Consider the following 144179-nt stretch of genomic DNA (forward strand, 5'->3'; position numbering starts at 1 on the left):
GTTACTGCCTTTGTTGTCCTCTCTAATTTTAATGGATTCCTGTCTCACATTTAGGTCTTTCATGGATTTTGAGTTTATCTTTGTGTATGGTGAAAGAGAATGGTCCAGTTTCATTCTTTTGCATGTGGCTGTCTAATTTTCCCAGCACTAATTATTGAACAGACTTTCTTTTTTCCATTGAGTATTCGTTCCTGCTTTGTTGAAGATTGACCATAAAGTTGAGGGTACATCTGGGCTCTCTATTCTGTTCCATTGACCTGTGTGTCTGTTTTTGTGCCAGTACATTGTTGTCTTAATGCTCACAAGTCATGCAAATGATGAAAATGAAAACATATCGATTCAAAACTTATTGGATACTGCAAACGCAGTCCTACGAGGCAAGTACATAGCAGTTCAAGCTACTCTCAAGAAATTGGAAAAATCCCCAATGCACAAGCTAAACTTACACCTAAAGGACCTGGAGAAAGAACAGCATATAAAGCCTAAACCAAGCAGGAGAAGAGACATAATAAAGATTACAGCAGAAAACAATAAAATAAAAACCAGAAGAACAGTAGAACAGATGAACAAAACCAGAAACTGGTTCTTTGAAAGAATTAATAAGATTGATAAATTAATTATATTTAATGAAATAATGAATGAAAGGGGAGAGATCACAACCAATACCAAGGAAATAGAGTTATTTGTTAGTACATATTATGAGCAACTATATGCCAACAAACTAAGCAATCTGGAAGAAATGGATTCATTCCTGGAAACTTATAAACTACCAAGATTGAAACAAGAAGTGGTAGAATATCTCAACAGACCAATAACCAGCAAGGAAATGGAAACAGTAATCAAAAACTTCCCAAAAAACAAGAGTCCAGGGCCAGATGGCTTCTCAGGGGAATTCTTCCAAACATTGAAAGAAACAATAATAACAATTCTACTGAAGCGTTTCAAAAAAATAGAAATGGAAGGAAAACTTCCAAACTCATTCTATGAGTCCAGCATTACCTTGATCCCAAAACCAGAGAAAGACTTCACTCAAAAGAAGGATTACAGACCAATATCCCTGATGAACATGGATGCCAAAAGCTCACCAAGATACTAGGCAATATGATCCAACAGTACATTAAAAGGATTGTTCACCACAATCAGTTGGGATATATTCCTGGGATGCAAGGGTGGTTCAACATCCAGAAATCAATCAATATGATAGAGCACATTAATAAAAGTAAAGACAAGAACCATATGATCCTCTCAACTGATGCAGAAAAAGCATTTCACAAAATACAGGTTACTTTCTTAATTAAGACTCCTCAAAGTATAGGGATAGAAGGAACATACCTCAATACCATAGAAGCCATCTATGAAAAGCCTGTGGCGAATATCATTCTCAATGGAAAAACTGAGAGCTTTTTCCTTAAAGTCAGGAACACGACAGGGATGCCCACACTCACCACTATTTTCAACATAGTACTAGAAGTCCTAGCCTCAGTACTCAGACAATAAAAAGAAATAATAGACATTCATATTGGCCAAGAAAAAGTCAAACTCTCTCTCTCTCTCTCTCTCTCTCTCTCTCTGCAGAATGATGTGATATTTTATGTGGAAAACCCAAAAGACTCCACCTCCAAATATTAGAACTCATACAGCAATTCAACAATGTGGCAGGATACAAAATCAATGCACAGAAATCAGTTACATTTCTATACACTAACAATGTATCTGAAGAAAGAGAAATGAAGGAATTGATCCCATTTACAATTGCACCAAAAACCATAATATACTTAGGAATAAACCTAACCAAAAAGGGAAAGAAATGATCTGTACTCTAGAAACTACAGAACACTTATGAAAGAAATTGAGGAAGACACAAAGGGATGGAAAAGCATTCCATGTTCATGAATTAAAAGATAAACATTGTTAAAATGTCTATGCTGCTCAGAGAAATCTACATATTCAAAGCAATCCTTATAAAAATACCTTCAACAGTTTTCACAGAGCTGGAACAAACAATCCTAAAATTTGTATGGAACAAAGAAAGACCTTGAATTGCCAGGAGAATGTTGAAAAATAGAACCAAAGCTGGGGGCATTGTGGTAACTGATTTCAAGTTTTATTACAAAGCTGGATGATCAAGACTAGTACAGAACTTTTAAGGATAAACTAACGAGATAATGAAAAGAATTTCTTGACACACAAAGTTAGTTCATTTGCTGTGAATGTGTTCAAGAGAAAGCAGGATACCTTATTTGAAATTTGCTATAGAAAGAATAACAAGTCATAGAGAACAGGCCATTATTTTTTTATGGATGCTCAATGTTTGAACAGTTGTGGTTGTAAATTTCTTTCTTCTTACCAAACCAGAGTGTGGACTTAGATGTGAGGAGTATTTCATAATCAGCAATGTCAGAATTTAACTCATAGGTTAAGTATGAGCCAGGCTGGCATTGTGAGGGAAGCTACTAGTTTGAGGGCAGAAGTACAGAGAAAAGTAAGGAAATCAGCTGCATTATATTAGAGTGCATGGGACAAGTCACGATATACACTATCATATTTGATATCTGTACAGATTAAGGAATCATCCAAAGCCCTCAATTCATCTTTTGCTTTCTGAGGTGATTTTGATACACCAGAGCTTTCTCATGGCATTTTTCACCTCTGCATTCCTCAGTGTGTAGATGAGTGGGTTGAGAAAAGGGGTCCCAATGGTATAAAATACGGTCACCATCTTATCCATGGGGAAAGTGGTTGGGGGGCGTGTATATATGAACATGCATGGACCAAAGAATAAGATTACTACAATGATGTGAGAAGTGCAAGTAGAGAGAGCTTTTTTCTTCCCTTCTCCGCTATGGTTTCGCAGGGAATGCAAGATGACAATGTATGAGATCATGAGAATCACAAAACTGCTCGTGCAGATTGCCCCGCTGTTAGTCGCCCATTCTAGGTTGATCAGATAGGTGTCCATGCAAGCAAGTTTCAGCAAGGGCTGCAAATCACAGCAGTAATGATCAATCAGATTGGGTCCACAGAAAGGCAATTTCAAGGCCAGGGCAACCTCGACCATAGAATGGATAAAAGACCCTATCCATGCAATAACAATCAAGATGGTGCAGACCTGCCGTCTCATGATGGTTGGGTAACGTAAGGGCTTACAGATGGCCACATAGCGATCCACGGCCATGAGGATGAGAACAAAGACCTCCATGGAGCCAAAGAAATGTAGTGCGAAGACTTGAGTCATGCACTCATTGTAAGTTATGATTCTTTGCACAGAGAGTGAATCCACAATTAGTCTGGGGGCTGTGGATGTTGAGAAGCAAGAATCAGCAAGGGACAAATAAAATAGGAAAAAGTACATGGGGCTCCCAAGTGTCCGGCTGGACTTGATGGTCACAATAATAAGCAAATTCCCTACCATGGTTCCCACATATAAAATTAAGAAGATTACAAATACCATTTTCTTTTTCATAGGATCTTGGGTCAATCCTAGCAGTATGAACTCAGTTACGCTGTGATTTTGCTGCATTATTTCAACGAGAGTGGAGAAAGTGCAGGTTAGAAATAATTAATCTGCAAAGAAAGAAATATTATGAATACTCCATTTGGAGGTGAACTCCATATGCTTGATTATGGAAGTGCCACTTACCTGTGTGTTATCCCTATACACTGGTTGTTTTCCTTTGAAAAAAGTGGAAATCATAATATCTAGTCAGCATCTATTCACCTGATTAGTTATGAAAACAATGAAGTAAATCAATAATGAAAGAGTAACTGTTTCTTCAGGCATAATAAATATTAATTTAGGGGATTTGGTATGCTAGGGTATCATTCTGAACTGAATGTCTTTCTTTAGTTTACGGCAATATCCTCTCAGGTAAGAATGTTGCCAAATGGAGAAAATTCATGCTTGATTTACATAATACCATTTCACACTACTTGAACCTGGTAATTCAGTTATAAACTATCTTCTTGTAAATATTCTGAACATTTAAGGAATGATGTAGAAACTTTAATAGTGTTTCCCTTAATGAAATCTAAGAGAGAAGATGACAGAGGGAGAGAGGACAAGTGAGAAACAAGCAATATTTTAGCAGTGAACATTCATGAAGTTGGTCCAGTCCATCATGAAATTTATTTTAATCTGTTATCCTATGTTTATTTCCTGTTACTTTAACTCTCAATAATTTCTAGTTGTTTACAGTTCTAAATTCAGCTTCTATGACAAAGCTTTATATTTTTGAAATTATACTATGTTGTCCAAAGTTAAAATCTTTGCCTCATTCAGCATTTTAATGGGTCTTTCGCATTTTTCTTAAGACACAAGGAGAGACTGAAGCTAAAATAAAAGAAATAGAGAACATTTGGCATAAATCAAAATATTCTTTCAAATTTCATGTTATTTTAAGCACCAGGGATTTAGAAAATGAATTAAAGAAGCTCCAAGTCATAGTTGAAACTTTTCAATAAAGGTCGTGGAATCTATTTTCTTGAGTGTCCCATACTCTGATTCAGCAACTGATGATAGAATGAGGAAGTGAACTCATATTTATTTATATATGCCAAACAGTGCAATAATCTTGTCTGTCCTCATCACATATATTTTCCAAGTAGGAGCACAATTAAATGCATAAGTGCCAAGGTATTTAAGTATATTTACAACATGTATTCCAGAGAAAAGCAAAACTTTCTCAAATGTAAAAATATTTCAGATATCTATCTTTAAAAACACAGTGCATAGGGTTCCTGGGTGGCTCAGTCAGTTAAGCATCTGACTCTGGATTTCCACCCAGGTCATGATCTCAGGCTTGTGGTCAAGCCCCATGCCAGGCTCTGTGTCTGCTGTGGATCCTGCTTAAGATTCTCTCCCTCCCTCTCCCTCTGTCCCTTCTCCTGCTCACACACTTCTTTCCCTCTAAATAAATAAACAAAATCTGAAAAGAAAAAAAAATAGTGCAAGTGAAAATGGTCAAAAGAACTGATTTCAAAAGAAAACCCTCTTATTAAAATAATGTGAAAAGAATTTCATTCATAGCTAAATATATTCAAATTTAAATTCCAGCTATATATATTTTCACCTATCAGATTAACAAAGTAACCTTTTTGATAAATGTATCTTAACAAATACTGCTGAAAATGATGTGGGAAGCAATTTATCCCACCCATCCCTGGTAGGAGTTGAAGGGGGTGCAATCACTAGGGGAGTGATTTTCAGCATCGATATTTCAATGGCACATAGACACAGGTCTAATGTTTCCATTCGCTGCAAGGAATCTCACTCACAGGCACAAGGACAATCACAGCAGTCCTTTCCAAGTTGGCAAAAAGTCAGAAACAACTTCAATGCCCATCAGAAAGGAAGCTAAATGAATCAGAGATGGTATTGTATGCAATCATCAATAAAAAGGAAGTGAATATATATGCAATTGGTTTCTAAATTATGTTGTAAAGTCATAGAGTTCAGGACTGAATGCAGAGGATGGTAATGTTTTCATTAACAGCAGAATAATATCTATCACACACATGGACTCATATCAGTTAATTGTATTTAAGAGAGTACCAAAATCACATAATATTTGTGGCCTCAGGCTGGGGAAATTACATTCTTGAAATCAAAGTTAGGAGGATGACTTGCCTTTTAAAATATTCCATTTGGTAGTTGTAAAGATGTCATAATCGTGCTGCATTAAAAATAAAGGTTTTAACAACCTTCTCTTAGTAGGTGGTTGGTTAATCACATTGGCATATTACTGGTTCAAAGCCAGTAATGGTTGAAACCAGTTACTGTCTCTGACAGAGACTACAGAAAAGGCAAGATTCCCAGGGCCAGAGTAAGATTTAAATGTCTGTGTAAGAGGGTGAGTCACCTATAGAGGCTTTTCTGGACTCAAGTATCTTTACCACATCATGCCCCAACCACACTGCCAATCTACAGGTTCCCCTGCATTCGTAGGAGTTTGCCAAATATGTGATTGGTCCAACTCTTCAGCAAATAGGAATGAAAACTTGTCTGTGGCTTTTAACATTTAAGTATTATAAACAGATATCTATGTATTGATCATTTGATCTATCTGTCAATGTATTATCTATCTATCATCCTATCTATCATCTATCTATCTATCATCTATCTACATGATATAGACTGAGACACTTGTATAGTTCACATAGCGATAGACATACAAGTGACATACATTCAAAGAAAACAACATAAGGAAGGTAATTTTTATCTGGTCACTGCTGAATTCAAACATCTAGAAAAAAGTACACATTTAATAATATGTATTCAAAAAGTGAATGAAAGAATTAAGAGAATTTCCTGTTGATACAACCCAACAGTTTTCAGTCCCATTCAATACTAAGTTACCGCTGGAAAGGGAAGCCTACTCCATCTCAAGTAAAATCATCATCTCCATGGAGCATTTCCTGGAACACTCAAGTAGATGTTATTTCCATTCACTTATCTCTCCACCACAATCTGCTGTGCATTTCTATTATCCTGTCTTCTCAGTTTCAATTGTAATGCACTTCTGGAAAATTCCCCAAACTTTCTACCTTCCACAGATGCTTTTTATGTGTTAGATGCACACTGTGGCATTGATCAGATGAATTTTCTCTGAGTATTAAATACAGTTATGTTAATCCCCAACACAAATCTTACCAGTTTGACGAGAGCAAAGTGTAGGATGTTCAGTCATCCACTTTTCTTCTCAAGGTAATGTAGCCACACTTTACTCAAATGAGAACTAAAAAAAAAAAGAAAAGGGTTTCTAAACTCCTGTCTGAACCCTTTATATGTTCCTGAGGCTCAGGTTATTGTCTGCAAACCAGAAGACAAGTTTGGTCCTGGATTCATCTCAAACTTTCTGAAACCCACCCTCACATGCAATTTTGATGGGAAATGCTTCTCTTTTGCCTTTCCTGCATTTGTATTTAAACATGAATGATGCAAAAGACAGGAGTCTGGGGAAGGTCATTCCCTAACGTGTTCCTTCCCTTTTAATTAAGAGCCATTAGCTAGATATGAGAAAGAACTTAATCTTCAATATTCATTTTTAGATTATGGGGAAAATGTGAACTCTTCTTGCAATTAAAGGTGTTTATTTGGGCCAGAAATAACTTGTTTTGACTAGAATAAATAGAACAGTGGTTATGTAGTGACCTGATGCACAGGACTTGGTTCTTGACACCATTATCCAAGAAAATTAATTAGGACTTCTTAAAGAAATGGCTGAGTCTAGGCTGGGGCAGGGAATGTACAGATGAACTGGAGCATCGTGTAATCCTAGAAAGTAGGGAAGTGTTAACACACAAACACACACACACACAGATACACACATACAGTAGTACATTCACACTGTGATGAGAATATGCCAAAGGGACCCAAGAGCCAATGGGAAGAGCCCCCAGTGCCAGAAGCTGGAAAAAAATTGAGGAACTAATAAATGATACTGAATTGAAATATGACTCATAGTTTAAAAAATCCACAAGTCCATAATGATATAAATGTTTAAATAAGTAACTAGTAAATAGGGGATTAGAGATAAATCTCTTATAATAATGGATTCCTGATGACTTCGTAGGTACTCTGCTCTCAAAGGGTTATAGGATAACTCTAAGTCTTATTTGTGCATGGTACACAAGTGAGTTCTTTCCAAAAGGCACATTGTAGAACGCGGTGAGGAAAGTAATTTACAGAGGAGAAATGTTGCAAAGAGTCCCTCAATCAGGTGCTCAAGGTTAACATCAACTGTGAGGAGTCACATTGAAAGTGTCTACCCACTGGCAGCATGTGATGCAAATGGCACTTTGCCTCTGTGACCTTTCTCCCAATAACCCATAATGCCAGTCCAATCTTGAGGAAAATATCAGACAAATCCCAAATGAAAGTTTTTATATAAAATGTCTGACTATTCTCTTCAAAACTGTCAAGTTCATCGAAAACAAGAAAAGTTAAGGGGCACCTGGTTTGCTCAGTCAGTTAAACCTTCCACTCTTGTTTTAAGGCTCATGCCATGATCTCACAGTCCTGGGATTGAGTCCATCATGGGGCTCTGCACTCAGCAGGGAGTCTGCTTCTCTACCTCTCTCTTTCTCTCTCTGCCATCCCCCCACTTGCTCTCTTCTCTCTCTCTCCCCCCCAAAAATAATGAAATCTTCAAAAAACAAGAAAAGGTAAGAGTACACTTATTGTGATGGGCACTGAGTAAACTATAGAATTGTTATTTTAATTTTAAATTATTTTAAAAGATTTTATTTATTTATTTATTTATTTATTTGCCAGAAAAAGAGAAAGGGAGAGAGGGAGAGAGCACACAAGCAGGGGGAGCATAGGCATAGGGAGAAGCAAGTTCCCCACTGAGCAGAGAGCCTGATGCAGGGCTCATCCCACACTGGGATCCTGACCTGAGTTGAAGGTAGGTGCTCAATCTACTGAGACACCCAGGTGTCCCATAATTAAAATTTTAAGTGACCAACATTATATTGTAAATTTGGTTTTTATCATTCATATATTAGAGCTCCTATCTTGGGGCGCCTGGGTGGTTCAGCTGGTTAAGCCTCAGGCTCTCTGCTCAGCAGGGAGTCTGCTTCTCCTTTTCCCTCTGCCTGCCTCTGCCTACCTGTGCTCTCTGTCAAATAAATAAATAAAATCTTAAAAAAAATAAAGACAGCACAAGGTCATAATTCCACCTGACATCATACAATTATCCTCCATACAACGGAAAATGCACTAAAACCTCTACAAGTAGGGAAGATAATTTTTTGGGTGATTTTTACTTTCTCCTTGACATTCAGTAAATTACATACTATGGAAAATAAAAGTACTAAAATGCTATGACTGAAAGCCATACAAAACAAAGCCAACAAAACAAAGATATTTGCTTTATACATATTCACACACATATTCATAATATAAGGAGTAAATGCAATAATTACAGTCTTCAGTTTTGTAACAGCCATATGATTAGTTTATAATTACTTTCTCCTGTTACTCATTCTGTATTCATGTGCCTTCAGCAAGCACTAAAGTTGGTTGTGGTTCTTTAGCTGGTGGGATGACACAGCCCTTCATTACTAAAGGATGTGGGTCATTAGTAGTTCTGCCTTCATTGGGTTATTGTAGTTTTCCATTGACCTGTATTCTAAATATACTCTTCCTTACCCCAATTGTGGAGCAGTAGTCCAATTTCCCCTTGGTTGCCAGGATCAGTCACTCCAGACAGCACAGCAACATATTCCTCTGCCTATTGATTCAAAGGCACGAGCTGCCCAAAGTGGTCAGGCAGCAGTCTTAACTCTGTAAATTTGCTTGTTGATTATAATGAATGCTATATTGATGTTTCCATTCTTTATGAGAGCATGCTCACCTTGTCTTCAAGAAGCTTGAGTGCTACCACTTGGTCACTATTATCTGGAATCAAATACCTACCATTGCTTTGGAATTCCCCAGTTTAGTGGCACTAAAGGTCTGGTCTACAGGAAGCAGTGATCACAGAGGTTTTCAAGGATGCTTGGAGTAGCCTGACAAACTTATTTCTCAAGGTCATATAAACGGTATGTCTTCTGTACCCTCCCATGGTGGTTAAGTAGATCTTCAATGACAAATCCATTCTAAACTTCTATTCTCTGCATGTCTTTAAATCCCTCCTTCTTAAACGAAGGAGGGTCTGGCTTTAGGCACCAAGCAGAAAAACTGTTAGCTTTCCTCAGTCACCCAGCTACAACATTAAGTGAAGAATCTCTGCTTAGTGAACTCATATTAAGAAATTTGGCTTAATTCAATTTTATGTTTCTTCCATGATTATCCTATTTCTGTCTTTATTATTTTTTAAAGATTTCATTTATTTATTCGACATTGCGAGAAAGAGGGAGAGTGTGAGAGGAAGAAGAGGAGTCCCCTTTGAGCAAAGAGCCTGATGTGGGACTCCTACACAGGACCCTGAGATCATGACCTGAGCCAAACGCAGACACTTCTGAGCCACCCAGGCGTCCCTCTTCCTGTGTTTATAAATTAGAAAGTGCATAGTTATTTTGGCGTGTAGTGTCCTCCTCATGAGTCTGCTTGGACTCAGGTCTGGTTGTAGGTCTAGAAGCAAAGAGGGTGGTGGAGGTGGGTTCTGAGGATAATCAGCCTCTTCTTTCAGGGCCACTGCCTGGTGAGGGGGCAGTGGGAGGGGTTACATTTTCCTTAGGCAATGCAGAGTTAATTTTTCAAACTGAGGGAAAAGCCAATTCACCTGGCAAAGATGGCTGATCCTTACTGTTCCCTCATCGTCCCAGTAATCTAAGGAAGAATCTGGTTTTCATCCATGACTTCTATCTGAAATCTTTATCCCATGTCAAATTCTTCTGTTTATGCTCTTAAGTATTTCTTAAACTCTTCCATCTCTCTGTGTTAGTTTGGGATCCCTAGATGTAGATTCAGAGATGGGGATTTTCATGGAAGTGATTTATAAGGAGAAGGACTGAGGGAAGCTGGCTACGGTACAGGAGGAAGGTTGTGGTCCCAAATGGGGCTCAGCGTCAGCCTGGAGCCATGGGAACTCTGGGGTATACATTGTGATACAGGACTGCATCCATCCTGAGTCAAAGGGATCAGCTTGTAGTTCCTTGGCTCCTGCCTGGGTCTTGGGATGGTGGGCAGAGCTTATAATTTTGTTCTGGAGCAAACGTACAGAGAAGATGGGGCATTGAGCTCTGAGCTGTTAGTAGCCCAGATACACAGCAGCCAGGGCATGGCAGGGAAGGGAAGTGGAGCTGGACACCAGTGTCCACCACATTCTGCATCCTCTCTGGCACCACTATTCTTCAGGCCTCCATCCTTTCACACCCAAATCATTACAGTAACATCCTGCTGCCACTCTTGCTCCCTTCCATCCATTTCCCACACCAATAACCCATACAGTTATCATGTCAAACACAACTCAACGGCATCACTCACTGGTTCAAAAGGCCTCCCAATGTTTGTCCCATGGTATTTAGCAGTAAGCTCTAACAGGACTGTGAGACCCTTCTGCATCTTCCATATTCCTGTCTCTCTAGGTTCATATCCTGCTATTTACGCTTTATAAGCTCATTGTGTAGCACACTGCCTGGCACATGGTCAGAGTTCAGTGAGTAATCATTGGTTGGATAGATGAATTAACCACCATAGCCACACTGAATTCATGAGGTTTCCTGCATACTGATTTTCACCCCCTGCCCTTTGTTATGTATTCTTTCTGATAAGAATGCTCCCACTTCAACTGATGTGAATGTATTCACTCTGCTGACTTGATTTCAAGTTTCAGGGTCCATGTTGTATGTCCTTTCATCTTGGAACCTTTCCTGACCCCTGGATCGTTGGTGTGTATCCCTCAAACATGCTTTCATAGAACCCTGTGCTGCCACTACCTTACCATTTATAACACGGTGTTGTCATCTTCTGCTCCCCTCTGGGTGTCTCTCAGTGGATCTGAAGCTCTGTGAAGGCAAGACCCAGGTTCCTCTCTCTTCACCCCTGGAGCCCCAGCAACCATCAATCCGTCTGATAAATTCTTTGGACTCAAGAAATTTCTGTTGCTTAATGAGTGAGAGATGGAAAGAATAAATGGAATATTTTTATTCTGAAGTTGTTTTGTGTGTACATGGGGCCACATATTTTTAAAAATACTTTCTCATAATGAAATGTTACCAAAAAGTAAACTAATTAACAGAGAAAAATAACATGAAGAACTCACATTAATATGACGGAATCTTGCTGAGAGCAGGGAGTGTATCAAAGGAAGCTATTGGCTCACTCACTGAGAATTTCAGTTTCAATTTCTGTATCATTATAAAGTTTAAGCAGGAGTTAAAACACATTGTGGTTTCTCAAAGAGATCTAGCTGGAATTCTCAGAGTCTGAACCACATAAATAATAGGAAAAACCCTCAGGCACTCCTGGCTGAGGAAAAAACAAATGGTTAACTGACAGAGATCACAATCCTGCCAGACCTGAGTCTCCTTCAGTTTACACATGTCCTAGTGATTTACAAGGACAAAGCTCTCTTATCAATAGCCTAACTTCCAGAGACCCATAATTCAGTTTCCTGAAGCCCTAACATTACCATCCCCTCCATAAAATTGAGGGAAGCTGAGGCAGAAGGAAATGTAGATAAAACAGAATTTCTTTTGGACCTGCAGGTCATTGATAAGGACACCGTGACAGTGTAAACTGCCTTGGCTTGACAGTAGCAGAGACTCCAGTGTCCTGTGAGTTTTCTTTAACATATGAAAGTATTTTCTCAGCCTCCCCTTTCCTTTACCTCCCCCAACCCCATGGTATATAATCAGCCACCCCTCACAACAACCCGGGGCAGCAGCTCTTTCTGCCCACGGGTCCCATCCCCGTGCTTTCATAAACCACCAATTTTGCACCAAAGACGTCTCAAGAATTCTTTCTTGGTCGTCCGCTCCAGACTCTACCCCACTGAACCTCCCGTATATTCCACAACCTCACCATGATGACTTTAATTCTCCTTCAGAGGCAAGTGTACATGAAGCAATTTCATCAACAGACACACACACCCATACATTAGAATCCGTAAATATTAATTTTTTTTAAAGATTTTATTTATTCATTTGACAGAGATAGAGACGGCCAGCGAGAGAGGGAACACAAGCAGGGGGAGTGGGAGAGGGAGAAGCAGGCTCATAGCGGAGGAGCCTGATGTGGGGCTCGATCCCACAACGCCGGGATCACGCCCTGAGCCGAAGGCAGACGCTTAACGACTGAGCCACCCAGGCGCCCCTAGAATCCGTAAATATTAATAAAAACGTGGTGTTGCTTTCGTCGAGGAGCACTTTTACCCTGGCCTCTTATGGAACCCCATTTCCTCCCTTCCCAATCCCCTTACAAGCATGCGTCCCCAGATTTTTCTGCACAATGTTGAAAATGACTACAGCAGTGGTTAAGTGTCCTGTATCGGTTGGGAAATCAGCGAGACTGGATTGAAATCTTGCCTTTTGCAGTTGCAACTTCCTTTATCCAGGGTTTCTTGGCACCTTACAACTTTGTTGCCTCATCTATAACGTGAGAATGATCGTATCCACAACCCAGTTGCTATGAGAACTGATTGAGGACACATATGTGAACATCTCCACCGTATTACTATGGGCACACAAAGAGCTTTCACCCACTTTTGTAACTGTGCATGCACTTAGGAGATAGGAAGAATTGGTAGTTTGAGAGAAGTAAAGTAAAACATTTAAGCATACGATAAGTTCAGGAAGGTTTATCTCCAGTTTTACTTTTCAAGAAGCCACAGAAACTCACATTGCCCATAGCAGTTCACCTCAGGAAGGGCTGTCCCTGGTCATGCTTGGACTAAATGACTGATGATTTATGTCATTTATTACTAATACTAATATATATACTAATATAATCAAGGTGTAGAATGTAACTGTAAAAATTAATATTAAAAAAGATTTAAAAAAGGAGTTGGTAAAATAAGAAATTGGTTGAAAAAGGAAAGAAGAAAATTTTTAAAAAAATAAAGAAAATTAAAAAACTTAAGTTGAAACACTAAAAAAATCATGGGGAAAAAGCCATGAGTTCTATGTGCTGTATTTCCCTGTTGCTGGAGTTCTCTGCCATTCTCATTGATTGGGAAACTTGGTCTTGGCAGGATGTTCTTGCTGACCTTCTGGGGGAGGGGTCTGTTGCCTTGATTCTCAAATGTCTTTGCCCCAGGTGGAATTGTATTGCCCTTGCCAGGGATCCAGGGTAAGAGATCTGCTCTGGTTTGCTCTATGTGGCTTTTTTTTTTTTTTTAAGAATTTATTTATTTATTTGACAGAGAGAGGGGCAGCGAGAGAGGGAACACAAGCAGCGGGAGTGGGAGAGGAAGAAGCAAGCTCCCACTGAGCAGGGAGCCTGATGTGGGGCTCGATCCCAGAACGCTGGGATCATGACCTGAGCCAAAGGCAGACGCCTAAGGACTGAGCCACCCAGGGGTCCTCTATGTGGCTTTTGTTCCCTGAAGTCTTTCAGCACAGTTTTAGAGGATAAGAATGAAAATGGCAGCCTCCCAATCTCTGGCCCAGACCTGAAAGCTTGGAGCCCCACTCCTCTGTGAGCCCTCAGAGAAAAGCAGTCATGACTCCTGTCTCCCTGGTCGCACTCTGTGCTCACCTGGTCTATGACTGAGTATTTATAAGAACCTGTTTGGAGTCTCCAAACCCTCCAGACTCCTATGGTGCACTCACACACTCAGGCACCACTCCTCCCAGGGGTGGGGCGTGGGGAGGGGGGTCTCACAGGTTCTACCGCTTGTTGGGCCCCTGGTCAGGGAGCAGTCACCCGACTGTGCCGCAGTTCGAGGTTTATGGCAACCCAAAGCTGAGAGCCCACTCCTGGACTCACTCTGTATCTGGCTTCCTTGCCCCAATGCCTGGAAGCTGTGTTGCACTCAGGCACCACTGGTTTTCCTGTGACCCCAAGGATCCTGAGACCCCACTTCCCCATCTAGGGTTCTGTCCCTGCTTAGCAGCCTGAGTGACGTCCCTCACTGAAGCAGACTTCTAGAAGTTCTGATTCATGCTCCGCTTGCTTTATCACTTGCTGGTAGCTGTCTGATGGAGGCTCCCTCCCCCCTGTGGTCTATCTTCCTGTATATCAACTTGGATTCATTTCTCTGCACCTCCTACCTTGCAGAAAGTGGTTGCTTTTCTATTCATAGAGTTGCAGCTTTCTTTTCTTAGGTCTCTGGTTGAGTTCACAGGTGTTCAGAATGATTTGGCAGCTATCTAGCTGAATTCCTGGGACCAGACAAAATTAACATCTTCTCCTCTGGAATCTTGGACTCCCATCAGCCTCCTTCTTGTTTTAACAATGTAGTTTGATTATCAGAATATCCTGGTAACCGAAATCAGCAAACTAAGGATTGTTTTGGAAAGCAGAATATGTAAAACGTTTGCAGAACTTATCTGCTAAACTGTATTTAATGGGAAATGGAGGCATGCTATTTCCTGAGAACTAATTGAATCCTTTATGAAAAGATGCGAACAAATGCAGTGGAACCCATGTTGTAGGATAGGACAGTCACGAAAAGCTCTCAATAATAGAATGAGAAACGTGAAACTAAAGCTAGCATCACACTACTTCTTTGACCTTTATCAAGTTCTACATTAATTACTACAGAGATACAAAGACATGGACCTCATTCTGAGGTCCCTCCCAGTATTTATATTATGTGATCACAATAAAATAAAAAAAAATCATCCTAAGTGTTTCCGAAAGACCCAAGTTATCACGCTATTATGGATTTTTCTTCTGTATTGATATATGGAAATAAATTTAAAATAAAAATTAAGGAGGAGTACTTTACTGTAAAATATTTTCAAGTGCTATTGTAAATTTCCTTCTATAATCAAAAATTAAAGGAGAAATAGAAGCTAGCTGCAAAAGCTTTTCACACCTATTCCCCCAACTCTTCTATACACAAAAGTGAGAGTCAGTCAGCATTCAAAAATAAATTTTTGAGTTTGGGTAATTTTGAAGAGACAATAACAAGATTCATGGTCTTTGTGGTTTCAGGGAGTGTTGGAGGTCTCAGCACTACATAATTGGACCCTGTGTGCATTTCTGGTCTGGCTTCTTGCCACTCTTTTCCTGGACCATTACATTCCTGGTCTTTCACAGTTCCTCGTAAATACCACAGTAGTCCTGCATTACAGTGTCCTTTCTAGAACGTTCACCCCACTAATCTTCACATGGCTGTTTCTACCTGATCATCTTTGTTGTTTATTGGTGCTCATCCTCAATAAACATATTGATTGATATGGTTCAGCACTTTTCCTCAGAAAATCTCAACAGAATTCAAGATCAGCTGAAATGTTACCTGGTAATAGAATCCTTTTCTGTCTACCCAACATGAAGTGCCCTCCATAAAATAACCAGAGTCCTCCACTTCCACTGAGTCTGTTCTAATGATCACTCTCTGCCTTTGTTTGTTTGTTTGTTTTTAATTGTTTGTTGATTGTCTCCTTTTTTTCCCTATCAAATGAATTAGACTGTTTTGGGGGGAAAAGGCTCTTGCACTCTATAATCATTCAACAGACTTTATTGGAAACCTAATTGATGCCAAACATAAGTAAAACAAAAGTCCTTCTGTCAAAATGTCTGATATGTTAGAAAAGGCAAAAGGCAAAAGTCAAATGATAATCATGCAAAAGTAATGATACATTTGATCATTTATACAAAGAAAATAAAGAAGATGTTGACATTGGGAATTACGGAAGGAATGGAAGAATCTTTAAAAGAGTCATGGGGGAGGCTCTCTGAGGTAAGGGCAGGTCATCTCTTAATCTCAGACTGTAAAGTAGCGGGAAGGAGCCAGCTGAAGAGGACGGGGCTTGTTGGGGTTAACGTAGAGCGTGAATCGGCCATAATACCTGGCTTGCTAAAATGTGACGCAGAGGCCGCTGAGGGCAGGGAAGGTTTCAGAGAAGGGCGTAGGCCTGTGGAATGCCGAGGCCTACGTGACCACTCTGCCCTTGGAATGCCTCGGGGAGTTGCCATTGGGAAGCTTTGCTGGCTGGAGCAGTCACCCTGTGATCTAAGAGCGGTAGGCATTGTCGCTTAGGCTGTGTTCAGCAGAGCTCCTAGAACACGCCCAAATTAGCATATCGTATTTTTCCCTGTAAACAGATCCTCCCGGTTTTCAGTAAGACCCTTGTCAACCTCATGTGCTTGAGAAACAGTGATAAAGGATTTCTGATTATCCTGAAGGACGAATAAAAGTGGGAGCAAAGAAGAACAAAGGGTCTTCGTCTCTGAGTGTGGACCCACTTGCCTTGTCTCTTTCACAGCAAAGGTTGGAGTCATCTTTCATCTGTCAATACAGGGAATGCTGGCCATTCCTGGCAAGTGGTGACCCCGACGTGACCATCTTGCAACAGACACCGTACGCCCCACCCCTCCGAAAATGGAAAGTCTGCGTGCAGTAAGTTAGCGTTGGTTCAAGGCCGAGTTTGGGGTAGTTTCAGGCTTGGGTATTTTTACAGAATTTAAAGTTCTCTAAGAACTCCAGATACGGGGCAAAGCCTCTCTTTCGAACAGAGACAATATATTAAGGTTTCAAAGCAACTCGTAAAGGCTACCACTGCTACTATAAATGAGAAACAGTTTTAAGGTGAGTGGGGCCTCTATGATAGAGGACCAACTTCAGGGTTTGTTAGAGGTCGTTAACTGAACAGAATCCATCGTTCCCTCACCGAGGAACTTTAGATTTAGGAGTATGGGAGAGAATTGGAAAGAACTTGAAACATTGCCATAAACAAGGGAAAAGGGTGTCCCTTGCTTCCCTTACTGCATAGGGTCTAGTCAGGTCTGCCCTGGCCCCTTTACATATGGAGGACACCTCAAAGGTCTTTAAAGAAAAAGAAGAGGAACCTATGACTCCTTTGGTTCCTGAAATTAGCTCCTCAGCTTCACCAATTAGACCCAACAAAGAGGAAGAGCTCCCTCCCCCGACTAGGCCATTCCACCACCTTCTCTTCTCCAACCCCCATTTCGTCGATCCTTACTGGGGGTTGCATCTGGGAAGTGATATCTACAGGGAAACGTTTCCTAGGGGAGTAGGCTGTAAGACTACATGTGTTGCAATGTTGCTTAGATCATGAAGGATTTCTATTTTTCCTGTTTCCCGTCAAGTACTCTACTAACTACTTAAGCTACAAAATTAGATAATTTCCCCTTGTAAAACTTGTAGTGTTTTCCATGGGTTAAAAATGGCAGATTCTTTTTTTTTTTTTTAAAGATTTTATTTATTTATTTGACAGAGACAGCCAGCGAGAGAGGGAACACAGCAGGGGAAGTGGGAGAGGAAGAAGCGGCTCATAGCGGAAGAGCCCGATGTGAGACTCGATCCCGGAACGCCAGGACCACGCCCTGAGCCGAAGGCAGACGCTTTAACGACTGCGCTACCCAGGCGCCCAAAAATGGCAGGTTCTTAAAGGCAAGGTAAAATAAGATGTGACCTTCACGTTACGACCTTCAAGGCACGGTATTTTGGTCCCTACACTGGCACCCATCATAGTCTAGAATGCGATGGAGAAGCGGAGGGGAGGGATGGCCTTCCTCCTATAAGGACCTGTATCAGTGGCGGTGGTCATAGTGATTTTGTTCGGGGGAGTCCTCGGGTCCCTTTCACCCAAGGAACCTCTGACATACCCTGCATGGGAATCCACCCGGGAGTCAGGGGGATTTTCTAGGTAGTGGACTTTCTCTTCTCTTTTCCGTTCCCAAGGACTCTCCCTTGGGGTGCCTTTTAACCCACTGGAAACAATTCAGATGGCAAAATTTAGGAAAGGATTGATCTCCTGTAATGCGGCATGGCCTCAGTGGTTTCTGTCAGTTCCATCTCTGCAGTAGAAAAAGGTAAATGGACCTAGGGTACCCACTGCTCCTACCTAGGCCTTCATTGCTCTCCGCCAGAACCCCAGTCTAAGGGCTTTGCAGAACTGGCTTGCCCAAACGTATTTGGCTAGTAAACTCTCTCCTGACATATTAGATAATTATCTAAATAGGCTTCCTCCAAGTAAACCCAGGTTACTGGAGGAAACACAGGCCATCTCAGACAAAGGGGAGTCTTGATGCTCTTTCCTGTCTCACTGTTCTAATTGAAGTGGGGGCTTCTCGCTCACATATTCCTGAGTTAGTGGCTATAACTGGAGCCAGTTGTGGTTAGTCTACCTCAGGACACGGACGTTAAGGAATATTCCCAAGCAGCTGCCGAAACTCCCTTTGTTTCATGGAAATTCCTTATCTTCTCTGGCCCGATGTGGCCTACCCATCCCCCCCCTTGTTGGTGGGAAAATATGATGTCTGCTCCTTTGCTGGAGTTGATGAGTTCTAGAACCGGGAGCCCTTTCTCTGCCTTCTGGCAGCACTTCACCTCTTCTGTCTCCCCCTCCCCCTTCTCTTTCTTCATCACCTTGGTTGCAACCCGCAAAACTGGCTTCTAGACCATCCTCAGTGCCTCAGGCACCATGGCTCCTCCCACCCTTAACAACGGAAAGAAGCGAGAAGGGCACCCCCGGACCTACCACCCCCCACTCTAGATTTCCCCACTAGTGTCTCAGGTAAAAATTGACAATGGGGAGCAAACGGACTTTTAAAAGAGGATCCGGTTGGAACATCATTCGGTATTTCAACTAAGTTAAGTCTGTTAGTTTAATTTAGACCTGTTTTTAAGGTTATCAGCATTAAACGTGAAACTTACTCTACTGAGATTTACTAAAGGTCAAGTAGTGCTCATGTTCTTTCTCTTGCACTTTGTTGGCAAATAAACTTGCCATCTAAAGAATTCCTGACGTAACTTTCAGCTCACAGTTGGTTGCTACTTAGTCTCCATTGGAGACTAAGATTGCTAAGAGTGCAAAATTCAGCAACTTTCTATGTAGAAAAATAGGAGATACCTATGAAAGATAAAAGGAGTGGGGATTTCATCCTTGTTAAAAGGTAATTTTGTTCAAAATCAGAATGGCTATTTAGAAAGAAATGGCTTGGGACAAAATCTGAATGCAAAAGAAAGTTGTAGGCTTGTGAAGGAAAATGTTTGGAAGGGATTTTTAGGTGTGGTCAGGACAGACTAAGATTAAAATAAAGGGAATTTGAAGGTATGGTGTAAAATTGAAATTCTCTCTCCATTCGAAAGACAAAGTTTTCTTGAATCGTTGGTCTGCTCTTGATAAGAAAATGTAAAAGGTTTCTTCTCTTAGTCTGCCCGGAAAACCAGTTTCTATGTTTTACATCCCTAAACCTGTTTAGGCATGTGCTTTAAACCTTTCTAAGGTTTTAACAAACTTCCTCAAGATTTAAATCATGAGCAAAGTCCCGTTGACTAATTAGTCTTGTTTGGTGTGTTTGACCTTTTGATATAAGGTCATCAACATTCGATATTCTGGCTCTTCAAGTGTTTCATGTGTCACAGAAGCGACTGAGTTTCCTTGTCAGTTGCATCGTAAAGAATTCTCAGATCATTAACCATGTCCGTTTCTGAGTTTGTCATTCACAATTGTTCTTATTGTCTTACAAAATGAAGTTCATCTTCAAGAAAATTCATATAAAGGACTTAGGACAAATACAGGTTTTTGATATCTTTAAAGACCTAAAAAGCTGAAATGGGTAAAAACTTCCAGAATTCACGAAAGCTGCACTCAAATTAAACAAAAATTAGTAACATGACTAAATGAACTAAAACATTATTACAGTTTTGTGACTCTTCTTTAAAACATTGCTGATTCTCTAATGTTTGCTCTTCCAGGTTAAGGATGCTTTCTCTTAAGATATCAGTGATTTACGGAAATGTGGTAGAATATGTAAATCAGTACTTGGGGCCCCTCCGTACTCAGTCTGGCATACTGAGTGGGACGAATTACGTGAACAGCAATGATACGCTTCAGGGGAAAGGTCCATACTTAGATGGGGGACAACTTCTTATGGACCCTCGAGTCTGAACAATGATCGTTGTGCAAAACGAGTTTGGGAACGGATACCTAATCAGGGCACTCAAGGCTCTTTTGCCTCTTTATCGTAAATTACAGCAAGCTATTCGGAGACCAATCGGTCATAATCAGACTGCCATTGAGAGAGCACATGCTACCCTTAAACGCATGATACAAAAACAAAAAGGGGGAGATACGGGTCCTATAGCACAATTACAGAAAGCATTGCTTACGCTTAATCTTTTTAATTTAAATTCTGATTTTGAAGCTTCGCCAGAGAAAAACATTTTAAACCGTACTCCCCCCCAAAAATGTGTCCAAGTACTGTGGAAGGACCCAAACATGGGCATTTGACAGGCACCAGTAGAACTCATAACATGGCAGCAAGGTTATGCTTAGTGTTTCCACCAAGGACGGACCAGTGCGGATCCCCAGTAGAAATGTTACACGTTACTATGGCCTGACAATGGTCAGAATCCAGTCAGTCCCTCAGATGAGTCACCTGAATCTAGATGAAAACAGCTGCCCTTCATGCACCTACCTTCCCGATACCCACAAGGCCAAGTTCATGACCTGGGGAGACCTCAAGAAGACACCCAGAAAGCCGAGGAGATTCTGCAACAGACCGGTAAACCCTCTACTCCCGAAAACACACGCTTGGCTGACGTATCTGTGCTTAACACCAGTTCTCCGTGGTACGTGCTGTTTTTCCTGCTGCAGTCTGGGCGTTTTGCATTCTTTTATTGGCTATGTTACAACTCCCCCCGCCCCAACACCTGTTACTTGGGTGGATGCCCCTTTTCCTATTTTCAACAATGCCACTCTCCCTGTTAGTTTTACCAGAGATTGGGAAGAATCCAAATCCGTTAGCATTCCGAATGAGGCGTTACCTGACATCAGATGACCCAAGGGCTTCCTGGGCCTGGTCCTGGCTGGAATTCCCGAAGCTGTCTCAGTGATCGTGGCCAGTAGTGTGGTAGGAGCCTCTCTCTCTCACTAGGTTCACACTGCAGCCTTTGGGGACCAGCTGGCTGTTAATACCACAAGGGAATTTCAACTTCAACAAACTATAGATCAGAAAATATTAGGACGTCTTCAACTAATGGAAGCTGCTATGGAATATCTTAGGTTAACAGCAAGACGTCTTACGTGACTGGCTCACAGATCCATCTATGTGACCCCATGCCCCGGAACCAGTCTATACATGATTGGGAAAAGAATGAAACAAATGCATGGATCATCCCATGATAATTTAACTTCTGACGTTCAGCAGCTGAAGGATCCGATGCTCGCCTCATTGACGGCGGTAGAAAATCGTAAGCTTCATACAGAAGCTTGGCGATCTCTAACAATCTGCAGTGACTTAACTGGGCCACATGGTTCTCTTCCACAAAATGGGGATTCTTAGGAGTTGCTATTGTAATAATTACGGTTTTCTTTCATCATAATCTGCAAAATTGGAATAATTGCCCTATCCACCATCAGAGAGGTGTCTCAGGAACTACTTACTACTGCTTTAAAGAAACAAAAAGGGGGAGATGTTGGGGTTATCGTAGAGCATGAAATCAGCCATAATACCTGGCTTGCTAAAATGTAACTCTGAGGTCAGGGAAGGTTTCGGAGAAGGGCACAGGCCTTTGGAATGCCGACGCCTACGTGACCACTCTGCCCTTGGAATGCCTCGGGGAGTTGCCTTCCGGAAGCTTTCCTAGCCCGAAGAGTAGGAGCCCTGTGATCCAAGAAATGTAGGCATTGTCCCTTAGGCTATGTTTAGCAAACTCTTGGAACGCCCAAAGTAGCATATGGTATATTTCCCTGTAAACAGATCCTCCCAGTTTTCAATAAGACCCTTTGTCAACATCATGTGCTTGAGAAACTGATCAGAATTTGTGATTATCCTGAAGGATGAATAAAAGTGGGAGCAAAGCGGAGCAAAGGGTCTTTGTCTCTGAGCAAACCCCCTTTGTCTTTTTCTCTCTTTCACAGCAGAGTTTGGAGTAATCTTTCATCTGTTGGTACAGGGAGTGCTTCCCATTCCCGGCAGGGGCTTCAGAAAGAGAAGCAAAAGCACTGAGGCGAGAAAATCCCACAGAGACTTGGGGGCAGATGAAAAAGTCCACGACCTGCTGATGCACAGGGAGGAGGTGAAGTGCTCCAGATGAGGTTGGAGCATTAGAGGTATTAGAATAATCAGGATTTTACAGTACGATGAGATGTTTCTAAAAACAGTGGGAAGCCATGGATGGGTGGAAAACAGTAAAGTATTAGATCCTTTAAGAAAACCATAATACTTAAATCCTAGATCATTAGGCAGGTTTCTGTATTTTTTAACAGATCAATTTATTTCCTGGAGAGAAAACAGGAGAGAGGAGGCTTGAGCAGAAGGAGGGAGAGAATCCTCAAGCAAATTCCTGCTGAATGGGGAGCCAGTCATGGGGCTGGATCCTCGGACCCGGATCCATGAACCTGAGCTGAAAGCAAGAGCCAAATGCCACTCAGGCACCCCAACTTGTCTCTCTATTTTTAAAGGTTTTATGCATTTGAGAGAGAGCATGAGATGGGAGGAGGGGCAAAGGGAGAGAGAATCTCAAGCAGACTCCATGCTAAGCAGGGAGCCCAGTGCTGGGCTGGATCCCATTACCACAGGATCATGATCTGAGCAAAAGGCAGATCTTTACCAACTGAGCCACACAGGTGCCCCAAACAGGTTTTTATTTTTAAGAAATTGCTCTGCTGCTGGAAAGGAATGGATAGTTTTATTTCTCACACTTTTCAGAAAGAATTTCTCTTTATGGGAGGCATGATATTCTTAGCATGACAGTCACTTTACAACAAAAGTCTCCCTCTTCCCCAGTTTCCTCATGACGTTTCTCACTTCAGTGCTCCAAGGTGTAGATAAAGGGATTTAACATGGATGTGAAGATGGAATCAGACACAGCCATTGCCTTGTCTCTGGGGTAAGTGGCCACAGGCCGCACTTATAGGAAAATGCATGGCACAAAGAACAAGATGACCACGGTGAGAATTACTCATACTTCAGGAGTAATAGATATGTATGTACTTATTCAGTGTAATTAATTCAATTAATGTTATATATTGAAAATAATTTCTAAACTATAATTCTATGCAATAACTAAAGTCTGCATATGAAATACTTAATCCGAATAAAAGAGGTGGTCCATAGAGCTGAGGTTTGTAGTTGGTCAACAGAACATTGTATAAATAAAGATGCTAAAGTCATTTAATGCAAGGTTTACCAAACTCAAGATTGGTACGTAACTTCAGAGAGTCCGAGACCAGGTGCAATTTTTCTAACTTGGCTCTTCTGACTGTGGAGGCAAGCTCTCTGGGCATAAATGAGAAAGAAACCATGCAATTATATCTTGGTCAAATTTGGAGAACTAGGATTTGTATTGCTTTCAAAGAGATTTAAAACTGAAGACTTAAGTGTTTATGATCCTGAGGAGGAAATAGCCTTTCTGGCTTACGAAGGGATTTACTTTCCCTCTAATTAAGGATGATTGCTGCAAGATACCCAGGTACAGGTATGGTGTTTACTGAATTACTTGGTGTCTTTTTGAAGCCTAGTTGATTGTATTCTTAGACTGAAGTAGAAACAGCTCTTGTTGACCTTCTTAGAAGATACACTATGAGATTAATGTTCTCCTTTTTTCATGGTGGACCTGTGCTGTGGGAGCCCAGAGAGCCTGTGTGGGCAGTGGTGACATGCCCCAGAGGACATCATGCTGGTTTCATCCCCTGAGGCTGGTTCTCCACTGATGGAGGAGCTATTCCCTGACCACTGAATTTGCACCCATCTGCTGTAATAACAGGGTGTTCTCACTGGGCAAGAACCTCACATGGGCCATAGCAATGCCGCTCCACAGCAGAAGTCTAGATCAGCGTTAAGCATCTAATGATTTGCTCCTGTACAGTGATCTGTACAAAGTTACAGAGTGGCCTCATGTGTAATCACCCAACAGAGCCATATTCTTCCTAACAGGTGTTTTTCCCTCCCTCTAGCATAATCACGTTTTAATCTCAAGAAGGTATCAATGCCACTTGGTATCCCTGAGCAGCTCCACCACAGAAGTGGAAAGCAAGACTTGGATCTTTAAAAGAATTCCTAACCTGTCAAGATTCTCTACCTGACATAGTTAAACTGACACCACCACCTAGAATCTTATTAGTTCCTGCTTTGCTGTTGCCAACTTTTAATTTTTGTGTCTCATTCATAATCATCTTAGCACCTCCCTCAACTGAACTCTTGGTGTCTTTCAGTCAGACTCCCATTCATTTGTTTCGATATTAGTTAGGTCCTGGGTGAAATGGTATTTTTTCAGTACTTTTCAGGGCTGACCCTCAACTTGTCCTTGTGTGTATTCCAGCCTCCCAGGGAGGACATGACTATCAGATGATGAAAAGAAGCCACGAGTCTTTAATTCTTTCTTGAATTCCCATCACTCCTCATTTTCAGCTACAGTGGCAATTTTTTGGTCATTTTTAGTAGTTAAGTATTGTGTGTAATATTCTGCAGGAATTAGACTTTTTTGGAAGCAAGTGTAATTGTTCCAAAAATCGATTAAAGGGGTCCGTAGAATGCAGTAGCCCAGCAGAGGGAAGGTCATGCTCTAGTGTCAACGGATTATCGGCAATACAAAGGGGGAGAGAGGTTGAGAGAAGCACCATGCTTTTGAGAAAAGAATGTTATTGTGAGAATTTAACATAAAATACCATATTCAGAGAATCTTCACATGTTTCTCTGTCATGTATGTATTTTCTCAGAGGAACCTTATTGCTAAAAGTCCCAGCTAATGAAGTATGGTGACAATCATGCTAATTTTCCAACTAGCAATTCAAATTATTTTTTAGTGACTGAAGGTATAATCAAAGTTCAATTAGCAAAAATTTCCTGTAGTAACTTTAACACCAAATAGAGCTATATTTTAGTACATGGAATATTGAATTGAAGTTTAAAGATACAAATTGAAATACTTTATCTTCTACTTACTAGCTGTGGGTTGTTGGCATAACACAATTATTAATCTTCTCTTAGTCTTTTTGCTCATGTTGCTAAGAGCTGAAAGAAGGTGGTCTCTGAAGTCTCACCTTCTAAATCCTCAGTGTAAACGATGGGAGGAACCTAGTGTCCCATCAAGACACCAAGATGTAGGAAGTATTCCAACCCCTCCGAAGTGAAGGCAAGTGGAATGGAAGTCAAGAGAGCCAATGAACAGTGCTGAAAACAAGTTTACTACATGGTCTACAGCTGTTCACAAGAAATTGAAACCATTTTTTTTTCATATAGGAAGATCTTTGAAGGCTTTATTATAGTGGTAAAGGGAAGAAGGAGAATGGGAATTCCTTGGTGACTGGAATAATGTCCACTCAGGAATAAAGTGATCATTTTATGTTACAGTCTATTTTCCAAATTTACTAAGTAAACAGTATTTTAAAATATTCACATGATTTATAGTAATTTATATATAAAGAGATGTGTTGAAAAGATTTTGGAGTTCTGTAAGTGTTTTGGTGACACATTGAAGTCTAGTTCTGACGTCTTACTTATGTCCATACTGATCTTGTCCTGGCTTCAGTACTGCTTCTTGTTCTTTTTTCTGGGGTGAGTTCTTCTGGCTTGTCATTCTGTCCAGAGAAGAATAGATGAACGTGAGAACAAAATACTAGAATAGCAACAATGACCCCAGAGAAATATACACTAAACAAATCAGAATAGATAGAAACTGAAAAAAAAAAAAAAAAGGCAATATAATGAAATAGTTGAATAGAACAAAGCAATGCACTAGATCATGGGTGTATTTTTTTTTTTTTTTCCATTTTGGGGAAGAAACTATATCCCAAAATTGTAAAGAAATAAAAACTTACATAAGGACAAAAATAAAATTAAACACAATGAAAGGATAAAACGTAAGTGTAAAAATGAACATTTTTGACTTTAAAGTAGAGTTGATAAAATAAGAAATTAGATGGGCATTAAAGAGGGCACGCGGTATGATGAGCTACTCGGTGTTATGCTCAACTAATGAACACTTGAACATTATATCAAAAACTAATGCTGTACTATACCTTGGCTAATTGGATTTAAATTAACAAATAATAAAAAAGAAAAAAATAAGAAATTAGTTGAAAAAAAGAAAATGAAAGGAAAGACTAATGAATCATGAGATAAAACCACAAGTTCTATACACTATTTTCCCTTAGGGCTGGATTTCCATACTTCTGTGTGTTTGATAAACTTGGGGTCAGCTGGATGTTCTTGCTGGTTTTTGGGGGGGAGGAGCCTGTTATGCTGATTCTAAGGCGTCTTTGCCTTGGATGGAATTGCATCACCCTGGCCAAGGGGCCAGACTAAGTTTAGTGCCTCCAGATTGCTCCATGTGGTTTTTGTTCCCTGAAGGCTTTCCTTGCCACTTAGAGCATGAGAATGAAAATGTTGGTTCCCCAATCTCCAGCCACGGACCTGAAGTTCACATCCCCCACTCTTCAGTGAGCCCTCAGGGAAAAGCAGTCAATCACTCTTGTCTGTATTCACACTCCTGTATTCACCCAGTCTGTGACCCAGTATTTCTCTCTCAAGCAAGCAACCCTGTTTCAAGTCTTCACACTTCATAGGCTCCTGCAGCGCAGACCTGCACCACTCCCCTGGGGAAGGTGGGGGTCTCCCAGTGGTTCTGCTGCTTACTTGCTAAGCCCCTATTCAGAGAGCAGTTGCCTGACCTTGCCATGGTTCCCAGGTTATGGCGACACTGAGCAGAAAACTGGTGCCTGGGCTTGTTGTTTGCAACCAGCTTCCCTGCTCCAGTCCCTGGGAGTTCTGCTGCACTAAGTCACCCCATTCTTTTTGTGACCCCAGGGACCCTGAGACCACACTATCTCACCTGGGATTCTGCTCTGCTTCACCTCCAATGTGCCTTTCAGGAAAACTTCTAAAAGATCCAATTTTGCACTCTGTTGCTTACACCACTTTCCAGTCCCCAGCTTACTGGGGCTCCTTCCCCCCATGGTTTAACCTCTGATAGATACCCTCAGATTCATGTCTCCACACCTCCTTCCTTGCAAAAAGTGGTTGCTTTTCCATTTGTAGAATTGTAGCATCTTTTCTCAGATCTCTGGTTGATTTTGCAGGTGGTCAGCATAATTTGATAATTTTTGCCTGATTTCCAGGGACCAGACGAAATTAGGGTCCCCTACTCCTCCACCATTTTAACTCTCTCCACAGTCTGCAGTTTTAAGTAGGTCAGAGTAGTCTTCATGGAGGAGATCATGTTTGAATAAATACTTGAAGAAGGGGAGGGAGTCAGATATGTAGATATGCACTGCAGAAATGTGTTGGAGGTTTTGAGGCCAGTGAGATGGGAACCCAGAGAGAATTAGATGAGGTCCGAGAGGAGTGGTGGGTCCAGATCACAGAGAGCCTCGTAGGTTGCATTAAATGACTTCATTTTTGATGAGACCAAAGTGGAGCACCGTTGGAGAGCTTTGATCTGAGGAGAGACAAGACTCGACTCACCTGTTTTGTCTGACATTAGTACTGCTACCCTAGCTTCCTTTTTGCTTCTGTTGGCATGGTAAATGTTTTTCTATCCCTTTTTTTCATTCTGTATCTGTCTTTAGGTCTGAAATGACTCCTAACATGTGAGTCCAACAATCCAGCAAGAGGCTATAACCATTATCAGTATTTATGCAACAAACATGGGTCCTCCTAAATACATAAAACAGCTATTAGCAGATGAAGGGAGAAATTGACAGTAATACAGTAATAGTAGGGAGCTCTAGCACCCTGCTCACACCAGTGGACAGGTATCCAGACAGAAAACCAACATGGAAACGGTGGCTTTGAATGACACACTTGACCAAAGGACTTAACAGATATATTCAGAGCATTACATCCCAATGTAGCCGAAGACATTGTTTTCAGGTGCACAGGAAACATTCTCCAGAATAGATCACATGTGAGGCTACAAAATAGGCCTTAATAAATTCTAAACAATTGAAATCATATTGTAGAGCTTTTTTTTATCACAATGGTATGAAACTAGAATTACAAGAAGACATCTAGAAAGAACACAAATACACGGCGGAAAATAACCTACTCCTAAACAATGAATAGGTCAACCAAAATATCCAAGAGTAAATAAAAAAATACATGGAGACAGATGAAAATGATACGGGTTAGTATCCAAAAGATATAAAGAGTGTATATAACTCACCATCACAAAGAATCTGATTTGAAAATGGACAGAGGACTTGAATAGACATTTTTTCAAAGAAGACAAACAGATAACAAGTCAACACATGAAAAGATGGTCAGCATCACTCATTATCAGGGAAATACAAATCAAAGTCACAGTGAGATACCACTTCACACCTGTCAGAATGGCTAAAATTAAAAAGAAATAAGTGTTGGCAAGGACGTGGAGTAAAAGGAACCCTTGTGAACTGCTGGTGGGAGTGCAAACCGGTGCAGCCACAGTGGAAAGCATTATGGAGGTTCCTCAAAAAGTAAAAAATAAAATTACCATATGATCCAGTAAGTCTACTGCTGGGTATTTACCCAAAACATTTTTTTGCAACAACATGGATGGATTTAGAGGATATAATGCTAAGTGAAACAAGGCAGACAGAGAAAGACAAATACCATTTGAATTCACTCACAGGTAGAATTTAAAAACAAGATACATGCATGTGTATATATGTGTGTGTGTATATATCTTTGTATTTATATATTTATATATAAAAGGAGACAAACCCAGACTCTTTAAGTACAGAGAATAAACTCGTGTTTGCCAGTTGGGAGATGGGCAGGTGGGTGAAATGGATGAAAGGGATGGAGAGTATGCCAGTCATGGCAAGCACGGAGTAATGTATAGAACTGTTCAATTAAAAAAAAAAAAAGTGAATGTTATTGTATATCAACTATAGCTTAAGTTGATTTAAAAATAAAATAATGTAAAAGAATTTTCATTTCCACTTCCTTTCTCTTCTCTGTACTGTCTTAATAACTTCAAAATATTTAAAAAATTTTAGAAATTTTAATTAGTTTTCATTGTAAGTATATTTTATCAGTATGTTACGATCGATAACTATTATTACATCTACAGTAACATTTTCTAGAACAGGAAACTGGGAGAAGTTAAGAAACTTGCCTAAGTCACGGAGACACAAATAATGAAGCTAGAATTCAATTCTGTCACATGTGTTGGAACATGTACGTGGGCGCAGAGCTTTGCCTGCTGTTAGAAAAGATTTGACTTAAAGAGCAGAGCCTTTGGGAACTTCAGTAGTCTATACCTTTGTGTGACTTTAAAGGCATACTTTTTCCTTAGGGCAGAGACACCAGTGGAGTGGTTGGTAACTGAGATGCGATGGGTCCCTTCGGGACGCTAGGAGAGGAGAAGGGCTCTGGGGACAGAATGTGTCTGTGACAGCCTTGTCTGGGATTCCTTGGCACCATGGTTTGCTGTGATTCAGGATTGACTGAGGTGAGTAGTTTATAGAGCATATCCTTTGGGGTTGGGTGGGAAGGGCAGAGTCCTTATCCCTCAAAAGGCTGTGAATTTCTATGAAATCCTATGTAATCTCTATAAATATCTGATTGAAGAAGACATGTTTAATCCATGTGTTCTGCCAGGGAATTGTTCTGGGGTAATACAGCTGACTTGAGAGATGTTTCTATCACAGAATAGTGGGGATATTTCCTTTTTATTCTAGAAAGTTCTAAGAGTAGAAGTAAGAAACTTTCTGGTGATATTACAGATGCTTTTGAAGAATCTTACTCAGCCTTCTAGGAAAGATTGGCTATCTGTGGAGTATCTTCTTTCCCCATAGATCCTGCAATGGAAAGCCGAGTAGAAGTATTTGAAGTACAGTTTGCATGTTGCAAACACACTGCACATGCTTCATCTGCAAAATAAATCAGAATTGCAAGAGCAAAAACTATGAGCACTGTATTGGACCTCATCTCTGTCTGTATAAGAAATAAGGTAAGTCTACAAGCCCAACTAAACTACGTACTTTTTCTTGCCTCCCATTAGGGACTGGGTTTTCATGTGGTTGCTATTATGTAGTTATGTCTCCCGAGAAGCATGAAGTTCCAGAAACATATTTCTCTCAGTGATGAGAAGCTTCTGATGTGTCAGGGTTCCTGGCTTTCCCTGGCCTCTGCTTGGTGCAGCACTGTCTCAGGTCCAATTCTTATTGAAACGGAGGTACATTGAAGGGGGCAGAGGTATAGTTTCCTCTACTGGTGGATTTCTTATTTCCAAGGTGTAAGGTCAGGAAAAGGACAGGGATGTATACTGGCCACATGCCATCAGTATTCGTTGATGCTATTGATACCATGATTCTGTGATACTGGTTACTCTGATATTGATGATACTCTTGGCTGCCCAAACCCATTGCCACCTAAAAATTACATTTTCTTTGTGGTGTTGGATTAAGGCATGATACAGGAGTGGAGGACTGAGAAACGAACTCTCTAGTGAAATCTTAGGATGAACCACTCTTTATCCCCAACAAGATTCTTTGTTCAGCCTTGCATCATGGTTTTGTATTTAAATATGAATAAATATAAGAATAAAAATAAATAGAAATATAAATGCTGGTCTCCGTTTTTGACACATCCTGCATTTTCCATCCATTTGATAGTCAGGGCATGTATTGGACGTGGCAGTGGTTTTCTTCCTTACCTATTCATGGTTTCTGGCTCCATGCTGGCTCTACCCTTATGGTTGGAGTCTGACGGTCAGCATGGCAGGGGGGGGTGGAGTGTTCAAGAGGGGGAAGTTGCCATGGAGTATAAAAGCTACAGATCCGGCACTGGTTTATTTTCGACTGCTCTCTGCTAAACTGCCTGCCAGCTTAGCCTGAATTGCACACAATAGAGCCACGTGAATTTGCCTTATGGGGTATAAAATCAGAGGAAAAAGATATTAAAACAAAAAGGATGCTATAATTAAGGTTGCATGATTCAGTACACGCACACACACAGACAGACAGACAGAGACACACACATTTTAACATTGCAAGGCCCTTGGCAAGAAAGTTGTTTGAGAAAACATGGAAGGCTTTGCTGAGGAAATGGTGTCTGAACTGGGTCCTCCGTGCACCGGTAGCAATGGAGAGTGGAGGTTGTATCAGGGGAAGGGCATTTAGCCACTAAGAACTATTGAAAATTCAGTGAATGAGATGGTGTGGGCATATTTATGAGGGACAGCAAGTGTCAGGCGTGGCTGAAACATGCATGCCAGAGGCACTGGGAGGAAAGGTGGTGAGCAGGATTGTGGCCCAGCATTCGAGGGCTGTGAAAGTCATGGTGAGTGTTTCAGCATTTGCATTTGAAGACCATAGTAACCATTTAATCGTATTTACGATTCATCATATTTTTAGAATGATTACTTCTCCTTTTCAAGTTATAGCAAGGAGTTAAAAAGGAGGAGAGGACAGAGAGGGAGGAGAAAGGGAATATCTGCAATAGTGTCCTTTCTTCCTGTTTAGAAACTTAGAGGGTCCACTTAACGAATTCTAGGATTGATCATTTACATTTATGAAATAGCCTGATTTTGTGGTATGTATGAACTAATAATGTTCACAGTGAAAATGTCTGTAGGTATTTCACTCAATATGTTATTTTTCTTCCACAAAATGGTGTGAGACATTTTATTCAGAATTTAATGAGTCTTAGACACTGTGTGAAGAGAATTATTATCTTCCATGTTTTGAGAATCTCAATGATCCTGCTTTTAGGGCAGTGAAAATATTCGGTATGGTATTATAATGACGGGTGCATGTTGACGTTTATCCAAATCCGTAGAAGGTACCACACCCAGAGTGAACCCTAGGGTAAACTCTGGCCTCTGGGTGGTGATGATGTGTCATGGTTGGCTCATCAGTTGTGACAAATGCCCCATTCTGGTGGAACATTTTGGTAACAGCAATGGGGTGATATCTGTGTGGGGGCAGGGACTATATGGGGAGTCTATACCTTTCTCTGGGTTTTGCTATGAATCTAAAAAAAAAAAAAATTCTTACCAACAACAAGAAAGACAAAACAACAAAATGTTCCTATTAAAGCTGAGGGGAGCTGGGTAATTTTGCTACAGCTCCCCTCAGACAGCTGAGAGTGAATGCTTCTGGTCCTTCACTGCAAGGGGAGGCAAGTCGGAAGCCACCACTGATTGATTTTGTTGGGGCCACAGTGAATGCGCTTGTATGCTTCGCACTGAGTGTGTCAGTGCGGGGGATACAAAGATGGATGTCTTCAGTGCAACTCTGACATCTTGAAGGAGGTGGACACCTCATCACAGGTAAACTCAAAGTCCAGTTGGACTCAATTTAGAAAAAAGAGACAACTAAATTTAACAACTGAGTAATTTTGTTCTTAGGTGCTGAATGTATTCTAATAAAATCAGCTCTCATATTTTTTTATGTCTCCAAAATTCATATTTGACCACAAGAATATATTCCAACTTTGTAGTCTGGCTCTCATGGCCTTTGGCTGGGAGGAAAACTTGCTTTTCCAAGTTGTCCCACTATGACATTAGAATGTGTCTGAACTAGAGGTTTCATACTGAGCTTTTCTATTTGCTTTATCCTCTCCATTAATACTTTAATTGGATTTCTTTCATCTCAAATGCTTTCTCCCCTCTAATTTTCATATCTTTGGATCACAAACTCTTTATAACCAAGGGCCTATTTTGTTTCTACTTCCCTCTTATAATGGGCCCCACATAGTGAAGCTGTTATGTACCTTTTATCTGGTTTTTAGTATTTATTCAAGATACTTGGAATTGTCATTTCCAGCTTCTGATCACCACGAGCAAATTAGCATGATCCACTGTGCTGATAGGATTTCAGCCAGTCAGCAAAGGAAATTTGTGTGTAAAAGAGTCGTGTGGCTCTATTATCTTTATCATTATATAAATGAACAAGGTAGATTAACAACTTTGAAAGTTGATATTAATAATCATAATGGAAAGTCGATACTAATGATGATAATGAAAGTAACCATTCCATTTGCAGGGAGTACAGACCTGCATCTCCCATGCTTTGTACATACTGAAGTATTTAGCCTTCATAGAAACCCTACAGAGTATGTGATTTTACTCTTAATGTTTACAGGTGAAGAAAATGAAGCACAGAGCTATCAAGGGACTTGTTAAATATGGCACCATAGTGGGCAGTTGGGTGGGGTATGAATCTAGGCCACGTGGCCTCAGCCCCTATGCACCATCGCTGTGCTAACCTACCCCTCTGCTCTGCGTTAGAATATCTGCATCTCAGGGAACCTGATTTAGAACTTGTCTGTCTTCAGTTAACATTATAGTTCATCTCTTTTTTCTTTTTTTAAAATTTTTTATTATGTTATGTTAGTCACCATACAGTACATCATTAGTTTTTGATGTAGTGTTCCATGATTCATTGTTTGGGTATAACACCCAGTGCTCCATGCCATACGTGCCCTCCTTAATACCCATCACTGGGCTAGCCCATCCCCCCACCTTCCTCCCCTCTAAAACCCGAAGTTTGTTTCCCAGGGTCCATATCTCTCGTGATTCATTCCCCCTTCTGTTCATCTCTTAACATAATTCTAAATTTTTCACTGCCAATCTATCCCTTAGGAATTTGTATTCTTCTTACTGCAGATGGTTTGTATTCTTCTAGTATCTATCACAAAGTACCTTACGTAATGAATGATTTCATCTACATTTATCTTAAAACTCGTGTTAAATTATTACAAACAGGAGAGCATTTTGCCATTCTTTACAATAACTTCGCAGAATTGTGGTTCAATATTTAAAATAAAAGACAATTACAGAATTTTGAGAGAAGTGAATAGACAGTATAATTTTAAAGTATTTTGAAAGTAGACTAAATTAAGTGGGGAAATTGGCAGCTTGGATTATATGAAAAGAAATAAGTCACAGAAAAAGAGAAAAAGTAAAATCCTAATAGTGAAAGAAGCAGAGACTGGCACTTACATAGTTTTTACTTTATGAGCCAAGTCTTTCTCTCATTTTACCTCCAGAGGTACCATGACTATGTTTAAAGTGGCTTTCCCAAGCGAGTAAATAGTGAAACCCGGATTTGAACTAAAGACATCTGACTCTAGAACCTGTGTTCTTGGCCAAGAAAAATAACTATTTTTGCTAGATTAATAACCATCCCGGATAACATATCAAGTTCGTGAAATATAAACTGATAGAAGATAAAAAATTCTCAGAAGAGCAATATCTTCATTAAAAATGTAGTAAAAATGTAAAACGTGCTTGGTGATAAAAAAGTATACGCACACAATAAGATACAATTTTATTTTCTATTAACCAAGAAAGATAATATGATAGTGTTACAAAATAACCTTTTTTGTTTTTCTGCATGTTCATTAGCTTTCTTGCAGATTAATCATCAACCTTGAAATTATGGCCATACTTGTATATAGAAAATGGTTGTAGAGATACACATACGCAAATTTACTGATAGAATGTTTCTAAAAAGACACATAAAAAAAGTAGGTATTTCTGGAGAGTAGGATGAGAGATTCAATAATTCGGAGACATTTTAATTTTCTTCCCTAACTCTTCTGTGTACTTTTTTTTTTTTTAAATAATGATTTTTTATTATATTATGTTAGTCACCATACAGTACATCCCCGGTTTTCGATGTAAGGCTCGATGATTCATTAGTTGTGTATAACACCCAGTGCACCATGCAATATGTGCCCTCCTTACTACCCATCACCGGTCTATCCCATTCCCCCACCCCCCTTCTTCTGTGTACTTTGAAGAATTAATTATGATCATGAATTATTCTGTAATACAGTTAATGGACACAAAATATTGAAAGACTTTTTAATATTATTAGTAGCAATGGTAATCTCTAGCATTTGAGGCAGCAATATAATACTTGGGAAATTATCTAAATTGTTGTTCGTGAGAGTGTAAATTGGAAGCAACATCAATATCTCAACGGACAAAGGGTCAAATAAATGCCACTTAGAAAAATTTATACAATGTCACATAATTAAACAGTTAAATTATGGAAAGTATAGTAACATGGGAAGGAGTATTAGAGTAACTCCAAGTCTAAAACAAAACACAAAATGATATACAATGATTTCAATGACAAACTATATATGCTATGAGCAAGAACTTGAAACAAAAATCATACTATATTGGAATTATGGAATATTTTTCAAATGACATTTTTAGAATTGTCCTGGGAATTCAGGGTAAAAAGGAACATGGATGGATAAAAACATTCTTACATTATAGGCATTGTTAGGAATTTATGCCACATTGAATTCATGTGCACAAATGCTCAGTATTCTAATGAGTTCAGTTTAAAAGTACAGTAAAGATGGCAAACAGTTTTCCTCAATTATGCCAACCTCAAAGTTCTCCAGACATTTGTAATGACCATCAGTGAAACTGACATTGAACTCAAGAGTTGTAAGTAAAATATGGTCAAAATAGATTTTTGTAAAGCATGTTTAAACCAAGATACTGATGAGGTCAGAGATGAAGAGGTCAGGGACCCAAAAATTAATGAACTGAACTGAGAATATTTGGGAGGGATTCTCCAACAATATGAGTGCTTAATTATATTCAATAGTGTTTTTCAGATTTCAAAGCACATAGCTAAAATTCATGATACACGAACTATATGTGTGTATATGTGAACATAAAATCTTTTTTTTTTTTAATTCCTAGGGAAACTCAGGGTAAGGTAGGGCAAATATTGGCACACCATTTTTCATATGAAGGCTAAATTTCAAGGCAGTTAAGTCATTTGTCCAAGGAAAGTATAAGTTCTGCCATTTTGAATCATGGTAGTAACCAAAAATTTTAAAGGACATTTAATTTTTATTCCTAAAATATAAAGGCTTTGATGAAATGCAGTTTCTTTTTTTTTTTAAGATTTTATTTATTTATTTGACAGAGAGAGAGAAAGCGAGAGAGGGAACACAAGCAGGGGGAGTGCGAGAGGAAGAACCAGGCTCCTAGTGGAGCGGGGAGCCCGATGTGGGGCTTGATCCCAGAACCCCAGGCTCAAGCCCTGAGCCAAAGGCAGAAACTTAATGACTGAGCCACTCAGGTGCCCCTGAAATGCAGTTTCTGAATCAACAGATCTGGGAGAGGCTTGGACTTCTGCAGATTTCCCAAGTTTCATGGAGGATTAAAGGCAGTTGGAGGTACCATAACATGGACCAAAAAGAAGGAATTCAGAGGTCAGTCCACTGGTCTTGCCATGATGTCACTTCTTTTCTTCTCTTTGCAGATTAAGCCCTTGTCAACGGCATCTTATCTGCAGCCGCTAGTAAGTATGGCAATGAATAGCAGTGTGACCGAATTCATTCTGTTTGGATTGACACAGGATGCAGGAAAGCAGAAAGCAATATTTGGGGTCTTCTTGATGCTTTACCTTGCCACTCTGCTGGGGAACGTTCTCATTGTAGTGACTATTAAAACAAGCAGGACCCTTGGGAGTCCCATGTACTTCTTCTTACTCTATCTGTCCTTTGCTGATGCGTGCCTCTCTACAACGACAGCCCCCAGACTGATTGTGGATGCCCTTTCTCAGAAGAAGTCCATTTCCTACAATGAGTGCATGACTCAGGTCTTTGCAGCCCACTTCTTTGGGTGCCTGGAAATCTTTGTGCTCATTCTCATGGCTTTTGATCGCTACGTAGCCATCTGTAAGCCCTTGCGATACATGACCGTCATGAGCCGCCATGTCTGCAGTGTGCTGGTGATTCTGAGCTGGGTGGGATCCTGTATCCACTCTTCAGCACAACTTTTTCTGGCTTTGAGATTGCCTTTCTGTGGCCCCAATGTGATTGACCACTATTTCTGTGACTTGCAGCCCTTGTTGAAACTTGCGTGCATGGACACTTATGTGATAAACTTGCTAGTTGTTTCCAACAGTGGAGCCATATGCATGGTGAGTTTCATAATCCTGCTTATCTCCTATGTCATCATCTTGTACTCTTTGAGAAACTACAGTGCAGAAGGAAGGCGAAAAGCCCTTTCCACCTGCACCTCCCATTTTATTGTGGTTGTCTTATTTTTTGGTCCGTGTATATTCATATACACATGCCCAGCAACCACATTTCCAATAGACAAGATGGTGGCTGTGTTTTATACAATTGGGACACCGTTGCTCAACCCTCTGATCTATACACTGAGGAATGCGGAAGTGAAACATGCCATGAAAAAGTTATGGTGTAGCCAAGTATAACTTCTATTGATACATGATATTCAGGGATTCTAATGTGTATTTCCTTAACAGCTTGGTTTTCTTCATAGACAGGAAAGATAAAATATTCTACTTGGGGGAAAAAAAACAATAAATTTTAATTGCACTAATATTCTGTATATTTGTTTTAATATCAGTAAATATTTACAAATATTATATTTCTTATTCTGAAAGGATTGCTTTAGAATAGGATTACTTACAGTCCCTAACCATATTGAACAACCTATGATGGCCCTTAGTTGAATGCCATTGGTATCTGATCATATTCACGTGATAATTCAGCTTCCTGTACAAATTTGTCTTCAGAAAGAAAGTACTGACTAGGGAAAGAATGATCATGTGTGTGTGCACAAACCAATTCTTTCTCTAGATTTTATTCTAGTCTTTAAGAATGTGGTCATAAGAGCTAATCCATATGGAACTGGAACTTAGAGAGTGGAGGATGCTGTCTTGAGAACCTGGGACTTGGAGAAGGTGTTCTGAGAAAATTCTGCTCTGGAATCTATTCCTGAGCCTGCCTCGCAGGGGAATATACATGGATGGACGCTCAAACTCCAATCAAAGCTAGAAATCTCAGTTAAAACCTGGACTGTCCCTGGAGAACCTCTCAAAGGTCTCTGAATGATGAGAGAAGGAGAATCTCGTACTTGGCAGTGATGGGCGGTATCAGCCAGGAAGCTGACTTTTGGTGGGGTCCTTCCCATTGCTCTTCTCAAGGGAGAAGGAAGAGACAGTGAGGGTGTTTGGCAGCAGGAATATGCAGAAGGGAGGATGAAGGGTAGAAGGGAGACTAAAGAACCATGCACAGTGACGAGCAAGAAAAGGTAAAAGGAAAGTGGGAACTTTGTCCAGGGTGGAGAAAGAACTTTGCCTTCTTGTATTTTGAGAATCACTTCTGGGTATATGAACATTTTCAGGGAGAAGAAAAGTTTCAGAGTATCTCTATATTATTGACCTAGTGTAGCTTAGCTTCCTTGGCTGCCATGTTTGTTCAGGTATCAGGAAAAAGCTTTTTTTTTGTTTGTTTGTTTTTGGTTCCTAACAGTATGTGCAAAATCAAAATTCAGATTCCTTGGAAGAACCCAGGATTGGAAAGTCTGCTTTAGTGCTTTCCAGTTCTGGTCTTTCGGTTTTAGATGAGAATGTTTTAAAATATGTATTTTCATTTCTGAAGATCACCTACTTGATATGTAGGATACCTACCTACCACCCCCCCCCACATCATAATATGTGATGCTCTTTCACTACCTGAGTTTACGATTCCCATCAAATTGGTGCCAGGGAGTACAACTTTAGGTGATAGAGGCTAAGGGGAAAAGAACTTCATAAGTATGTGAAAAATTTCTGCCAATGGAAGACACAATGTTATCATGTCCCACCAAAGATTCCCAGAATTCCAATGTAGGAAGTGGTGGTGGAATACATATTTAAGTCCCAAGGAGGACGTTTGTCAGAGAACAAATGAGAACATTTGAGAAATGTTTGTTTGCACTCACATAAAGGATACACTTTTATGAACAAAATTTGTATAATTAAACTTATCTGTAAATGGGGAAAAATTCAAAGCAAATTGGTTGGAGAGTGATGTTAGGAAGTAGTCATGCGGAAAGGGGAAATGGAATCACTCCAAGCATTGGAAGCGGAAAAAGGAAAGGAAGTCTGAAAATCAATCTTTGATTGGCAGGGGGAAAAAAAAAAACAGAATAAAATGACCTCATAAAAGAGCCGAAAGAGTTCTCAAAACCCTTTTGTGATTGCAGTTGTGAGGGGAGTCATTTCCAGTTCCTTTCATCTCTATGTTCAGGTTGGAGACTTCTTGTGCAGCTTGGGGCTGTCCTAGCGTTCACCTGCTGTTTCCTTTCTCTGAGGAATCCCAGTACTATGTTGCCCGTTGTCCAATACTGAATATAATGTTTCGTATATATTTGCGCAGCTTTTAGAGACAGCAATAGGGAATTCCAGTGACTGCATTATGTCCAGAAATTTAAAACACTACATTTTCTTTAGAAAAAAGGAATTAGGTTTGCTTTTATATTTTTTAATAATAATCATTAGCTGTGGAAATGGAAATGAGTGCATTTCCTTGCTTAAAAAATAGGATAATATTACAAGGGAGTATGTAATTCATGTTGAAATAATTTCTCCTTGCATCTCATCTCCCGTGTCCCCATTCCTACTGTAACTGGATTTAAAATGTATTTTTAGCTTTTTCTGCATCCTTTTCCTCTTTGTTTTGAGTCTCCCATACACATAAAATTCTATTGGAAATGTTTTTTTACTGACTTTGTGAGATAGGTTTTAACATTTTTTTTCCAAATTTGTACTCATTTATCTTAAAATAATTTATTTGCATGTGATTAATACTTTCAAACTCATCATATATTAAATTACCAAATATATATGGTTGAATTTCTTTACACGATACTCTGTTCTATTCACGTTTGTTTATTCTGTAATTTTAAAAATTACTATGGCCTTATGATATATTTGCTCTCAGTTCTTCTCCCCCTGTCCCCAAAAATCCTTTGACTATTCTCAACTATATATTTAACCATGTGGAGTTCAGAATCATGTCTCAGCTTCCGTGGAAATCACCTGCAAAGATTTTGATTAGGAATTCACTCAGTGTGTCAATTGCTTGGGAAAAATCAACAACATTAAAATGGGAGTTCTTCCCATCGTGAATTGTATAACTCACTTGACTCGGTCGTTGTGTGTTTGTGAAGATGTTTAGTGTTTTTCATGAAGATTGTACATGTGTTTGTTACATCTCTTAGTCTTATTGTTACTGCGAAGGAGATTTATTTCCTTTTATAATTGCTTTTTAAGCCTACATTCGGAGGTATTATTATGCTGATTTTTGGCTAAGCTCTTTGAATAAACACTATAATCTGTTGGATGATTGTCCTGGTTTGGCGAACTAGGTGAACTCACCAGACAGTATTGGGTTGTGTTGTTTCATGTTTGGTTCTGATTGTTTTATTTCCTTCTACTCTTATTTCATTGCTTGACACAGAATTTCCAAAGTGACAGGCTGGTGGACCGAATTTACCTGAAAATTTGTAAATTTGTTTAACCCAATAATTGTTGTTTAACGTAAGGTTTTATAAACATAATCAGTCATCAGTATATTGAAATAATAAAAATTTATGTAAAATATGAATGCCTGACTTCTCTTGAAAATCTGAGTGTGGGACAGATTTGGATATATGCTCCTCAGAAGGCAACAACACACCAGAGCTTAGTCTTGGCAGACTCTCAAAGGGGACAGGATTTGCTCCCTTTCTACAGGGAGCACATGTCTTAAATTTCTGCTTACATGTCTTTGCACAGCTTGGCTCTATTCAGTTTTTTAAAATCTTCCTAATCTCTGTAAGTGTATGAGGTTGAGAACTTGGCCTTAAAACTCCTAGTAAAATATATAATAATAGCAGCTGTAAAAAGTGGCCTTATATTATTCCTGGATTTAATGGATCTCTCAGAATTAAGTGTGATATTTCTTTCAGGTTTCTGGGACATACAGTTTGATCACGTTAAAGAAATCATTTTACTTTTAGTTTGCTGTGCTTTAATTATAAATCAGATGAAATTTTATCAAATCCCATTTTGGCATCTCAGAAATAATCTTTCTTGGTTTAACCATGGGATTTGATTATCAGAAAATCCCAGTAACAGAAATCAGCAAACTAAGGACTGTTGGAAAGCAGAATATGTAGAAAATTCCAGGTCTAATCTGCTAAAATATATTTAATGAGAAATGGAGGCATGCTATTACTTGAGAACTAATTTAATCCTCTATAAAAAGATGTGAACATACTGACAGTGGACCCTACATTATATGATGGCACAGTCGCAAAAAGCTCTCAATAATAAATGAGAAACAGAAAACTAAAGCTAGCATCACACTATTACTTTGATTGACTTTTATCAAGTTCTAAAATGTTACATATTACACAGATATGAAGACATGGACCTCATTCTAAGGTCCTTCCCAGTGTTTATATTATGTGATATAATAAAATAAAGACCATCTTAAGAGTTATCAAAAGACACAAGTCATGACACCGTTATGGATTTTTTCTTCTGTATCGATAAATGGAAACAGTTTTAAAATATAAAGCTAAGAGGAGTACTTTACTGTGATATATTTTCAAATTCTGTTGTAAAGTTCCTCTACAATAAAAAATTAAAGGACAAATGGAAGCTAGCTGAAAAAGCTTTTCACACGTATTCCCCCAACTCCTCTATAGCACAGAAGTGAGAGTCAGTCAATGTTTGTGAAGACTTTTTGAGTCTTGGTGATTTTTAAGAGACAATAACATTTATCCTCTTTGTGGTTTCAGGGAGGGTTGGCTGTCTTTGCACTACATAATTTGACCCTATGTGCATTTCTGATCTTGCTTCTTGCCATCCTCTTCCTTGACCATTATGTTCCTGGTCTTTCAGAGTTCCTTGAAATTACCGCGGAAGTCCTGCTTTAGAGTGTCCCTTTCTAGAACATTCGCCCCACTAATCCTCACATGCTGTTTCCTCCTTATCATTTTTGCTGTTTATTGATGTTCATCACTGAACATATCGATATGGTTCGGCACTTTTCCTCAGAAAATCTCAACAGAATTCAAAATCAGCTGAAATGTTACCTGGTAATAGAATCCTTTTCTGCCTACCCAACATGAAGTACCCTCCATAAAATAACCAAAGCCCTCCACATCCACCGATGCTGTTCTAATGATCACTCTCTGCCTTCTGTGTTTTTTAAAATTTAAATTCAATTAGCCCACATATAGCACAACATTAGTTTCAGATGTAGAGTTCAGCAATTCATCAGTTGCATATAACACTCAGTGCTTATCACATCGCGTGCCCTCCTTAATGCCATCACCCACTTATCCCACCCCCCACCCACCTCCCCTCCAGCAACCCTCAGCTTCTTTCCCATAGTTGAGTCTGTCGTGGTTTGTCTCCATTTCTGATTTCTTCCCATTCCGTTTTCCCTCCCTTCCCCTGTGGTCCTCTGTGTTGGTTCTTATGTTTTTCATATGAATGAAACCATATGATCATTGTTTTTCTCCCACTGACTGACTTCGCACAGCTTAATACCCTCCAATTCCATCTATGTCCATGTAAATGGTAAGATGGCATCCTTTCTGATGGCTGAGTAATACTCCATTGTTTATATATACCACATCTTCTTTATCCATTCATCTGTTGATGGACGTCTCGGCTCTTTCCATAGTTTGGCTATTGTGGACAATGCTGCTATAAACATTGGAAGGCAGTCGCCCCTTTAGTTCACTACGTTTGTATCTTTGGGGTAAATACCTAGTAGCACAGTTGCTGGATCATAGGGTAGCTCTAACTTCTTGAGGAATCTCCATACTGTTTTCCAGAGTGGCTGTACCAGTCTGGATTCGTATCAACAGTGTAAGAGGGTTCCCCTTTCTCTGCATCCTTGCCAAAATCTGTTGTTTCCTGAATTCTTATTTTTAGCCATTCTTTGTGGTGTGAGGTTGTATCTCATTGTGTTTTTGATTTGCATTTCTCTGATGCCAAGTGATGTGGAGCATTTTTTTTTTTTCATGTGTCTATTGGCCGTTTGTATGTCTTCTTTGGAGAAATGTCTGTCCATGTCTTCTGCCCATTTCCTGACTGGATTGTCTGTTTTTTGGGTGTTGAGTTTGATAAATTCTTTATAGATCTTGGCTACTAGCCCTTTATCTGTAGTGTCATTTGCAAATATCGTTTCCCATTCTGTAGGGTGCTTTTCAGTTTTGTTGAATGCTTCCTTTGCTGTACAGAAGCTTTTATCTTGATGAAGTCAGAATAGTTCATTTTTGCTTTTATTTATTTTGTCTTTGGAGAATGGATGCTGAAATTCTCACCAAGATACTGGCCAAAAGGATTGAATGATACATTAAAAGGATTATTCAGCAGGACTAAGTGGGATTTATTCCTGGGCTACAAGGGTGGTTCAACATCTGTGATTCAATCAATGTGATACACCATGTTAATAAAAGAATGGACTATAACCATGTGATCCTGTCAATCGATTCAGAGAAAGTATTTGACAAAATTCAACATCTTTTCATTGTTGTTTTTAATATTTGAAAATTGTCTCCTTTTTTCACCTGACCATCTGAATTAGGTTATTTGGGGATGAAAGTTTCTTGCATTCTATAGTCATTCAACAGACCTTAAGGGAAACTTAATTGGCATCTGCCAATCATAAATAGACGAAGGTCTTTCCATCAAGATGTCTGGTATATTAGATGGCAATGTTAGCAAAAGTCAAATGGTAATCATGCAAAATAATTATACATTGGATCATTTTTACAAAGAAAAGAAAAAAAGATGTTGACATAGGGAATTACAGAAGGAGTGAAAGAATCTATAAAACAGTCATGGGAGTTGCTCTCTGAGGTAAGGACACTTAATCTCTTAGTCCCAGACTGTAAATTAAATTCAGCAACCACCTGAAGAGGATGAGGCTTGTTTCAGAAAGAAGTAAAAGCACTGAGGTGAGAAAATCACACAGAACTCTGGTGGCAGATGAAAAAGTTCACCACCTGCTGATGCACAGTGAGGGAGGAGGAGAGGTGCTCCAAACGGGGCAGGAGATTTACTGGCAGTAGAAAGATTAATCAGGGCATTTTGCTACAAGGCAAGATGTTTCTGAAGGCAATAGGAAGCCAAGGAAGAGAATAAAGCAGGAAAGTATCGAGATCTTTTAAAAACCCATAATCCTTAAATCCTAAATCTTAAAGGAGGTTCACATATTTTTTAAAGATGAATTTATTTATTTGAAGCAGAGAGAGCACGTGAACAAGCAGGCAGGGGAGGGGCAGACGGAGAGGGAGAAACCGGCTCACCTCTGAGCAGGAAGCTCAGTGCAGGGCCTGATGCCAGTCATGACCTGAGAAGGCAGACACTTACCGCGCTGCACCACCCAAGTGCCCCAAGTAGGTTTGTATCTTTAAGAAATCCCTCTTGCTCCTGGTGGACAATGGAGAGTTTATTTCTCGCACTTTTCAGAATGAATTTCTATTTTTTTTTAGCATTGAGTGTTCTTAGCATGACAGTCACTTGCCAACAAAAGTCCCTCATTTCCCCAGTTTCTTCATGGATTTTTTCACCTCAGCGTTCCTCAGGGTGTAGATTAAGGGATTCAACATGGGTGTGATGATGGAATCAGACACAGCCATTGCCTTGTCTATGGGGTAGGTGGCCACAGGCCGCACGTACAGGAAAATGCATGGCACAAAGAACAAGATGACCACGGTGAGGTGGGAGCCACAGGTGGAGAGGGCTTTGCGCCGCCCTTCAGAGCTGCAAGACTTCAGGGAGCAGAGGATGACCACATAGGAGGCGATGAGGATAAGGAAGATGATGACACACATCACCCCACTGTTGAGGACGACTAAGAGACCCAGGGTGTGGGTGTCCATGCAGGCCAGCTTCAACAAGGGAAACAAATCACATATAAAGTGATCAATGACATTGGGACCACAGAAAGGTATTTGATACGTGAAGAGAAGCTGTATTACCGCATGGATAAAGCCCCCCACCCAGGCCCCTCCCAGCAGCAGGCAGCACACCCGAGGGCTCATGATGGTCCTGTAGTGCAGGGGCTTACAGATGGCCACATAGCGGTCGTAGGCCATCACGATGAGAAGGATGATTCCCACACCACCAAAGAAATGCTCTGCAAAGAGCTGGGTCAGGCAGCCTTCTAAGGAGATGGTAGTGCTCTTGGAGAGAGAGTCCACAATCATCTTGGGGGCAATAACAGAAGAGTAGGTAACATCCAAAAGGGACAAGGAAGTAAGGAAAAAATACATAGGTGATCTGAGACTCTGACTGGCGATTACAGTTACCACAATGAGTAGGTTTCCCAAAACTGTGGACACGTACATGATTAGAAACACAGCAGAGAGCATTTTCCGCAGCTCTGGGTTCTCTGTGATGCCCAAAAGAATGAATTCAGTCACATTGTTTGGATTTCCCATTTATTAGGTTCTAATATACACTTCAGCTGAGAGCTGGAAAACCTAAAAAAAGCAACATGTGATTTATAATTAGAGGTGATTTAGCCTCTTGTCCTTCCAGGACTTCATGGACGTTGTTTGTTGTTATTCATTTATTCACCATCCAAGCATTTGGATCTTAAAATATGCTCAATAAAATGTTTAAAAGGTAGATACTTCATTAATGCCAGCTTATCCCATGACAGTTCTCCTCTTTCTTTAAATGGGTCTTCCATATGAGATACAGTTTTTCTCCCATTATTATTATTATTATTATTATTATTAGTCAACCTTTTTGAGCACCTCCCTTACTCCAGGTACTGGATCTACCCATGATTGACTCAAGAGGATGGAGCAGACCCTCATAGAGTTTAGGAAACAACCAAGGTTGCATAGCTCATGAGTGGTGAAGCCAGAATGTGGACCATATTTTCTGAATCCAGAGTCAGTGCCCTCAAATATTAACATTTTTTCTCTAGTAGTTACTCTGTGAGTATATCATTTACCAATCACTGCACTAGTTTCATTACAATATATTGTCCTGTTTTATCTTCAAACAGAAGTGGGTTATGCTTCCTATGCTCTTTTCCAGACAATGTGACAATTCTGTTGTAATTTTGTGCTTTACCTGTAATTATTAAATGACCAAAATATACCTAAAACTCATGACTATATAACACCTGGGTAATATACTGTTCCTTGATGAAGGTTACAAATAGGGATGGTCCGGCAAAGATCCAGGTCACACATAATGACTCAACTGTGAATCATCCTAGGGCATTCCCTTGATTTCCTCTGTTCCCTAAATGAAGCAAAGGATTCTGGAACCTAGTCACAACACCAGTTAAGCAATTAGGTTTTAGGTGTATTAACTATGTTGCTGGGCACTGTGCCATGTATGACATAGTATTACCTCACTTAAGCCTCATGTAACCACATGAAGTTAAGTACCACTGGGACTCCCATTCTAAAGAAGAGAAATTGAGATCTTGGGAAGTTAAATCTCTTGCATAAGATTAGATAACTAGTGTGCTGTGGACTAGCCTTTTGATCCCACAGCTCAAACTGTTAACTACTCTGTTTCACCAGTGCAGAAGAGAACAAAGGATGGGATGTGTCAAGAGAGTTACTATTGCAACCCAGAAGAAACCCTACAAAGAAAACATACCTTGTGTTACTACTGGGAACTTTAAAGCAGAGACTGGCTGCCCTATCTTAGGAATTTTCTAAAGCACAGCTGCAATTCTTATGTGGATACTACCATACTGTGAATGCTGAGAAATTACTCTTAAAATTCAGCGACCTCACTCCCACCCCATCCCACCTCATACACACAATGCAGAGCTTCCATGGGAGATGGTTGACGTGAAATTTCTTCCCACTGTGTAACCTCATCCTCTCCCTCCTGACCTAAGAACTGAGATCTTGCTTGTGAGGAACCCTGTGAATTACAAGGAACACCGACTCCAGAGTCAGGAAAATAAGAAGTAGGCTTCATCCAAGCTGTGTCTCGAATGCGGTCTGCTCATGGGGCATGTAGCTGTCACCTCCTAGCCTCAGTGTCCTCATGTGTAGTAAAAGGATGGATACTAGCTGAGTAAAGCAGAAGGGCTCTGTCCTCTTCAAACACAATCATTCATCTGTCAATTGCATTAATTGTTTATGCCTCTGGGTAAGGTTTTCTTAGAGAGGTGATTCATTTCATGCTTAAAAGAAAAAAAATTAAAAGCCACTACTCTAAGCAGCATCTAGTTCTCCATCTGTCTTACGGCTTGGAGGTTGAGAGGGTCCATATTGATATAGTACAGATTTGAATTATTCAACCTAACATTCAGCTCAGTCACTAGCGCCCCTCCACACCTGTATTCAGCTTCATTTCTCTGTTCCCCTCACTTTATTTATTCCACTGTCATCCCATACATGTCCTTCCAGACTCCTAGCACTTCTTTCCACAACTGCGTTTCTGTTTGCCGGGGATGTCGCTGGATCCAGGCACAGCAAACTTACTGCTAAATCACAGCCAGTCCACTTACTGGCTTAGTGATCTCAGCCCCTGTAAGCCTCAATTTCTGCAGTAGCACATTTAGTAAAAGAGAAACACAGATACAAACTCATGGAATGAGAGAGGGGACAAAGAGAGGGCAGAGGGAAGGAGAAAGGGAGATAGAGTGAGAAGGAAGGAAGATGAGAAGTGAAATTGAAAGAAAGTCCATTAGAGCATCTCCTAGTAATTCTCTGCAGGTACATTATCCATCCCTTTGCTTGTTGCTTGTGAGCAGTTTCTAGATACCTACATGTTTTATTCACCAATTTTCAAGCCGAAGTACACACTCATTCATTTAGTTTTGAAAAATTTGCAGAAAAGGACACAAAAGTAGATCAAGCAAAATAACTTACTCTAACTCAAGTTAGAACTCAAGTTCATAATCAGGTTTCCTCATTCAGCGAATAAGTGTTGCTTACAGATAAAGCAAACAGGTATTAAGCATGGATTACTCACGTACTTTAAGAGTAATAGCCGTGTATGTACTTATTCAATGTGATTGATTAATTTCATGTTACATTTTGAAATTAATTTCTAACGAATAATTCTATGAATTGAGTAAAATCTGCATATGATATACTTAAAGCAAATAATACAGGTGATTAATAGATCTGAGTTTTTACAGTTGGCCAACAATGGAAAGTCGTATACATAAAGATTCTAATGTTATTTAACCCAAGATCTTACCAAACTCAAGATTTGGTCACAGAGAGTCCAGGAGCCAGGTGCAATTTTTCTAAGTTGGTTTTTCTGACTGTGGAGGCAAGCTCGCTGGGACATAAACAAGGTAAAAATCATACAATTATTATATCTTAGTCAAATTTGGAGAACTCAAAAACTAATGATATACTGTATGGTGACTAACATAACATAATAAAAAATTTGAAAAAATTTGGAGAACTAGGATTTGTATTGCTTTCAAAGAGAGATGTAAAACACAAGACTTAAGTATTTATGATCCTGAGGAGGGAATAGCCTTTCTGGTTTACCAAGGGATTTACTTTCCTTCTAATTAAGGATGATTGCTACAAGATATGCAAGGACGGTGTTTACCGAATCATTCCGGCGTCTTTTTGATTGTATTCTTAGACTGAAGTAGAAACCGCTCTTGTTCACCTTCTTAGAAGACACATTGTGAGATTAATGTTCTCCTTTTTCATGGTGGACCTGTGCTGTGGGAGCCCAGAGAGCCTGTGTGGGCAGCGGTGACATGCCCCAGACGACACCATGCTGGTTTCATCCCCTGAGGCTGGTTCTCCACTGATGGAGGAGCTATTCCCCCACCCGCTGAATTTGCACCCATCTGCTGTAATAACAGGGTGTTCCCACTGGGCAAGAACCCCACACGGGCCATAGCAATGTCGCTCCACAGCAGAAGTCTAGATCAGCATTAAGCATCTAATTATTTGCTCCCGTACGGTGATCTGTACCGCAGTTACAGAGTGGCCACATGTGTAATCACCCAACAGAGCCACGTGCTTCTTAACAGGCATTTTTCTCTCCATTTAGCATAATCACTTTCTAAATCTCATGAAGCTATTCAATGCCAACTGATATCCCTGAGCAGCTCTACCACATAGTGGAAAACAAGACTTGGTGCCCTTCTTCTTCTTCTTCTTCTTCTTCTTCTTCTTCTTCTTCTTCTTCTTCTTCTTCTTCTTCTTCTTCCCATTAATTTTATTTTATTTTTTTATTTAGTTTAACATTTTGATTCTGGTGTAAACTTGGTTCTTTAAAGGAATTCCTAACTTGTCAAGATTCTCTACCCTGACATAGTCAAACTGACTTACAACACTTCTCAGAGTCTTACTATTTCCTGTTTTGCTGTTGCCTATTTTTAATTTTTGTTTCTCATTCATAATCATTTAGCACCTCCCTCACTGAGCTCTCGGTGCCTTTCAGTTGGACTACCATTCATTTATGTTGATATTACATAACTCCTGTGTCCTTAACTAATATGAAACGGTATATTTTTCCATACTTTTCCAGTGTTTACCCTTGACTTGTCCACGTGTGTATTCCAGCCTCCCAGGCAGCATATGACTCTCAGATGACAAAAAGAAGCCAGCAGTCTTTTATTCTTACTTGAATTTCCACCATTTCTAATTTTCATCAATAATGGCAACTTTTGTCATTTTTAGTAGTTAAGTATTGTGTGTAATACTCCCCAGGAATTAGACTTCTTGGAAGCAAGTGTAATTGTTCAAAACTCGAGGGATCCTTAGAAGTGCAGTTGCCCTGTAGTGGGAATGCCAAGCTCTAGAGTTAACAGATTTTCAGCAGATTCAGGGAGGGGGTTGAGAGATGTACAGTGCTTTGAAAGAAGAAAGGTATTGTGATAATTTAACATAAATTATGATTATCAGGGAATTTTTACATGTTTCTCTGTCAAGTATGCATTCTGCATTACAGCTGATGAAGTGTGACAATTTTGTCATAATTTTCCAACTAGTTAGTCAGATTTTATTTTAAAAAATTTTTTTGTGCACGTGCACATGTGCACAGGTGAGAGAGAAAGTGACATAGAGGGAGAGAACGAGTGGGGGTTAGAGAGAGCAGAGGATGAAGGAGAGACAGAGATCTTAAGCAGGCTCCATGGTAGCAGGGAGGATGAGGGGCTCAATCTCATGACCCTGAGATCATGGCCGGAGCTGTAATCAAGAGTCAAGTGCTTAACTTACTGAGCCGCACAGGCACCCTGTGAGTCAAATTATTATTTTTTTAAAATAAGTAAAGGTGTAATTGAAATTCAATTAACAAATATTATCTACAGGAATTTATGCACCAAATAAAGCTATGTTTTAGTATATAGGACATTGAACTAGCAAAATTCTATATCATTGGATATGAGGTATGAAGAGAAGAGCCAACAGTGACTTAAAGATTTCGACCTGGGAAATTGCTAGGAAGTACTTTCCATCAACCGAGAAGAAAAAGCCTTTCCTAAGAGAGGAGCACGGTAGTGGTGGGAGGGTGGGGAGCAGTGACTGGAAGTGGAATCAGGAGTTCATTTCTTGACATTTGATACTGAGATTTTTTTATACGACAACGAAGTGGAGATTTGGACAGGCGGTTAGATACACAAGTGCATCTGGAATGCAGCTGTAAATGTGTGAATTTTCAGCAGTTACGTAACATTTACAGCTATAGGATTGGATGCATTTACTGCAGCTGTGTGTATTGACAGAGGAAAAGAGGACCTAGGACGTACAACCTTAGCAGTCAGAAAAGGCGGAATCAACAGGAGAATGAAGAGTGACCAGCACAGTAGAAGGGAAATCAAGAAACCAAGGTAAATAGGGAACTGAATGGACAAAGTACAAAATCCTCTGGGACTAGGTGAAACTTGGAGCCTGGATTTAACCTACTACTTGACTTGAATGCCACCTTGTGGAAAGATCTCATAAGAGTCAAGTTAACCAAAGGGGTGTAGAAGCCACAGAAGTTACCATTAACCAGGTCATCCTCATCTGAACAGGATGAAGGTGTTGGCTTTTTCCTTTACCTGTTTAGGAAATCGTTCTGGAAATTGGTCTTTATCTGAGCTTTGTCATAACATTGGCTTCGTTTATCTGTCCACAGGTGTGACAAATCCCCCCTTTAAAATATATATTGTCAATTCTTTTTAGTAATAAGCCTTTCCTTTTTCCTCCTGGTTTAAAATTCTGTCTCTACTTTTCTCTTAAAGATCTGAGCAGTGCTGTGCTGTAGTTAAGAGGTCTGTAAATGGTTTATTTGACACCTTCTCCAACTAGATTTCAAAACACCTCAAATCTGGCGGCAAGCCAGATGTGAACCCTGCTATTGCTACCCAGTGGCCATCTGGAGAGTGTCGTCTATTGCTGATTTTGTCCCAAATACATGTTGCTACCTCTTCCTATAATTAGCAAGATCCTTCCACTTCATCATACGTATTGTTGTAAATGTCTTTCAAATCCGTTTTCATGGAATAGATTATTAAAGTCACTTTACTCACACAGTTTCATTTCCCACTAGAGCATACAATTGCAGGACCATAGGGCTGGCTTATGTAGCTTCTGCTCTTTGGATGACCATTTCCAATCTCAGAGGGAGGAGGTTATCTAAGCTGATAGAAACCTGAGAAAGCTGCTAGATCCCTGAATTATAGTACAGAGCCATTCCTTAAAATCTCTTGGTTCTCTCTTGAAGACGAGAACATTTTTTGTTACATTTCTGATATATCTCACAGTCCACAAGGCTTTAGAAATTGCACCACATTCAGCTCTGAGCCTGGTTTGGGGCTGTTTTATGGGAAGCTTGCAGACTTAACTTGCAGGGATTTAGGAGGGAGGTTGTGGCTATTGATATAGCCTCTTGACAGAGGACATTTAAATTTAGGTTTTAAAGATTTGGTACCTGGATGGGAAAGTATTAAAATGGAAACTCTCTTATGTTTAACAAAGCACACCTTCTAGAGTAAGAAAAACGAGTTATTGTGGGCTTTTGCTGATGTAGAAATCGTATGATTTGTATTTGCACATATATTTACCACTCCTGCTGGTCTTCATTTCTTTCAGATCCAGATTCCCAGTTGGTAGGACTTATCTGCTCACTAGAGGATTTCCTTAGCCCTCCTTGTAGTGATGGCTGGTCCTGATGACTTTCTTGAATTTGGTATGTCTGAAAGTCTTCACTTCAGCTTTGTTTTTAAAGGTATTTTTGGTGAGTATTGAATTTGAGGTGGACAATTTTTGTTTGAGTATTTAAAAGATGTCACTCCATTCTCTTCTGCTCCACTGGTCTACAGTGTTTCTGGTGGGAAGTTTGCTGTGATTTTTATCTTTATTCTGCTGTACATAGATTGTCTTTTCCCTTGGGCTGTTTTGCATTTTCTTTTTATCACTGTTTTGACCAATGTATCATGATGTATCTCTGAGTGTGGTGTACATCATGACTTTGTGCCTTGTTTGATTCTTGACTCTGTGGATATATAGTTTTCATTAAATTTGGATATAATTTGACTATTATTTCTGTTTTCTGTCCTTTCTCCCATCCTCTTCTATGAGGTTCCAATTATTCATACACTAGGATTTTTGAAGTGTTTTCCTAGCTCATGGATGCTCTGTGTATTTGTTTTCAGTCCTTTGTTTTTTCCCCTCTGTTTTCATTTTGATGGTTTCTATTGTAGTGTCTTCAAGTTTCCTACTCTCTTCTGCTGCAGTGGCCAATCTGTTCATCTGCTATTCTCATCTCAGTTATTATGTATTTAATCACTAGCTTTTTAACTTGGCTTTTTTTGTTTCCCATGTCTCTACTTACCATATTCAATCTTTTCCTCTACTTTTATGAAGATATTTAGTACAGTGATAATAATTTTAATGTACTCATTTACTAATACTATAATCATTGTCGTATTGTATGTGTGTGTGCATGGGGACGTTGAATGGGTTGTTTTTGCTCCCATGTAATGGATGGTATATTCCTGTCTCTTTACATGTTGGGTAATGTTTGATTGGCTGTCAGACATGACAACTTTTACCTTGGTTGCTGGATATTTTTGCACTTCTATAATTGTTCTTGAACTTTGTTAAATGGGACTCGAACAGTGTTATTTTATGATTAAGATTTCCTCCCTATTGAGGCAATGCACTTTTGAATACTTTACTTAGTGCTTTGTGAATTATGAGGTTCTCTATTCTGGTATGTGGGAAACCCAGACTTTTCCAGGTCCTTTGTGGTTGCCAGGGATTGCTTCCTCTAATTCTGCCTGATATCTGAAAGAGACAAAGCATCCAAAGATCTCAACTCTCCACAAGTTAACCTACACATGAAAGAGTTCCCCAGTAAAACCACTAATAATATATAGTTTTAAGTAGACAAATTGTTTCCCCTTGAAAAATAAATATGCAAAACATTGACAGGTAATTTGAGCAAAAAATGGGGGGAAAAGTCTATCAGTTAAATATAGCACCCAGCCACAAATATTTACAAACGTGTATAACAATGGAATAGACGTATCACTGAAGCTGAACACAAATCTTTGAAATAGGACATAATATGTATAAGATTTTGGAATAAAGTTAATGTGATATTTAAATACTGGGAAAAATAAATGATTCAAAAGAGTTGCTAAGACAGTGTGTGAATAGCTATATGGAAAAATATTCTTTATACCATGGGAAATAAAAATAGTTAAAATTTTAAATAGAAAATACTTGCCAGTGAAGTAAAGGAAATTATGGCAAGGTGTATTGCAGCTTTGTGGTGGAGAAGGCTTTTCTAATAATGATGCGAGGGCAGCTGGAAGTGAGCGGCTTTCCTAACAAGATTAAGCAGAGGGGAAAGTTAAGGATTGAAAGAAGTGGGAAGGAAAAAAAGACAGTAAAAGTGGTATTTTCTTAAAATTACAGGGAAGAGAAGGACCTGTCCTTTATATTTTGGGAACCTCTTCTAGTTTTAGGAGTATTTGTGGAAAGACACGAATGATTGAGAAAGTCCTGCTTCATGTTCTCAGAAGAGCTCAGCTTCTCACGGTCCAATGTATTTGAGAATTTTACTGTTCATGACACTTTTCATGCTCCAAGTTTATCAAAACACCACAAGAACAGAAATGTTGGTATTTTTTAAATCTTCAGTCTTCTTTCAGTAGCTGGGAACCAGAGGTCATTTTCTGTTGTAGCAGGCTCCGCTGGGAAGCAATCTGAGAGATTATTTTGAAGATCTTTGTGGGTACCAGATGTGGTACCTAGAGCATTTACTAACCCTGGATAGTTTCCCGAAAAGCTGATTTTCCTTCCTTTTAAAGACTGTGTTTCTAACTTGACCCAGTATCCTGCATCTTAATGTTTCTTTCTTTCCTTCCTCCTTTCTGCCCTATGCTGGAAACTTTCTTCAATGTCTCATTGCAGGAATCCATAAAGACCCTTTTCAGTGCTTATCATTCTCTACAAATGTCCAAACCAAACAAAAAGTAAAAATATTTTTAAAGGTAAATTTCATTCTTTAAGAGATTTAAATCTTTCAGAATTAAATATTATAATTTAAATATTACAGGACTGTGCTAGCCTTATTAGATGATTTGGCTAATTAGTTTGAGGCAAGAACCAAAAATAGGATTCCTTTCTTTATCAATGAGGCATTAGATTTAAAAAAAAAAAAAGGAAAAAGAACTTGTGCGATTTCATTTGCTTTGTGATCCTATTTGTGCCTGTTCCTGAAGTGATTTGCTGTCCGTTGCAGCTGTGGCTGTCATGTGTGTGTTCACATTTTGGGAAAGATGTTAGTATTCTAATTATTGGTATTATAAGAATGATGGTCCAACCAGGGATGTACTGTATGGTGACTAACATAATATCATAAAAAAACATTAAAAAAAAAGAATGATGGTCCAAATCATATCCAAAATATTTCAAATCCAAAAGAAAACCAAAGTGAAAAAAATAAAAACATAAAAGGAGGTATTTTCTCCAAGTCACACTTAGAACGGTCATTAATATTTGAAAGTAAATATTCATATATCGACAGTGAATCTGAATGCCATGACTAATCTGTAATTGTACCATTAGGCAGATTGGACCCAGTCCAATGCAGTCCTATTCCTGAAGGGCAGAGACAACCAGAAATGACACTGATGCAGGCCCTGGTCTCTTCAGCCTTTCAAATGCTGAAGTCTAAACTGATAAATTATTTTGGCTGAATACCCAGACTGAAGCTGAGCTTCAGAGCATCCCTACTTAAAAGTCTTCTGCAAATATGAGAACAGTGATTTGCACATCATCAAGGTACACTTAGGTGCCATATGTGTAAACAGTGGATGCTTCAATGGATCACACAAGTCTTGAATGTGTAGATGGCACTGTGCCCATGCTCTGAGTGATAGGAAGCAGGAGAAGAGCGATCACAGGAAGATGTTCTGAGTAAAAGCAGGGAGTTGGCATGAGCTTATGGTTACAGAGAGAGACAGGAGTCTTCAGTTGCAGTTCATGACTGGGCAGGGCACTGGAGACAGAGATACAAAGATTCCATTCAAGGTGGCTGATGTAATGTCTTCAGAAAGTCTTTCATTATGTTGGGGGATTTTAAGCCTGTTCAGAGCAGCCCTTTTCAGTAGCTCAGTAGTAGGATTTGGCACTGAAGCTTCTTGCCAAGAAACCATTGTTGCTGAAAGAAGTTGTCACTGGGGACTTGATAAGCAAAGGGCCTGTTAGTGTGGAGGTGGTTTCGCACCACACATTCTGATAATTAAAGGATTGCATCAGCCTCGGAGACCAAGAGACCATGTGGGAAGGAGTTATTGACCACAGTTTGCTGTGTACCTCAGGGAATCCACTTTTTCTTTCCCTGTGTCATGAGCCAAAGGCAGGGGCTGGAGTTCCAAGACATCTGTAAGTGAGGCTGACCTAAAGAATACATCATTGTTATAGCTTCAGGATAGATCATGACTTCAAGAAACTATACCTTGGAAAAAAAAAAAAAAAACCTGGCATATGTGTATAAAAGTCTATGCATCAGCTAGTAAATCATTTTATTAGAACACTTTTAGGTTCATAGGAAAATGGAGAGGAAGGCATAGAAATTTCCCATGAATTTCCTGCCCCCACACGTGCACTGCCTCCTCATTATCAACATCCCCCACCAGAACCATATGTTTGTTACAGTTGAATTTACATCGACACGTCACAGTCACCCATGGTCTGTAGTTCACCTTAAGGTTCACTCTTGCTCTTGTATATTCTGTGGGTTTGGACAAATGTATAATGACATATATCCGTCATTATAGTGTCATACAGATTGTTTTTACTGCCCTAAAAATCCTCTGTGCTTCACCTATTCATCTCCTTCCACTACCTCTTCAAATTGGGTGTTTAAATTATGAAATAGGATGAAGGTAAATCTATTTTAATTAGGCTATCTTTTTTAGTTCTTCACTTCTAAGAAGTTCTTTAAGAGGTTCTGCAGGCAGTCTGTTAGAAGGTACCAGGTCCTCTTAGGACTCAAGGAGCTGGAAGTTCATCTATTTATAGGGGTTTGTAACCTATCAATAAGAGAGTAAAAAATATGCATTTCATTATCATTTTCCAAACAGAAGATCTTATTCTTGACTAGGCTTTTGAGCCCAGGCCATATTCTAGGGAACAAAGAACTTTATGATACCATGCAATTCTCTAATTCATTTTACCATGCTTCGCCTAACCTCCTACAAGTCATCTGTAATTAATATAGGTATGTAGGAGTAGATGGAAATATTTGTACATGTATGCTTCTTGTTAATAAAAGTGGAATCATATACCTCAAATCTAACTTTCTAGATCCCATATTCTAATATTATCTAGTAAATAAGGGAAAGTTCTTCTGTTTCATAGAAACTCTTTTCCATTCACAGGACATCAGTCTGTTTTAGTGCTCAAAAATTTTATTCTAAATATGACACAGATAAAGTGGCTAAGAATTGGCAATTTTTAAATTTGAGTATAATTGACACACAGTGTTAATTTCAGGCGTACAACTTAGTGATTTGACAATTTTATACATTATGCTGTGTTCGCCACATGTATAGCTACCATCTATCTCATTATATTGCTAAAAATTGTCTTTTTTAAATTGACAGTGAAAAATACAGACCCAGATTGTTTTGTGGACTGCAAATTTATCCGTATTTTTAAGTAAAACAACAACAGCAAAATAGAACATTTTTTTAACTTAATTCTCCCCTCATCAAGTGGATGTATTTGATCTGTTTATAAATGTTCTAGTCTCTTCTTTTTCGGCACATATTTGATTGCATTTCCTGGACCCCTTGTGGAAATTTATGATACTACCTCGTAAAGCTAAATATTGCCACATACTGCAACCTACCAATTACATTTGTAGGAGACATATTTAAAAATGTTCATAGTTATTGTTCATAGTAATCAAATATTCATTGGCAGGATAATGGGTAAATATATTTTGAAATAATCATACAGTAGAGTATGTTATGACAGCAAAAATAAATCCACAATTGCATTTAAAAAACAATATAAAACTTGGTAACATACATAACGTTGAATGAAAAAATAAAAGCGATTCCTAGAAGTCTGCATATAGTCTGCTATGTTCTTTATTTTTTTTGTTTATTTTTTTAAATTATAATAATATTTTTTATTATATCATGTTAGTCACCATACAGTACATCCCTAGTTTTTGATGTAAAGTTCGATGATTCATTAGTTGCGTATAACACCCAGTGCACCATGCAGTATGTGCCCTCCTTACTACCCATCACCGGTCTATCCCATTCCCCCACCCCCTCCCCTCTGAAGCCCTCAGTTTGTTTCTCAGAGTCCATAGTCTCTCATGTTTCATTCCCCCTTCTGATTAACCCCCCTTTCTTTATCCCTTTGCTATGTTCTTTAAATTTCAAATCTAGGAAAAACTGAACTCTCTCTCTCTCTCTCTCTATATATATATATACACACATGTATATATATACACATGTATATATACATGTGAATATATATGTATATATATTTAATTAGGATATTTTAGTTTTAAGAGCAAGGTAATGATATATTCAAAAATCAGGGTATTGGTTACCTTTAGGTTGAAGGAGGGGACCAGATAAGGAAGGGGCTAAATGGATTTAATTATTGGTAATATTTTAGCACTTGGGATAGAGTTAAGCATACATATATTCATTATATTATTTAAATGAATGCAAAGAACAGTAATGTAAAATGAATAAAAGATGATAAAATAGTTGGAAATGTGCAAATTCTATAGTTAAAATTTTTTGATAAATGGGTTTCTTCTGCTTGTCTGCTGGCTCTGCTTCCTTTTGGGTTGGCTCCATTTTAGATAAGTCTCTCTCCACCTATGGCAAGATCATAGGCAAGAGTCCCAGGTACTCCACTCAAGAAACTCTACTAGGAAAAAAAATGACTTTATTCAAGAGTCCAAGCAAATATTTTGAGTTTGCTTTTCATTTGCTTGCTAATAAATCCCTGACCTAATCATTACAACTGGGGGAAATGCTTTCTGACCGACCACACAGGAGTCATATTCCCACCCTTGATGCATAACGCTACTCATATCTCATACTACAAATGGAGAATTTGTGGGTCCTCAGAGGAAAAATCAAAGTTCCTTCAAAGAAGGAAGACAAACTCCTTTCAGGTAGTATCAATCAGCGTTCACTAAGGTGGTTCTTATAGCTCATCTTTAGCATCTTCAGGAGGCAGGCAAGGTGTACCTGCTGAAGTGTTAGATATGTTTCATCAAACCAGCAAATGTCCACCAAAGGTCCTCCGTATTGATGCTACATTCTACACCACTTCATGGAAACTATCACACTGTATTATGAAGACAACCTGACATTTTCAAGGTCCTATTTGATGTTTAGTGGGATTCAGTGTCTCAGTGCCATTGACACTAAGTGCTACTGAGGCACATCACTGGAGGGACTCCTAGATGATTATCAGTTGTCTCCCAAGACCTGACCTCATTTCAGTCTGCTGTCTTTCTAAATTAGTAGTTTTAGAGTAGTTCAGAAAGGATCTCTCCAGCTTATTTCATCTACCATCATGAGGTAATTTTTCAGGAGTAATTATAAATTATCACAAAGCTTTTTTTTTAAAAAAAAGATTTTATCTATTTATTCATGAAAGACAGAGAGAGAGAGAGAGAGAGAGGCAGGGTCCCCACTGAGCAGGGAGCCTGATGCTGAACTCAATCCCAGGACTCTGGGATCATGACCTGAGCCAAAGGCTGACCCTTAATTGACTGAGCCAACCCAGTGCCCCCATTCAAACGTTTTTTCAGTTTGGTTTACTTGTTTAATTCATTCATTCACTTAGTAACCAATAGATAACTTAATGCACAATATGAAATGGTTTTTATAAATGCTTACTAGTAGATATGGTGGAGAATAAGATAGTGGTAATTCCCACAGTCAATGAGTATTTGAAGTTTGAGGAACTTGTGAAGATTTTGAGGAATAAAATCAGAATTCTTGGTTTCTGGTCCACATGCAAAATTTTCCTATTTTTAATTGTCCAGGAGCTGATCATTTCAATCAGAATTTATATGCATCTGTGGTTTAGGTACTAATGCTCAGATAGCCATCTTATGCAGAAAATTTACTCCTTCCTGAAACTCTACTCCTTTGGGTTCCAAATCACTGTCCTCTTGTGATTTTACTCATGATTCTTTGAATGTGCTTCTTAAGGATCTTCAGGTATTCCTTTAAATTTTGACGTAACCCTACAATTTGTTGATGGCTCACTTCTCCATACTATCTAGGAGGAAGGGGTGTGGAGGGACCTTACCCAATTTCTTGATTTTAACTATCGTTTGCAAGTAGTAATATCAAAATCTAGTTCTACAGTCTTATCTTGAAATTCATACTTTAAAAAAAATCCAAGTGCCCACTGAACATTTTCACTCATATATTCTGTGGCTACCTACCTGTGTTTCAAGTTATTCTCGCTGCTTTACTATTAATTCTAAACTCCTCAACCTGATATACCTTTGCTAGCCATTAGAAATTTCCTTCATCACCACTTTCTACTACTTTCTGGTTTTCAATTTAGGCTGGTGTCAGGAAAATGTGTGGAATGAGGAAAAACTATGAAAAAAGAGAATCACTAATACAGATCTCCACACTGAACTTGCTAAATGTGAAAGCTGACAAGCTGCTTAACTCTCATGAGCTTTAGGGTTTTTTTGTTTTTTTTTTTTTTTCATATGAAATGACATTGTTAATTCCTACTTCATGGAATAGTTATGTGAATGAAAAGATACCACATATAAAGTGATAAAGAAATAGTTTATTAAAGGATTTTATAAATATGGGTGCAATAAAATTATTTCAATAAAGCGAATTCCTTAACAAGTGACTTTTTACTAGTATTCGTTAACAAAACAAATGGAAATAAATTTGAAAAACTATGAGATATCTATTCAGTATACACAAGAATCCTCAGATCACTTGCTATAAATCTGTGGTTTTTTTGGGGGAGGGGGGCTTGGCTATAACACACAGAACAAACCTCTGGTTTTAGAACACTCTGTATTGCCTTCCCTGGATTGTACTTGCAAAAAAATTACAAGAGCTAGAGAAGCTTGTCTCCTAAAGCACAGAAGATTAACTAAGGGCACTGGGTGGGATCAGAGTAGTTTCTTGAAGACCCACATCCTCTTTTGCCAAGGACACTGTTTTTTCTTCTTCCTGTCCTCAAGCACCATTCATTTTTATTTTCCCTTTTTCCCCTGTATCTTTGGTCAGCCCAGCTAACTAATACCAATAAGCACCTAAAACCACCAAACCTGAGTCTGAGGAGGGTTATCTTATTCTATTTTGTGGTAAATTGTTGAACCAAAAGTTAAACATATTACAACATCTGGGATGTTTCTGACTAATAAAGAAGGGAAGACTAGGGAATAGTATTCTCTAGGGTGCTAATATTTTATATCATTATGCCTTAAAATATTCCTTCTGGGATGCAGAATGGGCATTTTTTTTCAGTGTTCTATGGAAAGGCTGCTTTCAAAAAGGGATGGAAATACTTGGCACTAATTTATGGTGTTCTAACAGGTAAGTGACAGATTGCTTACACCTTTGTACTCAGAAAGGCGTCGTTATAGAATAATCCAACATATTTTAAAATATATATTTCCATATGTCTTGTGACTATTGCTCCTACTTCCTCTGAGAAGGGAACAGAAAAAACAATAATTTTTTGCAAAAATTTACTGTTAATATAGAAAAGAAATAAAATGAAATGTAAACTTTGGTAGAAAATAATCTTTTGAACTCAGCAAATATTTTAGGAGTACCAGGTATGTGAAAGTCTTTGTGTGGCTTTCCATTGTTGTGTGGGGATGGAAGGATGAATTTCATGGTGTAAGGTTTATTATAGTTTCTTGAGGAAGCAGAATGTAGAAATATTCACACATGCTTTTCACGTAAGGTAGCTGAGGAGCATAAGTCCTCAGTATGGATATTAAAAGTTAGAAGAGCTTATGTCCGGTGAGAAATTAGAGAAAAGTTCAAATGAGGCACTGACCTTGACAGCTTCTGGAGAATGCCAGCTTTCCCATCTCCAAATGACAGTTTTAAATAGAAAGTTGTGGGGTGCCTGCGTGCCTCCGCCTGTTGAGCAGCTGACTCTTGATTTTAGCTCTGGTCATGATCTTGGGGTCCTGGGATTGAGTGCCACATTCAGATGTACACTCAGTGGGGAGTTTGTTTGAGATTCTCTATTTCTCTCCCTCTGCCCCTCCCCCTCCTGCTTTCTGTCTCTCTAAAATAAATAAATAAATCTAAAAAAATAAATAGAAAGTTGTGCATCAGAATATGGAATTATTATTCTTTACATGTTTCCAAAATAATATCGTAAGAATTTAATTTGCTGTTGACATGTATCTGAGATTTAGTCTGAGAGCTGAATAACTACTTCTCATGGAACGTTTAGAGGAAACATGGCAATGTGGAGGCAACACGACATCATGTAAATGAAAGGTAATGCACCATATATATGTGAATATTTCTTTTTTAATCCTTCTTCAGTTTGGGGATAAAGAATCTAGGGACAGGCTGTTAACTGCCACAGATGGTGGATTTTGCATAGAAATGAGTGTAGGGATTCTCCCAAAGATAAAAGTCTAGTGTAACCGCATCAGGGAGGGTTGGGTAGTTGAAGAAACCCTTTAGGAAAACAGTGGTTTTCCCTGTGGCTGCTGCAGTAAAACAGATTTATAGGATAGAATGTTCCACCTGACACTCTATATTCCACCCTCATCTATTCTCCACGTTTTTTTTTTTTCCTGTGTGCTTTTCTTTCAGCTCTTCTCTGCTACCTCCAAATCCAACACGTAGTTTGTTTATTACTCTGCTGACAAATACAGCCATTCCAAAGTTCGCTAAACTTGTTGAAAAAGTCGAGGTAAGTACAATACTTATTAGAAGACACGCTATTTTACTAGTGTTATTTGTCTCCACATCATTGCAACTCATTTTTATGTCATATTCCTTGGAGAACCAGATGAAAGGTGTTAACATGTCTTTGGAAAAAATGTACAAAGACATGGACCAAAACATGCTTCAGTTGCAGGAAGATATGAAAACTGTCAAGGCCCTCCTTGCATTCTTTATGGGTTAAAGATTCATGCAAAAATGCTAATGTTTAAGATGATTATTTTTATGGGTGTCAGAGTCCCATATTCTTACATGGGTGTGTGATGTTCTTCAGAATACAACACCTTCTACTCCATGATTACTACATTGTTTAAAATTGATGTCAGCTTACTTCCTGGATTTATAAATTGGGAGGATATTTGACTGTCTGCCATACATAGTAGATAGAGGGCCACAGGGGATTAATGATGTGAATGTGTTTTGTAACCAGAGTATTACTAAAACCATCAGATAAAGATTATATTTGAAGAGGTACTTGAGAAAATTTAATTAAAAAAATACTAAGTGCCTACATAGTACAAGGCATTGGGATTGGAACTATGGAGAATAAAATCCTGAGAATAAATGGTTTTCAAAGATTCTTATTCCAAAGAGAAGCTTAAGAAAGCACTCATGAAACTGAATTTAAACATGATACGTAATGTTTTAAGAAAAGCTATAAAGGATGTCAAAGAGAACAGGAGTGAGAATTTCTTTTATCACGAAGTAATTACTGAAGACCTCCTTATCAACTATCAAGGAGCATTCATTCCCTTTTCTGCATTAGTGTATGTCAAATAACAAATATCATAAATGTGTTTCAAGGTAATAGCATATTATTTAGAAGCTATAAGTATTTCCTGTTTCTCTTTTCGAGCTGTAATATCAGGGAGCAAATGTTTAGTGAAGGAGGGCATATTATATATTTATAAAAATATATGTATCTTATATATATATAATATAAAAATATACAAAAATTCTCTATAAATATGTAAAACAAATATATGGTGGTAAATATATGCACAAAGAAGATATTCTTTATAGAGTAAAAATGAGGTTTGATTTTATATTTATATCATAAACCTCCAAGGGCAGATATACCCAAAATGCCAAGTGATACACCATGAAAAATGGGCCCAAAGATTTATTAAACCTGAAAATATAATGACATTAATGTTAAAATGGAGCTGTATCTTTTAACTTTGTATTCATTGAATTGGCAAAATTAATCAGAATCATTTAAATGCTACAGATTTTATTTGAAGACTGCTCCAGGAAGATAGAACCCTCTCAAGGTTGTTGGGACTCATAATGACCCTATGAAGTGGTCATTACAAATGGTGGAACAAAATGTGGAAATGACTTGTAGGAAACCCCTAAAATGTTTAGGATGAGGAATATTTGTTTTTCTTAAAATATTCCATAAAATCACACATCACACCATGAATTAATTCCTTTATTTTTTGCAGATCAACAATTTCACACTCAGGCTTCTCCTCATTCATGAAATCATGAAGCTAAATAATAATGTGACTGAGTTCATTCTGCTTGGGTTGACCCAGGATCCTGTTAGAAAGAAAATAGTGTTTGTCACTTTCTTGCTTTTTTATTTGGCCACATTGCTGGCTAACTTTCTGATTATTACTACAATCAAGACCAGCCAGACACTCGGGAGTCCAATGTACTTCTTCCTTTTCCACCTATCCTTATCGGACACCTGCTTCTGTACTTCCATAGCCCCTAGAATGATTGTGGATGCCCTTTTGAAGAAGACCACTATCTCTTTTAGTGAGTGCATGATACAAGTCTTTTCACTACATTTCTTTGGCTGCCTGGGGATCTTCATCCTTATCCTCATGGCTGCTGACCGCTATGTGGCCATCTGTAAGCCCCTGCACTACACAACCATCATGAGTCGACGGGTCTGTGCTGTGCTGGTGGCTATGGCCTGGTTGGGGTCCTGTGTGCACTCTTTAGCTCAGATTTTTCTTGCCTTGAGTTTACCCTTCTGTGGTCCCAATGTGATTGATCACTATTTTTGTGACTTGCAGCCCTTGTTGAAACTTGCCTGTGCAGACATCTATGTGATCAATCTCCTGTTGGTGTCCAATAGTGGGGCCATTTGTACAGTGAGTTTTGTTGTGCTGATATGCTCCTATGTTATCATCTTGTATTCTCTGAGAAACCACAGTGCTGAAGGGAGGAGAAAAGCCCTCTCCACCTGCATCTCCCACATCATTGTGGTCATCTTGTTCTTTGGTCCTTGCATATTTATATACACACGCCCTGCAACCACCTTCCCCATGGATAAGATGATAGCTGTGTTTTATACACTTGGAACACCTTTGATCAATCCTCTGATTTACACACTGAGGAATGCAGAGGTGAAAACTGCCATGAGGAAATTATGGAGAAGGAAGTTGATCTCAGATGACAAAAGATGAATGGGTGTTTCGAATGTTTCTTTATAGTTTGGATTTGTCTAGAATTCTATTGAGAATGTTACCTTTTACTGTGCTGTTAACATAATCAGGGGGCATAAGAATTCATTCCTTCAAGAATGGACATGTACACTGGTTAGTGTTGAGCCAGTTTCATGTATAGGAAGTGACAACACCAGGTACAAACAGCCATGTCAAGACACATGCCTTAGATGTATGTTCACTGCTGTGTCTCTGCCCCTCTTGCCTCCCTACTACTACCGTGGTTTTGATCCAGTGTTTTCCCTGCCCTTCTTCATGTTGACTTCTGTTGCTCTGTGTTTATAGGTATGCATTTATATGCTTACATTCACAGCCTGGCAGACTTTTCCTCCTTCAAATAACTTCCTTTGTTTTAGACACTTCAGTCACATCATGTCTGATCATGGACCTTCAACTTGGTTGTTCTTCTCGGTTGACTGAGGAGAAAGCACCAGATTCAACTAACTCTAAAATCTTCACATTTTAAGAGACAATTCCTAAGTTAGGTAATCTCCTTTCTATTTCTTGGGGTTATCCTTCAAATTCTTCTCATATTTATTTAGATCCTTCTAGAACAGTGGCAGAACATAGTGTGAATATTCACCTTTCCGAAGGAATCTTTTTACCTTAGGAAGGTTCTGATAGTTGGGGTTGTGCTCATATTATTCTTTTGTTAAAAACTACTTTTTGCTTCTAAAATGATCATTTCTAATTTGGAGGAAGCGTTAAGTTTTTCTTGGGTCATACAATTTATAATAATAATATGAGTTATTATGATTGTAACATAGAAGACCCAAATTAGTAGATATATTCACGAGGGGTACAAGCTAACCATACAAGCAGCCAAGGGTTGAAACAGGAAATTTGAATGTGATAAGTGATAAGGAACGTTAAAACTCAGAGGAGTACTTTCAGGCTTTGAAACAGAAATAGTTACATCACAGATATGAATTATCTTAGTGAATTTTAATATAATCTACAAAAGAGGGTAATTTAGGAGAGACTGAGATATTTGGATAAAAACTGTATTATGCAGTGGAGAGGGATAGCACCTTTTGTCACCATCCATCAACATTGCAGTATTGAGTTACATGATCACTAAGAATCTTTCTGATTTCAACCTGTTTTCTTATGTTTATTTTTATCCATATAGAAAATTTAAGATAAGTATTTTTTTAATTTTGAACATATTTTTATTTATAAATTACTAAATTATATTAAAATTACTGTTTGTATTAACTTTATTGTACCCAGCATATTAGAACTTCTTAGCCTGAGGGGCGCCTGGCTGACTCAGTCAGTAGAGAATGTGACTCTTGATCTCAGGCTCCTGAATTTAAACCCGTTATTGGGTGTGGAGCCTACTTAAAATAAAATTTAAAAAAAAAAAGAGAGAGAGGAATAAAAGAACTTCTTAGCTTGAAAAAAAAAATCATCTCTTTCTCTGTGTGGGAATGGAATCCTGTGAATTCCACAATGAACATTAATGACATATATACATCATTTTTTTTTTCAGATTCAGAATTTATCCATCTCAAGCAGTTTATCATTGATCATAGCTGCTGATTTTCCTCTTGCAAGGGTCACACTTTAGTAGATCTTAGTTGGCAGAGTTTTAGTTGAAGTCCTCTTCTATTTCAAGACAAGGCATATATGAAAAGGGGAGTACGTTGGATTTAATTTAGGTACTGCCCCAGAGACACTCTATTCAAAACGTCTTCTGGACATGCTTCTGATATGGAGTTCCCATGGCTGTTGTTACCATGTCTCTTGCCAACGGAGATCACGATCTAACTCTGGTTCAGAATTTTGTGATAAAGACAGTGGAACGGCAAAGGTGATGGAATGTGCAACCTCACCAGGATTTTTCTTTTTTCGAAGTCAGTGTTTTGATAGGGAAAGAGTAGGACTCTGACATCTAAAGTAGACACATTTGTGTGGGGAAGAGGGAGAGCTATGAACTCAGATGATCTTGCATCCTCTTGGTTGTCATAAGTAGCTCCCTCTCTCTTGAAAGAGGGCAGCAACAGTCTTCCCTTGCCTAGACACTTGTGATTACCTCATTTGAGCAAGTTGTCAGACAGTGGTATTTGGTTTTCTCCTGAGATTCCTCTCATACCCTTAATTGCTTCCAAACATCTAACTAGGTTCAAGTTACAGGGAAGACCAAGCAAGAGAGTCCAGGTTTGCTCTAAGACAATATGTCATACATGAGAGAATTGAAGGATTCTATGGCCATTATGTACAAGTGTAACCTAGGGGAGCACTTAATGATGGGGGTGTTTTCACAGTGTGACAAAATAGAAGTTTGGAGTTGAGGTCTATCCTGATCGGCTTGTTCTGCAGACTGACATCATTGGAGATGCCTCATCGAATATGTTGTTTGCTTTACTCACAGAACTATTTGTTAGGTCTGTGGAAAGAACTGTAAGAGAGAGCTGCCAAAAGTACGAAAGACCCGATAGTCCTTTTTTTTTTTTTTTAATCTTAGGTATGGGCATATCCTCAAAGTCTGTATTATTCTTGGATGTGCTAGTATAGGGGTGAATATGATTTAAACTCAATTCATACTCGGAGGACCCTAAAGCAAATTGCTTGAAGAAATTAGATCCCAAAGTTTCTAGGTAGAAAAGTATCCCATCAGAAAGTCATCAGTGTGTCTGTATTCACATAAAATATTTGGATAAATAAGCCCAACTGAAAGAATCACAGCTTGATATGAAAACTGAGGATTAAACATAGGGTGTGTATGTGTGTGTGTATGTATGTATTATTTTTATTTTCATGCTTTTTAGCATTGTTAAAAACATCTTTATTACAAGTGCTCTTAAATACTTCTCCAGGTACATTGCAGAATGGTATAATCTGTTTACTGATACTACACTGTTCTCAATACAGCTTACAAGTGCTTATTTTTTTTTTAATAGCAATCATACTACAATATATTAATATAGCAAATCAGCATGTTGTACACCATAAATTTACACAAGATATTTCAATTAAAAAAAAAGAACATCTACTTCTTTTTAAAAGGGCTATCTTGAAGATTTATTTTGATTCAAAATTTGGAGGAACTAAGGCAACCTTGGTTGGGAGTGAAAAACAATAATTATAGATTCCTTAAATAAAAATTACTGACCCTAAATAATTATGCCTACTGTTGCACATAATAATTAAAAAAAAACCTTTATAGTTAAAAAAATGTGTATGTCTAAACATAGAATCTTTTGACATGAAGCACTTACCTATGGCTTGAAATTTGATGTTAGGTGTTGAATTATGTCCCCCAAGAAAAGAATATGTTGCAGTCTTAATCCCCAGTACTTCAGAATGTGACCCTATTTAGGCATAGTGCAAGTGCCTGATGATGTGGGAAACAAAGGCAGAAGAATTATTAAATTTTCTTACTCCCTACAGCCCATTGACAAGTCCTTGAAACAGGCAGAGTGACATTCCTCTAGGGACTCAACTGCCTCCATGTTAAAACTTTGCTAGAACAAAAGGTAATCCTAATCAGAACCCCCCTCACCCCCCACCCAGGATCCTGTAAGTCTACTTTAACATATAAAAATTCCTTTGGAAACTTCCTTTATCTCTAAATCCCCTAATCATATGGCCCACCGATATATATTGAAGGGTCCCATGACTAAGGTTTTATTAGACGGTAATAAATGACATTTTCCCAACAATAGTTAGCCCCCTCAAGATACTGAAAACCTTGCTTCCAAAATTCCTTAGAGATTTGTGCTATCCCTAACCCCCTCCCAACTTGAAACTATATAATGGATCACTCCTCATGACCCCAGGGCAGCTATTTCTGCCCACAGGTACTGTCCTTGTGCTTTAATAAAATCATCTTTTTGCACAAAAGATGTCTCAAGAATTCTTTCTTGGCCAACAGCTTCAAACCCTAATGCCTTTCCTACATCACCTGACAATTGGCTTTTTTTTTTTTTTTTTTTTTATTTGAGAGAGGGAGAGCACAAGCAGGGGAGTGGCAGGCAGAGGGAGAAGCAGCTTCCCTACTGAGCAAGGATCCTGCTACAGGACTGATCCCACATGACCTGAGCCAAAGGAAGACACTTTACCAAGTGAGACAACCTATGAGTCCTGGCTTTTTTAAATTATAATTTAAAGTACTAACATTAAGCTTTGATGGCTGGGTCATCAATTTCAAAGACATCTCCTATGCAATGAATACAATGCCAACTACACAACTAGGCTAGGGGCCAGGCTGCCCCACCAGTAAAGTCCCCCTTTTGGAAAGCCCTGGGGGACCCCTAACTGACCATTTGAGTGACTCTGTGTTTTTCTTCCTGTATTTTGTATTTTAAATTCATCAATAGTGAACCCCCAAATCCTTGGTACCCTTCTCTTAACCCCAATAAAGACAGAACCTCTGATTGGCGAGCTCTTTCTGTCTCTCCCTGTTACTGTGTACCTGTGACCAAACTGTGGCCCCAGGCCTGTGATGTACCCTCTGTGACTTGCGAGTAATAGACCTTGTTTTTTCAAAGTCCCCTCATTGAATCAACTGAGAAAAGGAGGAGAAATGGAAAAAGAACACAGGCCACTATTTGGGGTCTCAGAATTGCCATTTGGGGAGCACAGATTTTGGTGGAACCAGGAAAAGTGTCCTGCTCAAGTTGGGTAAGCAAGAGGCTTTTAAGAAAAAGAAAGGAGTAATCACATGATTTAGATAAAGAAGAAGAGAAAAAAACAAATAAAACAAAACACTTCATTTGGTAGTGACAGATGGAGCTGCTTTTGATTACTATCTTTTTCTTTTTTACTATCTTTCTTTCTCTCTCTCTCTCTCTGTTTTTTTTTGTTTTTTGTTTTTTTTTTTTCCTTTGAGAGTACAGAGGGGTAGGGAGGGTCAGAGAAAGGGGGAGAGAGAGAGTCCCGAACAGGCTCCACACCCAACACAGGGCTGGATCTCACAACCCTGAGATCATGACCCAAGCTGAAATCAAGAGTCTGACCCTAACCCACAGAGCCACCCAGGCACCCTGCCTTTAATTACTATCTAATTGATTATTCTACTGAAGCTGTCAAACAACACTATTCCTGGTATGCAGTAGTCAACTTTTTAGTCCTCATAAAGTTATCAAGAGTTTTATGGTCCTAACAACAGTTGTTTTGTTGGATTTTATGAGCAATTGCTTGTAAAAACGTTTAGTGCTCTGGTCAGGTCAAGAGTTCATTCATTAGAAAGGAAAATGGAGCTTCAGGACAGGGTCTCTTGTCTCCAGAAATTTCCTAGCTGGAAGTGAGAGGGAAGGGGGGAAGAGGATCGGCTCTCAGCTCCCAGAGGGCTTTGCATGTGGCCCCTCTGTTTTCAAAGCCAGGGATGGTGCGTTTTATTCTAGTTGTACCTTGAATGTCTCCTACTTACTCTTCTGTTACCAGTCAGTAAACATTCTCTTCTTTTAAAGAGCTTGTGGGATTAGATAGGATTGAAACATATAAATCAAAGTCAACATACCAGTAACCTTAATTACATTGTTGAAATCCCTTTATACATGTAATTCTACATGTAATGGTTAACATGTGCTATATTATCATATCTCCAGTCCCCGGGCTAGGGCAGGAAATCCTGAGGGACATTTTGGAACTGTGTCTACCACAGTGTAAAAGGAGTTTTGAAAAATCATAGCTTTAAGTCAAAAACCGGAGAATGCACAACTCAGTATTTCTAAAATGAGGACAGTGCTATCTCTGTGAACTATGCCCCTTTTGCCTCCTCTTCCACATGTTATGCATGTGGGTGGAAAATAGGACATTCCCTTAGGCGTGAATCGAGTCTTGGAGGAAATATAAGTAACATTGTATATTAACTTAATCCCTGAATCCCACTAAATATATGATCTTCATCAAGTCTCTCACACAATCAGTTCAGCTGTAACAAGTGGTCTACGTGCATGAACACGTCAATGCCATGGATGACGGCCCAGAGTGTGGAACTTATATTTCAGTGTCACAGAGTTTTGTGCTGTGAGCTGTTGTTTTACTTTGTCCTTGAGTATCAATGACTTCAGTCTAAAGATTGTGATCTGAATGCTTTGTCCTGGAGATATTGCCGTTTCTTTGTAAATTGTGTCAGAAAATTTCTAATAATAATAGTGAATAATAGCAATATTACTAATTATAATAATAATAGTGACTATGTATTACTGATGTATGATAAAATAATTGTACTATAGGGGAAGAATCTAAATTCCAGTGAGATAAGTGTCTAACCCAAAGTCACATAGCCCGTGAAAGGTATACCTGGAATTCAAACTCAGACCCTCTGGCTTCAACCCTTCTGATCGTCCTGGACATCTGGCAAATGCAGCACACATAAAATTGTCTCTTATTCTCAATCCTGAAGATGCAGATCTAATTAGGTTTGATGCTGTGGCCATGGTGTGTCCTTCAGCCATCTTCCTGTGTCCTTTCACATGCACACACGTGTGCGCACACAGGGAAATAATCAGTCCTCCTCGCAGTGTTTCTGACATCAAAAGCACAAAAATTCAATTGGTTAGGCAGTGAAACAGAATTATAAGTGTATTTCAATAAAACATGAAAAATATGTCCTTTAAATTTTATGTTACTTTGCCATCATCAAATAATCAAAACTATAAAAATTATCTTATTTATTTTGTTCTACTAACAGTGGACTGTATAAGTTGGAAAGTAAAAGTATGTATCCTAAGTACACAATTCAAAATCTCAGTGTAATTTTTAAATATGTACATTATTTTATTATTTTAATAAAAATTCAGATACACTTATTAAGTGCTTACTCTGTGTTGTGTGTGGCATTGCTGGTCACAGTCATTGTAGGGTCAGTAAAGCATCTTAGCAAAATGAAACTCTACTATACTAGTTACTAGCTGCCTAGTCTTGTCAATGATCTCTTTGTGCCTCTGGGGAATATTAATATCATCTCATAGGTTCTTTATGTGCATTAAATTTTAAAAATCCTTTTAACATCCTTAGCATAATTACTAGCACATTGTAATGAGTTTTCAGTTACTGCTATTACACTTGCCATCATCAAAATTTAAATTATTAAATACAGTCTGAGAAAGAATAGACCCTATTTTCATTGAGTTAATAGTTTATTGAGGAGATGAGAGAAAAACACCAATATTTAAAGAGTACACACAAAGCCCCCCAAACAAAATGTGAAAACCTTCAACTACCTATAAAGGGGAATCAAATGACCTGGTGAAATTAGGTATTGGGAGTGTAATGGGATGACTTGGGGCATGGAATTAGGTTTCAGAAAGGGGTTATAATGAGGATAAGCTTTGTGGGAATGGGGCCATTTAAGTTTGACCTTAATTATTTTAAGAAAAAGTTGAATACATTCAATATTAATAAATAATTATTCTCGATAATAAAAGCAGTGGAAGACCCTTAATGAATATAATGGATACATTTGAGTTTATTCCTTGTGTAGAAAGGAATAAAACCACTTTAAAAACTTTTGATCACTGGCCATACAACCTACATTTGATGCTTAACATCATATATTTGAAGCAATCTTTAAAAAAAAAAATCTATTTTAAAAAGCACATTTGAAAAACCAAAGCAATAGCAAATTAAAATCACCAGAGTTTATTTTTACCAGTGTTGTCCAAGAATTCCCGCTGGGATTGCCATTGACACTGCACCCACGTGCATCTAGTGCCTTTAAATACTCTCCTTGCCTGTTCCCCTGCAGCTTCTCCAAGAGTCCCCAACCCGGTGCATTTAGGGAAGTAGACCTTGAACTCCTTATTGCACCAAAGGGAAAAAAGACAAGAGAGAAAGGCCCAGATGCAGTTGAGATTTTCCTTCCAGTTTTATGATATACTTCTCATTCCTGTTCTGAGTATTCATAGTTAGTTTTTAAGATATACTTACATTATTTTTTTATTTTTTTGTAGTTTCAAGTTTTTATTTATATACCAGTTAGTTAACATATAGTGTAATAGTTTCAGGAGTAGAATTCATTACATTTAAATAGAATTTGAAAACTACCTACAAAGTATGAGACTCTTTTCATTACTTTTTTTGTCGTAAGAGATCTAGATCTACCTTTTGATTTTGAAGATGTTTTTTTCATTTGTTGCCATGAGTTCAAGAAGACAGGGGTACCTCTCTAAATATTAATTGGAATTGGCTGACACTGAATATGTGAGTTCTTATATGTATTTTTTTTTCCTTTTCCATCTTTTCTTTATTCTCACCTTTTCTATTTTTTCATGCCTGAGCCTATGTCACCTCTTTGAGTAGCTGTAGAATCATCTGCCCTTATTCACTTGCTTTCTAAGGTAATTCTTTTTTTGCATGAATCATATTCTAGAAATAAATCTTCTTGGTAATGATTTCTTTTATAACTTTTTAGGCCTCTAACTCATGTAACAATTTGCCATTTTAATAGTTCACAAAACATCTTTAAAAGGTCTGTTGTAATAAAAAGTGAAAAACGGGAATGCTGTTTTGAAATCCTGGTTTCAAACTTGGGACTGCTTAGCTGCCAGGTCAGGAGGCTAAGAGAAATTGTGGAACGCTGTGTACTCGTCTTTGGATGGAAAAGCAATGATAAAAAAACAATAAAAGTTTGGACAAAAATAAACAATTGAGTAAGATCAGCAATAAAGAGAATAAAGTTAGTAAGAAAATGATGGAAAATTAATTGATAATTTTGATAAACTGATAAATGAGTTGGTAAATCACTTGATTAAAAAAAATAGTTCTTTGCAGCTGGAAGGATCCATGAAAACCACAATTCCTTACTTTCTTAAGACAAAATAGATACCCAAAGAATTTGAGGAACTTCTTCCTAAATCCCATAATCAGAGAGTGGCAGATCAGGACAAGACCCTCCATTTCTTGCCTCACTGTGCCGTAGGTCTGTCATACTGAGCAAGAACCCCTGATATTTGACATGAATGGAGCCAGTATGGAAGAAAATTTCAGTGACCACAGTTAGAGAAGTTCAAATTGTATAATTGATGACTATTTCTTTAACAAAGATAGATCAGATGTATATTAAAATTTTAAAAAACCTGCAGGGAACTAGAAAATGACCTAAGTAAGATAGAAGGATAAAATAATTATTTTCCTGAAGTGTTTGACTCACTTATTCTAAATAATAAGAGAGAGAATATCTTTTGCAGGGTATTGAAGGTCTTCATGAATAAATTTTTACTTTGATTTCAGTTCTTCCGTCTGTGAAATGGGAAATCCTGTGACCTACCCCAAGTCTTGGTCATTGGTTTGGGATTTTCAGTAGTGGTTAGTTGTCAGAATACTTTTCTAACTTCTGTAGAAATCTGTATTCAATGGCATGTTAAACTCATTGAGAAAATTTATTCCCAGAGCTCCCTTTGTCCTCTGAGCTATGAAGCATTTATAGAATATAAGTCATTTTTAAACTAATAATAAGAGTTCATAGTTAGTTAATTCTAAGAATGTAATATATGCACATATCCTTAGCTAAATATTTTATATGACTATTTTAATTCGATTCCCACAAGAATCTTGTGTGATAGGTACTATTATCACTGCTTTACTAATTAGTGATAAACAGCTATTTAAGTTTACTGAAGTCCAGGAAAAGTTCACTCTTTATTCTGCTTCATTTCATTTCTTATGTATTGTCTTCTGAAACCAAAACTATAAAATGACGAGTTTTAAAATTAACTTTAATTACAAAAGTAATAATGAAATACAATCACTTTAATAAAGAAATTAAAACATTGTATAACATTGTATAACATTGTATAACACCAAAATTTCCTTTGGCCATCACCTCCTTTATTTCTGAGAAGTAAATCTTTCTTCCACACTTTTTTATATTAATTTATAAACAAAGAACTTCTCACAGAAATTACATGGTATTTTGTGGCTGTAATTTTTTTTTAACATGCACGTTATCATACTGTGATTATTATTATGAACTTTATCATGTTTTTCACACAAAGTATGTCTTAGTGATTTCTATCATGGTAGATGTCTCGTAGGGCTTGAACATTTAAATTTGTCTAGTTTTCCGTAATGAGAACATACCACACCTTATTTCCATTCTATTGTCAAGTTTTATTTTTTATTTTATTTTTTTTAATTTTAGTATGAAATTTAATGGAAGGTACTATTGACCTTTCATCAGCTTATTTATTTCTCCATTTGATTCAATGAAACCAACTCATCTTTTCTTCATTGTGTGTTATACAGACAGTAAAGTCTTGATAAAATCTGGAATTCTTTAATATAAGATAGACCATAAATTATGGTCTAATTCTTATTTCTTATTTATTTATTTATTTATTTATTTATTTATTTATTTATTTATTTATTTTTAATGTTTTTTTATTACATTATGTTAGTGTCAAGTTTTAGATCACTTCTAATTTCCAAATTTGAATGAGTTTGTGAGGAATATCCTTTTGTATGCTTTCTAGGGTAGTTTTGCTGGGTCACTCATCAAAATTTTAACGGACAGCCTTTTAAATTTTATTTTTATGAAGTTGATAGGTGCAAATATAGTATCTCATTCTTGTTGAATCTGCATTTCCCTGATTCTAATGAGCTTGAATATTTCGATGTACAGTTTTTGACAGTTGTGATTTCCTTTCTGTGTATTGCCCTGTCAAATATTTCACTTTTTTTAGAAAATTGGGCTATTTACATTTATGCGATTGATTCATAGTATTTATAAATATTTACTCCCATTTGGTACTTCTAAAAACATTTGGTTTATATGAAATTTTGTCATATAGGAAGTTTTAAAATAGATTTTATATTTTTTTATGAATTTGGTTTTTGTATTTTGTTTAAAAAATGTTCCTACTTAAGATAGAAACCCATTCTAATTATGTCTCAAAACTTTTTTTTTTTTTTTTTTTTTTTTGCTTTTGTTCAATACATTTCTATCCTTCTCCCATCTGGATTATAATTTTGGGGGCCTTGTAAGGTATATTGTTTTCAGCAAGAGATTCAAAGTCTTAACATCAGTTATTAAAATTCACATCAATTTAATTAACTGGAGTTCATATCAATAATGAAATTTGAACTTAAATATGGAATAAATTCCAATATATGTGTCTGTATTTTTTGAGTGTCTTCAAATCCAGCAATCTGTCTTTACCTACGACTTTGTTTATAAAGATTTGTTTTTGAGAGAGAGAGAAAGAGCGAGAGCAAGAACAAGAGGGGCTGAGAGAGAGGGAGAAAGAATCTCAAGACGAGTCCGCGCTGAGCACGGAGCCCAACACTGGGCTTGATCTCGCAATCCTGAGATCATGACATGAGCCAAAACCAAGAGTCGGATGCTTAACCTACTGAGCCACCGAGATAACCCCTACCTACAACTTTTTAATTGCCATAGCTTTGTACTATACTTGAATTCTGGAAGATACATCTATTCTCTTTGTTCTTCCTTTGAAAAAGTTAGCTTAACTACTCTGCATTTTAATTCTTTCTGAATTTTGAAATCAGCTTTCCATGAAAAAGTTTGTCAGAATTTTTGTTTTAATTATTGAATGTATTGATTAATTTGGGTTTTAATAATTAACATCTTTCTTATCTATTGATCCTCCTTAACCATAAGCATGGTATAATCTTTTAACTTGATACAATCTTTTCATATCTTTTAATACAATTCTATATTCAATGAGGAAATTCTATTTTTAAGGACAAATAGATAACTCGTAGATAAAATAATCTTGAACCATTTATTTTAAACAAATGACACCATAGCCCAGAATCATTACTATGATTTTGCTTGTGTGACAGTACTATTTCCAGAGATTTTTGCAAGAAATTAGGCCACAAGATGTTAATTTGGGGTTCATGGATGGAATTCAACCCAAAAACTCCCTACAATCCTATTAAAAATCTCTTTGTATGCCCAATGTGCATTTTTCTACAATAATCTCATAGGAACTCACATTATAAGAGTAAAAGTAAAAAGCATTGTTCAGTTGCTGTTATAATCCTTCAAAATAAGCTGACACATTTTATCAGTGTGTACAGTATATGTTTGTACAACTGGGCACTGAGTTTAGCAGTTTTGTGATGCATTTTTTGCCAAAATGAAGTAAGAGATATAGTTTAATGTTTTGCACCAAAGCAATACATCCTTTTTAATTAAAATATTTCAGGACTGGGACCCATGAGCCTGTAGTGAGCCTGCTAGGGAAAGAAAGTGGCTCAACTCAAAGAAATACCAGGTGGTTAAACAGATCTAGTGAAAAAGAATCTCTGGAGGCAATTTGCCCCTCCAAGGATGCTGTCCTACTGGGAAGTGCCAGAAAACTCCTGGGTTAGACTGGAACGTGAACTCGGAAACGCATTCAATTACAGGAAGCCACAAATGTACTCCAATCCCATACAGTAGAGCAACCCATTTTCCCTAAGATCTGATCATTGCTCAATGTTCATGGAAAGGTGCTGAAAACACTTTCTGAAATTGTCACCTAGAGAGCTAATATTTAAAGTTATGAGCTCACTGATGTCTAAAGACGTTACTGAACTTTCAGGATTCAGCACAGATTTAGTCACTGGGAAGGACAGTGAATGATAACACTGCCCTTGAAGAACAGATAACCTCATTGCTGTTTGTGCAAACCAGGGATTCTAAAATCACTCATAAGGTATACTACTGTAATTGCATCTCAAAATTCACCTAAAAAAGAACATTTCGTCTTCTAAATTAGTCATCCTGTTGTTCATAGTAAGTGTGAAACTTTGGGATTTGTGATATTTTCAATTAATTATTTGTGCTATTATTGTTATTATATGTCTACTCTAATGAACTGTATCTACTTGTGGGTAGACAATGTATGTATTTTGTACACTGCCGTCTGTACCCTTAGCACTAATTATGGTGATTGTATCATAATTAACAATCAATATGTGTTATTGAATAAATGAATGACTTTTAAAATAAATCAATAGTTTTAAAAGTTGAGTGTTTCCAGTCCATTAACTTTCTCCCCTACATGATCAAATCCACAGAAGCAATGGGACATGAAAACATCACAGAGTTTATCCTCCTGGGACTCTTTAGTGATGAGGATAAAAAGGTTGCCTGCTTTGTGGTGTTCTCACTTTGCTACATTGCGATTCTCTTCGGAAACTTTCTCATTCTCTTCACCATCAGGGGAAGCCGTCTCCGTGAACACCCCATGTACTTTTTCCTGAGCTACCTGTCTTTCATGGATGTCTGCTTCACTTCTACGGTGGCCCCCAAACTGATCACAGACCTACTGGCCCAGCAGAAGACCATCTCCTACAACAGCTGCATAGCCCAGATGTTCTTTGCCCACTTCTTTGGTGCCACTGAGATCTTCATCTTGGTGTCCATGGCCTATGACCGTTACGCAGCCATCTGCAGACCCCTTCACTATATGGTCATCATGAACAGACCGGTGTGCTGTGTCCTTCTGATGGCCTCGATTCTCGGAGCATTTATCCATTCATTTCTTCAGGTATTGATTATCATTGAACTTCCCTTCTGTGGCCCAAATCAGATAGACCACTATTTCTGTGACATTTTCCCCTTGCTGAAGCTGGCCTGCATGGACACTAGCTTGTTGGTTATTGTGATTATTACCACCACTGGAGTGCTGTCCATTTTGACCTTTGTTGCCTTGGTAATTTCTTATATCATCATCCTGTCCACCCTGAAGACCCGGTCGTCTCAGGGCTGCCGCAAAGCCCTCTCCACCTGCGGCTCACACATCACTGTCGTGTTCATGTTCTTCCTGCCCCTCATCTTCACGTATGTCCCCACGGCTGATTCCATCAGTAATGACAAAGTTTTTGCCCTATTTTACACCATGATTGCCCCCATGTTCAACCCTCTCATCTACACACTGAGAAACACAGACATGAAGAATGCCATGAGGAAAATGTGGTGCCGGGACACACGGTCTGAAGGAAAATGAAGTCTTGAGTTCAAACCCTTGGTTGGATCTCCTTCAATCCACAGAATCCTAATGTCAACAAGTACAGCAAGTACAGAGAGGTGGTGTGCTGTCATCAAAAGTTGTGAGACTCGAAGAGAGAAGGCCCCTCAGCTACCCTCTTTCTGTTACTTTAGTTTTCTGGCTCTGTAGAAGGGGAACAAATCACATGACCTCCAGGTCCCATCCAGCTTTGACATTGTGGAAATTATGTTTGGTATTCTGGAACATTCTGTCCTTCATGATCTTAGACATAGTGTACATTACAGCACTTTTATCAGGACACACTGTAAGGATTACATGGTTTGACTGTTCTGCCCTGCTTTAGGAAACAGACTCTTGATTAAGACACCTCTCACAGAGGTGCAATAAAACAAGGAAGCAATGCCTAAAAATTTGCAAGTGTTGTATATTTTAACTCTTTTTACATAAACAATGCTTCTAAAATAATGTAATGCAATGTAATTACACTATTCACACTTCCTTATGGATGTTCTTATAGTTCATTCTTAGTACCCTGTTGATGGTGTATTCCAGAAATTATAAGTTTCAAATTAGATAATGAACATCATTTTCAATCCTTTAAATGTAATTCCATGGCATATTTATAACCTTGTTGAAAATCCCTCATGAGCATACAAATTGATGCTTTTTGTAAATGTGCAAAGTGAAGAATCTCTCATTCTGTAAAGGATCCTGTCTTTAAGGAGCCACACAGCTAAGGGTGGCTCATTGGTTCATGGATTAAGCATCTGACTTTGGTTCAGGTCCTGATCTCAAGGTCCTGGTATTGAGCCTGTGACCTACTCCCCACTTAGTGGGAGTCTGCTTGTCCCTCTTCCTCTCCCTTTCTCCCTCCCCATGCTCCTGTTCTCTCTTTCTCTCTCTAAAATAAATAAATCACATCTTACAAGAAAAAAAAAAAGTACCACATAGCTTAATAGTTGGATATAAATTCAGGGGGTGCATTTTATTAAGCCTCACTGCTCGTTATGCAAACAGCATATTTTGACATTCCCCCCCCCCCCCCACCATTCACGCTGTCTGAAATTGGGTCCGTTCTATTCAGGCAGACGCTTATATTAGTGAGAAACAAGGAAGGTTAGACTGAGAAACATATGTATCCAACTGAAAACTGGGGCATAGACCAAGGACAACTTTGGTGCATTGAGGTGTTTCCTCAGTTTATACAAGAATACTCAAACTTTGTGAATTGGAAGGGGCGTGTGACATCATCAAGGGTCATCCACTAGCAAGACATGAGGAACTGAGTTCCGGGGGATGGAATCATCAAGTTTTCAAATATGAGAGGCACAGACTCGTTATTTTCTGGTGCTCCATCCTCTTCACCACAGTCCCCACAAAGATATTGCTTTGTATTTACTTGAAGTATTATTGTCTTTTGTGCAACAGAAGTCTGGTTTTTGTTTCGTTTTGTTTTGATTTGAGTATACTCGATCTATACACAATGTTGCATTAGTTTCAGGTAGTGATTCCACAGATCTCTGTGTTTTGCTGTGCTCACCACAAGCGTAGGTACCATCTGTCCCCAGGCACTGCTATCATAATACCGTAGACGATATTCACTACGCTATGTCTTTTATTCCCATAACTTATTCATTCTGTAAATGTAAATGGAAGCCTGTATCTTCTACTTCCCTTCACCCATTGTGCCCAATCTCCGCCCCCCCCCTCCACCCTACCTTCCCACTGGTTTGTTCTCTGTGTTTATGGGTCTGCAGGAATCTGGGCTTTGCAGTGAGGAGTTCATTTACAGAAATTAGCCATATTTGTTGATGATTTCAGCCATAGCTTTTCTCTCCCCAAAAGACCCTGACATGTGTACTGCCTGCAAATTAGTGAACTTAGAAAGTAAGGGGGGGCAGAAAAATAATGAAGTGCATTGAAAAGGACGTAAGAAAGACAGTAGCAGAGAAAGTCAGGATTTTGTTTTGATGTTGATGTGCTGGTGATTATGTCCTGGTGGGATTCTCCAATTCAGAAAGCTGAAGGTGAACAGAAATGTCTACAGTTGTATGGGCTGGTGCCTAATTCTGCTGTTTATTTTTAATAAGCCTGTTATTGATGCGTATATAGGCTACATTCTCTGGAATGAATTTAATTTGCTTATTGTAACAAATTTGCTGTTTGGTGCTTCCCCAAAGAAGTCAGGCCTTTCAGAAAGAAGTCCATGTGAACCTGGCTCTTATGTACCTTTTTTTAACATTCTTCTTCCAATTTATCAACAAAGGAGGGGCGCAAAGGAACCTACCAAGAATAATAAATATGTCCTTCTTTTCCTGTGTGTTATCTATGGATGAAATAGTGAACAGGGAGGTTGGCTGCATCCTTGGTATTTGGAATTTGTCCTTTACGTTTATAAGCAAGGTTATGTGCCATCGCTCATGCCCGTTCTCTCTTGCTCAGCCTTTCCTAGGCTTCTTTCAAGGTACCTTACACTAAACATACTGGAGGTTTTATCAACTCATGAATATGCCTCAATGTCCACTTTTAGAGTTTGGCCATGCTATTCCAGGATCAGTCAGCTCAATTATGCTGTGTAACAAGCCATTGCAATATTTGTAGCTTATACAATAAGCATTTCATTTTTGCTCATGTGTCTTTGCGAAAGGTGGTTTCAGCTGATCCAGGGCAGGATCAGGTATACTTCAGGCAGCTCTCTTTTCCTCAGGCATAAAACAGAAATGGTATCTTAGTCTTTGCTGAAATTGAAAGTTTATATCCTGGACATGTGATGTTTAACATTACCATTGACAGTTATGAAAGTTCGGCATTGTCTCTCTCTCTTTATACTCTGGGGCTCTTCGCTGGTTGATCTTTTAATACTAAAATATAAAATGAAGACTATTTTGAAGATGTGAATAAAGTGATGAAGGTGCATTGTACCTCAAAACAAGAATGGTCAGTATGGAAGCTATGGATATATTGAAACACTGTCAAAATGAGGCTTTCCCACTGAGTTGTTATAAACATGGCGAAATTCTAGAGACTCTGACATGTGACAAATGTTTTTCTCCTGGATATGTTTGAATGAAAAAGGGGATGACGTATGGAGGAACATGAAATCTATTCTCACATATTAAACTGAGCAGTGCAAGAGAACACGTTTAAAAATGTCCCTGCTTCTCCCAGGGACAGCAGTATAACCACTGGTTGGAAGACAGAGGGAGACACATTTTTGTTGTTTTCCACTGTGAAAGGAACTGGTTTATCCATCTGGAAAATGAGAAGGGTGCCATTTATTTTCATCAATGAAGGCTCTACTCAGAGTCCTACCTGTCATCTTGTAACAGCGAGGTTGTAAAACTACAAAAACTGTAAACTCCAGGCCCCAGTCCTGTGATCATATGTCCATGAAAGAAGAGGTATAAACCAGACTCACCCTTAATGAAACTGGGGAGAGTCTAGGTTCTAATGAAAGAAATGATCTCTTTCCAGGGAACCAAGAGTAGACTCTCTGAGCTCCTCTGATTGGGATTGACCCTGAGGACCTTTTGTGAACAGAAATAAATGTATAGTCGTTGGTAGGAGCGTGAATATATTACACATGTCCTGCTCCTTGGTCTTTGAGAGTAATAAATCTGCCAGCTTTTACCTTCTCAGGGATGTCAGAACTTCAGTAGAACTAACATCTCCTGGTAGTCAAGATTTATGTGCAAAGACATACAGGAAAGAGTATTGTGGAGGAAAGTTACAAATGGATAATATTTATTTGTTCTTGTTCATTCTTCAAGAGTGTAGACTGGGCTGTACCCCACAACAGTTGTTTCAGGGCAGTGGTGATTTCTCAAAAACAAAAGCTTCAAGGCCTCTCAAGCCAACCTTTAGGGATTATACAACTTCACTTTTACCACCTTCTGTTCATGTGGTTAAAGGTCACATGTGAGATGTGTCACAAGTTTAGCCCAGAACAAAGGCAAGGAGAGATAGAGTCCACTGTTTTTTTTGTTTTGGTTTGGTTTTTACTGAGATGTCATTAGCATATAACATTATTAGTGGTTTCAGGTGTACAATCTCATGATTCAAATGTGTGTATATTTCAAATGGATTACCTCAATAAATCTAGTTAACATCCACCACCACACAGAGTTATAATTTTTTCTTGTGGTGAAAAATTTCAAGAGCTACTCTTTGTGGTTTTCAAATACAGATTTTAGCGTTATTAACTACAGACAGTATGTTGTATTTTAATCATAATAGAAATTCAAAGTCACGGTTATGCACTGATTTTAATACATATTTACAAATCTTTTATTCATGGGAAATCAATTTTTATTAATAGTTGCTCTATGGACTTTTATTCTGTACAAATCATCACAAGATTTAACATTTATCTGTTTTTAACAGCTTTATTGTGTATATAATACACGTACTAAACAATTCACTTATTTAAAGTATATAATGTAATGATTTTTAGTATGGAACATTGTGAAACAATCAAGACTATCTAATTTTAAACATTTTGCCACCTTAAAAAGAATTTCCATACCCATTTGTAGTCACATATCTCTCCATCATCCTCACTAGCAGTCGTAGGCAAATGCTAATCTCCGTTTTGTTTTTTTGTTTGTTTTGTTTGGTTTTTTTTGAGAGAGAGTGTGTATATGCATAGAGCCAGGAGGTAAGGGATGGGATAGGGTTGTGTAGAATGGAGGGAAGGGTATAGAAGGAAATCTCAAGCCAGCTCTGTGCTCAGCACACAGGGCTCGATACCATGTCCCTGAGATAATGACCAGAGCAGAAATCAAAAGTTGCATGATTAACCAACTGAGCCATCCAGGCACCCCATAATCTAGTTTCTTTCACAGTAGAAAAGGAATTGTACAGTATGTTATATTTTGTAACTTATTGCTTTCATTTAGCATAATGTTCTTGCATTCACATTGTGGCAAGTATCAATATTTCTTTCCTTTATGTTGATGAATAAAATTCCATTTTATGAATATATGTTACCCATTCATCAGTTTATTGACATGTAGATTGTTCCCCCATTTTAACTATTATGAATAATGATGCTATGAACATTGGTGTACAAGTTTTTGTGAGAGTATATGTTTACATTCCCTTGGGTGGAGCTTAAGATTAGAATTGCTGGGTCATTTTACTCTGGAGTCTCGGATTCAGACTTCACATGGTAGCAAGATGGTGGTAATGACTCCAACCTCAAAAACTTTCCAAGTTTCAAGACAAGAAGATACTAGGAAGAGTCTTTCTCTAGAAATCCATGAGTGCATTGGCTCTACCTGGGTTGTGCTGCCATTCCACACCCAGTTACCAGGAGGCTGTATAGAATGTTTAGGCTTGACATCAGTTGCTTTTGCCTAGAATTGAGATTAAAGTCAGCTTCACTCTCTGAAAAACAAACTGAGGGCTTCAGAGGGGAGGGGGGTGGGGGAATGGGATAGGCTGGTGATGGGTAGTAAGGAGGGCACGTATTGCATGGAGCACTGGGTGTTATACACAACTAATGAATCATCGAACTTTACATAAAAAAACAGGGATGTACTGTATGGTGACTAACATAATATAATAAAAATATTATGATTAATAAATAAATAAATAAATAAAGTCAGCTTCACTAAAAAAAAAAAAAAAGAATTGCTGGGTCAGTGGTATTATATGTTTAACCATTTGAGGAGCTGCCACATTGTTTTCCAAATTCATTGCACCAGGGACACCTGGGTACGTCAGTAGGCTGAGCATCTGCCTTCAGTTCAGGTTGTGATCCCAGGGTCCTGGAATCGAGTCCCACATTAGGCTCCTTGCTCGGTGGGGAGCCTGCTTCTCCCTCTGCCTGCTGCTTCCCCTACTTGTGTTCTCTCTCTGACAAATACATAAAAGATTTTTAAAAAGTCGTTGCACTATTCTACAATACCCCCAGAAATTTATGAGAACTCCTATTTCTCTACCTCCTCACTAAAACTTATTATTGCGTGTCTTTTTTGATTCTAGACATCCTAGTTGGTTAAAGCAGTATCTCATTATGGGTGAGGTTTGCATTTCCTATTATCTAAAGGTGTTGAACATCTTTTACTGTTCTTTTGGGCATTTGTGTATTTTTGTGGATATATGTTTATTCAGATATTTTGCCAAATTTTAAGTTGGGTTCTTGTCTTTTTATTATTAAGTGGTAGGAGTTCTTTACAGACTCTGAAGTCAAGTTCCTTTTTCAGATACATGATTTGCAAGTATTTTCTCCCAATCTGTGGGTTGGCTTTTCACTTTGTTGATGACATAATTTTCAGTACAAAAGATTTTCATTTTGGTGAAGTCTAAGACAGCTATTCAAAGTCACTATGATATAGTCATTTCAAATAAAATATTGTACATCTCCCACTCATGGGATTGAAATTCTTAATGACAGTCACTGTTCTGCTTTTTTACTCTGGAAATGATCACTAACTTTAATAGGCATTTTTTTGGGGGGGCGTTAGAGATATTGGGAACGTGTTTTTTCAGTAATACAATTCTTTTCCAAGATAAATTTTACATGCAATGAACAGCAGACCTTTTAAGTATATGGTTTGATGAGTTTTGATAAATGTATATACTCACATAGCCATTAACAAATTCAAGATCTAGAATACGTTCATTAATCCAGAAAGTTCTGTCATGCTCCTCTTCGGTTAATTCCACCAGATGAAATTATTGTCCTGATTTGTATCACTCTGCTTTAGTGCTGTCTATTGTATAACTTCATGAAAATTGAGTCACAGCATTTACTCATAGTGCATGGTCTCTTTGTCCGGGATTTATCATATTGATGTGTGTATCATTAGTCCATTACTTTTCTTTGCTGAAGATTATTCTGTCTCTCCTGCCAACTTGGGCTTTTCAAGTACAGTGTATTTGATTTTAATGTGATTGTTCAATTTTGGGGAATAAATTTTTCTTATTATAGTTTGTTTTTTGGCCTCCTTGTACCTTATTTTACTTCTTTTCTATATTCTCTTGAGCTAAAATGGTAGACGGTTTTTGTCTATTATTCAATTTTCTCTTCTTCTTAACATCTTTTTAAGTAATAGACTCTACTTTTTTAGAGCAGTTTCAGGTTACCAGGAAAATTGAGCAGATGCTATGGAGATTTCCTTCATCTCCTCTGATTACAAAATAGGCAGAGGGACTGAATAGACATTTTCCAAAGGCACAGAAATGGCCACCAGGTACATCAAAAGGTGCTCAACATCATTCATCATCAGGGAAATACAAACCAAAATCATAGAGAGATATCACTTCACATCTGTTAGAATGACTATTATTGAGAAGACAAGAGATATGTTAAAAAACCAATTTACACAACTGAAATATATATTTATATCTATCTATCATCAACTATCTAATTTTTGTATGTCAACTGGCCAACTTTGGGACACTAGTGCATTCACTATCATCGTAATATCCTCAAAAGCAAAAAGTAGTGAGAACACTGAAAACATGATATTTTAATGAATTTATTTTAAAATAATCTTTGACAGGAGGAAACTATTGGTACTGAAAAGGTTTCCTAGGTAAATAACGGGGAAGAGCATGAAAAATGAAATGCAATCTTGTCACAGGTATTAAGGATGTGGTACAATTGAATACACTGAAATCATTTATTTTTTTAAAGTTTCGGTTTAAATTCCAGTTACTTCACATACAGTGTACTAGGAGTTCTAGGTGTGTAATTTAGTGATTCAGCACTTACATACCATACCAGTGCTCATCACTCTTATATCCTCATCATCTAATTAACCCATCCTCCTACCCCCTCCCCTCTAGTAACCATTAATGTGTTCTCTATGGTTAAGAGTTTCTTTTTTGGTTTGCCCCCCCCCATTTTGTCCCTATACTCATTTGTTTTGTTTCTTAAATTCAACGTGAGTGAAATCATATGGTAGTTTTCTTTCTCTGACTTACTACTTTTGCATAGCATAATAGACTCCAGCTCCATCCTTGTCACTGCAAATGGCAAGATCTCACTCCTTTTGATGGCTGAGTATTAGCGCATTATAGATATATATACACCACATCTTTATCCATTCATCATTTAATGGACACTTGAGCTGTTTCCACAGTTTGGCTAGTGTAGGTCATGCTGATAAACATTGGGGGACATGTATCCCTTTGAATAAGTATTTTTGTACTCTCTCAAATCAATGAATTTCAAAATTTCATGATATAACCCGTGGGATACACATATTGAAGGCATGGCTGCTGATCTTCTCTGCTTAGTATCACCATCAGAATTATACTGGCAATTCTAACTTGTGAACACACAGGACCCCTTTAGGAAAGCACACACAGAAAGAAAGTGGCTTCCTGCTGCAAAAGTAGGTTCTCTCTAACTCCATTACTAGAGACAAATATCCTGAGTGTTTCTGAATGCCTCTGATACTTTCTCTTATTCTATTGATACAACCCAACTGTAAATGAAATAATATACATTTTTTCCCTTCAAACAAGTTTCTACTTTAATCTCAGAAAATATTGAATCTATGGCGTATTTATTTATTTTTTAAGATTTTATTTATTTATTTGTCACAGAGAGAGAGAGCACAAGCAGGGGAAGTGGCAGGCAGAGCAGGCAGAGGGAGAAGCAGACTCCCCGCTGAGCAAAAAGCCCGATGTGGTACTCGATCCCAGGACCCTGGGATCCTGAGTTGAGCCAAAGGCTGACACAACTGACTGAGCCACCCAGGCATTCCTATGGTGTATTTAAATTTTTATTCAGTCTTGACCCATACATTCTTTTACGTCTTTCCCTCTTACAGTTGTAGAAGTCTCTTGTTGCAGTTCCCATATCCCAATCACAGAAATTAGCTGAGTATCATGAGTACTTTGTAATACTACATTTAACAAATCCTATACATATGCCACAGCTTTCTGAATAGTCAAAGGAAACATAAGAAAAATTATTTAAGGAAAAAAAAACATATATTTATATATACAACCTTTTGGCCTTTAGTTCACTACCATGGAACTTTTTTCAAGATAAACTAATGATATAATGAAAAGAATTTCTTGACACACAAAGTTAGTTCATTTGCTGTGAATGGGTTCAAAGAAAGCAGGATACCTTATTTGAAATGTGCTGTAGAGAGAATCACAAGTCATAGAGAACACGCTACTCTTTATTTATGGATGCTCACTGAACAGTTGTGAATGTATGAATATCTTTCTCCTTATCAAACCAGAGGGTAGACTGAGATGTGTGGATCATTTCATAATCCTCAATGCCAGAACTGAGCTCTCAGGAAAAGAAAGAACCAGGCTGGCATTATGAGAAAAGCTACCAGTTTCAGGACAGAAGTACAGAAAAAGTAAGGCAAGCAGCTGCATTATATGAGAGTGTATGCAACAAGTCAGGATATACACGGTCATATTTGATATCTCTACAGATTAAGGAATCAGCCAAAGCCCTCATTTCATCTTTTGCTTTCTGAGGTGATTTTGATATGCCAGAGCTTTCTCATGGCATTTTTCACTTCTGCATTCCTCAGTGTGTAGATGAGTGGGTTGAGAAAAGGGGTCCCAATAGTATAAAACACTGTCACCATCTTGTCCATGGGAAAAGTGGTTGGGGGGCGTGTATATATGAACATGCATGGACCAAAGAATAAGATTACTACAATGATGTGAGAAGTGCAAGTAGAGAGAGCTTTTTTCCTCCCTTCTGCACTGTGGTTTCGCAGGGAATGCAAGATGACAATGTATGAGATCATTAGAATCACAAAACTGCTCGTGCAGATTGCCCCGCTGTTAGTCGCCCATTCTAGGTTGATCAGATAGGTGTCCATGCAGGCAAGTTTCAGCAAGGGCTGCAAATCACAGCAGTAATGATCAATCAGATTGGGTCCACAGAAAGGCAATTTCAAGGCCTGGGCAACCTCAACTATAGAATGGATAAAAGACCCTATCCATGCAATAACAATCAAGATGATGCAGACCTGCCGACTCATGATGGCTGGGTAATGTAACGGCTTACAGATGGCCACATAGCGATCAATGGCCATGAGGATGAGGACAAAGACCTCCATGCAGCCAAAGAAATGTAGTGCGAAGACTTGAGTCATGCACTCATTGTAAGTTATGATTCTTTGCACCGAGAGTGAATCCACAATTAGTCTGGGGGCTGTGGATGTTGAGAAGCAGGAATCAGCAAGGGACAAATAAAATAGGAAAAAGTACATGGGGCTCCCAAGTGTCCGGCTGGACTTGATGGTCACAATAATAAGCAAATTCCCCACCATGGTTCCCATATATAAAATGAAGAAGATTATAAATATCATTTTCTTTTTCATAGGATCTTGAGTCAATCCTAGCAGTATAAACTCAGTTACGCTGTGATTTTGCTGCATTATTTCAGGCAAAGTGGAGAAAGCGCAGGTTAGAAATAATTAATCTGCGAAGAAAGAAATATTATGAAATGAATACTCCATTTGGAGGACAAATCCATATGCTTGATCATGGAAGTGCCACGTACCTGTGTGTTATCCCTTACCTTCCATGTTGTTTTCTTGCGAATAAAGTGGAAATAATATTTATTCACAGTCTCTTTACCTGATTGCTTAAGGAAACAATGAAATATATCAATAATGAAATAGTACCCAATTCTTCAGGCATAAAAAACATTAATTTGGGGAATTTGATAAGAGGGTATCTTTCTGAGCTGAATGTCTTTCTTTAGTTTACAGCAAGGACCAATTAGGTAGAATTTTGCCAAATAGAGAAATTCATGCATGATTTACATAATGTCCTATCACACTACTTGAACCTGGTAATTCAGTTATAAAGTATCATCTTGTAACTATTCTGAACATTTAAGGAATGGTGTAGAAACTTCTGATAGTGTTTCCCTTAATGTAACTTGAGAGAGAGAGAGAAGGGAGAAACAAACAATATTTTTGCAGTGAGCATTCATTCAGTTGGTTCAGCCTATCGTGAAATTTATTTTAATCTATTAGTTTGACTCTTTAATTACTGTTACTTTAACTCTCAATAGTTTCTACTTGTTTGTAGTTTTAAATTAGTTTTCTATAAAACTTTGTACTTTTGAAAGTATTCTTTGCCTTGTTCAGTATTTTAATGGGTCTTTCATTATATTTTTTAATACACAAGAAGATACTCAGACTAAATAAAACAAAAATAGAGAACATTTGACATAAAGCAAAATATTTTTTCAAATTTCATGTTATTTTTAAGCCTGGCATCATGACCTGAGCCAAAGGAAGACACGTAACCTACTGAACCACCCAGGTGCCCCATTGATAAATGTATCTTAACAAACACTGCTGAAAATGATGTGGGAAATGATTGATCCCACACATTTTTGGTAGGAGTTTAAGGGGGTACAATTTCTCAGGGAGTGATTTTAAGCATTGATGATATTTCAATGGCACTTAGACTCAGGTCTAATGTTTCCATTTGCTGCAAGTAATCTCACTCACAGGCACAAAGGCAATCACAGCAGTCCTTTCCATGTTGGCAAAAGGTAAGAAACAACTTCAATGCCAATCATAAAGGAAGCTAAATGGATCAGGAATGGCATTTTATGCAATCATCAATAAAAAGGAAGTGGGTATATAGGCAATGGTTTCTAAATTATGTTGAAAAGTGATAGAGTTCAGTACTCGGTGCAGAGGACGGTGATATATTCATTAACAGCAGAATAAAATATATATCACACACACACACACACACACACACACATGGACTCATATCAACTAATTGTGTTTAAGATAGTACCAAAATCACATATTTGTGGCCTCAGGGTGGAGAAATTGCTTTCTTGGAATCAAAGTTAGGAGGATGACCTGCCTTTTAAAATATTCCTTTTGGTAGTTGAAAATATCTCATAATCACGTTACATTAAAAATAAAAGTTTTAAAAACCTTCTCTTGGGGCGCCTGGGTGGCTCAGTCGTTAAGCGTCTGCCTTCGGCTCAGGGCGTGATCCCAGAGTCCTGGGATCGAGCCCAGATCAGGCTCCTCCGCTGGAAGCCTGCTTCTTCCTCTCCCACTCCCCCTGCCTGTGTTCCCTCTCTCTGGCTGTCTCTCTCTCTCTGTCAAATAAATAAATAAAACCTTTAAAAATAAATAAATAAATAAATAAATAAATAAATAAATAAATAAATACCTTCTCTTAGTAGATGGTTGGTTAATCACTTTGGCATATTACTGGTTCATAACAGCTGTCTTCTGACATAGGCTTCCGGGACAGCAGGATTCCCAGGGCCAGAGTAAATGTAAATGTCTGGGTAAGAGGGTGAGTCAGCTGTAGAGGCAGTTCTGGACTCACGGCTCTTTACCACATCATGCCCCAACCACACCGCCAATCACACAGGTTCCCCTGCACTCTTAGGAGTTTGCCAGATATACTCTTTATCCAACTCTTCAGCAGACAGGAATGAAAACTTGTTTGTGGTTTTTAACAGTTAAGTATAATAAAAAAATATCTATCTATGTATTGATCGATCCATCTGTCAATCTATCTATCATCTATCTACCTGATAGAAATATAGACAGATACTTGTATAGTTCCCATAATAATAGATATAAAAGTGGCATACGTTCAAATGAAGCAACATAAGGAAGGTAATTTTTTTCTGTTCACTGCTGAATTTAACATCTAGAAAAAAGTACGTATTTAATAAGTATTCATAAAGTGAATGAAAGAATTAAGAGAATTTCCTATTGATACAATCCAACAGTATTCAGTCCTGTTCAATATGCAGTTACCACTGAAAAGGGAAACCTACTCCATTCAAAGTAAAATCATTATCTCCTTGGAGCATTTCCTGGAACAGTTAGATATTATTTCAATTTGCTTCTCTCTCCACCCGGAACTGCTGTGCATTTCTCTTATTCTGTCTTCCCAGTTTTGATTGCAAAGCTCTTCTAGAAAATTACCTAAATTTTCTATCTTTCCTCAGATGTCTTTTATGTTGGATGCACACTGTGGCATTGATCAGATAAATTTTCTCGGAGTATTAAATACAGTTATGTTAATCCCCCACACAAATCTTACCAGTTTTGATAAGAGCTTTTGCAAAGGATAGGATGTTCAGTAGTCCTGTTTTCTTCTCAAGGTAATTTAGCCACACTTTACTCAAATGAGAATTAAAAAAAAAAAAATGTGTTTCTAAAATTCTGTGTGATCTCTTTTGATGTCCCTGAAGCTCAGGTTCCCGTCTGCAGGCCAGGATACAAAGTTTGTCCTGGATTCATCCCACACTTTCTGAAACCCACCCTCACACGGAACATTGACTGAGAAATGCTTCTCTTTGCCTTCCCTGCAGGAGGATTTAAACATGGATGATGCAAAATACAGGAGTCTGGGGAAGGTCATTCCCTAAAGTGTTCCTTCACTTTTAATGAAGAAGCATTAGCTAGATTTGAGAAAGAACTTAATCTTTAATATGTATTATTAGATTATGGGGGAAAAGGTGATCAGTTCTTGCAAGGGGTTTATTTGGGACATAAATCATGTATTTTGACTAGAATAATAATTAAAAAACCAGTGATTATCTAGTTATCTAGTGGCCAGGACATGGTTCCTGATATCATTATCAAAGAAAATGAATTAGGATTTCTTAAAGAAATGGCTGATCCTAGGTCTGTGGCAGGGAATGTAGATGAACTGGAACATACTGTAATTCTAGAAGGTAAAGAAGTGTTAATAGACACACACATACACACACACACACACACACACACACACACACACACACACACAAATACACTCTCACTGTGATGAGAATATGCCAAAGGGACACAAGAGCCAATGGAAAGAGCCTCCAGGGCCAAAATTTGGAAAAGATTTGAGCGACAAAACAAATGACACTGAATTAAAATAGAACTCATGTTATAAAAATTCCACAAGTTCATAATGATATAAACAAATAAGAAATAGGGCTAATAGATAAATCTCCTGTAAAAAAGAATTCATAATGATTTTGTAGGTACTCTGTTCTCAAAGGTTATAGGATAACACTCTCTCTCTCTTATTTGTGGGCTGTACACAAGTGAATTCTTTCCAAAAGTCTCACTGTGAAATGGGGCAGAGGAAGTAAATTTACAGAGGAGAAATGTTGCAAAGAGTACCTCAACCAGGTGATCAAGGTTAACATCAATGGTGATAAGTGACATTGAAAGTACATACCCAGTGGCATGATGTGATGCAAATGGCACTTTGCCTCTGTGACCTTTCTCCCAATAACGCATGACCCCAGTCTAATTTGAGTAAAATAATCAGACAAACCCTAAATGAAGGTTTTTATATAAAATGTTTGTCTAGTTCTGCTCAACTGTCAAGTTCATCAAAAACAACAAAACTTCAGGGGTGCCTGCTTTGTTCAGTTGATTAAGCCTCCGACTCTTGTTTTAGGGTCAGGTCATGATCTCAGGGTCCTGGGATTGAGCCCTTCATGGCGCTCCACACTCAGCAGGGAGTCTGCTTCTCTGCCTCTCTCTCCCTCTATCCTCCTCCAGCTTGCAATCTCTCTCTCAAATAAATAAATTACTTAAAAAACAAACAGACAAGAAAAGTTAAGAGTACACTTATCATGATGGGCACTGAGTAAACTATAGAATTGTATTTAAAAAATTATTTTTTGATTTTATTTATTTATTTATTTGCCAGAGAGAGCGACAGAGGGAGAGATAGAGAGAGAGCACAGCAGGTAGGTGGAGCAGAAGCATAGGGAGAAGCAGGCTCCCCGCTGAGCAGAGAGCCCATTGCCAGGCTCATTCCAGGACCCTGGGATCATGAACTGGGCTGAAGGCAGACACTTAACCTATTGAGCCACCCCAGGCATCCTTAGAATTGTTGAATCATTATTTTAGCCACCTGAAACTAATCTAATGTTGTATGTTAATCAAAGTTGAAATAAATAAATAAAAGAACATTCAGAGAAACTGTCGCTGTCTGGAGGTGCTGAAGAAGCCATGACAACTGGATGAGATTCTGGAGAAGAAAAACGGCATTAGTTAAAATCAAAGTTATCTGAAAATTCACGTGAAGTGAATTAGTTGTGACAGTTGGTATGGAAGATGGTAACAGGGGAAACTGAGTGCAGAGCATATTGGAACACTGTATCATTTCTGCAGTTTCCCTGTAAATGTAAACCTGTTATAAAATATAAAATTTATTAAAAGTAACAGCTTATTTCCTTTAATATGTCATCAAAGTTTATCTGTCTTGTAGCATGGGTCAGCAGCATTCCTTCTTTTTCAATGCTGAATAATATTCCATTGTATGCATACCACAAGAATTGCACAGTATGTCCCACTTTGAGTCTAAAGACCAGAAACTGCTATAAACCAGTAAGACTTGATGTCTCAGTTCAGGTCCGTGGGCAGGAGGCTGCTGTGGAGTCAGGAAGAGTTCATGTGTCAGTGTGCAAGCTGTAAGACAGGAAGAGCCAATGGTTCAGTTTGAAGGCTCTCAGGCAGGAGATCGCCCTCTTACTGAGGGGAGCTTAGTCTTTTGTAATTTTCAGGCCTTTAATGGGTTGGATGAGGATCCCACTTTAGTGAGAGCAAACTACTTTATTCAGGCTATCAATTCAAAAACTAACATCATCTGGAAAAATCTCAGAGTCACAACCCAAAACAATAGTCAAACCAATATATGAGCACCCTGTGGTCTAGGCAAGTTAACACATAAAATTAATCACTACAAGTTCATTATTATCCACCTAGCATCTATACACATCTCCTTAAACCATACTTAATCTCCAAGGAAAGACAACATGGGGAGCCTGTGTGGCTCGGTCAGTTAAGCGTCTGACTTTGGCTCAGGTCATGATCTCAGGGTCCTGGGATTGAGACCTGCCTTGGGCTCTCTGCTCAGCAGGGCGCCTGCTTCTCCCTCTCCCTCTGCCTGCCTCTCTGCATAGTTGTGCTTTCTATCCCTCTGTCAAATAAATAAATAAAATCTTTAAAGAAAAACAAAGACAACAGAAGGTCATAATTGCACCTAACATCATACAACTATCCTGCATACAACTGAAAATGCACTAAAACTGCTACAAGAAGGGAAGGCAATTTTTTGGGGTGATTTTTACTTTTTCCTTGATATTCAGTTAGTTAAATACTATGATGGAAAATAAAAATACTAACATGCTATGACAGAAAGCTAATATATCTTCTGTTACATGATAAGGTAATAAGAAAGGGAACAAAACAAAGATATTTGTTTTACATGTATTTGCACACAAACATATTCATAATATAAGGAGTAAATACGATCATTACAGTCTTCATTTTTGTAACAGTCACATAGTTAATTTATAATTATTTTCTTCTGTTCCTCATTCTGTATTCAATGTGCTTCAACAAGCACTAATGCTGGTCATGGTTCTTTAACTGGTGGGGTGACACAGAGTTTCATTACTAAAGGGTCTGGGACATTAGTAGTTCTGCCTGGATCGGGTTGTTGTAGTTTTTCATTGACCTTAATCACACAGCATGGTGATATTAAGAGTAGTCCTATGGGATCTCCTGTATTCTAGATACACTCTTCCTTATCACCATTGTGGAGTAGTAGTCCAATTTCTCCTTGGTTGGCAGGATCAATCACCCCAGCCAGCACAAAAACTTATTTATTTGCCTATTGATTCAAAGGCATGAGCTGCCCAAAGTGGTCAGGCAGCAGTCGTAACTCTGTTTAGTAGAATCTTGTTGTGTGTTGTTCTGGAAGAATTTCTACCTTTGGAAGGAATACTTAGAAGCAAGAAGAGCATAAGTTAATGGGAACCCAGGAAGGAAATGTTTTGCTAGGGTTCATTAAGGACAATATGAGTGGTGCCTCTCCCATTTCCATCCTTTGATGGCAGGACCTGACTATGGGAGGGACAGCAACATGTAATGGATGCTGATTCAGAGCATATGCAGCCTTCCAGAGAACTGAAGACTTAGTCCAATCCTGGAAGGTATTGCTACCTAGCATGTACTATAACTAATTCTGCAAAAGTCATTCCAACATTTTGTCAGGCCAATTGCTTCATGATAGTGGGAAACAGGGTAAGACCAGTGAATTCCATGAGCATGGGCTCATTGTGGTACTTCATTTGCTGTGAAGTGAAATCATTTATTAGAGGCAATGCTGTGTGCAATACTTTAATGGTGGATAAAAAATTCTCCAAGTCCACGGATGATGGCAGCTCATGAGCCCATCAAGTGAAGATAGGAGTGTCTAGGAATAAGGCTGACTTTATGGACAAAATACGTCATCCTATACATTTGATTATTAAAATTTTCCTCTGCTGGTCACTCCTTGGTGAGCATTCATAAGGGGCAAATATATCTTTGTGCAGCCAAACCATTGGTTAAAACCCATGAATTAGTATATATTGTACATCTGGCCATTTCTTCATCCAAGAAAATGAACACCAGGTGCATTGCATAAAGTATTACCCATTGAAGGAATTTCCCTTCAACACTGACCTTCAAGGATTTTCCAGAATGGGGCTGTAGTGCTACATCTATTCACATTTGACCTGTATCCACACATCACTGCAGAATTTTCTGTATAGCAGGCCCAAAACTTTTCTTCTTCTGTCAATTGATCATAGTGAACCCCCCACAAGGCCTTGGGTGCAGGCTGGGGGAGAGAAGGCATGGTAGCAAAAGTGGGGACCATGAGCATTTGGGAACTTCTTCATTTAACTATTTGTTCAGTTCCTGCTTGGGTCAGATCTCCTGTACAGATATCCCTCCTTATGTGGGGAAAGTGATGTGTTTCATGACCTCCTTGCTGTCTGAAACTATAGATAGTACTAAACCCCTATATATACTATGTTTTTTCTATACATACATACCTGTGATCAAGGTTAGTTTATAAAATAGTCACAGTAAGAAATGAATGACAATTATAATAAAATAGAAAAATTACAACAATAAAGTGTAACAGAAGTTATCTGAATATGTTCTCTCTCTCTCTCTCAAAATACCTGTGTGTACTGTACTCATCCTTCTCCTGTCATGACGTGAGATGATAAAATGCTGTCGTGATGAGACGACATGATGTGAATGGCACAGACATTGTGTTGTAGCATTAGGCTACCATTGACCTTCTCATAATATTTCAGAAGGAGGAATCTGCTTCTGAACTTCAGGTAAACTAAACCATGGAAAGCAAAACTGTCTATAACAGATGACATTTGTACTCGATAATGGAGTGTGGCTTTGCACACCCAACTTTATGGCTCTATGGGTCAGAAAACACCAAGTTCATGATGAGCAGCTCTGGTTCACAGAAATTGGTGGCCCCTGGTTTAGTGTTTAGTCTCTACTAAGACCCAGTTGTAAGCCAAGAGCCATTTCTCAAAAGGAGAGTAATTATCTGTAGAGGATGTAGGACTTTGCTCCAAAATCTTGAGGGCCTGCACTGTAATTCATATATAGAGGACTGCCAAAGACTCCAGCAGCACCCGTTTCTTCCACTGGTACATGAAGCACCGTAGGACGTGTCGAATCATAACACCCATGTGAAATAGAAGCTTGTACCTCAGCCTGGACCTGTGGCAGAATCTTTTCTCTGAGCTCCACCAAACTAGCAGCTTTTGAATTACTTGATAAATAGGCCAGAGTAAAACACCCAAATGAAGACCACATTGCTTCCCCAATCCAGAGGGGCTGCTGGGTATCGTGGATCTTTTTGGTGCTGGAGGGGCTAGATGGACCAAGATATCCTTTGCCTTAAAAGGGATAGCTTTTGTTTTGTTTTATTTCATTTCAAGTTAGTTCACATATAGTATATTATTAAATTTGGGTTAGAATTTAGTGATTCATCAGTTGCATATAACACCCAGTGCTCATTACATCAAGTGTCCTCCTTAACGTCCATCACCCAGTTACCCCATCACCCTACCTACCTCCCTTTCAGCAACCCTCAGTCTGTTCTCTACAGTTAGATGTGTCTTATGGTTTGTCTGCCTCTCTGTTTTTATCCTACTGTATTTTTCCTTCAAAAGGGATATCTTGATGTGGTCTATACTTCGGGCCACTGGAAAATTCGCTGAGTTTCAGTCTGCTGAATTTTAATGATATTTATTTTCCATCCTCTGATGCAGAAATGTCTTACCGAAAAATCTAGAATAGTTACATCTATATCGCTAGGTCCAGCCAGCATAATGTGATCAGTATGATGGACCAGTACAGACATCCTGCAGAATACAAGACAGTTGAGGTCCGTATGGACGACATTATGACGTTGTGCTGTAGAGCTGACACATCCTGAGGTAGGGCTGGGAAGGCGTATTGCCGGCCTCGTAAGCGGAAATTAAACTGCCTCTGATGGTCCTTACTGACAGGGAGATAAGAAGCAGTTGTGAAATCACTTGCTGGATACCAGCATCACGAGATCTTTTAATTTGTTCAAGCAAGGAAACCCCATCTGGTACAGCAGGTGTAATTTAGTGGGGTCTCCACCTGGTTAAGCTTGTAAGTATCCACTGTCACTCTTCAAAATCCATCTAACTCCTGCACAGGCCAAATAAGTGAGGTAACTGTGTATGTTGTGGGAATCACCACCTCTGCATCTTTCAAGCCCTTGATGGTGGCTCTAATCTCTGCAATTCCTCCAGGAATGTTGTATTGTTTTCGGTTTACTTTTGCCATAAGTAGAAGCAGGTCTAGGGGCTTCCACTTGGCTTTTCACCATAATACCCCTCAGTCCACATGCCAGGGAACCAATGTGGGGATTCTGCCAGGTGTAATGTATGTGTATTCAGATTATGCATTTTGGAACTGGGGAAATAACCATAGGATGAGTTCTGTGACCTATTGGCCCTAATGCAAAGTAGGCCTGAGCTAAGACTCCAGTGACAACCTGTCGTCTGTAAACTGCTGCTCTGACTGGTGGATCACACTGTTGTTGTGGGTTTTCTGGAATCAATTTCAGGTCAATGCCAGTGTCCAGGAGTTCCTGAAAGGTCTGCTTATTTTCTTTTCTCCAATGCACAATTTGACTGATAAAAGGCCATAGGCCTCTTTTGGGGAAAGCTGATGGAAAGATTATTTTAAGTTTTTTTGTTTTTTGTTTTTTGTTTTTTTTTAAGCAAGGTCCCAGGGTCCTTCCTCAGGAGTTCCTTCCAAATCAAGGAATTTGGAGTCTATAAACTGGTTCGAGTCTGGAAATTGATTGCAAGGCCATGAATCTCTGCTTTTATGATTAAGTTAGACTTCTTTTATTGAACCTAGATTTTTTTTACAAACCCAGATAACTAAGACTTGAATAGACTTCATCTCTATTTGAATTCTAGGAAATTGTCATAAACTAGCCAACATTCTAATTCTGCTTGTTTTGATTATTCTGATTGCTGTTTTGAATCCTCTGTCCTTAATGGGAAGCATGCCCACGTTGCCTGGAAGGTTGTTGAGTGCTACCACTTGGCCACTATTATCTGGGATCAAATACCTCCCATCGCTTTGAGATTCGTAGTTTAGGGATACTAAAGTTCTGGTCTACAGAAAAGAGTGATCACAGAGGTTTTCAAGGATGCTGGGACTAGGCTGACAAATTTATTTCTCAGGGTCATATGAAAGGTATGTCTTCTGGATCCTCTGAGGGTGGTTAAGTAGATCTTAAACGACAAATCCATTCTAACATTCCAATATCCCCATGCCTTTAAATCTCTCCAGTTCCATTAAACCACAGAGGTTTCGCATTTCTAAGTTGATTACCGTGGGCCACCTTTTGGTTCATGCTTTAGCCACCAAGCGGACAAACTTTTAGCTTTTTCTCAGTTCCCCAGCTACAACATTAAATGAAGAATCTCTTCTTAGTGAACCTATATCAAGAAATTTGGCTTGATTAAATTTTATGTTTCTTCCATGATTATTCTGTCTTTATAAATTAGAAAACTCATGTAGTTTTTTTGGGCTGTAATGTGTTCCTCTAAGGTCACACATGGTGTGACCTTTCAAGGTCTGCTGGGACTCATGTCCAGTTATGGGTCTAGGAGAAAAGAGAGTAGTGGGGGTGGGTACTGAGGAGAATCAGCCCCTTTTTGTAGGGCAACTGCCTCAGGGCTGGGGGCATTATAGTTCTGTTAGATAATGCAGAGTTAATCCTTCAGACTAAGAGGAAGAAGCCACATCAACTGCCAAAGACAACTCACCTTTGTTCCCTCATCCTCCCAGAAATCTAAGGAAGAATCTGATTTTTGTCCGTGACTTCTTTCTCAAATCTTTGTCCCATGTCAAGTTCTTCTGTTTATACTCTTAAATATTTATTAAACTCTTCTATCTCTTTGTGTTAGTTTGCCTTCCCTAGATGTAGATTCTGAGATGAGGATTTTTATGAAAGTGATTTGTAAGGACAAAGGTTGAAGGATGCTGACTACAGTATAGGAAGAAGGTTATGGTCCCCACTGGGTCTTAGCATCAGCCTGGAGCCACAGGAACTCTGGGCTGTATATTGTAATACAGGACTGGTTCCATCTTGAGTCAAAGGGTCACCCTGTCCTTCATTGGTTCCTACTTGCTCCTGGAGTAGTGAACATACCCTTTAATTTTGTTCTGGGGCAAATGTACTGAGACGATGGGGCATAAAACTCTGAGCTGTTAATAGGTAATACTAATAGCAGCCAGGGAATTGGAGGGTTGAAGGGTAGTTGAGCTGGATACAGCAGTGCCTACCACATTCTGCATCCTCATTGGCACCACCAGATTTCAGGCTCCATTCTTTCACACCCAAGTCATTTCGGTAACATCCTGCTGCTACTCTTGTTCCCTTTATTACATTCCCCACAGTGATACCCATATAGTTACCATGTCAAACTCAAATCAAACCAGATCCCTCATTGGTTCAAAAGGTCTTCCAATGTTTGCCCCATGGTGTTTAGCCGTAAGCTTTAACATGATTATGAAGCTCTTCTTCCTCTTCTCTGTCCCTGTCTCTCCAGGTTCATATCTTATTATTTACCCTTTTTAAGCTCATTGTCTAGCACATTGCCTGGCACATGGTCAGAGTTCAATAAATAATTGTTGATTGAATAGATGAATTAACAGCCATAGCCACACTGAATTCATGAGGTTTCCTGCATACTGATTTTCACCCCCTGGCCTTTGTTATGTATTCTGTCTGGTAAGAATGCTCCTACTTCAACTGATGTGAACGTATTCACTCTGCTTACTCCATTTCAAGTTTCAGGTTCCATTTTGTATGTCCTTTCATCTTGGAAACTTTCCTGACCCCTGGTTCATTGGTCTGTATCCCTCAAACATGCTTTCATAGAACACTGTGCTGCCACTACCTTACCATTTATAACACGGTGCTGTCAGTTCCTCCTCCCCTCTGGGTGTCTCTCAGTGGATCTGAAGCTCTGTGAAGGCAAGACCCAGGTTCTTCTCTATTCACCTTTGAAGCCCCAGCAGCCATCAATGTGTCTGATATATTCTTTGGACTCAAGAAATTTCTATTGATTAATGAGTGAGGTTTGGATAGAATAAATGGAATATATTTTTCCTGAAGTGTTTTGTGTGTAGATAAAGCTACATATTTTTTAAGAATACCTTTTCATAGTGAAATGCTACCAAAAAGTAAACTAACAAAGAAAAAGAACATGAAGACCTCACATTAATATGTTGAAATCTTGCTGAGAGTAGGGAGAGTATCTAGATAAACAATTTGCTCCTTCATTGAGAATCTCAGTTTCAATTTCTGTTTCATTCCACAATTTAAGCAGGAGTAAAGACAAATTGTGGTTTTTCAAAGATATCTAGCTGGAATTCTCAGAGTCTGGATGGGGTAAATATAGGAAAAAAATTCCCTACAACCCAGTATTTTTTTCTCTACATTTTATTAACTTTATTCAATTAAATTTTTACTTTTATTTTTTTATTTTTCCTTTTCTTGCATTCATTTCTGTTCTTTTCAATTCAAAATCTATGACTCCTAACAGTCACATTTTTTCCTTTATTTCATAGGTGTTCTTTCTCAAGATCATCCAAAATATCATTTTGACCTTTGCTTGAGTTGAATCAATATGGAGGTCCAGGCATATTTATTTGTCACCTAAGTTTTCTTACTACGCAATTTCCCAATGGCATTTTTCATCTGGTCATTTCTCAAAGTATAGATTAAAGGATTTAACATGGGTGTTATGATAGTACAGAACAATGCAACTGCTTTGTCAATAGATAAAGTAACTGCGGCCTTCATATACACAAATATACAGGACACAAAGCATAGGGAGACCACTTGATATGGGAGACACAGGTGGAGAGGGCTTTGTGCTTTGCCTCCAAGCTGTGTTCCTTAGGGAATGCAGAATGACCACATAGGAGACCATAAAGAGGAGGAAGTTTAACAGACAGATGAAACCACTGTTGGCAACAATGAAGAGCCCTAGAGTATGGGTGTCAGTGAAGGCAAGATTGAGCAAAGGATTAAGATCACACATAAAGTGATCCATGACGTTAGGGCCACAGAAGGATAATGGGATGAGGAGAACATAGGCAGTAACCTCTTCAACATTGGCCATAAAAATTTCTTTCAAGACACATCTCCAAAGGCAAGGGAAAGAAAAGCAAAAATGAACTTCTGGGAAAGGCAAGGGAAACAAAAGAGAAAATGAACTTCTGGGACTTCATCAAGATAAAAAGCTTCTGCAAACCAAAGGAAACAGTCAACAAAACTAAGAGGCAACCCACAGAATGAGAGAAGATATTTGTAAATGACATTATAGATAAAGAGCTGGTATTCAAGATCTATAAGGAACTTCTCAAACTAAACACCCAAAAAATAAATAATCCAGTCAAGAAATGGGCAGAAGACATGAAGAGACATTTCTCCAGAGAAGACATACAAATGTCTAAGAGACAAATGAAAAAATGTTCCACTTCGCTTACTACCAGGGAAATACAAATCAAAACCACAATGAGATATCACCTTACGCCAGTTAGAATGGCTAAAATTAACAAGACAGGAAGCAAAAAGTATTGGCAAGGATGTGGAGAAAGGAGAACTCTCATACATTGTTGGTGGGAATTCAAGCTGGTGCAGCCACTCTGGGAAACAATATGGAGGTTCCTCAAGACGTTAAAAATAGAGTTACCCTATGACCCAGCAATTGCACTACTAGGTATTTACCTCAAAGATACAGATGTAGTGAAAAGAAGGGGCACATGCACTCCAATGTTTATAGCAGCAATACCCACAATAGCCAAACTGTGGAAGGAACCAAGATGCCCTTCAACAGATGAATGGATAAAGATGTGGTCCATATATACAATGGAATATTACTCAGCCATCAGAAACAATGAATACCCACCATTTGAATCAACATGAATGGGGCTAGAGGGGATTATGCTAAGTGAAATAAGTCAAGCAGAGAAAGACAATTATCATATGGTTTCACTCATATGTGGAACATAAGGAATAGTACGGAGGACCACAGGGGAAGGGAGGGAAAACTGAAGGGGAAGAAATGAGAGAGAAAACCAACCATGAGAGACTCTGGACTGGGTACCAAACCGAGGGTTGCAGAACTGAGGTGTGTGGAGGGTTGGGGGTAGCTGAGTGATGGGTATTAAGGAGGGCATGTGTGGTGATGAGCACTGGGTGTTATATGCAACTAATGAATTGTTGAACACTACATCAAAAACTAATGATGTACTATATGCTGGCTAATAAACATAATAATATAAAATAATAAAAATGAAGTATATAATTTAATGTTTTTTAGTATATAGGCTGGGAAAAAATCAGTAATATCTAATTTTACATCATTGTCACTCTAAAAAGAAACTTCATAACCACTCAGGTCACTTAGGTCACTTCTTATTTCTATCCATCACCATCACCAGTAGTCCTAGTCAAATACTAACTTTTTTTTTTTTTTTTTTTTTTGAGTGAGAAAGCTTTCGTTTGGGAGCAGTGGGGAGGGGCAGGAGGAGAAAGAGAGACTCTTAAGAAGACTCCAAGCTGACTGCAGAGCCCAATGAGTCTTGATCCCATGACCTTGAGATCATGACCTGAGCTGAAATCAAGAGTCAGAGGCTGAAAAGACTGAGCTAACCAGCCAAACCTACTTTCTTTCACTATAGATTAGTTTTCTCAGACAGTTCATATAAAAGGAATTATGTAGTATGTTTTCTTTTTTAACCTGTTTCTTTCATTTAGCATAACGTTCTTAGCATAAGTTTCATCCATGTTATGGCAAGTATCAGTATTTCTTTCCTTTTTGTTGATGAATAAAATTCCATTTTATGAATATATAAGTTACTCATTCATCAGTTGATTGACATGTAGATTGTTTCACCATTTCAGCTATTATGAATAATGCTGCTAATAACAGTGGCATACAAGTTTGTGTGAATATATATTTAATTTCCCTTGGGTAGATGCCTAAGATTAGAATTGCTAAGTCATTGTTATTATATGATTAATCTTTTGAGGAGCTGCCACATTGTTTTCCAAAGTGGTTGTATGCTATTACGTTACCACCAGCAATTTACGAGAACTCCATTTCTCCACCACCTCACTAAAACTTGTTATTGCCTGTCTTTTTTGATTCTTGACATCCTAGTGTGTGGAAAACAGTATCTCATTATGGCTGAGGTTTGCATTTCCTATTACCTAAACGTGTTAAACATCTTTTCATGTTCTTTTGGCCATTTGTCTATTTTTGTGGAAATATCTTTATTCAGATATTTTGTCAAATTTTAGTTGGATTATTGCCTTTTTATTATTAAGTTGTAGGACTCCTTTATGGAGACTGAGAACAAGTTTTTTAGCAGATACATGATTTGCAAGTATTTTCTCCCAGTCTGTGGGTTGGCTTTTCACTTTGGGATGATGTAATTTTCAGTACAAAAGTTTTTCATTTTGGTGAAGTCTAAGACAGCTATTCAAAGTCACTATGATGTACTCACTTCCAATAATATATTTGTATATCTTCCACTCATGGGATTGAAATTCTTAATGACAGTCACTGTTGTGCTTTTTTTCTATGGAAATGATCACTAGAACTGAAAGGGATTTTTTTTTGGAGAGGGCTTAGATATATCAGTAAGGTGCGTTTTGGCAATACAATTCTTTTTCTGAGATAAATTTTACATATAATCAAATTCAACCTTTTAAGTGTATGGTTTGATGAGTTTTGATAAATATATATACTCACGCAGCCATTAACAAATTCAAGATCTAGAATACTTTCATTAACCCAGAAAGTTCTGTCATGCCCCTTTTCAGTTAATTCCCTCAGATGCAACTATTCTCCTGATTTGTATCACTCTGTTTTACTGTTGTCTATTCTTTAAATTCATGTAAATTGAATCACAGCATTTACTCATAGTGCATGGTCTCTTTGTTCTGGGATTTATCATATTGATATGTATATTGCTAGCCCATTACTTTTCTTAGCTGAGGATTATTCTGTCTCTCCTGCCAACTTGTGCCTTTGAAGTGCAATGTATTTGCCTTTAATGTAATGGTTAAATTTTGGAGAATAAGTTCATCTTATTGTAGTTTACTATTTTTGTCCACTTTGTTACATATATATATATATATAAAATTTTTTGTCTATTATTCAATTTTCTCTTCTTCTTAACATCTTTTTAAATAATAGATTCTATTTCTTGAGCAATTTAAGGTTCAGAGGAAAGTTGAGCAGAAGCTATGGAGATTTCCTTCATCTCTTCTGATTAACAGATAGGCAGAGGGATGGAATGGACATTTCCAAAGACATACAAATGGCCAATAGGTACATCAAAAGGTGCTCAACATCACTCATCATGCAGGAAGTGAAAATCAAAATCATAATGAGATATCAATTCACCTCTGTTAGAATGACTATTATTGAGAAGACAAGAGATAAAAAATGTTGGTGAGGATGTGGAGAAAAGGGATCCCATGTATACCGTTGATGGGTATGTCTATTGGCACAGTCATTATGGAGAAGAGTATAGAGGTTCCTCAAAAAGTTTAAAATATTATTACCATCCATCAATCTTACTGTTGGGTATGAATCCAAAGGATCTGAAATCATGATTGTGTAGTGCTGTCTGAATTCCCAGCTTCATATTTATTGTAGCCAAGGAGTGGATACAACCTCATCCCTAACTGATGAATTAATAGAGAAAATGTGAGGTCTATATTGTTCAGATTTTAAAAAGAGGAAGATTCTGCCATTTGTAAGAACATGAATGGAGCTGGAGGACTTGATGTTAAGTGAAGGACATAGGAAGAGAAATATTTCATGATCTCACTTATATGTGGAAATGATATAGTTCAATTTGCAGAAGCAGAATGGTGGTTACCAGGGCTCAGGAACTGGAGGAAATAGATGTTGGCCCAAGAGTGCATGGTTTCAGTTACGTAGAATGATTAAGTTCTAGAGATCTAATATATAGCAGGGTCACTATACTTAACAATATCATAACCTATACTTAAAATTGGAAAAAGAACAGATCTAAATTAAAACTTCTTACAAACACACACACACACAAACACACACAATGATAACTATATAGAAAATATAGATGTGTTAGTTAGATTGTGGTGATCTTTTCACAGTATATTTATATCAAAAAATCAAGTTGTACAACTGAAATATATGTATATAATTTTTGTACATCAACATGCCAACTTTGGGACACTGGTGCAGTCACTAAGCTTCACAATGTCCCCAAAAGCAAAAAGTAGTGAGAACACTGAAAACATGATATTTTAATGTATTTATTTTAAAATAATACTTAACTGGAGGAAACTATTGATATTGAAAAGGTTTTCCAGGTAAATAATGGAAAACAGCATTAAAAATGAAATGGAATCTTGTCACAGTTACTAAGGATGTGGTACACTTGAATACACTGATAGCAATGATTTTATTTATTTATTTATTTGTTTGTTTGTTTTTTTATATAAATTCCTGTTAGTTAACATACATTGTCATAGAAATTCCCGCTGTACAATTGAGTCATTCAACACATACCACACCCAGTGATCATCACAACACGTGTACTCCTATATCCCCATCATGTATTTAACCCGTTGTCCTACCCACCTGCCCTCTGGTAACCATCAGGTTGTTCTATAGTTAAGAATCTGTTTCTTGATTTGCGCCCCTTCTCTGTTTTTCCCTACACTCATTTGTTTTGTTTTTGTTTTTTAATTTACTTTCTTTTTCCCCCCCTTGGCTGTGAAGTTGTTTTTGTGGTTTTTTTTAATGTTATGTTAGTCACCATACAGTACATCATTAGTTTTTGATGTAATGTTCCATGATTCATTGTTTGTGTATAACACCCAGTGTTCCATGCAATACGTGCCTCCTTAATACCCATCACTAGGCTAGCCCATCCCCTCTCTCCCCTCCTCTCTAAAAACCTCAGTTTGTTTCCCAGTGTCCATAGTCTCTCATGGTTGATCTCCCCTTCTGCTTCCCCCACTTCGTTTTTACATTCACATGAGTGAAATTATATGGTATCTGTCTTTCTCTAACTGACTTGTTTCACTTAACATAATACTCTCTGGCTCCATCCTTGTCATTGCAAATGGTAAGATCTCATTTCTCATTCTTGTTGAACAATATTCTGTTATATATTGACATATATATATGCTATACATATCTTTATCCAATTCATCATCCGATGGACACTTGGGCTGTTTCCCTAATTTGGCTACTGTAGATAATGCTGTTATAAACTTTGGGTTGCATATATCTCCTCGAGTTTGTATTTTTGTACTCTCTGAAATCAATGAGTTTTAATAGTTCATGATACAACACAATTCAAAGCACAGCTGCTAATCTGCTCTGCTCACTATGACCATCAAAATTCTTTTTTTTAAATATTTTTTTATTATATTATGTTAGTCACCATACAGTACATCCCTGGTTTTTGATGTAAAGTTCGATGATTCATTAGTTGCGTATAATACCCAGTGCACCATGCAATACGTTCCCATCAAAATTCTATTGGCAATTCTAACATGACAATACACACTAAACCTTTACTAGGAAAACACAGAGCAAGAAAGTGGCTTCCTGCTGCAAAAGTAGGGTCTCTAATTCCATTAACTAGAGACAAGTATAGTGAATTGCTCTGAATGCCTCTCATACTTTCTCTTATTCCATTGATACAACCCAAATTTAAGGGAAATAATAAACACTTTTTTCTTTTAAAATAAATTCTACCTTTCTGTACTTCAATCTCATAAAATATGTTGTGTCTATGGTGTATTGCAAATTCTTATTTAGTCTTGACAACATACATAATTTTACCTCTTTCCTTCTTAGATTTGTAGAAGTGCCTTGTTGTAGCTCCTATTTACCAATCATATAAATTAGCTGACTATCTCCAGGCCTCTGTAATAATATGTTTAAAAATCCCATACATAATGCCTCAGTTATCTTAATAGTCAAAGGAAACAACAAGAAAAAATTACTTAAGAAATAATTGCATATATTTATATATATAACATTTTGGCCTTTGGTTCACTAGAATGGAAACTTTTAAAGATAAACTAATGATATAGTGAAAAAAAATTTAACACACAAAGTTAGTTCCTTTGCTCTGAATGTGTTCACAAGAAAACAGGATACCTTATTTGAAATATGCTATAGAGATAATTAAAAGTCATAAAGAACAGGCTATTATTTATGGATGCTTACTGTTTGAACAGTTGTGATTGTATAAATATCTTTCTCCTTATTAAACCAGAGTACAGACTGAGATGTGAGGAGTATTTCATAATCAGCCATGTCAGAATTGAGCTCGCAGGAAAGGAAAGAACCAGGCTGGCATCATGAGGGAAGCTACTAGTTTGAAGGCAGAGTACAGAAAAGAGTAAGGAAATTAGGTGTACTATATTTGAGTGTGTTGGGCAAGTCAGGATATACACTATCAAATTTGATATCTGCTCAGAATAAGTAATCAACCAAAGCCTTCAATTCATCTTTTGCTTTCAGAGGTAATTTTGATATGCCATATCATTCTCATGGCATTTTTCACTTCTGCATTCCTCAGCGTGTAGATGAATGGGTTAAGAAAAGGGGTCCCAATAGTATAAAATACAGTCACCATCTTGTCCATGGGGAAAGTGGTTGGGGGGCGTGTATATATGAATATACATGGACCAAAGAATAAGATTACTACGATGATGTGAGTAGTACAAGTAGAGAGAGCTTTTTTCCTCCCTTCTGCACTGTGGTTTCGCAGGGAATGCAAGATGACAATGTATGAGATCATCAGAATCACAAAACCACTTGTTGTAATGGCCCCGCTGTTAGACACCATCAATAGGTTGATCACATATGTGTCCATGCAAGCAAGTTCCATCAAGGGCTGCAAATCACAGCAGTAGTGATCAATCAAATTGGGTCCACATAAAGGCAATCTCAAAGCCTGGATAATCTGGGTTATAGAATGGATAAAAGCCCCTATCCATGCAATAGCAATCAAGATGGTGCAGACCTGCTGGCTCATGATGGTTGGGTACCGTAATGGCTTACAGATGGCCACATAGCGATCAATGGCCATGAGGATGAGCACAAAGATCTCCATGCCACCAAAGAAATGTAGTGCAAAGACTTGAGTCATGCAGTCATTGTAAGATATGATTCTTTTTGCAGAGAGTGAATCCACAATTAGTCTGGGGGCTATGGAGGTTGAAAAGCAGGAATCAGCAAGGGACAAATAAAATAGGAAAAAGTACATGGGGCTCCCAAGTGTCCGGCTAGACTTGATGGTCACAAGAATAAGCAAATTTCCTACCATGGTTCCCACATAAAAAATGAAGATGATTACAAATACAATTTTCTTTTTCATAGGATCTTCGGTCAATCCTAATAGTATGAATTCAGTTACGCTGTGATTTTGCTGCATTATTTCAGGCAAAGTGGAGAAAGCATTGGTTAGAAATAATTAATCTGCAATGAAAGAAATATTATGAAATGATTACTCCATTTGGAGATCAAATCCATATGCTTGATCATGGATGTGCTGCTTACCAGTGTGTAATCTCTTACTTTCTATGTTGTTTTCCTCTGAATAAAGTGGAAATCATAATATTTATTCACAATTTATTCACCTGATTGTTTATGGAAACAATGAAATATATCAATAATAAAAGAGTACCTGATTCTTCAGGCATAATAAACATTAATTTAGGGGATTTTGTGTGGGAGGGTATCTTTCTGAAGTGAATGTCTTTCTTTAGTTTAATATAAAAGAGATAGAACAAGAGAAAAACAATATTAAGCAGTGAACATTCAGTCAATTGGTAAAGTTCATCATGAAATTTATTTTAATCTGATACCTTAACTGTTTATTTCCTGTTATTTTAACTCTCAATAATTTCTAGTTGTTTAGAGTTCTAAATTCAGCTTCTATCATAAAATTTTGTACTTCTGAAATTATACTATGTTGTCCAAAGTGAAGTTCTTCTCCTCATTCAGTATTTTAATTGGTCTTTCAGCATATTTTGTTAAGATACAAGGAGAGACTGAGACTAAAATATAGGATAAATAGAGAACATGTGACATAAATCAAAGTATTCTTTCAAATTTCATGTTATTTTAAGCACCAGGGCTTTAGAAAATGAGCTAAGGAAGCTCCAAGTCATAGCTGAAACTTTCCAGTAGAATTCTTGGAATCTATGTTTTGAGTGTCCCCTACCCTGACTTCAGTAAGAGAAGATAGAAACAGGAATGGGACTAATATTTATTTATATATACCCAAAGTGGAAAAATCCTCATCTGTCCTCATCACATATGTCTTTCATATAGTAGCACAATTAAATGCATAAGTGCCAAGTCATTTAAGTAGATTTACAGCATGTATTACACACAGAAGCATAATTTTCTCAAATACAAATGAATTTCAGAGATCATTCTTTAAGAACCGAGTGGATAGGGTGCCTGGGTGGTTCAGTCAGTTAGGCGTTGCACTCTTGATTTCCACTCAGGTTATGATCTCAGGGTTGTGGGATTGAGTCCCATTCCAGGCTCCACATTGGGCGTGGAGCCTGCTTAAGATTCTCTCTCTCTCCACCTCTCTCTCCCCCTTTCCCTTTTTGGGCTCTTTCTCTTAAAATACATAAAAAAAATCTTTAAAAAAATGCGAATGAACATGGGCAAAAGAACTGATTTCAAGAGAAACTCTTCTTCTTAATCATATTTTGAAAATATAATCAAATTCATTCATAGAAAAATACATTCAAATTTAAATTCCAATTATATATCTTTTCACTTATCAGATTAACAAAGTGACCTTTTTGATAAATGCCTCTTAACAAACGCTGCTGAAAATGATGTGGGAAACAACTGATCCCACACATTTTTGGTAGGAGTTTATGGGGGTGCAATCTTTCGGGGAGTGATATTCAGTATTGATGGTATTTCAATGGCACTTAGACTCAGGTCTAGTGTTTCCATTTGGTGCAAGTAATCTCATTCACAGGCACAAAGACAATCACAGCAGTCCTTTCCACGTTGGCAAAAGGTAAGAAGCAACTTGAAGCCCATCAGAAAGGAAGCTGAATGAATCAGGGATAGTAGTTTATGCAATTATCAATAACAATGAAGTAGATATGTACATAAATAATTTTGAAATATGTTGTAAAGTGAGTTTAGGACTGTATGCAGAGGATGGTAATATTTTCTTTCACATCAGGATAATATCACACACACACACGGACTCATATCAATTAATTGTATTTATGATAGAACGAAAATAGCATAATATTTGTGACTTGGGGTGGGGGAATTGATTCCTTGACACACAGTTGGGAGGATTACTTACCTTTTAAAAATATTCCCTTTGGTCATCGAATACATATCATAATCATGCTGCATTAAAAATAAGCTTTAAAGACTTTCTCTTAGTAGATGGTTGGTTAATCATATTGGCCTATTACTGGTTCATAACAACTGTCTTCTAACATAAGCTGCAGAAACAGCAAGATTCCCAGGGCCAGAATAAGATTTAAATGTTTGTGTCAGAGGGTGAGTCAGCTGTAGAGACAGTTCTGGACTCAAGGCTCTTTACCGCATCATGCCCCAACCACACTGTCAATCATACAGGTTCCCCTGCATTATTAGGAGTTTGCCAAATATGCTTGTAGTCCAGCTCTTCAGCAGACAGGAATGAAAACTTGTTTGTGGTTTTTAACAGTTAAGTAATATATAAAGATATCTATCTATCTACCAATCAATCCATCCATCTACTTATCGATCTATTATCTATCATCTATCTATCATCTATCTATCATCTATCATCTATCTAATAGAGATATAGACTGATACATCTGTACATTTCACATAATAATAGATATAAGAGTGGCATACATTTAAAAGGAGCAACACAAGGCAGGTAATTTCTATCTGGTCACTGCTGAATTTAACATCTAGAAAAAAGTACATATTTAATAATAAGTATTCATAAAGTAAATGAAAGAATTAAGAGAATTTCCTATTGATGCAATCCAATAGTGTTTGGTCCTATTCAATACGCAGTTACCATTGAAAAGGGAAGCCTGCTTCATCCAAAGTAAAATCATCATCTCCATGGAGCATTTCCTGGAACACTGAAATAGATATAATTCCTATTTTCTTCTCTCTCCACCAGGATCTGCTGTGCATTTCTCTTATTCTTTCTTCTCAGTTTCAATTGTAATCTACTTTTAGGAAATTCCCTAATTTTCTATCCTTCTACAAATGCCTTTTCTGTGTCAGATGCACACGGTGGCATTGATTAGATCCATTGTCTCAGAGTATTAAATACAGTTATTGTTAATCACCTACACAAATCTTACCAGTTTTGATAAGAGCTTATGCAAACATTAGGATGTTCAGTAGTCCTCTTTTCTTCTCAAGGTAATTTGGCCACTACTTGCTCAAATGAGGATTAAAAAAATGTTTATAAAATCCTGTCTGATCTTTATATGTCACTGAGGCTCAGGTTATTGCCTGCAAACCAGAAGACAAAGTTTGTCTGGATTCTGCCCACACTCTATGAAACCGACCCTCACATGGACTTTTGACTGGGAAATGCTTCTCTTTTGCCTTTCCTGCAAGAGTATTTAAACATGCATGTTGAGAAATATAGGAGTCTGGGGAAGGTCATTCCCTAAAGTGTTCCTTCCCTTTTAATGAAGAAGCGTGAGCCAGATGTAATAAAGAACTTAATCTTCAATATTTATTTTTAGATTATGGGTAAAAAGTGATCTCTTCTTTCAATTAAAAGGGTTTATTTGGACCATAAATGATGTCTTTTGGCTAGAATAATAATTTTTAAAAAAACAGTGAATATATAGTGATCTAGTGCCCAGAACATGGTTCCTGATACCATTATCCAAAAATGAATAAGTACTTCTTAAATAAATGGCTGACTCTAGGTCTGGGGCAGGGAAGACAAAAGATGAACCGGAACATCTTGTAATGCTAGAAGGTAAGGAAGTGCTAACACACACGCACACACACACACACACACTCTCACACACAGACACACACACACAAGTATACTTACACTGTAATGCAAATATGCCGAAGAGAAACAAGTACCAATGGGAAGAGCCCCCAGTTCCAAAAGGTGAAAAAAAATTAGGAACAAAATCAATGACATTGAATTGAAATAGAACTCATGGTTTAAAAAATCCACAAGTTCATAAGGATATTAAAGAGCTAAGTAAGTAACTAATAAATAGGGGATAATAAAGAAATCTCCCATAAAAAAAGAATCCCTAATGATATTGTAGGTACTCTTCTTTCAAAGGGTATGGGATAACTCTCAGTCTCTTATTTGTGCACTGTACTCAATTGAGTTCCTTCCAAAAGACTCATTGTGAATGGGGCAAGAGAAGTAAATATACAGAGGAGAAACATGGCACACACTACCTCAACCAGGTGATCAAGGTTAACGTCAATGGTGATGGGTCACAATTAATGTATGTATCCACTAGCATGATGTGATGCAAATGACACTTTGCCTCTGTGACCTTTCTCCCAGTAACCCGTAACCCCAGTTCAATATTGAGTAAAATAATAGACCCCAAATGAAGGATTTTATATAAAATGTCTGACTAGGTCTTTTAAAAATTGTCAAGTTCATCAAAAGCAAGAAAAATTAAGGGGCGCATGGTTTGCTCAGTTGGTTAAGCCTCCCGCTCTTGTTTTAGGCTTAGGTCCTGATCTCAGGGTCCTGGGACTGAGCCTCTCGTGGGGCTTCACACTCAGCAGGGAGTCTGCTTCTCCCTCTCCCTCTGCCCTCCCCTACTTGCACTCTGTTTCTCTCTCTAAATAAATAAATCTTAAAAAAAAAGTTATACTTTTTTAGTATACTTTTTTTAAGTATACTTATTGTGATGGGCACTGAGTAAATTATAGAATTGTATGTATACATGTACGTATGCATGTATTTAATTATTATTTTTCAATTATTTGTCAGAGAGAGAGAGAGAGAGCACAAGCAGGTAGGTGGAGTATAGGCATAGGGAGAAGCAGGCTTCCTGCTGAGCACAGAGCCCCATGCTGGGCTCATCCCAGGACCCTGGGATCATGACCTGAGCTAAAGTAACAGACTTAAACTACTGAGCCACCCAGGTGTCTTGAGAATTGTTGAATCATTTTTTTACCCACCTGAAACTAAGCTAAAGCTGTATATTATTATTCGTTGAGATAAATAAATAAAAGAACATTCAGAGAAACTGTCACTGTCTGGAGGTGCTGAAGAAGCCATGACGACTGGATGTGATGTGGCATCTGGATGAGATTCTGGAGAAGATAAATGGCATTAGTTAAAATCAAAGTAATCTGAAAGAAATATGGATATTAGTTAAAAATAATGTGTTCACGTGAAGCGAATGAGTTGTGACAATTGTACCATACCATGTAAGATGGTAACAGGGGAAACTGCGTACAGAGAATATGGGAACTCTGTATCATTTCCACAATTTCCCTGTAAATATAAACCTGCTATAAAATATAAGCCTTATTAAAAAGAAGCAGCTTATTTTATTTAATATGTCATCAAAGTTTATCTGTCTTGTAGCATGGGTCAGCAGCATCCCTTCTTTTTAAAGTTGAATAATACTCCATTCTATGTGTATCACAAAATATGCACAGTCTATGTCCCATGTTGAGTCTGAAGACCAGAAATTGCTGTAAACTGGTAAGAGTTGATGTCTCAGTTCAGGTCCACAAGCAGGAGGCTGCTGTGGAGTCAGGAAGAGTTAATGTGTCCGTGTGCAAGCCATGAGACAGGAAGAGTTAATGGTTCAGTTTGAAGGCTCTCAGGCAAGGAAATTCCATCTTACTCAGGGGAGGTTAGACTTTTGTAATTTTCAGGCCTTCATTTGGTTGGATGAGGACATTACTTTAGTGAGAAAAATCTACTTTATTCAGTTTACCAATTCAAAAGTTAATATCATTCAGAAAAATCTCATAGTCACAACCCAGAATAATAGTCGAACAGATATTTGAGCACCCTGTGGCTCAGGCAAGTTAACATATAAAATTAAAGAGTACAAGTCCACTGTTTTTCCACTAGTACTTATACACATCCCCTGAAATCACACTTGATCTCCAAATAAAGAAAATACAAGGTCATAATTGCACCTAACATCGTACAACTATCCTGCATACGACTGAAAATGCACTAAAACCTCTACAAAAAGGGAAGGCAATTTTGGGGGGTTGATTTTTACTTTCTCCTTGACATTCTGTTAGTTAAATACTACGATGGAAAATAAAAATACTAACATTCTATGACAGAAAGCTAATATATCTTCTGTTACATGATAAGGTAATAAGAAAGGGAACAAAACAAAGATATTTGCTTTACATATATTCACGCACACAAGCATATTCATAATGTAAGGAGTAAATATAATCATTACAGTCTTCATTTTTCTAACAGTCACATGGTTAATTTATAATTACTTTCTTCTATTCCTCGTTCTGTATTCAATGTGCCTTCAGCAAGTAGCAAAGCTGGTCATGGTTCTTAGCTGGTGGGGTAACACAGACCTTCATTAGTGAAGGGTCTGGGTCCTTAGTAGTTCTGCCTGGATTGGGTTGTTGTAGTTTTCTATTGACCTTATCACAGAGCATGGTGATACTAACGGTGATCTGATGGGATCTCCTGTATTCTAGATATATTCTTCCTTATCTCCATTGTGGAGTAGTAGTCCAATTTCCCTGTGGTTGCCAGGATAAATCACCCCAGCCAGCACAACAGCTATGTCTTTGCCTGTAGATTCAAAGACATGAGCTGCCCAAAGTGGTCTGGGAGCAGTCTTAACATTCTGTTTAATAGAATCTTGTGTCTCTTGCTGGAAGCACTTCACTTTGGAATGAAGACCTTGAAGCAAGAAGAGCATAAGTAAATGGGAACAGGAAGCAAAAATTTTGCTATTGGATCACTAAGGTTAATGATGCCTGATGCCTCTCCCATTTCTATCCTTTAATTACAGGACCTCGCTATGGGAGGAACAGCAACATGTGATGGGTGCTGATTCAGAGCATATATGGCTTTCCAAAGAACTGCTCCAACCCTGGAACTTATTGCTACCTAGGTTGTATTATAATTAATTCTGCAAAAGGTCATTCCACCACTTTACCAGGCCGATTGCTTCAACAGAGAGGGAAATGTAGTAAGACCAGTGAATTCCATGAGCATGGGACCATTGTGGCACCTTATCTGCTGTGAAGTGAGATTGCTGACCACAAGCAATGCTGTGTGAAATGCTATGAATGTGGATAACACCGAAATCAAACTGCGTCACTCACTGGTTCAAAGTCTTCCCAATGATTGCCCCACAGTATTTAGCAGTAAGCCTTAACATGATTACGAGACCCTTCTTCATTTTCCATGTTCCTCTCTCTCCAGGTTCATATTCTGCTATTTACCTTTTTTAAGCTCATTGTCTAGCACATTGCCTGGCACATGGTCAGAGTTCAATAAATAATTGTTGATGGAATAGATGGATTAACAACCATAGCCACACTGAATTCCTGAGGTTTCCTGCATACTGATTTTCACCCCCTGCCCTTTGTTATGTATTCTGTCTGGTAAGAATGCTCCCATTTCAACTGATGTGAACATATTCACTCTGCTTACTCCATTTCAAGTTTCAGGTTCCATGTTGTATGTCCTTTCATCCTGGAACCTTTCCTGACCCTCGTTCTTTGGTGTGTATCCCTTAAACATGTTTTCATTGCACCCTGTAAAGCCACTACCTTACCATTTATAACACCGTGTTGTCATTTTCTGTTCCTCTCTGGGTGTCTCTCAGTGGATCTGAAGCTCTGTGAAGGCAAGACCCAGGTTCCTCTCTATTCACTTTTGAAGCCCCATTAAAAATCAATGTGTCTGATATATTCTTTGGGCTCAAGAAAATTCTGTTGATTAATGAGTGAGGGATGGAAAGAATAAATGGAATATATTTATCCTGAAGTTGTTTTGTGTGTAGATGGAGCCACATATTTTTAAAAATACCTTTTGTAATGAAATGCTACCAAAAAGTAAACTAATTTTAAACAAAGTGTGGTTTCTCAAAGAGATCTAGCTAGAATTCTCAGAGTCTGAATCAGGAAAAATAGGAATAAATTACCTACACCCCAGTATTTTTTTCCTCTACATTTTATTGACTTTATTCACCTTCCTTTATACTTTTATTTTTTATTCAGTATTTATCGTGCACCAGACATTTTTCTACTTGTAGAAACTATTCTTAGTTATCAGGCAAGAACTTTATGGAGTATAAGTGTATATTACAATATAGAAATTCCTGTCTGACTTTAAAATAATCTTTCATTCGAGGCGTTGCATTTTCGAACGGCTTATCATCATAAGATGGGTGACATGAACAATACAAAATGATTCTGTAGCCTACAAGGAAATTTGGAAACAGGTATAATATTCTTCACCTACCCCTTAAGGGTTAAGTGGGCCATTGCTTTTATATTCCTAAAGTAGTTACATACCACAATATTATAGTGGACATATTATCATCAACTATGATAAAAAAAATCAGCAGAGTTGTTAATGAAATGTTCATAGAATTTAGTTATATGAAATTAATTAATATACATATAATATGTAATTATATATACCTACATATAATTATGATATATAATATGTGTATATAATAATATAACATGTATATGTATGCTATATATAATATATACATATTAAAATATATTTTATATTACACATAATATATGTGGTATCAAGCAAATCTCTAGTTCAATAAATGGTATCTATTATAATCATCTTTCTATCATCATTGTCCGGCACTGTATCACAGCATTTAAGACCATGTCCTGAGAAATCAGGTAGATTCTAATTACTGACTCTTCAGTATATTTATTTTGATGCTTTCCCCTTTCTGTTTCTTAACCTATAAAAATGGCGATAATAGTAGTGCCTCCATTTTTCAATTGTTATAGAGATTGCTGCTCAATCAATACCAATATATTTTTAGTTATTAAATTATGATGACAGCTTAGGAATCCATACGTATGAACTAAGCTAGTAAAACAAAGCACCAATTTAGTAGAATTATTTAAATATGCAAAGAGTGATCCAGGGTTACGGTTATTTTTCCTTTTCTTGAACCCATGTCTGTTCTTTTCAATGCAAAACCTTTGATTCATAGAAGTCATTTTTTTTTTCTTTATTTCATAGGTATTCCTTCTCAAGATCATCCAAAATGTCCTTTTGACCTTTGCTTGAGTTGCATCAATGTGGACATCCAGGCACATTTACTAGTCACCTAAAATAGCTTTATTACTACACAATTTCCTAATGGCATTTTTCATCTGGTCATTTCTTAAGGTATAGATTAAAGGATTTAACATGGGCGTTATGGTAGTATAGAACAATGCTACTGCTTTATCAATAGATAAGGTAGCTGCAGGTCTCATGTACACAAATATACAGGGCACAAAGAATAGGACAACCACTGTGATGTGGGAGACACAAGTGGAGAGGGCTTTGCGCCTTGCCTCCAAGCTGTGGTTCCTTAGGGAACGCAGAATGACCACATAGGAGACCATCAAGAGAAGGAAGTTTAACAGACAGATGAAACCACTGTTGGCAGCAACAAAGAGCCCTAGAGTGTGGGTGTCAGTGCAGGCAAGATTGAGCAAAGGGTTCAGATCACACATAAAGTGATCTATGACGTTAGGGCCACAGAAGGGTAATGGGATGATAAAGAGGATCTGTATGGTTGCATGAAGAAAGCCTCCCACCCACACCACTCCCATTAGCAGGCCACACACCTGCCGATTCATGATGGTCATGTAGTGCAATGGCTTGCAGATGGCCACATAGCGATCATAGGCCATCACTGTAAGCAGAATAACATCAGCACCTCCAAAAAAATGTTCTCCAAATATTTGGATAATACAGGCATTGAATGGGATGGTCTTCTTCTCACGGAGTGAATATAAGATAAGTGTAGGGGTATTGACAGAAGAATAGCAGGCATCAATGAAGGAGAGATAGGCCAAGAAAAAGTACATGGGGGACCCCAATAATGGGCTGGCAGTGATAGTGACCACGGTGAGCACATTTCCTACCATAGAGATGATGTAGATGACCAAAATCACAACGAATATGATTTTCTGCATCTTTGGATTCTCTGTGAGCCCCAGTAGAACAAACGCTGTCACATTGCTCCTATTCTCCATCATTTCAGATTATGATTAATTACATTACCTGAAAAAGAAATCCCTTTTGATTAACATAACTTGATTTTATTAAGCTTCTTCATCTCATAAATAGTAAATGCCTAGATTCTACTGAGTTGTGTAATCTCATGAGGTTTTTGAGATAGAAAGTAGTTCTGAATTCTTGAAGATGGTCTGTACACACTTCATTGTCTGAGATGGCTAAGAACCTATCTTGGAGTAGTCGTACTAGCAGCTAAGTTTGAAAATAGTGATAGAAAATGGATGTCAAGCCAATGAATATAGAGTTCAAAATTTTCCTTTATCCTTAGGATGTGGGGACCCATGGAAGGTAATTGAGGGTAAGAGTGAAAGGATGAAGAGGAGTTGAAGGAAGTGTGATTCTTGCAAATAAGTCTGGTAAAGATCTTTGTGTGCCTTGATGACGTCAGATCAGATTCAGTAAGGGGATTCAAGCCAGGGACAAAAAGCCCAGTATCAGACTATTTATAGTAGTTGACAAAAAGTGTAACAGGGTGTTTCTTATGAGAATGTAATAAAAGCTCCAGAAGCTATTACAAAAGAATTGATAATATATGTTGTCAAATCCAATAACTTTATAATAGCTGATAAATATATTTTTAAATGATTGATTGCTATGTGCATGGCATGGCAGTAATCTGTGGGATTAGTATTATTTAACCATTTTGCAAATGAAGAAACAATTGCAGAGACTGATGTTAATAGTAATAATATCAACTAAAACTTACTAGTTACTTGTGTTTTGTTTTTACGGAAATGTCATTGTTTAATCCTCACTACAAACTTGTGAGATAATTGCCACTATTATTTTATACTTCTTTTACGCAGAAGGAGATACAAATGTAGAGAAGAAGTTAAGAATCTTGCCCAAGTTCAAGCAGATAATAAAAGGTAGAACCAATATTAGATCAAATTGTATTTGTTAAATTTCCCCTCAAATTTTTAATCCCTGCCTAACATTTTTATGTAATAATAAGCAATGTTGAACTAGTAATCTGCTTTTGATATGCCATAATAGTTCTAATGACTTTAATGTTATTTCAGAAAAGTGTACATGAGGCAATTTCATGAACGAACACACACACACACACACACGCGCACACATATTGGAATCCCTAAATATTAATAAAAATGTGGTGCTGCTTTCATTGAAGAGCACTTTTACCTTGACCTCTTATGCAGCCCCATTTCCTGCCTTCCCAATCTCCTTACAAGCATGGGTCCCTAGATTTTTCTGGACAATATTGAAAATGACTATGACAGTGGTTAAGTGTGGTGCATGGGTTTGAAAATCAGAGAGACTAGCTTAAAATCTTGCCTTTTGCACTTGCCACTTCTTTTATCCAGGGTACATTTCTTGGCCTCTTACATCCTTACTTCCTCATCCATAAAGTGGGAATGACCATATCCATATTCCAAGTATTATGAAAATTGAATGAGGAAACATATAGGAACATATCCACCTCATTACTGTGGGCACATAGGAACTTTCACCTATTTTTTTGACTGTGTATGCAGCTAGGAGATAAGAAGAATTGGTATTTTGAGTGAATTACAGATAAACATTTAAGCATGCAATAAGCGCAGGAAGATCCATCTCCAATTTTACTTTTCAAGAAGCCACAGAGACTCACATTATCCATAACAGCTGAATGCAGGAAGGACTGTCCCTGGTCTTGCTTGGATTAAATGACTGGTGATTTCTGTCATTTATTACTCAAATTTATGCCTTTTTATGCGTGGAGTGTATTTACATTAGATTTTCATGTTCATGATTAATTTTGAGTGTTAATGGAGGTGTCTCATAGTGGAAGAAAATGCCTGGTGTCAGAGACCTGGGTCCTACAAATTGCATAATCTGTATGAGCCTCAAAGTTTCATTTGCCCAATGAGGTTAATGATATTTAACAACTATCTTTTGAAGAACTTGTGTGTGGATAAAATATTATGGTATTTGAAAAACGTTGAAACATATTGATTACTACATAAAGAACACATCAATCTTTAAGATGCTTCAACACTACTGAAAAACTTACCTTATAGACTTAGACAATCTTAATGATGTCTAGTGGTTTTCAGAAATAATTCCATCTTCAAACTGACCTCTTCTTGGATAGGAAACTTACAATATGAAATATATGACACACTCAGACAATTTTGGTAATTCGATAACCAATCAACAGTTCTTGAAAAAGTGTTTCTATAAGCCTAAAATTTTCCTCTTAGCCTAAAGCCTCAAAATTCTTAATAGAAAATCTGGGATTTGAATTTAGAATGAATCCTTTAGAACACTATAGAGACATGATCTCCAGATGGCTCTGGTCCCATAGGAAAGAGGCAAGAAATGTGGAGGAAGCACTTCCAGAAGGTTCATTCCTAGCATAATGAATCTTGCTCTGGAAATGTGAACCCCCCACAACACTTTTACCTGGCACTGCATGGATATTTAAAGAGGTTTCCAAAAAGATTCAAGGACCTTGGCTTATAGCTGCTGCTTTCTCTCTCTGGAATTAATTATCTCCTTTGATAGAAAGGTTTTGTGTTAGAAGCAAGTGCACTGAAGAGACATGTTTGAGAAACATCCAATTTTGAATAGGGAATTGCATTCCCTGTACTTGGAGCCCAAACGTGCAAGAATCCCCTTTCTCTTTGTGAACTTGGTTTCTAAGGAAGCTAAATGTCAGGTGAATAGGAAAATGGCATAATTTCGGTGTGGGGACCTGTGATGTACTTAACTTGTTGACTCAGGTCCCCGAGAGAACTTCTGCCCCCTTAACAATATTAAAACTTTTCTTGAAACCTGCTATTGATTGCGTCAGAGCTAGAGCAGTGAGGGCAGAAAAATCAATGGAATGCAGGCATTAAACTCCTTGACTCCAAAAACTGTTTACCAGGTTCATCAGAGGGTTATGGAAGTAACAGAAACTCTAATAGGCTCCCAAGTAGTAATCTCTGGATCTCACGGTTTGGTCAGTAAGGAATAGTAGGCAACATTAAAATTGGGGTGATATCAAAATACAAGCAGAAAGTTTTAATTTTGACTACGGGCATTGTTCCACACTCTTGCCACTTCGTATTATTATTTTCCTTTTAGTGATTCAAGGAGCTATGTGTGATATATTATTGTGATTTTAATTTGCTCTCCCTGATGACTAATGATGTTGAGCATTTTTTTTTTCGCGTTGTTTGCCATTTGTATATATCTTTTAAATTTTTATTTAAATTCCAGTTAGTTAACATTCAGGGTAATGTAAGTTTCAGGTGTACAATATAGTGATTGAACAGTTCCTTACATCACCCGGTACTCATCACAAGTGCTCTCCTTAATCCCCATCACTTATAAAACCCATCTCCCCCACCCACCTCCCTTCTGGTAACCATCACTTTGTTCTCTAGCGTTAAGAGTCTGTTTCCTGTTTTGCCTCTCTATCACTCTCTATCTGCCCCCCCATACTGGTTTGTTTTATTTCTTAAATTCCACATATGAATGAAGTCATATGTTATTTGTCTTTCTCTGACTGACTTATTTCAGTTAGGATAATACTCTCTAGCTCCATCCATGTCACTGCAAATGGCAAGATTTCATTCTCTTTGATGGCTGAATACTATTCCATTCTATATATATATATATATATATATATATATATATATATATATATATAGTATATATCACATTACATATATATTTGTACACATTATATACATATATGTATATGTGTATCACATCTTCTTTATTCATTCATTAGTTGATGGATACTTGGACTGTTTCCATAATTTGGCTATTGTGTTAATGCTGCTATAAATACTACGGTGGATGTATCCTTTTGAATTTGTATTTTTGTGTTTTTGTATTCTTTCAGCAAATACCTAATAGTGCAATTTCTGGAATGTTGGATAGCATCCATAATATATCTAGAACTTATGAAACTCAACACCGAATAACACATAATCCGATTAAAAAGGGACAGGAGACTTGAATAGACATTTTTCCAGAGAAGACATACAGATGGCTAACAGACACATGAAAAGATGTTCAACATCACTGGTCATCAGGGAAATACAGATCAAAACTACAGTGAGATGTCACCTCACACTTGCCAGAATGGCTAAAGTCAACAATACAAGAAACAAGAGATGTTGGGAGGATGTGGAGAAGGGGGAACCCTCTTGCCCTGTTGGTGGGAACGTAAAGTGATGCAGCCACTCTAGAAAGCAGTATGGAGTTTCCTCAAAAAGTGAAAAATAGAACTGCCCTATGATCCAGCATTTGTGTATGTTTTTTGAAATTTCTTTTCAAGTCCTTGGGCAATATAAAAATAGTAGCCCTGGGTTTCTTATTACCAAATGTGTTATTTATATAATCTAGATATAGGTATTTTTGTCATATATATAGCTTACATATAAAAAAAGAGTATATATTTATATATAATTTATATATAAAATTATATATATATAAATTGTATATAATATAAAAAGCTTATATGTAAGTTGTGTCTACATATATATGTAGTTTTTGTGTGTGTGTGTGTGTCTCTCTCTATATATATCTATATACCTATAGATATATAGTTTTTTTCTAGTCCATGCATTGCTTTTTCATTTTAAAATGATGACATCCGGGGTGCCTGGGTGGCTCCGTTGTTAAGTGTCTGCCTTCAGCTCAGGTCCTGTTCTCAGGGTCCTGGGATCAAGCCCTGGGTTGGGCTCCCTGCTCAGCAGGGAGCCTGCTTCTCCCTCTCCCACTCCCCCTGCTTGTGTTCCCTCTCAAGCTGTCTCTCTCTGTCAAATAAAAAAATAAAGTCTTTTAAAAAACAAAATAATATCGTGACATCCAATGAGCAAAAGAGTTAAAATATTAAAAAGCTGCAATTTTCAGGTTTTCTTCTGGTTTATGCTTATTGTGTGATATTAAGCAAATACTGATCTATCCCAAGATTAAAAATACTCTTTCTAGTATTTTTTTTTTTAAGATTTTATTTATTCATTCGACAGGATAGAGACAGCCAGCGAGAGAGGGAACACAAGCAGGGGGAGTGGGAGAGGAAGAAGCAGGCTCATAGTGGAGTAGCCTGATGTGGGGTTCGATCCCATAACACCGGGATCACACCCTGAGCCGAAGGCAGACGCTTAACCGCTGTGCCACCCAGGCGCCCCTCATTCTAGTATTTTTATAGGTTTATCTTTTAACATCTAGGTCTCTGACTCATTGTGAGTTAATTTTTGTGTATGGTGTTCCATAGAAGTTGAGGTTCATTTACATCTCAGATGAATATCCAATAGACCCAGCATACTTAGCTGAAAAAAGTCAATTCTTTCCTCCATTCAATTACCTTGACATCATTGTAAAAATATCATGGATTAGGTCTATCTATGAACATTCTATTGTTTCAATGATCTATATGCTTATCCTTAGAGCAATACCACACAGTGTTGATTATGGGAGCTTAATATAAATATTTTATTTAGCTAGAATAACTGTTCTCTACACCCCTATCCCCGGTTTTACATATAAGTGATAGCATACAGTGTTTGTCTTTCTCTTTCTGGCTTATTTTATTTAGTGTAATGCTTTCCAGATTTACCATGTCATTGCAAATGGCAAGATTTCCTTATTTATAAGGCTGAATAATATTTACCTTCGTTATTCATTTATCTATTGGAGCACATTTGTTTTTTCCCCATATATTGGCTGTTGTAAAAAATGCTAGAATAATCATAGGTGTGCAGATGTCTCTTCAAGATACTGATTTTAAAACTTTTTTCTTTCTTTCTTTCTTTCTTTCTTTCTTTCTTTCTTTCTCTCTCTCTCTCTCTCTCTCTCTCTTCCTTTCTTCCTTCCTTTCTTTCTTTCTTTCTTTCTTTCTTTCTTTCTTTCTTTCTTTCTTTCTAGGTAGGCTCCATACCCAATGTGTGGCTTGAGCTCATAGCCCTGAGATCAAGAGCCACATGCTCTACTGACTGAGCCAGTCAGGTGCCCCCAAAATACTGATTTTAAGTCTTTCAAATATACCCAGAAGTAGAATTCCTAGATCTTATATATATGGTAGTTCATTTTTTATTTTTTGAAGTCTCACTATATTGTTATCCATAACGTGAATGCGTTTTCGTATTCCCACCAAGGTGTATAAGGTTTCCTTTTGTCCATATTCTTGCTAACATTTGTTATCCCTTGTGTTTGTTTTATTATAACAATCTGAGCAGGAGTGAGGTGATATTCAGTTGTGGTTTTGATTTACATTTCATTGAGAGGTAGTGATGTTGAGCACCTTTTCATATATCCTTAGATGATTTACATGTCTTCTTTGAAAAAAAAATGCTATTCAAGTCTTTTGCCCAATTTTAATTGGATTATTTATTTATTTATTTCATTGCTATTAAGTTGTATTAATTCATTATATTGTTTCTTTTATTTTATTCTCTTTGTAAACCCTTATCAGGTACACATTTTGTGAGTATTTTTTCCCATTCTGTAGATTGCTTTCAATGGACTGTTTCCTTTTCTGTGCAGAATTCTTTGGTTTAATGTAGTCTCACTTATTCATTTTAGATTTTGTTGCCTGATTTTTTTTTTTTCCTGTTTAATCCAAGAAATTCTTTGGAAGACTAGTGTCCAAAATCTATTTCCCTCTTTTTCTTTTGGGAGGTTTATTTTATCAGGTCTTACATTTAACTCTCTGATTCACTCCAAGTTAATTTTGTGATTTGATTTGGTGAGATAGATGAGGATAGTTTTATCTTTTCCTGTGAAAAATGCCATTGGAATTTTGATCAGGATTGCATTGAATCTGTAGATTGGTTTGGGTTGTATGGATATTTTCACAATATTATCTTTCTAATCCATGAACATGGAATATCTTTCCATTCATTTGTGTATTCTTCAGTCTGTTTCTACAGTGTCATGGTTTTCAGTCTACAATCTTTTCACCTTCTCAGTTAAATTTATTCCTAAGATTTTATGGATTTTGAAGCTATTGTAAATAGGATTGCTTTCTCTTTTGTCTTTCACGGTGTTTCTTGTTAGTGTATAGAACTGCTCTTGATTTCTGTATGTTGATTTTTTATCCTTCAACTTGATTGAATTCATTTATTAATTCTAATATATATTTTCTTTTGGTGGAGTCTTCAGGATTTTCTATATATATCAGATCATCTCTTTTGTGAATAGACAGATTTACTTCTTCTTTTCTTAAGAGGTTGCTTTTATTTATTTTTTAACCTAATTTGTCTGGCAAAAACCTGTAGTAAAATGTTGAATATAAGTAGTGAGATTAAAAATCCTGGCATTGTTCTGACATTATGGGGAAAATATTTTGTGAATTGTGATTGTTTGTTTCTTTAGTGATTTTTCTAAATTATTTTTTGAAATCTGTATTCTTTGCTATGTGTGGAAATCAAACTGTCTCCTCTATTAGGAATGACATATGGAGGAACATGAATGGAAAAAATAGTTTTTTACATATTAAATGGAGCAGTATAAGAAAACATGTTTAAAAATATTTTTGCTACTCCCCAGAATTATAACCACTGGTAGGAAGACATAAGGAGACATATTTTTATTGTTTTCCAATAAACTAATATTGTTTTCCAATAAACTAATGTATTCATCAGGAAAATGGGAAGGGTTGCCATATTTTTTCATCAGTGAAGATTTTAATCAAAGTCCTATCTGTCATCTTGTAACAACAAGACTGTAAAACTACAAAAACTATAAAACTTCAGTGGTTGGTGGCCAATGCTGTGATCATATGTCTATTAAATAGAATGGTATAAACCAGACTCAACCCTACTGAAACTGGGAAGAGTCTGGTTCTAATAATTATTGGTCATCTCTTTCTAAGGATCTAGGAGTAGACTCTTGGAGCTTCTCTGATTGGGATTGACCCTAAGGAACTTATGTGAACAGGAATAAATTTATGAAGGCATTGGTAGAAACTTCAATACTATTTCATAAACCCCACTTCTTGGTCTTTGAGCATAATAAAATCTGTCAGCTTTTACCTTAGGGACCTCAGACCTTCAGTAGAACTAACACTCCTTGGTATTCAAGACATTAGCGCAAAGACACAAATGAAAGAATGTTGTGGAAGAAAGTTACAAATGGAAAACATTCATTTATTTCAGTGTTTTCTAAACTTATTTCAAATTTAGGTCCATTTGCACCAATTAGTAGAACAGACAAGGGCATATATTCAAATGTATAGCTCCTAGGATTTAATTGGCTCATAGTCCTGTTGTGCTCTAAGAACATCAAGTATCATCCAGTCCTGCTGTTTCCAGTCTAAGTGCTCAGATATGTTATACAGTCACACAACAATTGTGAGATGAGCTTGTTAAAAATACAGATTTTTTAATACCACATAACCATGGCCTAACAGATTAGAAACTCTCAGCAGATACTGTTACCTGTTCAATAGTGTCTCCCAAGCACTCCCATGATCTAACAAGATAGAGAAATACTGATCTAGTCATCATTAAAAACTGAGCAAACGGAAGTCCATTGAGATTCCAAGCTGAGATATTAAACATGACCCATAGTGTGGTTCCAGAGCCAGTGTTTCTTAATTATAACTTCTAATCCAGATATGGTGCTGCTTTTGGTCTTTCTTACCTTTAACTCTGTGAATGCATCCACTTCTGAGATAATTTTTTAAAGAACTGTGTACTGTTCTTAATATAATCTATACACACATGTGCACAGTCCACCACTAACACTTACGTAGGTATAGGCAGTCACTTGAATAATCAGATTTGTGCAAAAGACAATGGAACAATGAGAGGGATAATCAGTGATGTGTTCATTTGTTGTAGAAAAAGAAAGCTCTGAATGCATGAAATGAAATAGAGATGTGTGATGAATGGCTCACTGTATTCAGTAAAGCTGCTTAGTTCAAACATTGGATGAAATAGTTTCCCAGCTATGCATTTCAGGATTTTATTTGCCCTGTTGATGGAATCAAGTGGCCTACTCATCACAGTTCTCTTTGTTTTCATTCCGTTTCTTTAGTCTTTCCATTTAGTCACTTTATGTTAATTGGGGACCACTGGCTACAGACAAGGGAAGATTAGTCAATTAGCAGAAGCAGATGAATGGGATGTTAGCATCACAATAGGGATCTTAGAGGTAATTTATTCCCCCAATTTCCTTACTGTTTGGGTAAAGAAATGAGTCCTAGAGAATGGAAAGCTTTCTCCCAAGAGTAGAAGAAGAGGACAGGTCTTCTGTGTTTTAATCTCTTTTTATCTCTTTCACATACTGCACACACCTTGCTTCTCTTTGCAACCTTGCTAGGTTTAGTTTCCATTGGCGGACTTAGATCAGAGCACTGTAGTTCAGATCTGTTATTTTTCCTATATCCTTTTGTGCATGCAACATATACATATGGAGTGCTCCACATGTTTCCATCACATTTCTAAATGCTGGAAAATGGCTTAATACTTCATAGTAAACTCCCAGTTTAAGGCAAATGAGAGAAAGACCAAAAAAGGGAGGAGAAAACAATGGTGCTGAGAATGACCATGCTGAGCTTCTGGGTTTGGTAAGATTTCTCTGGCCTAGATCATCAGAAAATGTATCTCCTTATGAAATATTAGAACAACAACAACAACAATAATAATGATAAATAATACCCCACATGTGTAGAATGTGTTATTCTCTATTTTGCTCCTCCAAAAACCCTGTGAGGTTTTTATTACTATCTTTATTGAACATATGAGAAAATTTAAGATCATATATGTTAAATTGTTCCTTTCAACTATTTAACATTAACCTCTGAGAAAACCTTCCTGCTTCAAAGTCTTTTCATTGCATTCTTGAGTTCTTCTTTTCTCATGGACATAGATCGGGGGATTTAACATGGGGGTGATAATGGTGTAAAATACAGCCACCATCTTATCCTCTGAAAAGGTAGTATCAGGACGCATATACATGAAAGTACAGGGGCCAAAAAAGATGATGACCACAGCAATGTGGAAGCCACAGACAGAGAGTACTTTGTGCCTACCTTCTGCTGAGTGTTTTCACAGGGACATCTGGATGATGGTACAGGAAATTATCAGGATTACAAAGCTCCCGAGAGCAATGGTACCACTGTTGGCTGTCACCACAACACCAACAACATATGTGTCTGTGCAGGCAAGTTTCAGCACAGGGTGGACATCACAAAAGTAGTGCTCAATATCATTGGGTCCACAAAAGGTAACTGGACTACCAGAGCCACTTGGATAATGGAGAGTAAGAACTGACCTATCCAGGTCCCCAGCAACCTTTTATTGCATCTGTCCCAGTCCATGATAGTCATACAGTGTAGGGTTTTACAGATATCCAAATAATGGTCATAGGCCATTATAGTAAAGATGAAGATCTCCATGTAACCAAAACAATATACCCTAAAGAGTTGCAGCAGGCACCCCATATAGGAGATACTTTTGCTCTTGGCTCATATGTCAACAAACATTTTGGGACCTGTGACCGAAGAGTAACAAATATTCACAAAAATTGTGAATTTTATTGACGAAGAAATACGCGGGAAACTTGAAAATTTCACCCATGTAAACAGTCAGCATGATGAGGAGGTTTTCCAGAGAATGACCTTGTAGAAGAAAGAAACCACCAAGAAGAAAACTTCTTTAAACTCTAGGTTCTGAGAAAGACCCCAGAAAATGAATTCAGTTACATGGTTCATTTTTTCCCATGGAATTATTATAGCACAGCAAGTTCCCAAGAGACAATGAAATTATCTAAAAGATAAAAACATAACAAGAATAACAAAATTTATTTATGATTCAAAATAAATGAGAATCCTAGTAGAGACAAGTGGATAAATGGGTAATTCCTGCTCCTTGACACGCATAATTAGTGGAATTGAGGTGTACATATTTTTATCATCTTACCTCCATGTTTAGTCCATTCATTCATATTAGATGAGGAAACAAAGTCCAGAGACATAAAGAAAATTATCTAAGTCAAAAATCTAACCAAGAAACTCAGTTTTTTAAGGCTTATTTCTGTTTGTTTGTTTTTAGAAATTTAGTAATTCTAATTCTGTGTAAGACAGTTAACTAATTTTGAAACAATTCAGTGTTGGGGGGATATGGTAATGTTCATATATCTGGAAAAGCTCATCTTAGTTTTGTTACAGAAGTGAAAACATGTCCCCATATTTTCCCTTCTGAATACTGCCAATAGTGTTGATATAGTTAGTTGAGTATGGGCAATCTCTGCAGGTTCTTCTTAGAATACTCTGACCTTTGAGTACATGAATTTATGGTCCCCTATTTGATATCAGGCTCTTAGAGTCAAGAGGCCATGGGTATAGTTAAAAGAAGACCAGAATTATACACGTCTCCTTCTGATAAGATGGTGCTGTAATTCCAGAAAATATTTAGCTCCATGGGCTTCTGTTACCCCATTTGTGAAATGAGAAAATTTCAGTTTTATTACCGTTATCATATGAGCAGTTATTTGTAGTTTGAAATTAAATCCATTCTTTCAGCCTGGGAAAGCCATCAAACTCTTATGAAGAGGCAGAGATAAAGTAGATAAAGCAATGAAAGGAACTGCTGGTGACATTTCAGGACCTGTTGGATTTGAAAGGAGGGGAAGTGAAATCTAGTGATTTCTTGTTTTCTTTATCAGTGTTTGAGGATTCCTTAGAATTACTTTTAAACATCTGCCTGTTATTTAAAAAATTAAAAAGTCACAGGGAAAAAAAAGGAAGGACTCTGTCCTTAATCTCACTAATTCCTCCATGTGTCCTTTAATTTTTCATGTTTCATGTTAGTTTATATTGTTCTCCCAGTCAGGATGCATTAGCTATTTCAAAGAGGCTATCCCTGGAAATATTTTGAATAGATTTACGAAGAGGACAGTATCGGATGCATCTTCAGTGCTGGGACTTCAGCTGTGCTAGTGAGGTCACCAGAACTCACGTGTGGAAAGGAGTATGTACAATAGCTTTGACCTAAACTTACAAGTTCCTCCTGCAACTGAGCCACAGACGTAGAAGACTCCTCTAGGGGTAGGTGAGGAGGGCACTGCACAGTGTCCTAGGCCATCATCAGGCATTGTGTCTGTCTGAGGCCGCATCCCTCCAGGTCTGTCACGTGTAGCACATACAGCTTCTACCGTACTCTGTGCTCTCAGCTGTCCCTTTGCAGCAACATAGTGCCTGGCTCTTCCAGCTTTCTGGAAACTACAGGGCTTTATATTCTCAGATCTGTGTATTATGGCTGATAGAGTAGTGATTGCAGATGTGCCGTCTATTATATGGCACAAAATATGATAATAATAATGGTAAAAATCATAGTAGTAATAATAATAAAGGCTTAGACTCGAGTACCCCCTGCTTTTACATTTTCATTCTCCTTTTTATTTTCCAGATGAATTAAAACATACAAACAAACAGAAACCCTAGAAAACACAACTATTTTCCACCGAGAGAGTCCTTCTAGCTAAGAGGTCTCAAGACTAGTAGTAGTTGACAACTGGGATCATGACCTGAGCCGAAGGCAAATGCTTAACCCACTTATCCAGCCAGGCACCCGGTGTTGACTTATTGGGAGGTTAAGTATATGTTAAAGAGATGTGTGTAGGTGCTAGGTGGATAAGCAATGTATTAACTTTCCTGGGCCTAGGGTGCTCAAATAGTTCTTTGACTATCCTTTTAGGTTGTGACTTTGAGATGTTTCTGGATGATACTAATTTTTGAATTGGAAGGCTGAATAAAGTAGTTTGCTCTCACTAAAGAAGGGTCCTCAAAGAACCAAACAAAGTCATCTGAAATTACAAAAGGCTAACCTCCCCTGAGTAAGAGGACGATCTCCTGCCTGAGAGCCTTCAGACTGAACCGTTGGCTCTTCTGTCTCACGGCTTGCACACGGACTCATGAACTCTTCCTGACTCCACAGCAGCCTCCTGCCCACGGACCTGAACGGAGTCATTGACTCTTACTGGCTTATAGCAGTTTCTGGTCTTTGGACTCCCAGTGGGACATACTGTGTAGATCTTGTGGTATGCAAACACATATTCAGCATTGAGAAAGAAGGGATATCTGACCCACGTTACAAGGCAGATAAACTCTGATGACGTAGTGAATGAAACCGCCTGTTACTTTTTAATAAACTTCAGACTCTTTAGCAGGTTCATATTTACACGGAATTGTGGAAATGATACAGAGTTCCCACGTGCTCTGCACTCAGTTGCCCCTGTCACCGTCTTCCATAGTATGGTACATTTGTCACAACTCCTTCACTTCACATGAACACATTCTTTTTAACTAATATCCATACTTTTTTCAGATAACTTTGACTTTAACTACTGCCGTTTTTCTTCTCCAGACTCTCGTCCAGATGCCACAGCACATCCCGGTGTCATGTCTTCTTCAGTAGCTACAGACGGTGACAATTTCTCTGAATGTTCTTTTATTTGTTTATTTCAAGTAATATTAACGTACAGCTGTAGATTAGTTTCAGGTGGGTAAAATAATGCTTCTACAATTCTAAAGACAGCTGGGTGGTGTGTGTTCAGCTCAGGTCATGATCCCAGGGTCCTGGGATGAGCCCTGCATGGGGATCTCTCCTCAGTGGGGAGCCCCTTCTCCCTCTCCCTCTGCTGCACCCTCTGCTTGTGCTTTGTCTCTCTCTCCCTCCCTCTGTCTCTTTCTGACAAATAAATAAATATATAATAACTTAAAAAAATTCTATACTCAATTCCCGTCACAATCAGTGTATCCTTAACTTTTTTCTTTTTTTTAAGATTTATTTATTTATTTATGGAGAGAGAGAGAGCTCAAGCAGGAGGAGGGCAGAGGAACAGATAGAGAAGCAGACTCCCTACTGAGTATGGAGCCACATGAGGGGCTCAATCTCAGAACCCTGAGATCATGACCTGAGCCTAAAACAAGAGTGGGAGGCTTAACTCACGGAGGAAACCAGGTGCCCCTTAAGCTTTCTTGCTTTAGATGAACTTGACAGTTTTTAGGAGAACTACTCAGACATTGTATATAAAAACCTTTGTTGAGGAATTGTCTGATATTTTCGTCAGGATTGGACTGGCGTTATGGGTTATTCGGAGAATGGTCATACAGGCAAAGTGCCATTTGCATCACATCATGCCGGTGAGTACATAGTTTCAATGTGACTTATCACCACTGACGTTAACCTTGATCACCTGGTTGAGGTAGTGTCTGCCATGTTTCTCCTCTGTATATTTGCTTCCCTTGCCCCATTCCGCAGTGTGCCATTTGGAAGGAACTCGTTTTGTACAGTCCACAAATGAGGGACTGGGTGCATTAGGAATGCTTTTTTATGGGACATGTATCTATTATCCCCTATTTAGTAGTTATTTATTTAAGTGTCTAGATCATTATGAACTTGTGGATTTTTTGTACTATGAGTTATATTTCAACTCAGTGTCATTTGTTTTGTCGCTCAAACCTTTTCCAAATTTTGGCACTGGAGGATCTTTCCATGGCTCTTGTGTCCCTTTGGCATATTCTCATCAAAGTGTCAGTGTACTTGTGTGTGTGTATGTGTGTGTGCGTGCGTGTGTGCATATATTAGTACTTCTTTACCTTTCAGCATTACACGATGTTCAAGTTTATCTTGTACATTCCCTGCCCCAGACCTATAATCAGCTGTGTCTTTAAGAAATCCTAAATCATTTGCCTGGATAATGGTATCAGGAACTAAGTCCTGGCCATTAGATCACTAGCTAATCACCGTTGTTATATTCCAGTCAAAAGACATCATTTATCCCCTAATCAACACCTTTAATTGCAAGAAGAGATCACTTTTTTCCTATAATCTAACAGTACTGAAGATTTAGTTCTTTGTCACATCTAGCTCATGTGTCTTTCTTTCTTTCTTTCTTTTTTTTTTTTTTTTAAGATTTTCTTTATTTGAGAGGGAGAGAGATTGAGAGAATTAGTGGGAGGAGCACAGAGAGAGAATCAAACTCCCTGCAGGGAAGGGAGACCTATGCAGGACTTGATCCCAGGACCCTGGGATCATGACCTGAGAGGAAGCCAGATGCCTAACCAAATGAGCATCCCAGGCACCCTAGGTCATGTGTCTTAATTAAAAGGAAAGGGACACTTTAGGGAATGACCTTCCCCATACTATTATATTTTGCATCATGCATGTTTAAATACTCCTGCAGGAAAGGCAAAGAGAAGCATTTCCCAGTCAAAATTACACGTGAGGGTGGATTTCAGAACATTTGGGATGCATCCAGGACCAACTTCGTCTTCTGGCCTGCAGGCGAGAACCTGAGCCTCAGTGGCATTAAAAGGCATCAGACAGAAATTTAGAAGCGTGTTTTTTTTTTGTTTTTTTTTTTTTTTTTATTCTCATTTGAACAAATAGTGGCCAAATTACCTTGAGAAGAAAAGAGGACTACTGAACATCCTACCCTTTGCATGAGCTCTCATCAGAACTGGTAAGATTTGTGTAGGTGATTAACATAACTGTATTTTATACTCAGAGAAATGTGATCTGATCAATGCCACAGTGTGCATCTAACACAGAAAAAGCCTTTGTGAAAGGATAGGAAGTTTAGGGAATTTTCTAGAAGTGTTTTACAATCTAAAATGAGAAGACAGAATAAAAGATATGCACAGCAGCTCCTGCTGGAGAGAGAAGCAAATAGAAATAACATCTATTTCAGTGTTCCAGGAAATGTTCCATGGAGATGATGATTTTACTTTGGATGGAGTAGGCTTCCCTTTTCAGTGGTAAATGTGTATTTAATAGGACCAAAAATATTGAATCATAACAATAGGAAATTCTCTTAATTCTTTCATTCACTCTCTAAATACTTATTATTAAATATGTACTTTTTTCTACATGCTTAAATTCAAAAGTGAACAGATAAAGATTAACGTCCTTATGTTGCTTCATTCCAACATATGCCACTCATATCTATTAATCTACGAATGATACTCTGTCTCAGTTTATAACTCTGTCAGGTAGTTAGAGAGACGGTAGATGATAGATAGATGATAGATTGGTATGTAGATGCATGGATGGATGGATAGATAACTTTTTATAATACATAACTGTTAGAATTCATCCTGTTTTCACCCCTGTCTGCTGAAGAGTTGGACTAAGGGCATATTTGGCGAACTCCTAAGAATGCAGGGGAACCTGTATGATTGGCAGTGTGGTTGGGGCATGATGTGGTAATGACCCTTGACCCAGAACTGACTCTATGGCTGACTCACCCTCTCACCCAGATATTTAAATCTTACTCTGGCCCTGGGAATCTTGCTGTTTCTGCAGCCTATGTCAGAAGACAGTTGTTATCATTCAGTAATATGCCAATGCAACTAACAAACCATCTACTAAGAGAAGGTTACTAAAAGCTTTATTTTTAATGCAGCATCATTATGCCATATTTTCAATGGTAAAAGGAATGTTTTAAAAGGTAAGTCATCCACTGAACTTTGATTCCAAGAATGCGATTTCCCCACCCTGAGGCCACAAATATTCTGCTATCTCTGTACTCTCTTAAATACAATTGATATGAGTCCATGTGTGTGTGAGATACATATTATTTTTCTGCAGTTAACAAAAATATTACCATCCTCTGCATTGAGTCCTGAACTCTAACACTTTTCAACTTATTTTAGCAACCATTGCCTACATACCCACTTACTTTTTATTCATGATTGCATAAATACCATCCCTGATTCGATTCGTTTCCTTTCTGATCAACATTGGAGTGGTTTCTTACCCTTTGCCAGCTTGGAAAGGACTGCCGTGATAATCTTTGTGCCTGGGAGTGACATCCCTTGCAGCCAGTGGAAACACCAGACCTATGTCTTTGTGCCATTGAAGTGACATAAATGTTGAAAATCACTCCCCAAGACAATTCACCCCCTTAAACTCCTACCAAAGATATATGGGATCAATTGTTTCAAACATCATTTTCATGAATGTTTGTTAAGAGGCATTTATCAAAAAGGTCACTTTATTAATCTGATAAGTGAAATGATATATAATTGGAATTTAAATTTGAATGTATTTTTCTATGAATGAAATTATATTTCCACATTATTTTTTAATAAGAAGAGTTTCTTTTGAACATAGCTCTTTTTCAATTTTAACTTGTACTGATTATTTTTGAAGATTGTATTTATTAATTTAGAGAGAAAGAGAGAGAGAGATTGAGCAGGGCTGAAGGCAGAAAAGAGGTAGAGACAGAATCCCGAGCAGGCTCCTTACTCAGTGTGGAACGAATCGTGGGCTGATCCCACAACCCTGAGATCCAGACCTGAGTGTAAATCAAAGAATCTTATGCTTAATCAGACTGAGGCACTCATGAACCCTGTGCATTGTGTTATCGAGATTGATCTCTGAGATCCATTTATATTTGAGAAAATTATGCTTCTGTGTGGAATACATGTTGTAATGTCCTTAAATGACTTGATACTTATGCATTTAATTGTGTTACTATTTGGAAAATATATGTGATGAGGACAGAGAAGGTTATTCCACTGTTTGTTATATATAAATAAATATAAGATTTCATTCTATTTCTATCTTCCCTTACTGAAGTCAGGGTATAGGACACTCAAAACAGATTCCAAGAACTCTATTATAAGATTCAGCTATGACTTAGAGTGTCCTTAGCACATTTTCTAAATCCCTGGTGCATAAAATAACATGATACTTGAAAGAATATTTCATTTTATCACAAATGGTCTCTATCTGTCCTTTATTTTATTCCCAGTCTCCCCTTGTTTCTTAAGAAAATATGCTGAAAGACCCATTAGAATACTGAACCAGGCGAAGAACTTAACTTTGGACAACATGATATGATTTAAAATGTTCAATGTTTTATGATGGAAGATGAATTTAGATCTCTAGACAACTAGAAATTATCGAGCGTAAAGTAACATTGACATGGAAATAGAATAAAATAAATTTCATGATGGACTGAACCGATTGATTGAATGCTCACTGCTAAAATATTGTCTGTCTCCTGTCCTGTCTATCTCTCTGTATCTCTCTTAGGTTTCATTAAGAAAAACACTATCAATTCTTTCTACATCACTCCTTGAATGCTCAGAATATTTACTAGTAGATACTTTATAAATGAACTACCAAGGTCAAAGAGTGTGAAAGCACATTATGTAAATCATGCAAGAGTTTTCTCCATTTTGCGACATTCTACCCTAATAGTTCCTTGATGTAAACTAAGAAAAGACATTCAGCTCAGAAAGATATTTTCTCATACCAAATTCACTAAATCAATGTTTTAAAGCCTGAAGAATCAGGTATCTTTCATTATTGATACCTTTAGTTGCTTCCATAAGCAATCACGTGAATAGACTCAGAATAAGTATTATGATTTCCATTTTATTCAGAAGAAAACAACAGAGAAGGGAAGAGATTACACACGGTAAGTGGCATACCCATGATCAAGAATATGGATTTGACCTTCAAATGGAGCATTCATTACATAATATTTCTTTGCAGATTAATTATTTCTAACCAGTGCTTTCTCCACTTTGCCTGAAATAATGCAACAAAATCACAGCGTAACTGAGTTCATACTGTTAGGATTGACCCAAGATCCTATGAGACAGAAAATGGTGTTTGTAATCTTCTTCATTTTTTATTTGGGAACTGTGGTAGGGAATTGGCTTATTATTGTGACCATCAAGTCCAGCCAGACACTTGGGAGCCCCATGTACTTTTTCCTATTTTATTTGTCCCTTGTTGATTTCTGCTTTTCAACTTCCATAACCCCCAGACTAATTGTGGATTCACTCTCTGCAAAAAGAATCATATCTTACAATGAATGCATGACTCAAGTCTTTGCACTACATTTCTTTGGCTGCATGGAGGTCTTTGTGCTCATCCACATGTCTCTTGATCGCTATGTGGCCATCTGTAAGCCTTTACGTTACCCAACCATCATGAGAAGGCAGGTCTGCACCATCCTGATTGTTCTTGCATGGGTAGGGTCTTTTATTCATTCTATAGCCCAGATTATCTTGGCCTTGAGATTGCCTTTCTGTGGACCCAATTTGATTGATCATTACTGCTGTGATTTGCAGCCCTTGCTGAAACTTGCTTGCATGGACACATATGTGATCAACCTGCTGTTGGTGACTAACAGTGGGGCCATTTGCTCAACCGGTTTTGTGATTCTGATGATCTCATACATTGTCATCTTGCATTCCCTGCGAAACCACAGTGCAGAAGGGAGGAAAAAAGCTCTTTCTACTTGCACTTCTCACATCATCGTAGTAATCATAAGCTTTGTCCCATGTATATTCATATATACACGCCCCCCAACCACTTTCCCCATGGACAAGATGGTGACTGTATTTTATACTGTTGGGACCCCTTTTCTTAACCCACTCATCTACACACTGAGGAATGCAGAAGTGAAAAATGCCATGAGGAAGCTCTGGCGTATCAAAATTACCTCAGAAAGCAAATGATGAATTGAGGGCTTTGTCTGACTGCTTAATCTGTACAGATACCATGTATGATAGCAAATATCCTGACTTGCCCAATGGACTCTAATATAATGCAACTGATTTCCTTCCGCTTTTTTGTACTTCTGTCGTCAAAGTAATAGCTTCCCTTCTAAAGCCAGCCTGGTTCTTTCTTTTCCTGAGAGCTCAATTCTGACATTGCTGATTATGATGTACTCCTCAATCTCGGTCTACACTCTGGTTTTATAAGGAGAAAGATATTTATACAATCACAACTGTTCAAACTGTGAGCATCCATAAATAAAGAATAGCCTGTTCTCCATGACTTGTGATTATGTCTCTAGCACATTTAAAATAAGGTATCCTGCTTTCTCGAATGAGTTCTCAACATTTGCTACAACATGGACGGCACTGGAGGAGATAATGCTAAGTGAAATAAGTCAAGCAGAGAAAGACAACTATCATATGATTTCTCTCATCTATGGAACATAAGAACTAGGATGATCGGTAGGGGAAGAAAGGGATAAAGAAAGGGGGGGTAATCAGAAGGGGGAATGAAACATGAGAGACTATGGACTATGAGAAACAAACTGAGGACTTCAGAGGGGAGGGGGGTGGGGGAATGGGATAGACCAGTGGTGGGTAGTAAGGAGGGCACGTATTGCATGGTGCACTGGGTGTTATACACAACTAATGAATCATCGAGCCTTACATCGGAAACCGGGGATGTACTGTATGGTGACTAACATAGTATAATAAAAAAATCATTAAAAAAAATTAAAAAAAAAAGGTATCCTGCTTTCTCTTAAGACTTTCAGAGCAAAGGAACTACCTCGGGTGTTAAGAAATTCTTTTCATGCTATCATTGGTTTATCTTTAGAAAGTTACATGCAAGTGAACCAAAGGCCAAACGGACACACACACACACACACACACACACACACATATGTATATATATAATTTTTCTCTTATGTAAATTTTCTCATTTCCTTTGTTAAGGTAACAAGGTGTTATTTATGGGTTTTTTAAATGTAGTATTATACAGGCCTCGAGATATATCAGCCAAATTTGATGATTAGTACATAGGAGCTACAACAAGAGACTTCTACATCACTAAGACGGAAAGAAGTAAAGTAATGTATGTTGTCAAGACCAAATAAGAATTTAAATTCACCATAGATACAACATAGTTTCTTTTATTTTATAGTAATTTTTTATTATGTTATGTTAGTCACCATACAGTACATCATTAGTTTTTGATGTAAAGTTCCATGATTCATTATTTGCGTAAAACACCCAGTACACCATGCAATACGTGCCCTCCTTAATACCCATCACCGGCCTATCCATGTCCCCCACCCGCCTCCCCTCTGAAGCCCTCAGTTTGTTTCCCAGAGTCCATAGTCTCTCATGGTTTCTCAGATTGAAGTACAGAAAGGTAGAACCTAGTCTGAAGGAAACCTCTGTATATTGTTTCATTTAAAATTGGGTTGTATCAATGGAATAAATGAAAGTACCAGAGGTGTTCCGAGATAGTCACTTGACTTGTCTCTAGTTCATGAAATTAGAGAGATCTTACTTTTACAGCAGGAAGCCATGTTGTTTCTCTTTGTTCTTTCCTATTAAAGGGGTAGTGTGGATTCACACATTGGAGTTACCCACAGAATTTTAATGTTCATGGTGCATGGAGCAGATTATTATTCATACCTTGAATATGTGCATACCAGGGCCTATATCATGAAATTTTAAAATTCATTGATTTCAGAATGTACAAAAATACTAATTCAAAGGTATATGTGCCCTCTGATGTTTACATCAGCAATAAATAGCAGTTAAATAGGTGCTGGGGATTAAGGAGTACAATTGTGTTGAGCATTCGGTGCGGTATGTAAATTGTACACCTGGAACTCATATTACGCAGTATGATAATTAACTGAAATTTGAATACAAACTTCCAAAAAATAAATAAATGAAATTCATTGAATTCAATGTATTCTAGTGTACCACATCGTCAGTAAGTGTTACAAGATTCCATTTCATTTTTAATGGTATTCCCCATTATTTACCTGGAAATGTTTTTAATGCCAATAGTTTCCTGCTGTCAAAGTTTTTAAAAAAATCAGCAAAATATCACGTTTTCACTGTTCTCACTACTTTTTGCTTTTGGGGTTATTATGAAGCTTAGTGACAGCACCAGTCTCCCAATGTTGGCATGTTGACGGACAAAACTTATACACATATTCAATTGTACAACTTGGTATTTTGATATACATATAATGTGTAAAGATTACCACAAATTAACTATTTAGCACATCTGTCTTCTCTATATAGTTACCATTGTGTGTGCGTGTGTAAGAAGATTTAATTTAAGATCTGTCCTTTTTGCGATTTCAAGTATAACTTATGGTATTGTTAAGTATAAAGACCCTTCTATATATTAGCTCTCTAGAACTTATTCATTCTACGTAACTGAAACTCTGCACACTTGGGCCAAAATCTCTTCATTTCCCAATCCCTGGACCCTGGTAACCATCAATCTACTCTCTGCTTCTGTGAGTTGAACTATATCATTTCCACATGTAAGTGAGATCATGCAGTATTTCTCTTTCTATGTCTTGCTTGTTTCACTTAACATCAAGTCCTTCAGCTCCACCCATGTTATTGCAAGTGGCAGAAATTTCCCCTTTTTAAAAGTCTGAATAGTACAGAACTTACATTTCCTATATCGATTCATCAGTCAGGGATGATATTGTATCCACACCTTGGCTACTGTGAATATGATGCAATGAACCTGGGAATGCAGATAACACTCCACAATCATGATTTCAGGTCCTTTGGACATATACCCAACAGTAGGACTGATGGGTGGTAGTTCTACTTTTAACTTTTTTGAGAAACTCTATACTCTTTTGCATAATGACTGTACCAATTTACATACCCATCAGTAGTGTACATGGGATCCCTTTTCTCCACATCCTCACCAACATTTCTTATCTCTTGTCTTCTTGATAGTAGCCATTCTAACAGAGGTGAACTGAATCTCATTATGATTTTGATTTGTATTTCCCTGATGATGAATGATGTTGAGCACCTTTTGATGTACCTGTTGGCCATTTGTATGTCTTTGGAAGCCATCTATTCTGTCCCTCTGCCTATTTTATATCTATTTAGATCATCTTACCTCTACCATTAGTGCATTCATTCACATTATGAGGAAAAAAGTTCAGAGACGTAAAGCAAATTCTCTAGGTCACACATCTAACAAAGAAACTCACGTTTTAATTTCTTTTTTCATTTCTTTGTTTCTAGAGATTTAGTTGTTCTAATTATATATATGACAGTCAACTAATTTCAAAACAATTCAGTGTTAGGGGATATGGTAATGTTCATATGTCTGGAAGAGCTCATCTTATTTTTGTTACAGAAGTGAAAACTTGTCCCCATATTTTCCTTTCTGAATAGTGCCAGGAGTGTTCAAGTAGTTGAGTATGGGCAACCTCTGCAGGTTCTTCTTAGAATACTCTGACCTTTGAGTACAGGAATTTATGGTCCCCTATTTGATATCAAGCTGTTATAGTGAAGAGGTGGTGGGTATAATTAGAAAGAGCACAAAGACTTCACATGTCTCCTTCTGAGCCAACGGTGCTGTAATTCTAGATAAATCGTTTAGCTTCATGGGCTTCTGTAACCCCATTTGTGAAATGAGACAACTTCAGTTTTATTGCAGTTATCATATGAGCAGTTATTTGTACTTTGAAATTAAATCCATTCTTTCAGCCTGGGGTAGCCATCAAACTCTTATGAAGAGGCAGAGATAAAGTAGATAAAGCAATGAAAGGAACCGCTGGAGATGCATCAAGACCTGTTGGATTTGAAAGGAGGGGAAAGAGAGGTGAACAGAAGGGAGAATGAACCATGAGAGACTGTGGACTCTGGGAAACAAACTGAGGGCTTCAGAGCGGGGGGGCGGGGGGATTGGGATAGGCTGGTGATGGGTATTAAGGAGGGCACGTACTGCATGGTGCACTGGGTGTTATACACAAATAATCAATCATGGAACATTGCATCAAAAACCGGGATGTACTGTATGGTAACTAATATAACAAAATAAAAACTATAAAAAAAATGAAAGGAGGGGAAGTGAAATCTCAGTGATTCCTTGTCTTCCCTATGAGTGTTTGAGGATTCCCTAGCAATTACTTTTAAACATCTGTCTGTGATCTAAAAAATTAAAAAGTCACAGGGAAAAAAAAGGAAGGACTCTGTCCTTAATCTCACTAATTCCTCCATGTGTCCTTTAATTTTTCATGTTTCGTACTAGTGTATATTGTTATCCTAGTCAGGATGCATTAGATATTTCAAAGAGGCTATCCCTGGAAATATTTTGAATAGATTTACGAAGAGGAAAGTATCAGATGCATCTTCAGTGCTGGGACTTCAGCTGTGCTAGTGAGATCACAAGAACACATGTGTGGAAAGGATTATGTGTAGGATTACAAGTTCCTCCTGCAACTGAGCCACAGACGTAGAAGACTCCTCTAGGGGTAGGTGAGGAGGGCACTGCACAGTGTCCTAGGCCATCATCAGGCATTGTGTCTGTCTGAGGCCGCATCCCTCCAGGTCTGTCACGTGTAGCACATACAGCTTCTACCATACTGTGTGCTCTCAGCTGTCCCTTTGCAGCAGCATTGTGCTTGGCTCTTCCAGCTTTTAGGAAACTACAGGGCTTTGTTTTCTCAGATCTGTGTATTATGGCTGATAGAGTAGTGTTCACACGTGTGCCGTCTATTATATGGCACAAAATATGATAATAATAACGGTAAAAATCATAATAGCAATAATACTTCAGGCTTAGACTCGAGTACCCCCTGCTTTTACGTGTTCATCCTCCTTTTTATTTTCCAAATGAATTAAAATATACAAACAAGCAGAAAGCCCAGAAAACATAAC

The 144179-nt window shown here is 38.0% G+C and overlaps 9 protein-coding genes, 1 non-coding gene and 1 pseudogene across 10 annotated transcripts; 5 read left to right on the plus strand and 6 right to left on the minus strand.

Moving 5' to 3' along the window:
* Window positions 1-2587: 2587 nt before the first annotated feature.
* LOC123785191 (olfactory receptor 4C11-like) lies at window positions 2588-3520 on the minus strand. The gene has a single exon (XM_045786904.2). It carries the CDS (start codon window positions 3518-3520, stop codon window positions 2588-2590), a length of 933 nt encoding a protein of 310 aa, XP_045642860.2.
* A 33278-nt stretch (window positions 3521-36798) lies between these two features.
* Window positions 36799-37716, plus strand: LOC123785192 (olfactory receptor 4C11-like). Its single transcript, XM_045786906.2, has one exon. It carries the CDS (start codon window positions 36802-36804, stop codon window positions 37714-37716), a length of 915 nt encoding a protein of 304 aa, XP_045642862.2. The 5' UTR covers window positions 36799-36801.
* A 1854-nt stretch (window positions 37717-39570) lies between these two features.
* Window positions 39571-45740, minus strand: LOC123785193 (olfactory receptor 4C6-like). Its single transcript, XM_045786907.2, has 3 exons — window positions 44868-45740; window positions 42098-42130; window positions 39571-39597 (listed from the first exon to the last, which is right to left on the minus strand). Exons 1-3 carry the CDS (start codon window positions 45738-45740, stop codon window positions 39571-39573), a joined length of 933 nt encoding a protein of 310 aa, XP_045642863.2.
* Window positions 45741-64209: 18469 nt separating this feature from the next.
* Window positions 64210-65142, plus strand: LOC123785194 (olfactory receptor 4C16-like). The gene has a single exon (XM_045786908.2). It carries the CDS (start codon window positions 64210-64212, stop codon window positions 65140-65142), a length of 933 nt encoding a protein of 310 aa, XP_045642864.2.
* A 2331-nt stretch (window positions 65143-67473) lies between these two features.
* On the plus strand, window positions 67474-67598 carry LOC123785368 (small nucleolar RNA SNORA18). The gene has a single exon (XR_006777617.1). It is a non-coding gene; the product is annotated as a small nucleolar RNA SNORA18 (small nucleolar RNA).
* A 10569-nt stretch (window positions 67599-78167) lies between these two features.
* On the plus strand, window positions 78168-79094 carry LOC123785195 (olfactory receptor 4P4-like). Its single transcript, XM_045786909.2, has one exon. It carries the CDS (start codon window positions 78168-78170, stop codon window positions 79092-79094), a length of 927 nt encoding a protein of 308 aa, XP_045642865.2.
* Window positions 79095-88540: 9446 nt separating this feature from the next.
* Window positions 88541-89473, minus strand: LOC123785196 (olfactory receptor 4C11-like). The gene has a single exon (XM_045786910.2). It carries the CDS (start codon window positions 89471-89473, stop codon window positions 88541-88543), a length of 933 nt encoding a protein of 310 aa, XP_045642866.2.
* A 19542-nt stretch (window positions 89474-109015) lies between these two features.
* LOC123785197 (olfactory receptor 4C11-like) lies at window positions 109016-109948 on the minus strand. Its single transcript, XM_045786911.2, has one exon. The coding sequence runs from the start codon at window positions 109946-109948 to the stop codon at window positions 109016-109018; it is 933 nt and encodes a 310-aa protein (XP_045642867.2).
* An 8882-nt stretch (window positions 109949-118830) lies between these two features.
* LOC123785198 (olfactory receptor 4C46-like) lies at window positions 118831-119840 on the minus strand. Its single transcript, XM_045786912.2, has one exon. It carries the CDS (start codon window positions 119758-119760, stop codon window positions 118831-118833), a length of 930 nt encoding a protein of 309 aa, XP_045642868.2. The 5' UTR covers window positions 119761-119840.
* Window positions 119841-129530: 9690 nt separating this feature from the next.
* LOC123784922 (olfactory receptor 4S2-like) lies at window positions 129531-130460 on the minus strand (annotated as a pseudogene).
* A 7842-nt stretch (window positions 130461-138302) lies between these two features.
* On the plus strand, window positions 138303-139232 carry LOC123785199 (olfactory receptor 4C11-like). The gene has a single exon (XM_045786914.2). It carries the CDS (start codon window positions 138303-138305, stop codon window positions 139230-139232), a length of 930 nt encoding a protein of 309 aa, XP_045642870.2.
* Window positions 139233-144179: the final 4947 nt, after the last annotated feature.

The sequence above is a fragment of the Ursus americanus genome, chromosome 24 (genome assembly GCF_024610735.1).
Source record: "Ursus americanus isolate L20-20 chromosome 24, mUrsAme1.1.p, whole genome shotgun sequence".
Classification (NCBI taxonomy): Eukaryota; Metazoa; Chordata; class Mammalia; order Carnivora; family Ursidae; genus Ursus; species Ursus americanus.

Bases quoted from the DNA above. Each gene is read 5' to 3' on its own strand.
- LOC123785195 (XM_045786909.2), top strand. From the start codon at position 78,168: ATGGGACATGAAAACATCACAGAGTTTATCCTCCTGGGACTCTTTAGT.
- LOC123785199 (XM_045786914.2), top strand. From the start codon at position 138,303: ATGCAACAAAATCACAGCGTAACTGAGTTCATACTGTTAGGATTGACC.
- LOC123785196 (XM_045786910.2), bottom strand. From the start codon at position 89,473: ATGCAGCAAAATCACAGCGTAACTGAGTTTATACTGCTAGGATTGACT.
- LOC123785197 (XM_045786911.2), bottom strand. From the start codon at position 109,948: ATGCAGCAAAATCACAGCGTAACTGAATTCATACTATTAGGATTGACC.
- LOC123785194 (XM_045786908.2), top strand. From the start codon at position 64,210: ATGAAGCTAAATAATAATGTGACTGAGTTCATTCTGCTTGGGTTGACC.
- LOC123785198 (XM_045786912.2), bottom strand. From the start codon at position 119,760: ATGATGGAGAATAGGAGCAATGTGACAGCGTTTGTTCTACTGGGGCTC.
- LOC123785191 (XM_045786904.2), bottom strand. From the start codon at position 3,520: ATGCAGCAAAATCACAGCGTAACTGAGTTCATACTGCTAGGATTGACC.
- LOC123785193 (XM_045786907.2), bottom strand. From the start codon at position 45,740: ATGGGAAATCCAAACAATGTGACTGAATTCATTCTTTTGGGCATCACA. The intron at 42,131-44,867 runs GTGAAAAAATCC...GCAAGAAGCAAG, and splicing joins ACACCCTGAGGAACGCTGAG to ATCAGAAATGCACATAGGGT. The intron at 39,598-42,097 runs GCAAAGACAGCC...GGGATTCCTCAG, and splicing joins ATAGGGTCAAATTATGTAGT to AGAAAGGAAACAGCAGGTGA.
- LOC123785192 (XM_045786906.2), top strand. From the start codon at position 36,802: ATGGCAATGAATAGCAGTGTGACCGAATTCATTCTGTTTGGATTGACA.